The sequence below is a fragment of the Dermacentor variabilis genome, chromosome 1, assembly GCF_050947875.1.
Source record: "Dermacentor variabilis isolate Ectoservices chromosome 1, ASM5094787v1, whole genome shotgun sequence".
Classification (NCBI taxonomy): Eukaryota; Metazoa; Arthropoda; class Arachnida; order Ixodida; family Ixodidae; genus Dermacentor; species Dermacentor variabilis.
Window position 1 is genome coordinate 198,314,258 of NC_134568.1, and position 139,343 is coordinate 198,453,600.

General features: G+C 46.6%; 1 protein-coding gene across 4 annotated transcripts; it reads right to left on the reverse strand.

Annotated features, from left to right (window-relative positions):
* Positions 1-33,628: 33,628 nt before the first annotated feature.
* Positions 33,629-101,332, reverse strand: LOC142590604 ((Lyso)-N-acylphosphatidylethanolamine lipase-like). 4 transcript variants are annotated; one of them, XM_075702919.1, is made up of 7 exons: positions 101,141-101,332; positions 63,706-63,857; positions 61,995-62,288; positions 60,992-61,261; positions 47,478-47,592; positions 36,199-36,385; positions 33,629-35,551 (listed from the first exon to the last, which is right to left on the reverse strand). In XM_075702919.1, exons 1-7 carry the CDS (start codon positions 101,158-101,160, stop codon positions 35,438-35,440), a joined length of 1,152 nt encoding a protein of 383 aa, XP_075559034.1. In that variant the 5' UTR covers positions 101,161-101,332; the 3' UTR covers positions 33,629-35,437. The 4 variants fall into 4 exon arrangements, with proteins under 4 accessions (XP_075559034.1, XP_075559061.1, XP_075559052.1 ...); XM_075702946.1 differs by lacking the exon at positions 101,141-101,332 and adding an exon at positions 81,511-81,590; XM_075702937.1 differs by lacking the exon at positions 101,141-101,332 and adding an exon at positions 64,012-64,347.
* Between the last annotated feature and the right edge of the window lie 38,011 nt (positions 101,333-139,343).

Sequence of the window (139,343 nt, forward strand, 5' to 3'; positions counted from 1 at the left end):
GTGGAAACGGCTTAAACGAACTCCAAGCAATGCTGAGCTTCGCGCTAGCTACAGAATGACAAGGATTAAAGTCGTCGCCCTTATACGATGCGCAAAACGACGCTTCTTTCAACGTCAGTTTAAATTATCTGTTCGAAACCCGGCGAAGACGTCGTCACTGATAAACCACCTACGCGGTAAAGACACTACCAATTCAAAGCTAGCCGACGCTTTCCCATGTGACCTTGCACAGACACATGGGAAAGACTTCTAAAGCATTCGATACTGTGAACCACGAACTCCTGCTTGAAAAACTATACCTGCTCGGTTTCAGGGGCCATTTTACTAGTTCCTAAAAAAACTATTTGTCCGGCCGCTCGCAGGTGATATCGTTAGACAACGAGTTATTCGTCAATAACAAGCTACCTTTGAAAGCTGGAGTGCCTCAGGACTCTATTTTGTCTCCTCTTCTTTTTAACATCTTTATAAATGATTTTTCTTCAGCTGTATCGAAGTGTATGATATTTCAGTATGCAGATGACACTGTCCTTTTCACTAAACATATCTGTTACTCAAAAGCAGTTGCGTTACTTCAAGAGAGCGTGTACGATGCAGTGACCTGGTTTGCTAACAATTGTTTGTCAATAAACAAAGAAAAACAAAAATGTTATGTTTTAGAAATCCATTTAAAACAACGGTTACAAATGTACCCTTGTTTCTGCACTGTCGTACTTGCCAATCGTGTCAGTGTGCCCCTGCAGAATATGTAAACTCCATTAAATACCTTGGTGTTTTCTTTGACAGTGACCTCTCATGGAATGATCACATGACATATCTTTGCGGCAGGCTCAGAAGTGCTTCCTCGCTGCTTTTGAACATTAAATCCATTGCTCCGATGCATGTAAAAATCTCTATCATGCGCGCCTTAGCATACAGTGTGTTACGTTATGGCATTACATTGTTCGAGTTTTGCTCATCTCGATGGCTCTGTCGAATTGACAGAATTCTAAAAAATATGTTAAAGTCCATTGCTTACAACTCTTCCTTGGCCGACAATGTGAACTTGTTTATACATCTAGGTCTTCCGTCATTTAAAACTTTGTTCCCTCAAACGGTTGTGGTAAGACATTTTTGGAACCCTGATTTCAAACAGGAATATATTGCTCCCCGTGCACTGCGGAAAACATTGCGTTTTATGGTACCGCACTGCAACACAAGATTTGGTAAAGCTAGTAGGTATGCTTATGTCCCAAGAATATTCAATGACCTACCTGGTCATATATTTACTGCAACTTCGAAACGAAACTTGAATAAAATGTTGAAGGCACTGTAAGATATGTGTAATACTACATGTTCTCTTTTCTTGTTTCTTGTATTTCTTTTGTCACTGATTTCAGCTGAGTTTCTGTTTCATTTTTGTGTGATAAACTACACGAGCGTCTCATTTCTGTACATGTTGCCATTTTGACTTTGTTTGCCGACATGCCGGGCCAAGTCACGCAAGCCACTTCCTTGGCTTTGACGGGCCTGCCTTCTGATGTACGATTATTGTAAAATGACCACAATAATAATAATAATTATTATTATTATTGTAATGAAGAAAGGCAGAAATGACATCCCGATCATCATCAAGAGCGGAGGGCACGAGATCGGCGCTCGAACGCCACCATCTGGCTCTCCCGACCTTACTGTTCTGAGCTACCGCCTGTTTGTTGGACTCGTCCAATAAACCTCTTTACATTGTTATTATTATTATTATTATTATTATTATTATTATTATTATTATTATTATTATTATTATTATTATTATTATTATTATTATTATTATTATTATTATTATTATTATTATTATTGAGCTTTCTTATTTCGTCAATATTGTTTCGCTGAGTAAGGTCTTGAGGCTAATTATCTTGCTACACACTTTGATACAAACTTACACTTTTCTGCTTGCTAGTGGGGGCGAGGACTTACGGAGTCGCCATCTGTCGAAGGCGCTGCCCTTGCGTAGTATGAGGGATAACACAGCGCGCTCCTCATAGGTTTGGCTTACGGCGCTCAATAAGAACACCACGCGGCAGCCCTCCTGGACATTTCTGTAGATACTCCCGAAACGAAGGAAATTTTTTACTCTCAAAATAATAATCTTGGGCAAACTGAAAGTACATGATCGTTTACAGACGCTATCTCTTTACCGAATACGTACAGTGAACGCCACTGCGTGCGGTCGCCGCGATGGAGTCTCCCGAACCGGCTTCTTGCGTGAAAGGTACGCAAACGCTGAGAGCATACTATGTGAAATATGTTCTTATAGTGGGCTGTCTGTATTACCAAATGGAGCATAACAGAATGAAGCCTCAATGCAGCGATCGCACGGGTTTGCAGAGACCGACTGCGCGTCTGAACGCATGTCCGCGCGCAATGTGTCGCTTTCGCTGCAAGCGCGTTTTAGCACCGTGCCGTGAGATTTAGGCCGCAGAATATGAGCATTTGACAGTACACAAGCAACCATTGTTGCGTGGACGCTTTCAGAGCTGTTCGAAAATAATTTCGTTATATAGACTGACGCCTACGACGGCTGTTATATGCCGTCGCGACGATTCAATCTTTTTTCTTTTCTAAATTCTTGAACGTTTCAACATTATTTGCGTCGCACTCGATGTTTATCGGTCTTCTCAGCGGTTCGATATCCCACTGCTTCTGTTTCGTAATCCAGGGGCGCTATAATGTAAAACTATTCCAAACCTTTCTATTCCGATTCTGCAATCAGCCCTCCCTGATTGGTCAAAAACTTTTTTGGACCAGCCCCATTTCACCTATCTGTCACGCGACGTCACGAAAACCGCGATAGCTCCCCATCTGATATGACGTGTACACACTGATTATGCATGATTTGACCGAGCAAAAGAAAAATAGTTATTTCTTATTCGACGCCTTTTCGCCATTAGCCCTCGGCTATTGGTAAAAAGTTTTCGGGCTGCACCCACTTCACCTGCCTGTCATGCGACGTCACAAAACCGCAAAAACTCACCGCATCAAAGTGACGTGTTGAAGATTCACTAATATGCCGAACAAAGCTAAATTTTCTTCTGAATAGCCGCAGTCTGCCCCGTTCCGAAAGGAATAAAAGATGGATGCCGCCGATCGCTCAGACACTGGCGACTCGCACCTGCAGGAGATCATGGGTTTATTTGCATATAATAAAACCTTCTGCGTGGCCATGTAACGTTTTCGGGCACTTTCGGCACGTTTGCGACCTCATTCTGCCAACTCTTCTTAGCTGAGGATCCGTTCCAGCGTCATTTTTAAGCTTCCGTTGCATGACCCCGCGATTTTCGACCAGCTATCGCAAGCTAAGCAAGGGAAAGCTCACCAATCGCAGACGCCGGTACCACCCTCTTCATCCGGTTATCGATATTCAGTGCAGTGGCTCGGCCCCATCGAATCCCCCTCTACTTGAACATGCTCCTCGCCTCTTGTCAGCCAATTAGATAATACAAACCGCTCAGTCTAGGCAATGTTATTCGTTTTTCAAGCATACAAAAGTGAACTCCTATGGAAGAGGAGAGCGTTTGATTGGACTGTTCAGACAACCCTGCGGGTGCACCCGGCCGACGCTGGCGTCGGTGGTTACGCAGATCTGACGTCAGGAAATTGGAATAAAAACATATTCGAATAGTCTGACGTTATAGGGCCCCAGTACATTAATTAATAACACAAACATGACCATATGCCATGCCTTTTCACAATGTGCTTCTTACCGCTCTCTTTCCATACCAGTGCACTTGCCAGTATCGAGCTTCGACAAATTCATAGACCAAACGGTCATGACATTAGCCGGGCAGCGGGCGCAATCGAGCGTCTCAGTGCGTGTTTTCTGCTATTCACCGAACATCCCAGTCCACACGCCGTAGCAGAAATCTTCCTCGCTTCTGTGCTTGCTGCATACCCGAGTTGTAGCCGATGGCTGTTTGCCGGTTCTAAGTTTCGCGAGCCAAGCTTCACGCAGCTTCTTGTCCTGCGGCTACGAGTGAATAAAGCTGACACCGGGCTCCGTTGCGTACATCCGGCACTGCGGCACCGAGCAGCAGCCTATACCATGCTGCGCGCCTACAAAGGCAGTCACTACAGACACCCAAGGCGGGAAAGCCTCACCACTTAATCAGAACCGCAGCGCAGGTGGGACTTTAAACTTTCGTTTTCAGCTCCCTTCGGCGCTGGCGAAGCTGCCGACGCGGCCGCTGTGTCCACTTGTTCCCTCATGCCATGTCACGCCGACGGTGGCGCCAGTTTTTCCACTGGTGGAGCTCGTCCCCAATACACATTGCAAGGCGGGATCTAGAATCTCTCGGTTCTTTATGCAGACAATCAATAGAATTTTCCCGCACCTTTCCTCGATTTGTACACAACAATCTCTCTTCAACTTGAATGTGCGTCGTAAGTCTGTAATCGCCTCTAAATCCAACAGTGCGACAAGAGGGTGCGGTACAGTCCCTGCCGTACTGATGCAGCAACACAGGCTGCTCGAACACTGTGGCTGTGCGAACTTCCTCTTGTCGGCACCTGCCGCTTGCGCAAACTTAGCTGAGCCCATACCGGCGGAATGGCCTCGGTTCGACTGTGCACGAGGATTCCTGTCGGCGGCCGGAAACGCCAACGGAGTGTGGCGAAGTTCTTGTCACTAACTGCATGTTAGTATACATCAATTCTCACTGCGGTTGATTCAACTCGGCGAGCCTGTGAGCCCTGCATCAGCGAGGTCGACTGTTTTGCGCGGTGGTTAGAGCGGTCGACAAGGTCGCAGTCAATGGAAAAGGCGAGCGCGCTGTGTTCAATGGAGGCTGGGCGAAACGCGGCGCTGTCCTCCGCGGCAGCGTGGCAAGGAGCAGCGTGCCGCCGTTAAGAAAACCGTTCTCGCGACGCGATTACGACGCGGCGCGTCTTGTAGCAGGAGCGATCCGTGAACGAGAGCTGCAGGTTTGTGGCAGTGAGATAACCCGACACTCGTTTCGCTTCAGATCGTGCACTGCGCTTCATTTTCACGAGCATTTTAGCGAGTTTTGCCCGCCATCAGTTCGTGATGAAGCTGGCTGAGGAGATCACGAAACGATGGCGGACGCGTGACAACTTTATGTTGTGCAGCGAGTCGCTGATTACTTTCTGAATGCGGCTGGAGGCTGTCTAACGTACAGGCTGCGTGCTACAAATTAACTATATCGACGGCCACCCAGCCGTCATACTGCAATAAAAAATGGAGAAAACCGAAAGTAACTGCAACAGTTTGGCCCCTCGACAGACGGTTAGTCGACAGAGGAACTGACTGCGAGGAAACTTTTTGTGGGAAAATTCCTTGGCGCGCGCGCACGCACAAAAGCGACATCCAAAACACCAGCTGTTAGCATTAGCTACCATGGGCACTTGTACTATAAAAAAAATTCACCAACGATTACGATATTCCCTAACACGAATTCTGAGCGCATTTCTTAAGGCGTTTTGAATTCACGATATATTGTGGCAAAGAATTTGATTCTGCTCGACAGGGCCATCTCGGTGGCGGCGCTGATGCTCTGCGAGGGCAGCTCGTTTAGCAGCAATGGCAGGCGAAGCATTCCACCGGTTGTGTCGCTCATTGTTCAGAAAGAAAACGTAAATATGGCTAGGCGTAGTTGGCGCGGAAGGTATTCTTTAGCGGTGGCGGCGTAGGCGAAGTAGTGCATTCGCAGTGGGTCCGAAGTCCACGCCAGCGCTTTGTTTCAATATATGGTATCGGTGCACGCGCTCGCCGCATGCCAAGCCTCCGCCGTTGAGCACGTCTCGTGCGGCACTCCGCTTTCCTCCTCACCCTTTCACCATACTCCTCCTCCGCTTTCCTCCTCGCATTGATTGCGTAAAAGCATGACGTCACGGCTGCCTCCTGTGGTGAGTTACACGCGTGAACTCGGTTAGGTGCAGCCGCAGCATTTGCGGGTGTCCTCGGACGCGTCATTTGCCATCGATTTATTTATTTATATATTTATTTATTTATTTATTTATTTATTTATCTGGATGTTGATTAAGACCATGATGATGCTGAACTTATTTGGGTTGCAAATTGTACGGCGCGAAAAATTAATGCTACCGACCTTTTCTTCTGTGAACGTTAACCCCTAAATATATTAGACGCTCCTAGGAACGCTAATCATAGCGTCTAACACTGGTGGTCAATATCATATATCTCGGTAGAAGGCGCAGCTAGTACCGCCTGCTACACTCTCGCACTGTCAACAGAACGAAGGTCTGACTAACGCACAGTAACTCCTCTCCCTTTTCCATGCCTCGTGTAGACGACACCATCAACTATATAGGCAAGATTGTGCACAAGTTTCGTGCGACTTGATTCATGCAACGGCCATTAGCAAGTGTCTCTCACAGAATAAACAAAGTCATTTTTCTCGATTCTTTGTATTTGATTTGATCCGTCAATTTCACCAGTCACTATTCGGTTGTGTGATCTTACCCTGCAATTTCGTACAACAGTTAATCAATGTACGCCACTGGTTCTCGCTGGAACCCCGACGTTGCAGCATTCAAATGAGGCAATAAATAAAGAATTGATTGGTTCGAGTGCTATGCTTATCTTGTGTAACGAGTTACAGCTCTCAAGCCAAACAGAGGTAAGAAGGGATTTTTTCATTCTCTTTGTGCGTGTGTACGTGTGTGTGTGTGTGTGTGTGTGTGTGTGTGTGTGTGTGTGTGTGTGTGTGTGTGTGTGTGTGTGTGTGTGTGTGTGTGTGTGTGTGTGTGTGTGTGTGTGTGTGTGTGTGTGTGTGTGTGTGTGTGCGTGTGTGTGTTCGTCCCCTAAAAGAGGAGGTAAGGGTAAGGAAATAATTCTGGGGGTAGCATGTCAGGCTTATGGTTTGGCTGAGATGTCCAATTCTTATTAAAATATTTTCTCTCTCGCTTTCTATCGAGATGGTGGTAAGTAACTACATGCGGGGGAGGGATATTTGTAAGGATCAACAGTGAACCTCACGGCTTCAACGGATAGTTCCCCCGTATTCCCAAAAGATCCTTGATTTGGAGTTCTTCCTTCACTTCACAGTCGTGGACACAGCGCCGCCTCTCTATCGATGAAGACCCTACACTTCTCAATATTTGCCGTCGATGATCATGAAGAGCAGTGACCACTTCTGTCGAGAGGTAGCGCTCAGTCAAGGTGGAATGTTGAGTGGAGGAACGTTCTAGAATACGGGGGATATGGGGAGCTCGGGTGTAGAAAAATACGTCCCCGGAAAACATGCCCCCGGAAGATACGTCCCCGGAATATACGTCCTCTTAGGAATCACTCTCTGAAAAAAGGTCCCCAAGTGAAAAATTAACCACAGAACGAATTCTGTGCGAACTCGCTTAACAAAGAACTGCACTCTTTATTCGACACTTGGCTTAAGCTAATGGGGGTTTGACGTCCCAAAGAGACTCAGGCTATGAGGGGCGCCGTAGTGGAGGGCTCCGGATAATTTTCGGTCACCTTCGGTTCTTTAACATGCACCGGACATCGCACAGTACAGGGGCCTATCAGTGGACACTTTCATGGCTTCGAGAATAAATGTAAGCATGAAATATTTTGCAGTGCCACGGGACACCACAGTCATGTAGTGCAGGTCATGCCAAGAAGAAGCACACCATAAAGCATTCCTATCGGCGACTTGGCTGAAGGGCCGGAATCGCTGTACGTACAATGTCGCAGCTTGCCGCGGGGGAAACGCAGTCTAACCGGGGATAGCGCAGTGACGAACCAGCGTAGAGCTACAGCACGTGGAAAGAAAAACAAGCAGTGGAAAACAAAAACAACATAAGATTAAAGCTAAAACCACAAAAAAAAGATAGAAACAAAAACCAGAAGTTGACAATGGTAAAAGGAAATGAAATTCTGGGTGAAATGAGGCAGAATAATGCAGTGAAAGTAAGAATAAACGAAAGGAATGACAAAGCAAGCCAATAAAAGCACGGCCAAAGGATGGAGCGCACAGAGCTGAGGATCGAGAGCACGGTGAACATAACAACTCAAAAAAGAACGAAGTTAAAACCGAATCGTATGTCCGATAGCCCTCAGGAAATCTTCAATTTTCGTTATCCCTGCAGTGTAGTCTTCACATGCGTTGTGAACGCGCTGCTGCATGGCCATGATCGCTGACTTGTTCCTCTTCTGTGGGGTGCACCGACTCGACACTAGGCCATCTTCATTGTCACGGTGGCTTCTTCCGAGCGCAAGGCGTCAATGGCCCTTCCACACTGTTGGGTGGCTGTGGCCCACCATGCTTCCCGGCCTTCTGTTCCAGACCTCCGCATGATTGTTCGTCCTGTATCCTATATCAAGAGTGGCCGATTAGACGTTCCACATCGCAGGGGGACAAGTGGGAGGTTTTCGCCGCAGACTAACCATGTTGTCAGCCCTGTTTACCCGCCTACAGGTGTCTGAAACATATATATGTTGCGTCAAAATATTCTGATGTTTCTCGGCCAGCTTCTGGCATTAAACCTTTAAATGCGGTCATCCCATCCTGTATGTCGCCAAGCGGCAGGAAAGCGAGGGTGTCTAGCGTTCCCGCGAAAGTTCGAAACTCCTGATCTTGCAACAATAGCTTGGTTTGGGCGAGTTGGTTCATCTTGACAGTTTTCATAAAAACGCGCTTAAGATGAAGACGAAAGGAACACATACACAGTGCCAGTCCTGTCGTATGGGTTCCTTTGGTCTTCGTCTTTAGCGTGTTTTTAAGAAAACTAGTCCTGAGCTTGCCTGTATAGGTTGGTCAACCCGAGCTTTTGAATTTTTCGCCAAGTGCTTTGGCACAGATGGAAGAAACAAGCCTTTATCGTAACGTCTTCTCCAAAGACTGCCTTCACAGCATTCATGGTCGCCCTTTCAAAGTCGCACATAACGACATCCGGATACAAAGCCAGTCCAAGGAGTTCACACCGGTCACGTAGTCACCTGAGCAGATCTTCGTAGCCTGCTTCGTAGCAGGCATAAGCAACGGATACAACGCCCTCGTCTAGCGGTACAAGAAATTCAATCATGGGGTTTTACGTGCAAAACCACTTTCTGATTATGAGGCACGCCGTAGTGGAGGACTCCGGAAATTTCGACCACCTGGGGTTCTTTAACGTGCACCTAAATCTAAGTGCACGGTTGTTTTCGCATTTCGCCCCCATCGAAATGCGGCCGCCGTGGCCGGGATTGAATCGCCTGACTTCGTGCTCAGCAGCCCACCACCATAGCCACTGAGCAACCACGGCGGGTAGCGGTACAAGAATGAAGTATAGCTGCAACAATCTCTGGCGAGCGAGATCGAAGTTTCCGTCCATAAACCAAGTGCTGCTCTCGGCTAGTAGCTTGAAGCGTGTTGTGCTGGTGAATACAAGTAGTCAGGTTCGTCTCTGGCCATTATTGTAGCGCAGGAGGCGCTCTGGATGGTTGCCCTCAGTCATAGCCCAAAGTGCCGGAATAACAAGTTACCTGAGGCTGACAGTACTCGGTGCGTAGATTTTGCTCCGCTGTTGGTGAATGCAGCATTTCAGGCTCTGCTCGCTGCTCATGCGGAGTTTTTCTTCGTCACTAAGGTTTCTGACGGCATCTGCGACAATGGCGGCAGGCTTTTCCTCGAGTCAAGTGCAGTCTCTTTCATTTTCTGCTTTGATTTTGCAATATTAATCACATCATTATCTACAAAGTGGTTGTGGGGAACATTTAGGCGGTAGTCTCTTGAGGATTTGTCCACAATTAAAGCACCTTTGCATCCATTACGTTTAGCACAACGCCAGCGGTTACCAGAGGCAGTATCTTTTTGTCTTGTGTACATATAACCGCCAAGGCACAGCTTTGTGCCTCCTTTGTTCGACTTGAATGTCTCCATTCTGCAAATAAGTAGCGTATCGTTTAAGTCAACACCAGGACAAGTATCCAATTTGGAGCGCTCTGTGTACTGTTACTGCACGTCTGGTAATCCGTACACTTACCTTGCGAGCGCTGGTGCGATCGACCACCAAATTGCTGCCTCCAGATGCAATGCATAGGCGCTGAACTGCCACCCGCCGTATGTTTCTGGCTTGTGTGATAGCTAGCTGACATTGTATCTGGCAAAGGCATTGTGTCTGACATTGTATCTGACATTAAATATATACAGATATGGTCGAAGGTTGGGCGAGTTGGTTTGTCATTATTGCGCCACGTTTGTGTTCTCGTCTTGTCCTCGCAACTTGCTCCGTGGAAATATTGTATAGATATATTCTTTTGCGCGTTTTCTTTCTTCACTGCAAACTACAACCTTTGCGGGGATTTCTTATTTATTTATTTATTTATTTATTGCATTGAGAAATAAAGAAGGAGGGTTGAAGGCGGTATGTTACAGCAACATAAGGGACATATTTTCCGGGGACATTATTTCCGGAGACCTTTTTTTCCGGGGACGTTTTTTCCGGAACCTGGGGAGCTCATAGCGAAAAAAAAACTGTTTGAGATCATTTGAAAGGATAAACATTTAGCCCTGTCCAATAAATATTTAGCCCTGTCCAATAAATATTTAGCCCTGTCGGATAAATGGTTATATGTATACTACATGTGTAGGCCTTTTCTGGCGATATACATCAGCTGTGCACTATGGTAGGGACCATGAATCCAGCAAGTTTAACCTGGTTACCTGGTAGGATAAAGGCCCGGAGCTTTCAAGTGGCGCGCACAGCACGTCTAAGGCTAATCGCGCAGCCACCATCGATGTTCAGTGGCGTCTGCTCACGTAAACTTAGACGTGTCCAGGGTCGCAGGCACTTACCGGGACAATCAGTATGGACAAGTTTTTTTTTTCGAATTGCCCATGAAGATGTTGTTTTCAAACGCACGTGGGCGCAGGGCTCAAGACTAACGCAAGGTGGAACACCACCTCCTCCTGGAGGGTTAGGCCGCCTCAAAATTTTGAACCAGTGCTCGCTGGAATAATATCTCGTGTGACACTGCAGAGAGTTTCTTTGTGAAAGAGAAACAGTTGGCATGAAACTCACTTGGAAATGGGGCAGGCGGAGTAAAAGTCCAGTGGGCGCTACAAGGTCAGCCTTAACAGTGGCTTGCTTTTTTTTTAGAATAAGATTAATAGATGATTTCTCACTCATCGCTTCTTCCATTTTCACTCAAGTTTCTCAACAAGGTTTCTTCCTTCTTTTTGGTCCACGTAGTTCAATGGAGCACTCGGCATCTTTGCTTACCTACTGTGCAACGGAAAATAAAATAAGCCACCTCACTATGCAATCTTGCCATCCGATGCCGCCAAGGCATTGACTGGTTTTGCTACGTGTCAGCAACCGAAAGTGCGGACGCATAAATTGCAGATCACTCAACATTCGCAGGCTTGGTGTCGCGTATTGTACAAACCAATCATTGTCATAAGAGCTGGTTGGAAGTCTTAAAATCATTAAGCGAATTTTGCCCACCGAAGAGTCAGCGAACAAAAGTGACGACTGGTGTCATTTTCTTAAGAACAGAGGTGAAGTATGTTGGAATTATCACAGCGGTTGACGGCGATGTGAAGGCGAACATTGATAAAGTGAGGGGGGAGTGTCGAAACGCTTAAGAAGCCGGAGTGAACAGATGGTAGGCTGCGTCAACGGTTGGGTAGTCTACCCTTTTAATCTTCACCGCAAGTGGACTGGATGCGAAAACGATGAGGCTAAGTAAGGAACTTGGACCAAATACCAAGCACGAATTGTTAAAATTACTAGTCATGACCACAAAATTTCAGAAAGTTGGCGGCACAGTAGAATGAATAAGGTGATAGAAATAGAGCCATTATTTAAATGTAATGACTGATAACGATTAACATCATCGGCAGTATACAGGATAACAATGCAAGCCATAAGGTGAAGTTTCAAACTTGGAAAGAGTTGAACGAGATATTTGGAGAACTGCAAAACGGCTTTAGAATCACCAGAATCATAAATGATGACCTGTTTGTAATCACACAGTGTATATACGTATAAAGTTTCTTTGTCGATGCGATTGTTGTAAAAATGGGCTCTACCACAGCTCTGAAGGAGCGGCGAAAACCTTTACAGGACGTGCTTCGTAACGGCTGCCTAGGTCAAGGTTTTCGATCGTCAGTCATGTTGGCAACATCAGAGTTTCAAACCTAAAGTAACCTTGAGCTCTGCGCCCGCCGCCTATGTCTTCGGTTCTTTTAAATGCTGCACATGCTGAAAAACAAATGCATAGGTTACACTTTGTGTACAGGTGGCGCCATCTACAGGGCATCACCAAAGGCGTATCCGTCACCCAAGGCGCGAAATATAAATAATTGTTTCTCTCACCACGATTACTTGCATTTCTAGGTACTTTTAGAGCGCCAACGCGCAAAAACAGCGTGTGCGTTATTATACTTTCTTTTCTCTTCTTTCTTTTTTTTTTATGGAAAGCGCTTGATACTAGAAAAACTTTGTTTTCGGAACCTAAGCTTTTGATGCTAGGGTCAACGCAACGTTGATACTTTACACCTTAACATTGATGTTCCTGCCTGTGTTATATACATAAAAGGAGTGTGGAATAGCATAATAAGCTTAGCGGCTTGGTGTTTATTATATCTTAGCTGAATCGTCTAGATGCTGCCGACTGCAGTATGCTAAACGAGTATTCGCTTTCTTGCATAACAATAAATACACGAAATTCATGGTCATTGCCAGATAGACAGTAGATCGAAATAGCTAGCATAAGAAACTTGAAACTAAAAAACAGGGAAGCAATTCCGCTGTCTGCGATTATCAACGGCCTTATAAGCAGGGACGAGGGAAATCCCGCGGTGGAGCTTTGTATATTACCGAATCATCGGCGCAGATGTCACCGATGCACGAATAACGTCAGTACCCGTATGAAGGGTAGGCGCCATGCTCAACGTATTGCGACTACCTTCTGCAAGATGACGCTGTTTGCGACTGTGCTTTCCACGTTGCCACTGCGAGATGCAGCATAAAGTTCTGCTGGCGAGAAGTGAGGTGAATTTTGCACGAAGCAATCAAACATCGCTATGGGACCGATTTGCATTTTGCTGCCTCCTCCAGACACCAGCGGTGTGACTGGAAAGTTTTGCCATTTTCTTACGTCACCTTAAATGTAGGTTTTGTTAATTTTCGAAATTCCATATTAAGCTACCCACGCAGTGCAGATTATAAATGAATGAGCCAGTGTTGCAAATATGTCTACTTTTTTTCATAGTAGCCTGAAAAGGCGATAGTGCACGGTGACCAGAACGTGTAAGCCCACAGCCTCATGTTACACATGTATAGTATGCCGCTCCTGCAAGGCTATGTCGCTGCACCACCACCAACGACAACACCAGTAATACTAATAAGAACAATAATTAATTAATTAATATGTTTATTACAGTGATATGCAAGTTACTGATGTAGATTACGAATAAAAGGGGCGATACGTCGGCACCTTGAGGTACACCTGAAGTTACGCTGGTGAGAGAAGGATGCTAATTATTTGCCGCGGTAAACTGCTTTCGTCCTTTGAGAAAATGCTCAAGCTACCGCGTCAAGGCAGCAGGAAATCCAAGTGACGATAATTTTAGAAGCAGGTGGTTATGTGCTACACGGTCATATGCCTTCGAGAAATCTAGAAAAATAGCGTGAATCAGAAGGTTTGCATCCATGTAAACTAATAAATTGTGGGTGAATTCTGCAAGCTCTGTCTCGCGTGAAAGGTGTTAGCAAAATACGCGTTAATGAGCGTAAAAAAAGTTTATTAATTTGAGGTAGGTCATCAGTTTGATTGATACGATGTGTTCTAAACGTTTCGAAGGGATACTTGTTAGTTATATATGACGAGAGTTAGCTGCGATGGTCCTGTTGCCGTCTTTGAATATAGGAGTACTTCGGGCCTTTTTTATTACTTGAGGTTGAAGCGTCTTTTACACTAAATACAGAAAAGAACAGAAATCTTCTTCAAAGGCGCCAGCAGTCTTCGAGACAACATCACCATTTTCATCAACAAGATATGCATCTCCGGCGCTCTTGTTAGAAAAGTGAGAGCACACGTATAGCTCCTGAAATATCTTGAATTACGTGTCATGTTAGCTTCAAACACGTTCAATATGGTCGTAGTGATCATTGTTGTAATAAAATGTGCAAAGACAACGACAGCGCCCAAATTCAAGATTCCACTTTTCGAGGCGTGTTTGTCCCGCTTTTCTACATGTGCGCACGATCTTTCAGATTTATTGCTGTTTTTAGCTCTTTAGAAAACCAATGAGGAAACCTTTTGAGCCTTTGTATAGGTATGAATATGCGCAGTGCATCTTCAATGACTTTAGTAAAACAAATTAACCTGTTCATGAACATCAGCTGCCCCATCTACGAATGACCAGTCGGCGTTTTCAAGATAACGGATACAAGCTGACGTATACTCCCCAAGGGAGAAGTTGAAGCTGCGCTTCGTGTTGTCATCGGAATTTACCCTGCGTTTCTGTGCTGCCAGAGTTAAAGAAAAATTAAAAGGAGGGTGGAACTTGTCTGGTGCAACCAGATGAACGTTGCTCCTCATGACGGAAACAGTATCAAGATTCGCAATACAAAGTCTAGAACGCTGACGCAGTAGTTCTCAGTGAAATTTAGCAGCTGCATGGAATGGCATTTCTGAGTAATCTAAAGAGGAATTTTGCCAGACAGTATTATTAATTCATGAAATGGTGGTTACATTAGGGTATCCATAAATTAACATTTTGTGGTTATTATGCGAAATTATATTTCATTTGATTTCAATCCGCATTTTGCGACGCTGAACTGCGCACGCGCAGCGCCCCAGCGGCTGATGACCGAAGCAATTTGGCAGGCGCATGGCCAGACTCGGCTCTCTCCTGCGAGTGAGTGGAGTGCGGCCGTGGCAGGCACTGCAATTGTCACTGGAATAGGGCGCACATATCCGTGTCTTGCCGTTCTACACGGCTTACCCCGACGTATATCGCGACGACGCCTGCCCTTTCAGCGGGCAGACCTCCACTCAAGCACACGTGCTCCTGGAGTGCGTGTCGAGATACCCGAAGTTCAGCAAAGAGGAGTGGGACTCGCGTCTGCGTGGCCCCGCTCTAGACAAGCAAATTCTGGCTGTCCGGCGTGCCCGTGACCGGGCCGGTGGGCTAGACCTGCCAGACCCGACGCGGGACTTGCCGGGTACGCCCCCCCCCCCCCCTTCACCGGACCACCAACAAAGTTCTTTCACTCACTTGTTAGCCTTGCCATTCTCGCTGCCGCGCGCACGGAACGCCTTTGGAACATTATTGCCAACGAAATTTGGCGCGATGCCAATGTCGTGCTGCACCTCCCATGACCCTCCCAGCAGGGCAATGCGGATTTTCCGATTTCCGTTGGTAAAACACGATCGACAGCGCCGTGAAGCCTAGATTAGGGCTGCGCTTTGTGACAGGTATGTATTGACACATGCAATTTACCTCTGTTTTGTAATTACTGACTCACACGAATAATCACGACGAAAACGCAAATGTATGTTTGAGCCAACGATACAAATTTCGATCTCTGAGCTCGCGCGACCTGGTTGAGTGAAGCGTCAAGCGTTATTTTTTTTTCGTCTCTGTGCGTCCGTCGCTAGAACGCCGTCATTTCGCAACTACGCACCGTGCCCACTTGCAGCTTTATAAACGCTCAGCGAATGCGCGTGATGTCTGCGTTATCTGTCGGAGCCAAGCTCATCCGCACTGCCAGGCTGACGTGTGAAACAGCGTGCACTGTGGAAGTAGCTGATGCTGCTAGTTAGAATCGTTGCTAGTTGCCGTTTCGTCATTTTTGTCGGCACCAAGTAAAGTAATATTTACTTACAGAAACCTTTTATGTTCGTTTAGCGACCCGGGACGTACTACGGTATGTAGCAAGGCTCATTTTCCTGTGCGGTATTTCTGGAGTCGTGTGGCGCGTCTTATTGCGTAACTGACACATTTCAGGGGCGTCTTCGCTGTCGCCCAGACATCTGGACTTCATACTGACACGTGTACTTGTTTATCTTTTTCGGGTGACCGCTTTTCACCGTCAAACAAATGTTATCGCACAGCGTGGGACGCGCCCGCATGTATCGGAAGTTTTTCGAATGTTATCGATCGTTCTATCCGCTGTCTGTTGTAGCCGAACCTTGTGTAATCTGATTACTCTCGAACGTTCGATGGTTCATGCATAAAAGCTGACGCGCTTGACCCGCTGATCCGAGTTTGACGATCGCCGACTGTGCTCGCCGCTATTGTCGTGCTTTAGGTGTAGCCTGTTTTTGTGGGCACAGGTTCGGCCAATGAAAGTTAGTTTCGTCATTCGCAGTATTGCTACCGTGTTTTTTGCCGTCACTACTACGTGAAAATGCCGACGCTGTGTACACGCACCAGTTCAAGAAAAAAAAAAAAGGACGCGGTCGACCGTTATGTTCGCACCGCGGCGTATTATAAGACAGGCGCCCCACAAACAGGGGGTATCACCGATATTGGTCATTCTGACCATTTTTTGGCATTTTAGTATATGTACACAAACTTTATGTGGGTAAATAACGTATGCAACTCGGCATTCTGTCGGCCTCCCCACTGCCTGTGTATGTATGTACGCCTAGCACATGGCACACCATAAAGCAAGACATGCAGTGGCGAAACGTAATATTCGCCTTAAGAACTACACCTCATGCCCTATTAGAGTCACGCGTTTTTTGTGCGTACTAATACTGTTTTATTACTTATTCACCTTACGCCACAGGTTCAGCGGTTTCAGGTCAAGGAGGAGCTTTTAAAGCGTTGCCGAAGCTCTTCTTCCTGCCGTTCGTCATGCTGAAGAAACCTCCGGGTACAAAGCATTCACCAGCGGGCTCGATGGCTAGCTGACGATGACAAAATATGACGGCGCGTACACCTTGTTTCGGTCTTGTCTCACACGCTGCTTGTTTGGTCGAGAGTCTCGCGTGGGGCGGCGCCTGCCAAATTGTTTCTCGTGGCCACCGCACGATGGCGCCACAATGCATCGCAGAAGGCGGATTGATGCCAGGATAAAACCAATGCAGCAGGAGTTACGTCAGGTGCTACATATTGTTACGTGTAGAAAGATACAGACGGAAGAGGCTATTTACAAGCTATTTACACTGGACTGGAGCCAGAGCGCCAGGCCGACATTTTCTCGCGCCAAGGGCACAGACCCACTTCGTCGTCGTTCTCGTGGCGGCTCGTCTCTCGGGTATCTACCGATAATATCGTAATATTACCCCCCGGCGGCAAAAGCGCCGTCACGGTGCTTTTAAATATCCAAGGCACGTGGAGAGTTGTAGGGCTTGAGTCGGATGACGTGGACAATGTCACTGGTTGTCACACCGGAGGACGTAGTGGACGTGGCTAGAGCAATTTCATAGGTGACATCGGTCACTTGGCGGAGCACGCGATATGGGCCGGTATAAAGCAGTTTCTCACAAAGGCCAACTTTACGCGATGGGGACCAAAGCAACACGAGGGTGCCGGGCGCAAAATGGACATCACGGTGACGGAGGTCGTAGCGTCGCTTCTGTTTGTCTTGAGAGACTTGTAGACTAACGCGCGCAACTTGACGAGCATGGTCAGCACGGGCGATTGCATCACGAGCATAAGCGCTAGTTGAAGCTGTGGTGGACGGAAGCACGGTGTCTAGTAGTAGCGTCGGTTCGCGGCCATACAAGATGTAAAACGGGGAAAAGCCGGCAGTTTCGAGACGGGAAGAGTTGTATGCAAAGGTAATGTAGGGTAGAGCCAGGTCCCAGTCACGGTGGTCGTCTGAAACGTATTTGGATAGCATGTCTGTAAGGGTGCGGTTCAAACGCTCAGTGAGGCCGTTCGTTTGAGGGTGGTAGGAGGTAGTAAATTTATGCTGAATGGAGCAGGCCCGCATGATGTCGTCAATGACTTTCGCCAAAAACGTACGGCCACGGTCTGTTAGCAATGGACGCGGAGCACCATGCATCAAAATGATATCATGTAGAAGGAAGTCCGCAACGTCAGTTGCGCAACTGGTCGGAAGAGCGCGGGTTACGGCGTAGCGGGTCGCGTAGTCAGCCGCGACTGCAACCCACTTGTTTCCTGATGTAGATTCCGAAAATGGGCCGAGAAGGTTTAAGCCAACACGATTGAAGGGCTCGGCAGGGATGTCGAGCGGCTGCAGGTAACCAGCGGGGGGCTGGGAAGGCTTCTTGCGTCGTTGGCGAATTTCACAAGCGGCGACGTAACGTCGTACGGAACGGGCAAGGCCCGGCCAGAAAAAACGGCGACGTTCATAGGTTCGAGATACGCCGAGGTGTCCTGCCGTTGGTGCGTCGTGGAGCTCTTCTAGAACGGTTGAGCGGAGGTGTTTAGGTATGACAAGTAGGAACTCAGAGCCGTCCGGATGAAGGTTACGACGGTACAGAGTACCGTCGCGGAGGACGAAGAGGCGTAGAGTGGCGTGGGCCGGAGAGTGTTCAAAACGGTCGATGAGTCCTCTGATGTTGGCGTCACGACGTTGCTCGTCGGCGAAATGAAGCAGCTGCGACACAGAGAATACACAAGCAGCACTGGTAATATTGGAGGAGTCAGGGTCGTCAACAGGGTAACGCGACAGGCTGTCAGCGTCTTGGTGCAGGCAGCCAGACTTGTAGACCACAGAATACGTAAATTCTTGTAGTCTCAAAGCCCATCGACCAAGCCGGCCTGTAGGATCTTTTAGGGATGAGAGCCAGCAGAGAGCATGATGGCCAGTGACTACGGAAAAAGGGCGACCGTAGAGGTAAGGACGGAACTTCGCAACCGCCCAGACTACAGCAAGGCATTCTTGTTCCGTAATGGAATAGTTGCGCTCCGATGGTGCGAGGAGGCGGCTTGCATAAGCAATAACGCGATCCTGGCCACGCTGACGCTGCGCTAAGACGGCACCTACGCCATGACCGCTGGCATCTGTACGCAATTCTGTAGGGGCATCAGGGTCGAAGTGGGCGAGAATGGGTGGTGAGGAGAGAAGAGTGATGAGACGAGAGAAGGCGGCGGCTCTTGCAGTACCCCACGAGAATTGTACGCCTTTCTTCAAAAGATTAGTGAAGGGTCTAGCAATTGCCGCAAAATCCTGAACAAAACGGCGAAAGTACGAGCATAGCCCGACAAAACTTCGAACATCTGCGGCTGTCTTCGGAACCGGAAAGTCTAGGACAGCGCGAGTTTTGTCGGGATCAGGCTGTACTCCGGAAGCATCAACGAGGTGGCCCAGAACAGTAATTTGGCGGTGGCCGAAACGACATTTGGACGAGTTAAGTTGCAGCTTCGCCTTTCGAAATACATCAAGTATAGCTGTTAGACGCTCAAGGTGAGTATCGAACGTGAGCGAGAAGACGATGACGTCGTCGAGGTAGCAGAGACATGTGGACCATTTGAAACCACGGAGCAAGGAGTCCATCATACGCTCAAAGGTGGCAGGGGCGTTGCATAATCCAAACGGCATTACTTTAAATTGGTATAGGCCATCAGGTGTGATGAACGCGGTTTTTTCTGTCCATATCGTCAACAGCAATCTGCCAGTATTCAGAACGAAGATCGATAGAAGAGAAATAGCTGGAACCGTGGAGGCAGTCAAGGGCGTCGTCTATACGTGGGAGCGGGTAGATGTCCTTCTTAGTAATGTTGTTCAGATGGCGGTAGTCTACACAGAAGCACCACGTGCCATCCTTCTTCTTAACCAACACTACAGGGGACGCCCAGGGACTCGAAGAAGGCTCAATGATGTTTTTGTCTAGCATTTTGTTGACTTCGCTTTGAATTACTCGGCGTTCCGACGCAGAAACTCGATACGGTCGTCGGTGAATAGGAGTAGCATCGCCAGTAAGAATCCGATGCTTGACCGCGAGCGTCTGGCCTAAATGGCGATCGTCGAAGTCAAAAAATATCTCTGTAGGACGATAATACTTGGTAAAGGTCTTCAGCCTGCGCAGAAGACAGGTCCGTCGCAACCATTTTCTGTATCTTGGCGTCGGTGGCCGAGGCTGACACGATGGGCCTGCTAAGCTCGCAAGAAGCATCGGTTGATAACGCTGCCACGTGATGGTCGCCGAGACAATCAACGTTGGCAAGGCAAATACCTTGCGGCAGAATTTGCTTTGGCAATCCAAAGTTAAAGATAGGTATGCGAGTGCGGTTCGCAGTAATAGTAAGTATACTGTGAGGCACGGTAACGTCATACTGTAGTGGAATGTCGGGCAGAGGAATGACGAGGTACTCGCCATCCGGGACTGGTGGGGAAGACAAGAGTTCAATATAGGCTATTGATTTTGGCGGCAGGCGAATAAAGCCGGTGGGGCGTAGGCGGCACTGGGGTGCGTCAGAAGGTCTGCGAGAATCGGCAACTCAAGGCGAAGGGTACTGGCAGAGCAGTCAATAAGGGCAGAATGCGCGGAGAGAAAGTCGAGGCCGAGAATTAGGTCGTGGGGGCAATGAGCAATCACGGTGAAGAGGACAGGGGTGTGGCGGCCGGCAATGCTGACTCGTGCCGTACACATACCGATAATAGGCACAGTACCGCCATCCGCAACGCGGACGACGCGTGCCGAGGCTGGGGTGAGGAGCTTTTTGAGTCGTCGTCGGAATGCAGCACTCATAATAGAAAGATGTGCGCCTGTATCGATGAGTGCAGTGACAGGATAGCCGTCAACGTCAAGAAGGTTTTGGTTCGTTGGTAACGTGAGCAGAGGATTTGAGGGCAGGGTCGACAACGCAGCTTCACCTCCAGAAGCTGCAGTGCCTAGTTTTCCGGCTGGGTCCGGGAGGCGATAGGCGGCGAAGAGAAGCGGCGGGGTTGGGGCGAACGAGACTGACGGCGTCGAGGTGAGGGCGAGCGGCTGTAGCGCAGGTTCGGAGCAGGGGCATCAGCAACAGTGGGTTCATGGCGGGTGGCATAGGGAACAGAAGGTCCAAAAGTGCGGGAATAAGTGGCGGCGTATGTCCGAGGAGGTGGTGGCCATCGGTTGCGGCAGTGACGAGCGACGCGGCCGATGCGACAGCAGTGGAAGCAGATCGGCCTGTCATCAGGGGTACGCCATTCGGACGGGTTGCGGCGAGATATGGCAGAAAAGGACTGTCGGGGACGAGGAGAGCCGGTAGAGAACTGGGGAACGTTGGGTTGAGACGTTGTACACATGGAGTTCAGACCCATGTTCTCAAATTTCTGTCTGACTACGGCCTGAATTATCGCAATCGTGGTTGCTGGCGGATCGGGAGGCGTCGCGGCGAAAGCTGGCGGACAGGCGGCCTCGAGCTCGCGGCGAACAATACGGGTGACGTCGTCACAGATGGTAGCCTGACGTGGTCGACCCTCACATGTCGACGTAGCAGCAGTGTTGGGTAGCCGCGTGATGTGGTGTGTGATACGGCGGCTCTTAGCCTGTTCAAGGCGACGGCATTCTTTAATGATGGCGTCGATTGTCGAGACGTTGCCGAAAACAAGCTAATTGAAAGCGTCGTCGGCGATGCCTTTTAGGACATGTGACACTTTATCAGCTTCAGACATAGCGTCGTCAGCTTTTCGGCATAGAGCCAAGATGTCGAGGATGTATGAAACGTACGGCTCTGTAGATGTCTGAACACGAGACGCAAGAGCCTTTCTCGCGGCCACCTTGCGGCCAATGGGGTCGCCGAACAATTCTCTGAGCTTTTCTTTGAAATTATCCCAACTGGTTATCTCGTCGTCATGCGTATGGTGCCACACGCGTTTGGTGCCGCCGAGATAAAAGATGACATTGGCGAGCATGATCGTTGGGTCCCACCTGTTATTAGCGCTGGCATGTTCATATAGCTTGATCCATTCGTCAAGGTCCCGTCCCTCCAGGCCAGAGAACACAGCAGGGTTGCGATGTTGGGCAACCGTGACGACGGGAGCAGTCGGACAAGCCGAAGCCGTTGCAGAGGTGGTCTCGTCACCGGGAGGCATGCTGACAAGCTCGATGTACCGACCACTCCGGAGTTCCGTGGCGAGGACGGGGATCACTCACCTCCACCAGAATGTTACGTGTAGAAAGATACAGACGGAAGAGGCTATTTACAAGCTATTTACACTGGACCAGGCCGACATTTTCTCGCGCCAAGGGCACAGACCCACTTCGTCGTCGTTCTCGCGGCGGCTCGTCTCTCGGGTGTCTACCGATAATATCGTAATAATATAATGCACCAAGCAACAGCGTTCACCACTGAACAGTGCATGTCTGTACAAACAGCTTCATGATCGCACTCTAAATCCAAGCGACGGACGCATCCTACACTCTAAAAACAGTTTGCACGCTTCGGGGTGTATATTTGTCCCACAACGATAATCGTCATCTGCCTTGCTTGCGTTTCCTCTCTTGAAAACTGGGCGCCGGCTACTTTCCTGTCGAGAGTGCTGCGTCACACTGGTAACGCGCATGCCGTTCGTGACTGGGAAGTACTGGGTACTGGGCTTAAAGAAAGGAAACGCGGGCAAGACAGATGACGATTATCGTTGTGGGACAAATATACACCCCAAAGGGTGCAACTGTTTTTAGAGTGTATCGCGCTGTGAACAGCGCATGCAGGAAGCAAACTGAGGAGAGGCCCTACCCCCTCCGCGCGCTAGGAGAAAAGTGTGGAGGAAATGACGTAGCAGGTTGTCCTTTGTTTTGCTGTTTTTTTTATTTCTTTGCTGCAGTGGCCCGCCTTTCGGGCCACAATGGCGGCTTTGTTATTGTTCTGTGCGCTCACACGTGTTGCTCCGTAGGTTTCGTACCGTGGCAAAAGCGCTGTGCGGGCAGGTTTGCGTTGGTCTCCGTGTTTTGTTGCGCTGCGTTATCTGTGCCGTGCTCTCCCGGATGTTGCTGTGGCCAGGTGGGACAGGAGGAACTGAAGTTCGTGAAATGAACGCGCATGTGACGCTGTACGCAATGTATCGCGCCACAGGAATGGCAACGGACTAAGGAATATCCGCGGGAAATTTTGCTCTGGCGGAATCATGCTAACGTGCCATCGCAGGCCGAAACCGATGCGCTTCAGAATCTGTACAATGAACGCCTTGCAGGTCAGTGATTCCTGCATTTGACAGCTCATATTGTGCATTTGCGGCACGTATAACTAATAATAATAATAATAATAATAATAATTGGGGTTTTACGTGCCAAAACCACTTTCTGATTATGAGGCACGCCGTAGTGGAGGACTCCGGAAATTTTGACCACCTGGGGTTCTTTAACGTGCACCCAAATCTAAGCACACGGGTGTTTTCGCATTTCGCCCCCATCGAAATGCGGCCGCCGTGGCCGGGATTCGATCCCGCGACCGCATGTATAACGTACGTCATAAATGCATAGTTCGTGTTCAGTAACAACTTGCTTTTGTGCATATTAAAACACATGTTGCTTAACTGTTGCTTCTTCCTCGCAGTACTCGCGACAGCGCGAAATCTTTTAAGCAGAGCGCGTTCGAGGTTCATGCACACCTGCACAGGTGCACTTCAATACACGTGCTGATAGAGCGTTACGCGGAATATGTACATTTTGCTTCCCTCTGCACCGTGCGCCTGCCAGCCGACGCGTCATCCTGGAAGATGGGAAAGAAGCGGCTGCTTTGACTTAGGGAACGAATCCTCCCTACCGCAGGCGTATCCTATCTGTGCGCGCGAAAAGCGCAGGGAAGTGAAGGTTAGCGGATGCGCTGCAAGAGTCGGCAAGGCTCCATAGAACGTACGCCTGCGAACACATCAAACAGCTGTTCCATGGTCGCACGTAGGCCGGTTCTACGCGCGTACTGTTCTGCACCGTGCGCCGCCTATCGCAAAACTTTGGTTCCGTGATGCTTCACTTACCGTGGTAAGATTAAGGCACCTCAGGCCGCAGTCAATGAATCTAAACGCGGAGTCATAAATGACATTCTGCCTCCTCGCCGGCGCGCTGTCGCAGTAATGCGCGGCCACTCGAAGTTTGTTCAATAAAGTACGGCGATTCCTCAAGCGAGAATGTGTTTGTGCTCATAAACTCCAAATGGATCGCAAATGGGTCGGTGTGTCGTACGTGTCTCCAGTGCGTTCTTGCCGTGCAGTGAAAATGCGTAGTAAATTTTTTTTTGTGTCGCAAGTCCGTCTGAGAGCCCCAGGAAGCCCAAGCAGATAAAGGCAAGTAGAAGGCAGCGATAAAGGTGACCTTTTTTTAAAACCACGCAAGAACTGGGCAGTGGCCGGTACCTGCGGTTGATGAGAACAGTTCAGTTAGCAGGCCTTATAAGGCATGTTTATTTTCATAAAAGCCGGTAAAAGCAGGCGATTCGAACTCACAACCCAATTCGGGAAGTTCATTATGAACTTCTTTTGACATTACTTCGGCAATGGTAATGCAATGAGACATCGCGATTGTTTAGTATTGCTGCGGAGCACGCGCGTCCGAGCAGCCCAGTGACACGCAGCGCGGCGTGGTTCCGCGAGAAAGGTAAACAAAAGAGGAGAGCTGGCCCGAGAGGCGGAGCAATGCCATGAGCAACGCCAACTTCCGGCTTCACTTTAGCTTCACAAAGAGTGACGTCAGGGCCTCTCCTGAGTTTCCTTCCTGCATGGAACAGCGATAAGGACGCCACCACCTTGCTGCTTCCAGGAGAAATAATGTCGATCCTTACGAAAGACGTTATAATACGGAGTAAACTACAAAGTAGATGCTTTTTGCGGTAAAAGTCAGGTTTCAATAAGAGCTATTAGAGAATGAGCAGAAGAAACAATGCTTTGAAAAAAACTCATTCACTTTTGTGCGTAAGCCTCGAACATTTTGGATACGTCTGCTGCGTCACTAACACGTCCCACTCCTTTTGTCCCGTGTTTCGCTTCCTCCCACTCTTGCTGCTCCTCACACAAGATCATGCTGTCGGGGAGTCAACTACGAAACGGCTTGAACAAGCAAGACTTTGCGATAGAGAAAAATCACTGAGATGATTGAAAGTGCCATCGGACACCTGGACGTGGAATGACGCATACGTATCGTGTTTCGTCTTTAGTCGCTTAACGGACGATGGCGTCGAGTAACAGCAGATAGATGGGCAGCGATTTGCGAACTTGCGCCTGGCGAGAGCTTCGATACGAAAAGCGTTTTCGGTCTCGCGGGGTGTTTAGCGTCAACAAAAGACGTGGTTTCAGGTGAACCGATACTCATCGTCTGCAACGGCTTATTTGACGCTTCGTTGTATCCAGGTACACCAGCAGTCAGCGCCTTAAAGGAGGCTGGCTGACTATGAGCAAAGTATTGAGCAAAGAATGTATAGTATGAGCAAAGCAAAGTAGCAAAGACTCAGGCTTCGACGTACTCGCTGCTCCCAGCGCGCACATAGCATTTAAAGCTGAATAATAATAATAATAATAATAATAATAATAATAATAATAATAATAATAATAATAATAATAATAATAATAATAATAATAATAATAATAATAATAATAATAATAATATCTTTATTGCCATAACACATATACAGCATTATAATCAGGCCTGTCTAAGCCTACAAGGGCTTGTGGGACATGGCCCTGCAGAATTGGCAAGGCAATACATTGAGATAGGAAAACAATCACATATCAAAGAAAATAATGACGCTGTTACATAAAGCGCGCGACATTACATTTGGCTGCGCAAATTTATTGCAGCAGTACCTACAGTTCAAGCTTACATAAAACGAACAAAACATACCACAAAATGCAAGAATTCGAATCTTTGAAACAATGTCGTCATAAATGTTACCTGAGATGAGAAGGCAAAGCAATGTGAATATGTAACATGTTTAGCCTACAGAGCACGTATAATCTTTTTCAGTGATATTTTCGAAGTTGCTGTGAAAATGCCCTCTGGCAGGTTGTTAAACAGATTAGGAACGTACACACATCGCCGGGCCTCACCGTATCTCGTTGCGGAACGAGGCACAGTGAAACGCAAGCCCGAACGGAGCATGCGCACAGGTTTATGCTCAACTTTGAAATCTGAGTTCCAAAAAATATTAATAAGATTATTATTATTATTATTATTATTATTATTATTATTATTATTATTATTATTATTATCAAACACATGTTTAATATAGTGCCCAGGAACAGCTACGGAGTCTTTGTACTGGCGCACTTAGACTAATAGGCAAGAGAAAATGTACAGAGAAGGCAAATGTGGTAGACAAGCAAATCAGGAAAAAAACGAACAGGCGAACGCGAAAAAGAATTAATCACACAACATGATTATCTACATATGTGCAGAACATTGGGAATTAACTTTCAGATATTTCAATACAGGCAGAATACTTATCAGAAATGTTTTGAAGTCGAGTCATCCGACAGCAACTACTTCAACGATGCTACGCAGGAAACGCTGAATGCTGCCTGGTATACTTCTGGGGCAATAATAATAATAATAATAATAATAATAATAATAATAATAATAATAATAATAATAATAATAATAATAATAATAATAATAATAATAATAATAATAATACTGAATCACTAAATCAACAATATTTATTCAACGTCCGCAGGGACAACCCTGAGGTCCGAGTCCTGGCGCAGGGTAAAAAAAATTACAAATACAAACTCAGGCGGAAAAAAACACGAGATTTAAAACGACATTTATGGAAAGGAACAGTTTACAATCAACGAAAGCCACAGTGAATTCACAGCAGAACACAGCACAACACGAACAATGCATGAGAGCCCATAAAAATAACTTAATCAGTCCAGCCTTTAGATTATATATGTGCCCAGGAAAAAAAATGAGAGTATAATACTGGCGCACAGGTAATCTAACAAAAATATAATGTACAGCTTTTAACGAAAGAATACAAAGGCAAAAGAAAAATATGCATGCACAGAAAAGCCAAATTAGGCATAATACTGGCGCACAACAAAGGACGTGGAAAGTTGCAAAAACAAGCTCTTGTTGATCAACAAAGGTAAGGCAAACCGAAAATGAACTGAAGATTAGTGAACAAGTACAATGAAAAAAAAAAGCGGTAGAGCTATCTAATGGCACAAACGTAAGGGAAAGTGAATAAAGAAAGGGGAAACGATTCATGTAAAATACGTGTAAAGTCAACGCACCAAGAACATTAAACGTACGAGAGAAAAAGAAGCCGCTGAAACATTAGACATATCGCCAGGCGAGCTGAAGATGCACTAAATCACACACGAAAGAGACGTATACAAAAAAAAAAATCTAACACACGACAATACGAAGCTGTGAACGGAACGATGAAAGTGACTGATGAAAAATCTGAATCAGGGATATAGGTATTATACAGATTTTGACTGCTATACACAGACGAATGTTTGCTGTGACCAGCAGGAACAAAGAATGGTCGGTGCTCCCTTGTGACTTTCTGCGGAATCCGAAGCGCGACATAAGTAGCTCAGCGCAGTTCAGGTTTCCGTGTATACGTACAAAAACAGAAAATCTGCACGAATACGTCGGCAGGTGAGGGATGGTATAGTGAGGGTAAAGTGCAAGCGTTGCAAGACTAATGAATGCCAACGCAAACGACGATGGCGGTAACTTGCTACGAATTTTTTCTGTGCTCTTTCAAAAGTCTATGATTGAGGCATTTAGAAGTTCCATTCCGCACCACCGACGCGTATTCGAGTTTGGGAAGGCATGTCGCCTGATATATCAGAAAAAAAGTGAGAGATTTGAATTCGTGCGAGAGGCGACAAACAGAGCTTACAGAGAGCGGAGACCACACATAGCAATGTGCTCAGTATGAGATGAAAAGATTAAGCAGGCATTAAAGCGTACACCGAGGTCATTGACCTCAGCAACTCTCACTACTAAGCGGAAAAGAGTCCACAGAATAAGAAAACGGAGTATACTTTCGGTTTTACGAGCAAAGGTAATAATTTTGGTCTTAGGGCCAAACAATGAAATCTTCCTTACCTCAGTAAGGAAGCCTTCATAGCGGTGAGGCCACCCTGAAAGGTTCCTTACTGAGGGGCCCTCGGTGAAGGCTTCCTTGGTGCTTCCTCAGCGTAAGGTAGCTCCGAAGCTACCTTCATGCGTCATTACGCCGCTCCTGGCCCTGAACGAGCGCTTCAACTCGCTAGGACCAGATAATATACCAAACGCGTTTTTAAAGCGTTATGCGAAATGGTGTGCTAAGAACCTGTATGTCGTATTCACCAGATCTTTACGCGATGGTTCCCTACCGGATGACTGGCCGGACGACGGCCGAAATCAAACCTTTACATAAATCCGGGAATAAAAGCACACATAGAGAATTACCGACCAGTATCTCTTACATCTACATAATGCGAAATTTTAGAGCATATTATTCATAAACATATATTAGGTTTCTTAGAAGAGCACAAGGTACTTACAGATGTCCAACATGGTTTCAGACATAGGTTTTCTACAAGTACTCAATTAGTTGAAGCTGTTCACGATCTCGCACAGGCGATTAATGAAGGGAAGCAAACAGATATTGTGTTCATGGATTTTCGTAAAGCATTTCACAAGGTGCCACATAACAAATTAATCCATAATTTACGGTATTATATAAAATTGAACAGACACTTACTTGCATCAGAGCCTATCTTACTAACAGACACCAATTCGTCCCCCCCCGCCTTAAACAATACTTCTTCTAACAATGCAGAGGTTGCGTCTGGAGTCCCCCAGGGATCCGTTTTGGAACCACTTTTATTTCTATTATTTACAAATGGCATAGTCGCAGAACTTTCAGTTTCCGTGAAACTTTACGCAGATGACTGTATATTGCATGAAAAGATATCTTCCGTTGATGATGATGATCATCATCATCATAAGCCTGGTTACGCCCACTGCAGGGCAAAGGCCTCTCCCATACTTCTCCAACTACACCGGTCATGTACTAATTGTGGCCATGTCGTCCCTGCAAACTTCTTAATCTCATCCGCCCACCTAACTTTCTGCCGCCCCCTGCTACGCTTCCCTTCTCTTGGAATCCAGTTCGTAACCCTTAATGACCATCGGTGATCTTCCCTCCTCATTACATGTCTAAGACTTCATTACAACTAAGATTTCATTAACTCGCGTTTCTTCCCTCACCCAATCTGCTCTTTTCTTATCCCTTATGGTTACACCCATCATTCTTCTTTCCATAGCTCGTTGCGTCGTCCTCAATTTAAGTAGAACCCTTTTCGTAAGCCTGCAGGTCTCTGCCCCGTACGTGAGTACTCGTAAGACACAGCTGGTTATATACTTCTCTCTTGAGGGATAATGGCAACCTGCTGTCCATGATCTGAGAATACCTGCCAAACGCACCCCAGCCCATTCTTCTGATTATTTCAGTCTCATGATCCGGATCCACGGTCACTATCTGTCCTAAGTAGTTATATTCCCTTACCGCTTCCAGTGCCTCGCTACCTATCGTAAGCTGCTGTTCTCTTCCGAGACTGTTAAACATTACTTTAGTTTTCTGCAGATTAATTTTTAGACCCATCCTTCAGATTTGCCTCTCCAGGTCAGTGAGCATGCATTGCAATTGGTCCCCTGAGTTACTAAGCAAAGTAATATCGCCAGCGAATCGCAAGTTACTAAGGTGTTCTCCATTAACTCTTATCCCCAATTCTTCCCAATCCAGGTCTTTGAATACCTCCTGTAAACACGCTGTGAATAGCATTGGAGAGATTGTATCTCCCTGCCTGACGCCTTCCTTTATTGGGATTTTGTTGCTTTCTTTATGGAGGACTACGGTGCACCGTAGTCCTCCATATCTATATCTAGTCCTCCATATCTATAGCGGCTCCACAGCCATGGCTGTGGAGCCGCTATAGATATGTTTGAGTATTTTTACGTACGGCTTGTCTACACCCTGATTCCGTAATGCCTCCATGACTGCTGAGGTTTCGACTGAATCAAACGCTTTCTCGTAATCAATGAAAGCTATATATAAGAGTTGGTTATATTCCGTTGATGATCAGGTACGTCTAAATAATTACCTGGCAAAGGTCACTGCTTGGTGCGAACAATGGCAAATGTCTATTAACTTTGAAAAAAAAAGAAACAGTTTTTATGAGAATCACACACAAGAAAAAACCTCTTCAATTTACACATCATGTTGACAACGTATCTCTATCAGAGGTAAGAGGGTACACATGTTTGGGCCTATGGATAACCAATGAGCTTTCCTGGACGAAGCACATAGATACTGTTGTTGCAAATTCTTTGCGTAAACTGTTTTTCTTGAGGCGCTCACTGAAATCATCTACGTCTAGTGTTCGTTTACTGGCGTACAATTCCTACATTCGTCCGTTGTTGGAATATGCCGTAATTATTTGGTACCCATTCGCTTTAACCAATATTAAAAAACTGGAACGTGTACAGCATAAGGTAGTTAGGTTTGTTTTCAATTCATACGGCCGTGCGTCTGTTGGTGAGCTCATAAGACGCAGTGGATTACCCCCGGTGGCTGTGCGCAACCGTATCTAGCTGTCGATTAAAGTTCCTCTTTCAACTTGTAAACGGCCATTATAAGGTTAACTCTTCCAGGTTCTTTACTTACACATCAGGTTATAACACGACACGAAGGCATGCTTTATCAACAACCCCCATGAACGCACGGAACAACTGTTTCAAACATCATTTTTTTTTCCTAGGACAATAACAAACTGGAATAATCTTAATTCTGATATTGTTACCAAGAATTCCTGATCAATGTTTGAAAAATGCTTGCAAATGTTATGAATTTGTATTCCTTATTTGCTTGTATGTTAGTATTCTTCACCAATGTTCGAAAATGCCTGCATATCTGATGAATTTTGTATGTATTTACACGCTTACATATTTCTATGTATACCCACCCTGCTATGATCTGATTTCAGATTGCAATATCTATAAACAAATAAATAAATATGTAGCCACGTGACGTTTGCTTGCGCATGCGCGCTGTCGCCCGCCTGCGGAGAAGCGCGAGCACGGTGCGTCTTGTCCAGGCATGTTGGTTTCAGTCACACGTGCGGCATGAAAGCGTTGCTAGGCGTTGCACGATGCCGGCGTGCCAGCGTTGCTGGAGCACATCAAGTTTTGCACTGTAACGCGGTACTTTTTTTACGTTTAGTAAACAAAACTCCGTAACTTAACTCCACGTAACCGTAACTTTTAGTCCTAGTTGCTTAACATTTTTTGCTTTTCTTATTTTTGACTTTCAGTGCACTAGCGCCCAGACCCCAGTGCTGTTCCTGGGCACATTATGTAAATTATTGATTGATTGATTGATTGATTATTGTTATTCTAGCTACACTCTTCACCTGTGTTCTCACACTTTTTTTGTATACTTTGTCTCTTCATTGTGTGTTACTGTTATATTGTTTCTCATTACGTAGCTGTATATCCATTTTTTTCTCGTTTATTACTCTAATTGTTTTATCACATAGCTTTTAGCTGCAGTCGTTTCACATTTCTACTTTTTGTTTGCTTGTCTTTATATTTTCTATGCACAAGCACGCAAACCTCAGCGTCATTCCTGGCCACGCAACATAACGATTGATTGATTGATCTTGTCTTGTTTCCTGCACCCTAAAAGGAAAATACAAGACGTTGCAACGGTGGTGAACAGAATAGATAGCCTCGCAGTCATCATCTTTGTGTCCGGGACTACAAGTTTAACCGCATACAACAACAATAATAATAATAATAATAATAATAATAATAATAATAATAATAATAATAATAATAATAATAATAATAATAATAATAATAATAATAATAATAATACGTTTAGACACTCATGCAAGCGATATGTAAACGAAATGCAACAATATACTCTGTATACTAATTACAGCACAACGTAAAGCACTAACTTGACCGAGGAAGTGCGCGTGCGATAAACAATATACAGGGTGTCGCAGCTAACCTTAGCCAGAGTTTAAAAATATGCGAATGCCACGTAGTTGGACAGAACCAAGGTAATGTTGTTCACCGTCGCTTGGAGATACTCAAATCACTTTTTGCATTCCGCTTAATTAGATAACTAATCTCATAATTAATCAATTTCTGAAATAATATAATTAAATGAAAAGTGTCAATGAGAAAATTGTCGAGCGACATGAAAAACTCCCGATACAGCTTTCTGTTTCTCAATACGTGCCACATAAAAGTGTTTTTCCGAGCGTGAAAGAAGTCCGCAGATGCATGCAAAGTGCCTCGAGCGGCCAGTCACGCGGCAATACATTCGCGGGCTCCTTTCACGCTTGAAAAAACACTTTTATGTGGCACGTATTGAGCAATAGAAAGCTGTATCGGGAGTTTTTCATTTGCTCTACAATTTCCTCATTTACACTTTTCATCTAATTCTAATATTTGAGAAGTTCATTAATTAATCAAGACATATTACCTGATTAGGCGGAATGAAAAAAAAATAATCTGAATATCTCCAAGCGGCGGCAAACAACATTACTTTGGTTCTGTCCAGCTACGTGGCATTCGCATGTTTTTTAAATTCTGGCTAAACATAGCTGGGACACCCAGTGTAGGGAGAACAATATCCAAAGCGAAAAAAGCAGAGCTATTACAGGCACATTATTGTTCCAGGTAAAAAAAGGAGACGTAATGAATTCATCACTCTTTATTATGCAGGTGATCATTATCGGGCACTGGCTGTGCACTTAAGTTAAAGTGACGAGCTGAGCACATTGTAGATGATTCGACAATACAACTTCAGTCACGGACACCACACAGCATTGGGGACACGTTAACGATTCCCTGGCGGCCCCAATTGATCCAGAGTCCCCCACTACGACATGCTTCATAATCAAATAGTGGTTTTGGCATGCAAAACTCCAGATGGAAGACTCATCCCATCCCACTATGTGCTGGCTGTCAGATTCCACAAGGCGCGCATGGCGCGGAAAGCCAGCATGGCTAAAGCAACTGTTGGCACAAGCGGGGCGTCCGAAGAACGGTTTCTCGAAAAGCGCCAGTCGTCGAATGGCCAGTTTCCGACGGCAAAGCTCACTTCGGTTTCACCGTGCAGAAAACGAGAACACTCGGGACATATCGGACAATAGCATGCGGGTGCGTTCGTACAACGTCTAGGCGTTTCGTGATGGCTTATCTGCTCATCGCCATGAATTGCAGTCAAGTGAAAGGTAAAAATTTAGGCCAATCAACATCATTCCCTGCGCACTCTATCCACAAATAAAAAATCGGTTTCATACCACTTGAAAACACATGCACTAACAAGCATAAAATAGGGAAGGACAAGCAGAAAGTGCAGGCACAAATGCACACTGAATGTTTTGAGTTTATCATTAATTTATGTGAGACTGTTGTTTGTACTGCGATGTCCTAAAGGGACACTAAATTAGAATATTGGTTGGGGAATTGATTGGTAAATGACAAATTTCGAATATCCAGAAGCTCAGGCTTACCATGACCAGAAGCTTTGCAAATAAAAAAAGACGCAAAATGCGAAAGACGCGCGGCGACGCCACGCTCAAGTTCCCGCACCAACTACCACTGACGTCATTTGACAGCGTCTGCTCGAGTCTAGTTAATTGTTCACTGTTTCTAGGCTTCATGTGAGAGGATCTGGGCGCTTACGGTTGTGCCGGCAAAATACGACTCCAAAAGGCGTCCAGTAGTTGTAGAAAAACAGAGGCGGTGCTAATTAAAGACCACGCCGGATCACATCAGCAATGCTTTATTGTCGCAGATCCACGATGTAGAAACGTCGAATCACAGCGTCAAGTGTCAGAATTCAAAGTATTTACATTTGTACACAAACAATGAAAAAATTTATAAATACTTGAGTTCGTTCTGCCACACAATTAACAAAAATGCGAGAACAGTGACACGCGACGCGCAGACAGCTGGAACACACAATACTCAAGCACAGATAGTTCGCTGAAAGAAAATAAACCATTACAAAGAAACACATGCTAGAGTTAAAAGAAAGGGCGCGTATGCGCTGGGCAAGAAAAGGCTAACACTGAGGTCCACAAATCGAGTATTTATTCGCTAAAATTGCAATAATTAAACGCCATGGACCTTTGTTTGCTTTTCTGCATGATCACGGGCGATTTTACATTTCATCCGACATTTTTAAGACCTCGCCGAGGTGCCTCAATACCTCATGAAAGGCAAGGTCCTTTAACACATACAAAGCACACAGTGCTTCAAGACGGCGTACAAACAGTGAACAAGTGCACGCACTGAAACAGGGGACAGATTGAAACAGAGGACACACGGAGACAAGGGTCACACCGAGACAGGGTACACACGGAGACAGGACACACACGCAGCAGAGACAGGGGACACACAGAGAACGCAGGCTACGAGAAATTTTCATCCTTTCGTCTGCGAAAACATGATGCACACAAAAAGCAGTCACGATTGTTACGGGGCCCTCGAACAACCACTGAATTTTCAGCAGCTATCTTCACAGCGACAAATAGCAAACTATGAACAAGCATTGGAACCACAATGACAATAAATATGTACATGATCATGAGCAGGGCCGGCTTCCGCCGACACTGCAGCATGCGTGAATGATCCTTGTGAAAATGATCAAGCAATATTTCGCAAAAAAAAATGCAAGACAACGTTGCACACCCAAACGGAAGCATCAACGCAGCAAAATTAAACCAGTGCGAAAAATAAATTGGTCTCAGTCAACGTACATTTACAATGCAAATGAACGTGCTACGTCTAAATGAAAAAAAAGAAAACATTGTGCTAAAACGTCTGAACTACAGTTAATGTTACAAGATCAACAAATGCAACACAAAGAAGGCTTCTTCGCGTACTCCAGCTATGAACCTATAGAACATAAACCAGGTTCTAGGCATGTCGAAAAAGGCTCAGTTCATTAAGTTAGGCAGTTATTTAAAAAATAAAGCAAACAAAGCTAGTTAATATATACAATGTGAGAACTTTTAGTGAAGTATAACTGCCTGTTTTGCATTGTTTAAACAGACACTAGGGTGTTTAAGAAATAGGAACCCAGCGTTAGAAATCGCTATCACCCACATGTACAAAAAAACGCGAAAGGCATACGAAGCAGCTCGGATTTCGCGCTACGCAAAGCCCTTTGGGGACCATATTTCTAAAGCTTTCCTACTTTTTCGTTTCCTTTTTTTCCATTGAACAAAGCAATTTACAAGCAGAACGCTTGTACCACGTACTCTGCATGTGTGACAGTAATACGGTGGGCGCTTTGAGCGTTTCGAAGCCCCGCACACGGTCAAAGGAATTCTGCAAGTAAGAGGGAGAAACAATTTCGCGCTACAATACGTCATGAGAAGCTGCGGGAAAAACAATTTACGCAGCACTTTGCTTCTCCTCCACACTAGTGTGATACCTTTTAACAACAAGCAGAAACAAATACGCTGCAGGTGACCGGCACATTAGCATGTTTTGTAGATGCACTGTACAAATTTTCTCTCTCAGCGTCTACGTGTACGACAGGGAAGAGTTCTTAGTCGGTGGTTTCATTTAGTCTATCTTCTGATGTAGCCTCTCGTCGACAAGTTCACACGCCTTGTTGACCACGTCGCAAAACTCTTCTGGCTTCTCGTAGTGCAGGTTGTGTCCACAATCTTCAAGCACCTATTTGAGAAGGCACAGAAAAGTAATACATATTTAGAAGATCAAGTCAGCAGAAATTTTAAAAAATATATTATGCAAAGATGTACAATTTGCATAAAGCTTTCTAATCAAGAGCCACTTACTGTGCTAGATTTGATATGTAACCCATCAAGGAGTACACTCACGAATGCCTCCAGGTCTCTTAGCTTACTCGCTATCTACTTCAAGCATGACTGCAGCCTTTGCATTCTGAAATGCTAATGCAACAGAAAGCTGCAGAACCACCACTCGATTGATTGAGCATAAAAGAAAGACCTCTTTTAGCTTGTCTTTTTAAAAGTATAAACTGTCAACGGAGAGAGCAATCCTTTTAGGTAGCATGTCAAATCATAGTATGCTTGGTCTCTTTTCTTTCCTTTTTTTCTTGAATATACCTTGAATATGTACAACGATTAACACTTCGTGATATAATATTGATAGCTTTATCAAGGCGACGTCATTTCTATAGCAGAGCCCTCCCATAGACCCGTTTCTGCAAGTGTGACCACGTGAACCGAAGATCTACTTCTCAATGACAGTGAAGGCGCCTAGCAAAAGCACGGTGAATTTTCATGCGGGATATGACAGCAAGCACATTACAGGAAAATCGTTCAAGCATGATCACTCACGTGAACTTGGACGAAGGACTGTGTTCTGGCATCGCGGATGGCGAATGCAGGCTTTCGACCCATGAAGCTGTGCGCGCCATAGATGAAGGTGAGCCCTACTTCGGGTGGGAGTGCCACGAGCCTGGTGACCATCGGGTGCTTCACCCACGGAAACCTGTGCATCAACGCCTTCACAGAAGCCTCGCCGCTGTGAAAAGAAGCCGATAAACGCAGCGTTAGAGCGTGATCCCGCACGAAATGTTGTACGAAGGGCATGGAAACAATTTAATACATACTGAAACAGAAATCAGTAGAATAAAGTACATCATGCACTCAGACTAATCACATGCGTCATTAACAAACATTGCAGATTTGAAACCCGCCAAGATTACCGAAACAGCAGTGCTAAAGTTTTCGGTGTCTCAATTTCGAGACAATACACACTGGAAGCATCTAGAGCAATAATCGGATAAATACAAAGTTCATATTTAAAAGCCGGTTTCTGTCATGTGTATTAAACCGCGAGAGCGCAATTATATCTTGACAACAGCCACGCGTAAATGTAATTAATAAAAACAGGTAAGAAGTGGGAGCTAATATAGAGCTCCGCCATTTCCAAAGGGTTTTAGCGTGGCCCGCTGCACTTCAATTTCTTGCGCCAGCTCCAGACACACCAGCTTTAAATTTTCTCCATAAATAATACCAATGTCCTGCCTTACTGACAGAGTTACATTATGATCTGGCAATCGTTTCAAACGACCCGGTGGATGGAAGCGTACCTCGTTATTGCCATTATGAGTGATGAGGTGACACTTTATCAGGGACACATTTTCCCTATAACCGCGAACAACCGTGGATGGTTCACATAACAGCAATTGTCATTAATACTGTGAAACCACGATATGATTGCGAGGCACGCTGAGGGAGTGGGGTGGGAGGGGGGGGAACTACGGATTATTTGTGACCACTGGTGGTTCTTTAACGTGCCCCCAATGCACGGGACACGGGCATTTTGCATTTCGCCCCCATGGAAGTGTGACCGCCGCGGCCAGGATTTGATCCCGTGACCTCGTGTTTAGCAGCGCAGCACCATAGCGGCTAAGCCACCGCGGCGGGTGTTCGACACCACCTAAATACACAGAGCCATCACCCGTGACCCCAGGCCATTCTAGCGAGATGACGTATGTGGTAAACAGCGTTCTTTAATTGGACAGAAGGCCCAAAATAAAGAAAGCTGTGTAAGGTTGCAAACTGCAGTGCAAAATTCCGCAAATTTCAACATTGCGCAAAGCAAGTGCTGCGTAAGTCTTTTTCATTTCGACACAAGTACGACGCTTCCCGCTACTCAACGAAGCAGTGCCAATATAGCAATCTCAGCCACCCTCCCAGAAGGTGTTTTTTGACTTCCAAAAACGAATAGTTAGGGACTCAGATTGATACCAAGCAGGGTTTGCGACCTTGGAATGAATGATCAATTTGACATTCCTTGCGGCTGCTTCCACTCCCCCGCACGCATGCACACATAAACACAAACACACACACAAAAACGCACAGGCATGCGCGTGGTCATGATAGACAGCGTAGTGGAAGGTTACGTGCACCTAAATCACGATGCACTCTGGCGCTTATGCATTGGACCTCCTAAATGCAGACTAGTCCAGGCCTGTGAATGAACTCGCGACCTGCTGCCCAGCAACACGTCATGTCCCGCCACACGAATCAAAGAGAGATAATGATCTTAAAAACCGCCGTCTTCATTTCCGAAGACGTATAGGCTGTTTGAATCGCCACATTATTTACAAGACACATCACTTTCTCTTTTTCCGGACACTTTCACAGGAAGCTTCTCACCGCAGTGTCCCTAGCCAAGGGAACAGCAAGAGGTGCGCATCGTCGTAAAAAGGACGCCGGCGCACAGGCCTTGGGTCAGCGAAAGCGCCTTTCGAGTCACCTTGCACGCTGTTTCTCGAACGCGTACGAGCACCACAAATACCTGCACGCGAGTCCGGTTTAGTTGCCACAGCGGCCACGAGATTTCCCGGCCTTGCTCGATGAGAAATGACCCGCGGCCAATAGGAAGGACCCGCGTCCACGCGGCGATGCTAACTGTTCGCTACCCGGTGGAGCCGGGGCCGCCGCTTTATGACTCACTCGTTCTTGAGCCGGTTCGCAAGGCTTTCTGCTTCAGCCGCCGCGCTCCTCAACGTCCACCACGATTTGTGTATATCTTAGAACGCTTCGTACATATATAGCGCTGTCAGCATTAATTTGCGAGAGAAGCTCACGGTTATTGCTGGTTCAATGTTATACCGCGAACTTGCTGAAGAAACATACCTTTGGAGTTTCTTATATCAAACAAGGGTTTGGGATTCGGCAGTACGAACAAGCAACAATATAACGTTAACAAACTATTTCACTTAGATGCGGATCGATTGTAGGCCTTTTTTTATTTTATTGCAAGTGAAATCACACGGGAAGACGTGTTTTCAAAAGCACTCTTTCGAAAACCACACAGTCCGCGCTACATATTTATACAGCTTACATTTATAGCAATATAACCACATATTTAATACGCACTTTATCACCGACCCGCCGTGGTTGCTCAGCGGCTATGGTGTTAGGCTGCTGAGCATGAGGTCGCGGGATCGAATCCCGGCCATGGCGGCCGCATTTCGATGGGGGCGAAAACACCCGTGTACTTAGATTTAGGTGCACGTTAAAGAACCCCAGGTGGTCGAAATTTCCGGAGTCCTCCACTACGGCGTGCCTCATAATCAGAAAGTGGTTTTGGCACGTAAAAACCCATAATTTTTTTTATCACAACAGAGTGTGAATGCAATGCAACAGAGGAAATTAAAAAAAAATCCGGCGTAGGAAAGTATACAGCGGAATGAAAATTACACGCTCTCAAAGCAAACGGCCCATGCCGCGCCCTTGTGGCAACATTGGCGCGTATTTCTAAACCGCTACGGAAACTCTATAGACAGCACCTCACTGTAGCCCACCCCTCACTCTTTCCTCCACATATGGTATGTAGCAATACGTAATAATGCGGGAGTTCTTGCTCTACGAAGCAACACTTACGATCTATTAAGTGACGCCAATTCGGTAGCAAGATTAATTTATATTACCGTGGAAACTACGATGGAGGACGATATTTATTGGCATCCACTTTTAAAACGGGGCGGGAAACAAATCGTCACCTGGCCTGCTTGAGTTACTCAGGTATGCTATCAATGCTTTTCCTTCTAGCATTGTAACCTATTTTATTCTTCGCTACCTACCTTGCACCGCTGCCTATGCTTGTAATGGATCGGGTCATATCAGTCCCCTCCCTACTTTTTACAACGAAGCTGTCTACGGCTAGGATGCTGGGATTTCTTCGTGGTGTAACATCGACAGAAAGTTATCATTATCTATAGCTTACACCCCAAATGCAATAGCTCATACCCCCGTAAGGCAGAGGCTACAAGCAGTCAGCAAAGTGAAGCCAACCGTGCATACATTCTCTGGAATCACGTATACATCATACACATCAGTATGCGTTTCAATAAAGAACAAGCTCAAAATAAGCATTCGAAGAAAATAATTGATGCCAAGGCGCACCTAAATGCAATGCGAAGCACGTAGCGCTCCCCGCAAACGTTTCCCAGTAAATATTACTGTTGTGCAACTGCCGCGGTGACAGCAGCTTGACTGTAGCATACGAAGTACGGAGGGAGAAAATTTTGGCAGGTCAAAAACGAACCGACGGCTTCGTTTGAGGTGAACAAAACAACTAAACTTTATTGCAATAGCGATGCCCGTTGCCGAGCAAGTTCGGAGGAGCACAAGGTTGCCCGTTGAGGAGAATAATGAGTCTAAAGGTGGCAGTTTCTTGATACTCCCCCAGGAATGAGCTTCATATCATTCCTCCATGTATTCCATGGGGTACAACAGTTGAATCGGTCTTCTCAATGTGGTTCCATTAGGCATGCGCACCATGTCAGCTCTGATTCTTCCATCTTGTCCGAGAACATCTGCCACTTGTCCAGTTTTCCAGAGTTGCCTCGGCAGATAGCGTTCATGGACTAAAACGAGAGTTCCTTTCTTCAGTGCGCTTGACGAACTTGGCACAACGAAATGTGCTGATCGGAGACTCATCAGCTACTACTTTTGCCAGCGACGCCAAAATTGGTTGACCAGGGGGCTGAGCCACCTCTGTAGCGGAACCACTGTCAGGAAGAGTGATCAGTCGCTTTCCCACTGGATAGTGCGATCGTGCTAGAGGTTCGGGTTCGCTCGCCTTCGTGTAGACATAGGTCAAGGGTCTAGGGTTGATGACACCTTCGATTTCAATTAGGATTGTCGTGAGCTCGAAGTTGCAGTAGCTGTGTCCCAAGACCTTCTTCAATGATGTTCTCACGCACCGAAACATTCTTTCCCAGGATCCTCCCCACCAAGCAGCTTTCTCAGTTGTAAATTTCAAGCCGATCTGGTGGTTTGTGAAGAAGTTGTGGATTTCTTCTCCTCTTATTGTTGTCCATAGTCGCCTTAGATCCTTAGAAACACGCTGGAATGTCCTGGCGTTGTCAGAAAAGATGGCTCAACAAACTCCTCTTCTCGAGATAAAGCTTCGAAACGTCATCAGGAAGGTTGAGGTGGACATATCGGTCACCAATTCAAGGTGTATTGCGCGATTCACTGCACACGTAAAAATAACGATGTAAGTCTTCCGGTTATTTCCTTGATCCTTTGTGTTCAGTGTTCCAACAAAGTCCCCACCCGTAACGTCAAAGGGTGGAGCTTGTGTCACCCTCTCATAAGGCAGAGGAACGACGGGCTCAGTAGCAGCTCAGCTGTTAAAACGGTTACAAGTCACACTTTTCTTAAGCACCTTTTTCACCATTTGCCTTCCCCGCACGATCCAGTACAGTTCCCTCAGTTCGTTAAGTGTCTCTAGTGCGCTGGCATGTAGGAGACGGCGGTGGGTTGCGCTGATCGTTAGCTCTGTGAAGGGATGTCTCGACGGTAGGATAACAGGATGCCTGACGTTGTAGGACAACTCGGCTGCATTGAGCCTTCCTCCCACTCTCAGCACTCCATCCTCGTCGTAGATAACGCTGAGATCACGTATCGGGGAATCGCTTAGCATGCGTGTCGAGTGGCGAAGACACTGGAGTTCCTCTTGGAAGGTCTCGAATTGTGCTTGAAGAATCAAACAAGTATGCGCCTTTTGAACTTCCTCTGTCGTAATAGGTCCCTCGTATTTCTGGCTGGGGTGCCTGGCGTTGTCGAAAAATCGTAAAACACAGGCTGTCACTCGAACCAGTCTAGAGAGGGAGCTATATTTTTGCAGAGGCAAGACACATTCCTTTACAATCTCGTTGTGAATACGAAGTGTTCTTTCTTCCTCTGCGATGGTCATATCAGCGATGCCTACATGCCTTGGTCAGTAAGTAGACGGCTGCGAAAGCGAAGCAGGTCCATTCCACCAAAGTGAACTCGAGTTGAGTGCTTGAGGTGTGACTCCCCTTGTCAAATGGTCGGCGAGATTTTCGATCGCAGAGCAGTTATTCCAGATGTCTGGATCCGTTCGCTGCAGAATTTCCAACACTGTGCTGGCGACAAGGGGTTTCCATTGCTGTGCCGGACCTCGCACCCAATACAGCGCAATAGATGATTCTGTCCACTGATACCACTTCGCTATTGGAAGGCTCCGTGACTACTCCAGATATTCCCTCAGTCAAGCACATATCACCAGGCCCATCAATTCCAGTCTTGGAAGAGAAATTATCTTAATTGGTGCTAATCCGGACATTGAGAGGACCAGAGTAACCTTTGCTTCTTTGACCCCTGAGATGCGCAAATATACAACTGCGCCGTAAGCTTTGGGGCTGACATCTGTGAAGATGTCTACTTCCGTTCAGATATCGTTGGGTAAGCTACCATATCGTCTTGCCACTGTTACGTCCATTAAATGGTGCAGCTGAGTGTGCCACTGGGTCCAAGCTGCTATGACTTCTTCAAGCAGAGGGGCGTCCACTCAATACGCAATTCCCACAGTGTTTAGAACATGAACTTGGTTGTCACTGTGACCGGAGAAATGAGGCCAAGTGTATCATATATACGAGCCGATGCCTGAAGGATGAATCGTTTTGTATTACTGTTTCGGTCTGGGAAATCTAAGATGACCTCCATGGAAAATGCCAGATAATCTCTGTCCTTATCCCATACAAGTCCGAGGACCCATAAAAAACTTGTTGGACATTCCCCGTAGCCAAGGGCGTATCCGGTTCCTTCGTCATTGAACAGCTATTGTAGCTTCTTGGAATTTGAGTTCCACTTACGCAGTGTCATGCTTGCTCGGTTCATGACATCTAGTGCCCCTCGGTAAAAATCTGTAGCCTCCTCCACTGTGTTCGCTCCTGTTATGAGGTCGTCCACGTAAAGGCTCTCGCTGATGGTTTTTCTTATTTCTGGATAATCTCCTGTTGTGGACAGATGGTGGTGCACGGTGGCTGCGAGGCGGAATGGACTACTTGTCAGGCCAAAAGGGACATGTGTCATTCTCCAGACCTGAATAGGAGGCTCTGGGTCTTCATTCGTTACAACATGTCCATACCAGAGAAATCGGAAGGCATCGCGATCCGCCAGTTGCACCGAAATTTGCAGAAATGCATATTCAATGTCTGCACGTAATCCAATACGATGAATTCTGAAGTTCAGCAACACCTTAAGCAAATCTGGATTCAAGTTCGGTCCTGGTTCTAGGGCTTCGTTAAGAGATATACAACCTGCATCGTGAGCGGATGCGTCAAATACGACTCTAATCTTGGTCGAAAGGCTGTCAGGCCTAAAAACTGCACGATGAGGCATGCAATATAATCTGCTTACATCGTTGTTGGTTTCTTGCGATGAAAGTCGTTCTGCGAATCCTTCTTCCAGGTACTGACGGATAGCCTCGTCATACTTGATCAGTATCGTCTCATCTTTCATTTACTTCTTCGTGAGGTTAGTCAAGCGCTTCTTTGCAACAGCTTTGTTGTCGGCGAGTTGCTTGTTCAGGGGTTTCCAGGGCAGTGCTACCTCATAGCACGTGTCCATTTTCTCTACCGATGCCGAAAATGTGCTCATGACTTTGTTTTCTTTGTTCGTTTGGGACTAAGAGTCGATAATTCCAATGCTCTCAAGTTCCGAAACGATTTAAGCTCCTTGGACAAGCTGCTTGTGTCGCCGAACACTGCGGCACGAAGCACTGCCACGGTTGAGCAGCAGGTACCTGAGCTACTGCTGGGAATCGCTCCTTGCATAAACCAGTCAAATTCGGTCTTTACCACAACTAGTGCGCCTTGCAGCTTCTTGACTTCACCACACACCTCAGCAACATGAAGCCGATCAGAGCAGATCTCCGGTATTTCCAGACCTTCGATAGTGTGCTCTAAACTGTCGTATTGACTTCTTAGCCGAATTCTCACTCTTCTGCGCTTCTCCTTGATAATGTTTCCTGCTCCTCCGAATGGGCAGATTGTGATGTCCTCTTCACCTGCGATCTCTAGTTGCAGTTCACGTGAAAGGTTTTTAGTGACAAAGCTTTGTTGGCTACCTCCGTCAAAGATGTTACGAATGAGCGCTCTTCTTCGTCCCTCTGCCCATACTTGAGCGGTTTGGAGCAGCACAGTTGTTTAGTCCCTTTTTTTAACGTTTAGCCACAGTTTAGTCACTTGAGTCCTCAGTTCACTTTTCAGTTTGAGCAGTTCCATCGTGGCATCAATGTTTACAGTTCGCTTACCGCGATGACGCTTGAATCGTGGTGTCGGTTTCGGTTGGGTTTGGCGTCCCCAGGCCCTGATGTTGAAGGGGCGCCTTGTCGACCGTTTTCTGCCCGAGGAACGTTGCTGGTTTTTTCCGAGCTCGTTCTGCTGTCGATGTTTGTTGACCTTGTTGCCTCAATGGTAAGTTCGATCGTTTCTCCCGGGTTTCAGCACCAAATAATGGAATGAGGAAATAATGGCCGGTCAAAAAAGAACCGACTGCTTCGCTTGAGGTGAACAAAACAACAACATTATTTCGATAGTGGTGCCCGTTGCCGAGCCAGTTCGGAGGAGCACAGGGTTGCCCGTTGACGAAAAGAATAAGGCTAAAGTTTGCAATTTATTCAGGGAGTGACATACCTACACTTTCGTAGGTAAAAAAAGAACCCACCTAGCAATTGATTTGTGTTGTGAGAGTCCAATGGAAAGGCCACGTATCGTGAGAACTCCTGAAGAGCAGCGTGCATATAGGAGGCGTGGCGAATTGCTCTTCTCTCTGGTCCACCCTTCTTAGGTGCACGAAGTAGCGGCGCAAGCGAAGTCTCATGCCATCGAAACGTCTTAGGCTAATAATTAGGTAGAATTCATGTGAAAATCGCCACGCGAATAACTTCAGCCTACGCCGCAATGGGTGCTTGTTCTGTTTGTCGTTTGCAGCTTCGCTGCCCAACTACTTTCCCAGCGTGGATTGGAGACTATTTTTTCCACCAATACTCTAAACGTCTCTTGCTAATCTCTACGGCTGACCGTTTGATACTTCCATCGATTTTAAATCCAAGCACTTCTGCAAGTTGTACGTTACGCACTTGATCGAGTGGATGAATTCTTTCGCATTTCATTAGAATGTGCCGACTGGTGTCCGGAGTTTTGCTGCAGCAAACACATGCCTCATTTAATTGCGAATATTTGCTTCGTTTGCTTGAGGCGAAGATATCGGTGAATCAGGTGGCCTCTCCACTCGTAGACAATTCGCTGTCTGTCATTCCAGCCGATAAAGAAGGTGGTTTTGCTGTGTTACCTGCTGAGGACTTTAACGCCAAGGCTCTAGAAGCCATCAGTGTCACGTTTAAGTGTCATAGGTAGGTGTCGCTGGCTAAGCTGAAGGCAGTGCCAAAGCGCTTGTGCAACAGACCTAATCTACAAATATTAACCGAGGCCTTTGAAAGCAGCAAGCGAAATCATCTACAAGTTTGCTTCAGTGCCAAAACGCATAAACCCGGTCTCCCGTTACGGGTGATTGTGTCAGAAATCGATACTTGGCATAAGCCGCTGGGGATGTTCTTACAAGATAAGTTGGGCCTTCTGCCTGTCAGCGACCCTTTCCTTACAAAGAGCTCAGACACTGGGACTGATTTTTTGAAATTACATTCTGACCGTGGCCTTCAGGCGTTTGCTGTCGATGTTAAGGACCTCTATTATTATTTGCCGCATAGAAGCGTATACTGTCCTGTGTTGAGCAATGTATTGAGTATGGTGTCGTTTCCTTCCAGAACGAGGCCGGCATTTCTTGCAGTCAGTTTTTAGAACATTTACAGCTTTATCTTAATTCCACTTTCATTACTTGGGATAACCTATCTTTTTTTGCAGAAAAGAGGAGTTTAGTATTGGCTCCTGCATTGCTCCCATACTTAGTTACTTGTTTTTATCCTGTTTAGACCGTGACATTTCGCTACAAGTGCAAGGCACTGCAGTGTTAAGGTATTTAGATACGTTGATGACTTTCTAATTTTCATTGACTGTTCTTATGATGCATTCATTCTTGAAACGAAGAAAGTGTTAGAAACGATTCAGAAGTGCTTAGTTCCCCTTCAAGCTACTCATGAGTTACCGGTAGAGAGTTCTATTCGCTTTCTTGATCTTCGCCTGAGCTTTCAGGACAGCCACACGTGTTGGTCGTATGACCCACGCGCCAACAAGCCACTTCTGCCATATACATCCGCACATTCTAAGCTTGTCAAGCGGGCCATTATCAGTTTGTGTTTCAAGAATGCTCTTAGCAAGTCTTGCTGCCATGTAGCGGACGTAAGTTTTGAAAATCAAACTCGACGTTTGTCCTTGGCTGGATATCCTAAGGTGTTGCAAGTGTCTGTCGCGGAAAGCATTTTAAGAGAAGCGCGATCCAGCACGCAGAAGTCAGTTGCTGATGCCCCTCCCGGCAAACGCCCTAAAGTAAATGTTGTACTCTACATGCACGAGATATCCCATAACTTGAAAAAGATGGCCCAAAGGGCAAATGTAATAGTTTTTTCTGCTCCCAACAAGCTCGGCAAGTTTGCCAAGTTGACGGATCCAAATGACGTCCAGTCCGATAAGTGCACTAAGCATCACCGTAAAAAGTTCGTCGAGTGTGTTCACCATGCGGTTTACAACCTCCCGCTTTCATGTGGGAAGCAATATATCGGGCAAACTGGGCGTTGCCTCAATGATCGGCTCCGCGAACACCGCGATAACGTAAAAAATGCACCGGTGGGTTCTTGGCGATTCATTGTCGTGATCATGGCTGCAAACCTATCGAGGACGATTGCACGATTGTGTTCCGTGGCAGGAAGCAGCTCACCCGTGAAATAACTGAAGCGCAGATGATTGCAAAATTGGATGATAAGTGTGTTAGTTTCCCTTCCCTGGCTCTCACAAAAAAAGAACTAAGTTTCTTGGAGGCGGCATCACATGGCTCATAAACATGTTACATGAATCCGCAATTCGTTTTCTTCATGTAAGCGCATGCGCAGTCTATACTGCTTCACACATATAAACAGATTCAGTGGCACAATAAATTTTGTTGAAGTTCGCGCTTGGTGTCTGTTGTTCTTGTCTTATGGCCGTGTCTCTTTTTTTTCGCAATAATACTTGAGTCAAACTCTTGTGCGCAGACAGAGCACGTAACAGTGTCGAACGTAGTTATCATGCAAGCACAAACATGCAGGTTGCACCAACATGGAAAGTAATTACACAGTTCAAAGTCGTCAAGGGTCCTTGCTTTTCCGCTGAAATTTGAGAAGAGCCTCAGTGCACTCCCTTCAAGAGGATAACGCCTCAGCGGAACACCCGCTCCTGAGGTTATTGGTTTCTTCAATGCCGATTAGGTGTTCTCGACATATAGAACCAGCGCGTACAAAACACAGTCGATACGAAGCCTAACAATGCTCCGTGAGGCACTAGGTGCAGCAAAAGTGCCATATTGACAATTACCTATAGCCTCTGCCACGCCATTCCACATACCAATGGTAGCCCCGATAATACAAGGTCGTCAGTTGGCGAGCTTTCATTACTACTTTCAGCAAATTGGCGGTCTTGTGCAGTCATCCCACCAAGCTGCCATAGAAGTGAACAAGAGAGGACATTACCAAGGCCGGGCAGCGAGATGGGGCTGACACACTCATTAGCCTACCATATGCCGCTCCGCCTCACGTAGGAGCAAAGTGGACATTTGTGACGAACTGTGCACGCGTGCGGCGTAACCGGCCTAGTTCCAAGCAGTATACAAAGGAAACCGCAGAGTAGACTCACGTGGGTCTTCGCACGTTGCAGTGGTAGAAATAGCTGACAACGGCAGTCTCGTCCTGCACAATTTTGCGGAACATGTTGGTTTCGTGCGCCAGCACGACCCCGAGAAAGAGAGGCCCTGCGAAAACAAAGCGATAAACAGCAGTTGTAATGAGACGTCCTTACGCAGCTAATACTATGCCTTACGCATGCATTTCAGGAGAACGCGAAGCCCTGAATGTAACAAGCACTTGTGAGAAACGCAAAAGTCACGCGCACGAGTGCATATCTAATAAATAACTCTTAGTGGAGTAGTTAATTGAGGATGAGCTGACGGGAAAGCGCCACTTGGATCATTTGCCTGCGCTATATGCGTGTAATTTTGTTGTCGTGAGGACAGTGTACGTACGTGATAGTAAGAAGCAGAAATAACTATCGCCATGAAAAGGCCATCAGAAATGAAACAGTCAGGATTGCTGCGACGCTGGTGCTGCGCAGTCCTTTGCGCATCACGCGCAATTGTTCAGAATAAAATCAATCAAGGTAATAGAAGTGAGCACATTACCTAAAGACCAAGGTAAATTTCATGGCCTACGTGAACCGGCATGAATGAAATTCGGTCGCTTTATGGAATGAGAGACGTAGAAAGCCGCAATGATGCGGAGGCAAAGCAATCCACGTTGTTTTTCAAGTTTTCAAGCTTTCATTCAAAGAAGTATAAAACGTACACAAAATGCATTGGTCCCCTTTCGTTTCTTCGCTCATCGAGCCAGTAACTTCTGCTCACGGGAATAATCAAATTATCCATATCAAACAAGTTTGAAGGTTCCACTTCGACAACGTTTTGAAGTTAACCGTCTAATAGAGGGCTTCTTGTTTGTTTAATATGGGGGTAAACGCCCTGATGGGCATAAAGAAATGCCTTCCTAGTTCCTCAGAAGGTGATGGAAATGGTTGAAAGCCTAGAAACAGTTTTCACGCCTAACAACACACGGCAACTAACTTGAGCGAAGAAGTTTACGCAGGAATTGAAAGGCATTTAAAAATAACACACTTTTCTATCACTCATCAATGTTCAAATTTATACAGGTAATTTAACTGAAAAATTAATTCAGCCATCTCAGCGATATATTTATGTTTATTAGTTTAGCACTGGGCTGTTATGATTTCATTTTATAAGCATTTTATCAGCAATTTATTTTATAAGCGAGTGGAAGCACTAAGTGACGAGTGCCTGTCCGCGTCTACTACTGGTATGGGTGAGATTTCAGTAGGGAGAACTGCACAGCGAACGTGTGGCAAGGCCTGAGAGGGCCAACAGCAGCAGCCGTGCACGAAAGATTTCGCCATGTTTATGTAGCACGAAAGCCATCAAAAAAGACACAGCCACAAGAACGAGAAGGCAGCATGGTGACCGTTGTACAAGCAGTTAATATTTATTATTTACCCGGGGTCGCAGCTTCAACACGAAGAGCATGCATAGCGCGTTGACAGGAAGACAGCTACCACAGTCAAGTGGTTGTCCCTTCTTTTGTATCGTTGTTCTTGTTTGTGAACATTTTATTTTGGCCCTTAGGCTGCAATAACAAGATAGAATAGTCCCAGCTATTAGCATTACTGCAGGTCACATTTGAGCCGTGACATCAGCAGTCCAACAAACCTCAGTGAAATATTTGCTCAGTCACAAAGCATTTTCGTAAAATGTTTTCTATTAGAAAGTTTCTGAGCCGTTTGCAATAGAGAAAGGGGGACAGAAATGTTTGAACTTCGGCGAAGTGTTACGCGTAGTGGGCGTATAAAATTTCGCTTTCGGAAATGTTTGACAGCTGGGTCACAACAAATCACAGCGGTTGATCACTGTCAGTAGAACGTAATTACCTCACTGTGACTATAAAATAAAAGAAAGTATCACTGGTACGGCTGCTGTGTGTTTCTTGACAACCAATAGTCATGTTTCTATGGCCAGCCAAGAAGAGAGAGCGTAAACTTTATTTTCAAATCAATAAGATTTGAGTCCGGCATATTTTAGTGGGTCTGGGCACCCGTCGCGGACGCGGTTCCGAGACCTTGTCTCGAAGCAGCTTCCTCGGCTCGGTGGACGGCCCAGAGTTGTGCTGTCAGGTTCGAGCTGAGCAGTGCAGTCTTCCAGCGCGAGCGGAGGCTGGCGGTGGAAGAGACGGAGGGGTGGGCACTGCCCGACTTGTTTGTTAAAGGGAAGTTGAAGAGTTTTCCACAAAAAAATTTGTGAAGAGCTGCAAGTAAGGGTTTTCAAGCCTCCGAATCCGAATATCGCATCAAATTGTGCGAAAGAAAGCGCAAACAGATTTTATTTCGACGAAAGTGCAGCAGCAGACTCGGGCAGCGCGCCTCGTTTCCGCCTGTGATTGGTCGGACGCCTCGTGACGTCAACATTGGTGTTCGTCCGGACCGGCCGCTGCCGATGTGCATCTGTTTGTAGTGTACATGTCTGGATATATTGCGTGCATGAGTCTGGGGTTTCCCTAAGAATCTGTGTGTAATTGTCTGAAGTGTACTGCTTGCATGCTGTCTAACCTAGAGTGAGAGAATGGGTATACGCGTCTTTGTAACTGGTTGTGTGTCGTGATGTCATGGAACTTGGTCATATGATCCTCCCACGCCCAGGCGTTTGCAGTACCCCGCCGGTGCTCTTCCTCCGATGATGCTCGGTGAGTGAGGCCGTTTCGCCCGAAAGGCGAAGCATCGATTACGATAGCAAATTAGCAGACAGCCATACGAAGTAAGGAGAGTACTTTTATCGGCCGTATCAACTTGTAAACATTCGCTTGCTAACTAAAATGCTAAGCATGGCGTGAGCGCCCACAGCAAACATGAACACATCACACTCGATGACTGCGGACACTCGCTACCGAAACGTTAGCGTGAGGAAACGGGGCAACAGCAGTGAGCGAAGTGACATTATAGTTCTGTCTATCGCTCCAACGCAAAGCGAGCGCCGAGGATACACAACACGCACAAAGCTAAGAACCCCGACGTACAATCGCGATCAAAAATTCGCGACCCACGGCTCCTGGCGCATGCAGGAGCGGCTATGGGGCCACGCTGGGGCGTTGCTATCTCCGTCGGGCGCCTGCTTTGAGGGAGCACCGAGTGACGCCAATCTTCGCCCTCACTCTCTTGTAGTCAAGTGACGCGCTTGATAAATTTCAAGTGCGGCGTTCGGCTGTTTCGCAGCTGACGGTCAGTTGGAAAGAGGGTTCGTCAGTGCGGCGCTTGCCTTCCACCCCGCGCCAGCTCGCACCTCTCGCATATATTCTAAGTTTACACCCTTTGAGGAGGAGGAGGAGGAGGAGGAAAAAAACTTTATTTTGCAAAGGAATTGGGACCTCCCAGGCCCCCTGGGTCCCCGCACGACCCCACTGCACTCAAATGTTCATGTTTAACATGTCCATGACGCTGGCAGCCCGGCTGGCGGCGATCTTCTGCCTTGCCGGGTCCGTGGAGCGTAGTGAGATCTCCCAGTCCTCGCAGGTTTGGAGTGGTACCGGCCCGCCGGGGGGAGGAAAAATCGTGCAGGCCAAGAGTATATGGGTGAGGTTTGCTTTTGGCGCATTGCACAGAGGGCAAGAAGTGCGATGGGTCGGTAGTGGGATAGGTGGGATGGAGTAGGTAGCGTGCGCGTTTGCAGGCGGCGCCATAAGTGTTGCTCCCTGGTAGTGAGGGAACAGTGGGGGAATGGGTATGCTCGCGCCTTTCGGCACGAGCATTCGCGATGAGGTCAGCGAAGGTACACGCACGCTCCCTCGAGAAACCCCCCATGAGGTCCGCCTGTGCTCGGTTTCTCGACCCTCGGGCTAAAGAATCGGCGGCCTCATTGCCAGGGTTTCCCGATCGCGCGGGCACCCAGATGAGCTCAGCGTTGCGGGAGAAGGGAGGGTTCTCGGTCAGTATATGTGGAAGGTGGCATGGTGAACTCTGCCCCTAGCATAATTTAGCAGCGCAGTTTTAGAATCACTCAGGATGTAGGTAGTACTGGAGCTGCCGAGCGCTAGCGCTATGCGATCTCTTCTGCTCCCTTTGGGTCTGTTCCCGGGGGTATAGTTCCTGTATTAAGGGAGGGGTATTCGGTGAGTAGGCAACCTCTGTGGCTCCATACTGATCACATGCAGCACCTACCCATATTGCATTCTGTTCATCGTCGTACCGTTTATGAAGGGCTGCTGCTCTGGCTTTTCGTCGCTGGTTGTTTTGGTAGGGGCTCATGTTACGGGGGAGCGGCCGAATGCGTAACGAATTGCAGCGTTTGACGAATTGCCATGGGAAGGGCTTTTAGGGAGTTATGATTAGCAGGAATGTTAATTTGAAGTTTGGAAAGTTTATGTCTTCCGGTAAGGGTGCTGGCTAATCGGAGATATTGTGCCTGTAGGTGTGCTTCGGTTAGTTATTGTATGGTGTTATGCACACCTAACTCCGCCAGGCGTTCGTTGCTGGTGTTCTTGGGCAGACGGAGCGCTGCCTTGGTAGCTTGCCTGATTATAGAATTTATTGTTTGGGTTTCGGTTGCATTGAGATTCAGATAGGGGGTAGAATATCATACTCTACTCACGGGAAAAAAAAAGCTCGTACCACTTGCAGTGTATCTGATTCATGCAGGCCATGAGTTTTATTTGTTACACTGCGTATTAGCTGCGTGGTGGCTACTAGTGTGCCCTTTAAGCGTTTGATTGTTTCAGTATTTCTGCCATCTTGTTGCAGGTAGAGGCGCAGAATTCGAATGGTGTGGACCTGTGGGACCTCTCTATTGTGCACGTAAATTCTGATAGGAGAATGATACGTTTTACCCTTTGGCGGGGTCAAGGAAAGTTCAGATTTTTCCGATGAGCAGGTGAGGCCTACCTTGGTGACTTCGTCCTGTATTAGCATTGCGGCTGTTTGCAGTGTTTCTTTGATTTGGGCGTCTGATCCATATGTAGTCCACAGGGTGATATCCGCGTACAGAGTATGGTCAAGATGAGGAATTTGCTGCAGCTTCCGTGCGAGCAGAATAAGTACTGCAAGGAAAGGGGACAGCACGGAGCCTTGCGGTGTGCCTACGCACATGCTGGCCGTTCGGTTCTGCAGGAAAGCCGTTATGCATTTGTATGCCCGTTGGCCAACGACTAGGCATAACAGCTTTTAGGATGGCCTCGTGGGTGACATTAAGGCCTTCTTGAGGTCAATCGCCAGTACCGCTTTGGCGTGCGTAGATATGAGGCGCTCGTGAGTTGAAGTATGGTATCTTGTGTGGATAGGCCAGATTGGAATCCAATCATTGAGTGTGGGTATTGACCGGTGTCTTCCATGTGGCCGTGCAGTCTAGCTAGGATGACTCGCTCTAAGAGTTTACCTAAGCTAGAGGTAAGGGAGATGGGGCGCATATTTTCTGGTGTATCTTGCCACACAACAATAAAGGTAATCTATCTTGTCCGCATTTCCTTTCTTTAACGCTACGAGCCCGGTACTTCCCAGTAACGAACGGCATGCGCGTTATCAGCATGACATAGCATTCCCGACAGGAAAGTAGCGGGCGCGGCGTTTTCAAGAAAGGAAACGCAAGCAAGGCAGATGACCATTATCGTTGTGTGGCAGATATACACTCCAAAGGGTGTAAATTTTTTTAAAAGTTTAAGCGCACGGGACGTATGCCTCGCAGTGCCCAATTTGGTTTGACGTTTCATATTTACGTGCGCCTCGCGCCCGTGTGTGCCGCGCTTCCGTGTCTGGCGTTTGAACGGACGGCGCACGTGCAAGCAGGGTCTCAACGAAAGACGCCATGGCAAGGCATTGGTGCATAGGAGAAGCAAGCAAAGAGCCACCACTTTGTTGGTGTCAACGCCCGTCCTGACTAATGTTCCATTCTCCTGTAAGGCGAAAGCGTTACTAGACTCGCATTGCAGAAACCATCCGAACCTGCAAGTCGTGCCAAGAACTACGGCAGCACGGCAAACGAAGCAAAATGGAAGCGCCCTGCTGTGCACTGACCCTCAGCAGCTGAGCGCCGCGGCTGCACGAGAGTGAAGGCGAAGTGTGTCGTCACTCGGTGCACGCTCAAAGCAGGCGCCCGATAGAAATAGCAGCGCCGCGATGTCGCCCGCTGCCGCTCCTGCGCCCGGAGCCGTGGGCCACGTATTTTTGATCGCGATTGTACCTATACACTTTGCCTCCAACACAGATCACTCTGAAGGTGGGAGTTTTGCGCTGGAGTTTGAGTTATAGTAGCGGCGCCTGGTGGCGGCACGCGAAACGTTATCTGGGTAGTACCGGCTTGGGTAGTATTCAGCCCTGGCTGTGGCGAAGCACGTTTCTAGCACGAGTTTTGCGTCGATTCGCACTTTTTTCTGCCCTGGTGCGAGTGCAAAAAAGCTCGTCACTTCTCACAGACCACGCCGACCACGCTGCGAGCTAGCCGCAGCGTATAGTTTAACGAAAACGGACTCTGCGTGAGACGTAATGCTGGAAGCAGAAGGAATCGGCGACGCCGATCCGGAGAGACCTAGCTCGAGCCTCGAAAAAGCGTCACCTACGTTACTTCTGCGTCGTGAGCTGCCATGAACAAGGCCTGAATCCCAACGTCAGATTCTACCGTTTTCCTTCAAGGCCTCGCAAAGCGGAAGCGTCGGGCGCGCTGGATAGCTGCAGTTCGTCGCGCTGGGTATAGCAAAACTTCGCGCCATGCTGACTGCTTCGCCTATCTTGAAGCTTGCTTAATTATCTGTGTTATAAAATTCGGTCTTTCGTACCTACATTCCCCATGGCAGACCGACATAGCAGCAGCCATGGCTGGTGATTCATGATTCAAGACCCGGCCACAGCGACAATTACCAAGTCGACTGGTGCGAAGTGGTGAAGTGTGCAAATGACCCAAAATGGTCGGGCTGATTCGGTGACACTTCACTACCCCACTACGAGCAGCACAGATTAGAGAGTTAAATGTGCGCATCCTTGACCTCAAGCCAGCACGTTGAGGCAGCGCAGCAAGGTAGTATTGATTGCAGCACATCGATGTTCGAGCGCTGTCATTAAAAGCAACATCAAGCGAGCAGCGCACGAGCTCGATCGCGCTGCAGCACGGTTCGCACGTACGTTACTGCGAGCTCATATGCATTGCATCAGTTATTTATGAGTTGCTAAACGGACAGATGGCCGCTACTACAGTGCAGGCGTAACTACTTGTCTAGCGGCATGCAGTCAACAAAGACTGCAGGAGGCCCGCCGTTTCGCGGCATGTCGAAAGACTGCTGCCGCGGCGGCGCGTACGATCGTGCGCTCGAGCAGTGCCGTACACATGTCTGCTTACCGCTGCTGTGAATTCATTTACAGCAAGCATTTCCTCGCGTTTGTGCGCCTGAGCCTAGCAGCGCGCAAACCTTACCTGAAGTTCAACTTCGTACGCGACTCGCTTAACTTGCGATTGACCCCGCGCTAAAACTTCGCCGCTTATTTCTTGAACGGCGTACACGTATTCGGCGTTGCATAATTTATTGCCTTTACGCAGCGTGCCACCTTTGAAAAAAATCTTCGGCGCCCTATATTCGCTGCAAGCCGTGGTACAACAAAACCGAAAGTGGCGGGTCCATATTGTAAACGTGCTTACCGAAGCAGACGACCGAGCTTGGTACTACCCAGTTCAGGACAGAGGGCGCTTTTTAGCACCATTTTCGCAGCGCCCCCTGGGCAATGCAAGAGCCCCATACGGCTGCGCGACCGCGCGCAGCCGCCACATCCGCAGTTGCAGCCGTAAAAAACGCCGCCTCCCCTCCCCCCGCCCCCGCCGCTTTGCAACGTTGGGTGCCTCGCGCGAGAGAGAATACGGCGCGCTTCCTTTTCGCATTGTCCTTGTCAGGCAGGCGAGATTGACCAGCCCATCATCGGCCCCCCTCGCACGCTTTCAATCGCACATACAGCGTAGGCCGCGCGGCGATGGAGTTATTGCGTCTGGACGTAATACGGAACCTCACGGCGATGCCGACGCCCACGCCGACGGCAAAAATGCTTTTGGAGTGTCCATGTAATTGCTATCGCAATAAAAGTACTCTAATGTATATCAACAATCTCCATTAATATATCGTGAACATGGATCATTTTGGCACCTTGCTGCGAGCTAAACGCAATACTAAAGGGAGAAACCATCGAAGCTGCAAAGTTGTTTTTCCTTAAAGGGACACTAAGGGTTATCAGAAAGTCAAGTTAAAGTGATAAAGCAATGCTCTAGAACGTCTAAGGCGTCAATATAATCGCGAACAGAGCTTTAGTAACCGAGAAATTGAGGTAAATGCACGACACGATTTGAGACCCCCCAGCGACATTCCGGTGCTAGCCCGATGACGAAAGCACTCTTCATCATAATTTATGTCACTAGTACTCAACTACTCGTATTACAAAGATCATTTCATTAGATTATAAGACGGAAGAAAATGCTACTTGTCTACTTCTGTTGGATTCTAAGAAAAAAAATAACATTTTGACGTTACCCTTGAGTAGTACGGGTGATCGAAAGGTTTCGTTTTCGCTCGAGTCTGCGCGCTCGACTTTGCGCCGCGCGCGCTTTGGAGTTTCAGTTGTTTCTTTATCCCGTCGTGCTGCGGTGGTCCTGCTGGCTCGCGAAACTTGCGTTTGGAACAAGCAGCGAGAATTCCACGTCCATGTGATGTCGTGGGATGCACGAATGGTCCGCGGAACTTGGCCAAGGGCAGTTGCAGCGGCGAATCCAACGTTACTTATCACTGTGTGCCAACGAGTGAACCTCTCCGTTCGAAGTGGTTAAGTGCCGTACCTCTGTCACAGTGCGCTGGCAAAGAGCCGAAAAATCACGTAGTGTGCTCGCTGCACTTTCGTCCAGAGGATTACGAGTTCAACGCCGACTTACTGAAGTCGCGTGAAGTGCCTTTCAAAGCAGGCCGTCGTCGTAGTAGTACGCAACGACGCCGGCAGCGCGAGCCCTCAACAGCAGGTCACGTTCATCAGTGCTTAAATCGCTGAACTCGAGCCCAGCATCGCGAGCTAATGTGTCGTTGTCAGGGTCATCTATTGCAACGAGCGTCGAAGTTGGCGTCATAAAATAAAGAACCAGCTTATCGTCGTGCGCTTTCCCTTCCGCTAGCCACCATAGTTCCGCTTTCGCGCTGCTGTCGGCTCTGTCTCTGGCCGCGCGTTTGCGTTTTGTGCAGAAAAGCCGTAGCGCTGTCTGCGGGCTCACCGTTTTACTCACCGACGGCGCAACGTCACTATGAGACCATGACGTCAATACTGCTTGATCGGAGGGCGGGTGATTTGAACTGCGCTAGAGGTACGCGGACGCTTCAGAACGCATTTTCTCTTAAAATAAGTCGCTTCTTCGCACGAAATAAGCGTTTCGAGGTTTCTGGGATGGTATTTCAACAGTCCACGTTGACTTAATATTAAGCTTAAGTGTCCCTTTGGATGACAATGCGCCTGCGTACGAGGCACTCAAGGCAATGAATGCCTTGAAGCCTATGCCGTAAAATTATGAACGTGAAGATTCAATCTGCCCACTCTGACTTCATATGGCGTACCATCGACTTCACTATTGCACTATAAGAAAATTTTGCATGCTGTAGGGCTTACCTTGTCCTTCAACAATAATCGTCGTCTCTTTTGCGCGCTTTCTCTAACGCTACGTGTCTGGTACTTTCAGGTCACGAACAGCGCACACGTATCAGGGTAACAGCGTTCTTGACAGGAAAGTAGCGAGCGCGCAGTGTTAAAGAAAGAAAAAAATACACGCAAGATAGATGGCTATTATTGTTTGGGCCCAAGATAAGCCCCAAAAAGTGAAACAAAACAATTTTTGTATACTGTTCCTCTGCAGTCTTCCATATATACTGCGACACTATTCACTACTTCCGCGAAGTACCTGAATTCGAAAATCCTGTCATAACGGAAGCAGGGACAGATGGTTGTGTCTGAAGAAACTGGGAATCCCAAATACAGCCCAAAAAGAACGAACTTATGCCGGAATCAAACCACCCAACTTATATTCATGTCAGCGCGAAAATACGTTTGTCAGCGCAAAACTAACTCGGCCAGCACGCTCGATGGCATTTCTCCTTCTGAGGCACGCTGTTTGAATGAGATTAAAACCGAATTCACAAAATATGTATAGCAACTTCTTAATTTGACTTCACGCACCGGCCTTAGTGAGATTAGAGCTGGTGAGGCTTATACATTGCTGAATAACGAACATGTCCTCTGCTATAGAGGTCTCCTAGATAAAAAGCACCACGGGGTAGGATTCCTAGTCCATAAGGACATAGCGGGCAACATTGACGAATCTTAGAGCATTAATGAGAGGATAGCTGTAGTCGTAATCAAACTTAATAAGAGGTATATATTAAATGTAGTACAAGCCCACGCTCTAACATCCAGCCACAATGATGAGGAAGTAGATCAGTTTTATGAAGATGTTGAATTGGCGATGAGAAACGTGCACACTCAGTATACTGTAGTAATGGGCGACTTAAATGCAAAAGTGGGGGGAAAGCAGGCTGGTGAACAAGCAATTGGCAACTACGGCGTCGATTTTAGGAACACTAGAGGAGAGATGCTGGTAGAATTCACCGAAAGGAATAAGCTTCGAATGATGAACACCTTTTTCAGGAAGCGTAGCAACAGAAAGTGGACCTGGAAAGGCCCTAATGATGAAACAAGAAATTAAATTGACTTCATACTTTCTGCTGATCCCAGCATAGTACACGATGTAGAAGTTATAGGTAGGGTAAAGTGTAGTGATCGTAGGTCAATTAGGGCTAGGATTCACCTAGTTTGAAGAGAGAAAGAGTAAGATCGGTCAAGTAGAAACAGGTCAACCTAGAGCCAGTAAAGGTAAAAGCACACAAATACAGGCTAGTAGTTGCAAACAAATATGCAGCCTTAGAACAGAGAGATGATGATGACATAGAGGTAATGAATGGAACCGTAACTAGGCAGGCTTCAGAAGCAGAAATTGAAGTGGGAAGCAAGCAAACCAGTCGGCAAGCTCTCCCATGTAACAAGGACCAAATAAAGAAACGACAAATAATGATAGTGTCTAACTCAAGAGATAATATAGAATTCGCGGAACTGTCAAAACTGATAAACAAGGCGAAAATAAATTATATTCTAAACTGTAACGTGAGAATGACTGAAGAAGCCGTAAAAGATGGACGCAGCCCGAAATCAGTGAGAAAGAAACTCGGCACAGGACAAACCAAGATGTATACATTGACATATATGTTTACATACAGATATGTATACATACAAGATGTATACATATCATCAACAATCTCAAAGATATAGTAAAAGAAGCGGAAGAATTCTATACTAACCTGTAAAATACCCAGAGGAGTCAGGATACCTTCATTAGAAACAGTAATGAACAGGATACAGAAACTCCTCATATAACTAGCGATGAGGTCAGAAGGGCCTTCCAAGGCATGGAACGATGAAGAGCGGCAGGAGAAGATGGAATAACAACCGATTTAATTAAGATGGACGAAGCATAATGCTTGGAAAACTGGCGGCTCTTTGTACGAAGTGCCATCGACTGCAAGGGTCCCAGAAAACTGGAAGAATGCAAAGGATATACTAATTCACAAAAAGGCACATGTTAAAGAATTGAAAAATTATAGGCCCATTAGCTTACTCCCAGTATTATATAAAATATTTACCAAAATAACCACCAAAAGAATATGGGCAACACTGGACTTCAGTCAACCAAGGAAACAGGCTGGCTTCAGGAAGAGATACTCTACAATGGATCACATCCATGTCGTAAATCCAATTATCCAGAAATCCGCAGAGTGCAATAAGCCTCTCTATGTGGCTTTCATAGATTACGAAAAGGCATTTGATTCAGTAGGGATACCAACAGTCATAGAGGCATTACGTAATCAAGGAGTGCAGAACGCTTACATAAATACCTTGGAAAATATCTGCAGAGGTTCTACAGCTACCTTAATTCTACACAAGAAAAGCAGGAAGATACCTATAAATAAAGGGGTCAGACAGGGAGACACAATCGCTCCAATGCTATTCACTGCGTGCTTCGAAGAAGAATTCAAGCAATTAAACTGGGAAGGCTTAGGAGTAAGGATCGACGGCGAATATCTCAGCAACCTTCGGTTTGCCGATGACATTGTTCTATTCAGCAACAATACAGGCGAGTCACAACAAATGATTGATGACCTTAACAGAGGAGTGTAAGAGCGGGGTTGAAGATTAATATGCAAAAGACAAAGATAATGATGAACAGATTGGAAAGGAAACAAGAGTTCAGGATTGGCAGTCAGTCTCTAGAATCTGTGAAGGAGTGTGTTTATCTAGGTCAAGTAATCACGGGGAACCCTGGTTATGAGAAGGAAATTCATAGAAGAATAAAATTGGGTTGTATCGCATAGGGCAGACATCAGCTCCTCACTGGAACCTTACCATTATCATTGAAAATGAAAATATAAAATCAGTGCATTTTACTGGTGCTGACATATGGGGCAGAGACTTGGAGACTGACAAAGAAGCTTGAGAACAAGTTAAGGACCGCGCAAAGAGCGATGGAACGAATATTGCTAGGCATAACTTTAAGAGACAGAAAGAGGGCGGTTTGGATCAGAGAGCAAACGGGTATAGACGATATTCTAATTGACATCAAGAGAAAAAAATGGAGCTGGGCAGGTCAGGTAATGCACCGGTTAGATAACCATTGGACTATTAGGGTTACAGAAGGGGTACAAAGAGAAAGGAAACGCAGTCGAGGACGGCAGACGACTAGGTGGAGCGATGAAATTAGGAAATTCGCTGGCGTTAGTTGAAACCGGTTGGCGCAGGATAGGGGTAATTGGAGATTGGTGGGAGAGGATTCGTCCTGCAGTGGACATAAAACAGGCTGATGATGATGATGATGAATTTCCTGTGTTTGTTTTAGCAAAGTGTTCTTCGCAAAAGTTTGGCGACTTCTGTAGGCTTCTACTGTTCCCACATAGAGAGTGTATGAACAAAAATTTGGAAGCGAAAACATGTACTGCTGCATGCAGTATGCCTCAGTGGTCGACACGCCTGTAACACTCAAATCGCACTTTGCCGACTACGTGATGAGTCATCCGCGAGAAACGACATTTCGACGTGCCTGTTTCGCGTCCGCCGCCCGTGTACACCGATTCTATACCGGTTTATAGAGGCACCGATTTATTATGAAAAAGAATTTCTGCCCATGCACATACTGGATCAATAATCAGCCTCAGCAACGTTCGATCAATCAGACTGTTCTAGGGTTTCCACAGTGGCAAAACGATAGAAAGAATCAATTTTTAAAAAGTATCAGGGGATTCTCACAGTAGTACAGTATGACAGAGACCTGCCTACAAGATTCACTTCAGGCTTTTTCAAACGATGTACTGAGCGCATTGAGCTTTCTTATGGCTATGTCCAATAGACTACAAGGTTCGTGGATATGTAATTTCTTTCTTAGTCAGTCCATGAGCTATTACTCATGTGTACACGGCGAACACGCGGAGTGGTCACGTACTCACCGAGCATGCCTCCAGCGCGCAACAACGTGCAAATGTCGGCGCGGCTGAAGAACTTGAGACCACGTGTGAAGGCGGCGACGAGCCAGGGCAGCAGCTGAAAAGCATTGTCGGGCACGCGGCTCTCGGAGAATCCCCACGGGTCCTCGAGGATCAGGTGAGCCACGTGTTCGGGCCACCGTAGCGTGTAGGCGGATGCCACGAAGGCGCCGAAGCTGTGACCAAGCAGCACGAACCGCTCCAGACCCATCTGGCACCGCCACCCCTCCAGAGCTGCGCACCGTGTAAGTGGGCGTACCATTAATGAACCAACTGTTCCGAAATTACGGCAGGCAGCCCTGTCAAAATATTCGTTGACGACTTCTGCACAATGGCTAGTTGCGCGTGCGACTAGCTCTAAACGCGAAAGAAATGGCGGGTGACCCATTTTATTTCATCAGATTCTTCTTGACACCTTCACACGAAAGAAGTTATGCGATGGCAATTCATTAAATGACTCGCATGTAAACAATTTGCTGTACCGTAAGGATCTCGCGCACTAGCGGTGGGGAGTTAGCGGCTGGGGATAATTAATGCGCCACCAAAGCATCACGTCAGCAAATGCGCCTGGTTGTCACTTGTCGTTGGTTCGAACTGCATGCGACCAGCATTTCTAAGACAGCCGGCACGTGACTTGTATCCCTTTCTCTTCATACATATGATAAACTAAATGCCGTAACAAGGTTTACTGCTGAACTAGTTGGCGCTGACCTCTTGGATATACCATAGAGCATAGAGCAAAAGCAAGACAAATGCAAAAAAGTGAGACCCACGGGAATGGCGCGTGGCATACCAGAGTGGTCGGCTCTGATTTGCCAGTGTTAATACCCATGTGCTTGTGCCGTACGTCTCCTTCTTTTTGTGCCCTGATCTTACTTTCCCAACACTATGTACAAGAACAGAAAGCCAAGACGACTGCTTCGGCTGGTCCAACAGCGACCAAGCCAGGCAGATTATCGGCGCGCACCTTGGGCGAGTTGGGCCTCCGCCGTCCCCGCATCGCTGGACAGCGCGGGCCTCGAGCTTTTGCCGAACCCGAGAAGGTCGATGGCGTAGACGCGCCGGCGACGGGACAACGCCTCCAAATTGAGCACCCAGAGCGCCGCGCCGCACAGGTAGCCGTGCACGAGCACTAGCGGAAGCGCCCCGTCGGCTTCCTCGTCCGGCTCCAGCTGGATCGTCCACACGCGGCTGCTACGCGGCGGGCTGTCGCTGATGCGCCCCACGTCCACGTAGTATCCGCTGTATTCTTTCCCCATCGCTGCGAGAGAAGCGTCACGTGTGAGCCCGACGCAGCCAGCTCAAGCGGTTAAGGGACTCTTACTGAAGATGATGAGGTCATACGCCTAGATTGGTATTTCTCGAACAGCAAGTGCCCCCGCGTTCTCCAAGAGCGCAGTTTTGGCATAAAACTCAAAAGTGAAAGACCGGCGCTGATGCCCCGTCTAGTTTCTTAAACACCACTATGAGTTCACAGTTCGGAACTGACTGGTCAGTGATAATTAATCATTATTGAACAAGTTAGCCTGCGACAAAATAACGGAAAATTCAATATGACAACTCTGAAAAGTTAATCAGTAAAACGAAGGAGCGAAATAAGAAAAATACTGCGTCGCCTATCATCTCAAACGGTGACGTCATGGGTGCCTAGATATTCAGACGAGGAAGCTCAGTCATCACTTGAGTTTTTTCGACGACAAGAGTAATCTTTTCTAGCGACACTCATAAAAATATAAAAACTTAATCTAGCAGGCTAGCATGTATAAAAAGTGTATTTTCAGCACTGATTCGCGACGGCAAAGCTTGTTTATTCAAGCATCTTTTTTTTCTGCTTTTAACAAAGGAGCAACGCCTAAAATATATAGAACGTTATCAGGTGAGTCGGTGCTGACTCAGTTGTGCACGACATAATTTTTTTTCAGTTTGAGGCACTTGGTTTCCTAATGCACAAGTTCTTGGGAACAACAAAACAGCGGTAGACAATAAGTGCAACGCAACACAATGTATACCCACGCCATGTTCAATGAATGACCAGAGCGTGACATATCATCGGGTTAAAATGCGCAACACAGCACACATCAGGCATGTCGCGTTCATTAAATGAATGGAGCATGACATCGCAACAAGGCAACAAAATAGAACGGAGAGCAGAATGGGATGGGAAAAAAAACTAGCACCAACCAGAAGATAATTTATTGCCAGATCCAATGACAATCAAAATGGTGATGCTGCGACTGCCGGCGACTAATCTGCCGGTGACAGCTTGCCGGCTACTGACACGTTTGAACTTCACCGTGTACATAAAGAGTCAGGCTAAATAGCGTACTGTTCATCCCGCCTAAGCAGCATGTACGTACATCAGTCGAGCCACATTCTGCATAACCAGGCCTCCTAAACAACGCCAAATAATCACGTTTAAGCGATAATTGTGCACTTTGTCAATTACTCATTCCAACAACACACATTGCAACACGCGAAGGCCGCATGACGCAAGCAGCCTGCGCGCTGTCCCCGTGCGCGCCTTCCACGTGTTGAAGTGGGCGCACGAGCACTGCTCAAAAACACACTGCTCATTCATTGCTGCGCAAGATGGGCTGTGCATTTGAGACATCCTAATAATTACCTAATCATTATAAAACGCATTCTCGAAGTGATCTACCGTGGAAGCGAATACTCACAGCCAAGGACTCGCCGTTCGGCATCGTCCAGACTCTGCCTCGACGACGGGCACCAGCAAAAGAAGGAGCGCAGGCGCAGCGTGAGCACAGTGAGGAAATAACTGAGGATGCGCCGCACCATATCTAGCAGGGTCTTCTTGTAGTAGCGCAACCTGCAACAACAACAACAACAAAAATGGGGGGGGGGGGGCGGACTCAATTCCCTGAACGAGCAGGCCGACCAACCGGTCGACCTTGACAAACCGGGTTCTGGGAAGATAAAGCGGAGTTCCCCATTTGCTGAAGAAAGAAGGGGAGCTCCCCTACCGCGGAAATCCCCCATGGTTTTCACTTCCCTTTCCACGTCGAGGAACGCGGTGCAGGAGAAAAGCCTTGTCCGCGCTTCCTCATACAACGCATTGCAGAAAGATATGCCTTCCTTCTGTACTTGCTACCGCAGCCGACGTTGGTCTTCGGGCGGACTTAGCCTTCACAGAACTGACGGGGCTAAGTACGGCTCCGCGTTTCCCGGCTCATTCCGAGGCATGTAAAAAAGAGCACAAAGCGAACAGCAGAATAGTAACCCCCTTTGCGATCGCAGAACGAGTCACACAACGCTGACGTGTCGCCAATAGCTGTTCGACTGGCTCAGCCGAAGTGTACAACGCCAAGGGGGTTTTATGTTTTTGCTTTCTTTCGTTGGTTGCCTTGTGCGGAAGCAGTCCCCACTTTCGTTCTCATTTAGACAAGGCTCATTGTAAGTACTGCACCTGCACTGAAGCGATGTCCGGAAACAATAGCGTGCCGCCATATGAGTGAGTCATACCCCAGAGTGAAAAAGCTTCACGTGGCTTATGAGAAGAGGCTTGCTTAGAAGCCGTTCATTTACCAGTAAGATGAGCACGTAGGCTACCACCTCTATCGCAACATAAAATATATACATATATATATATATATATATATATATATATATATATATATATATATATATATATATATATATATATATATATATATATATAGTTTGAGTAAAGCGAATCAGTGAAATATAGTAGTGAGGTTGCTCGCTATATATACACGCCCATCCAGCCAGCCCCGGGCGCGCACATTGTTCTCCATGTGGCTCCGACGCCGCTGCTGGCGTTGTTTTTGGGTACAAAGCCCAATACTCTCCAACAGTACTGCACATGTGTTTCCGTTTGCTGATCTGTCACTAAACAACCACTATCTAATAACTAACAATGGAGCAAAACACAGCTTTCATCAACAGTTGCACCACGAAGCGCAACCACCTGGTTGAGTCAGTCGCAAAGACAGGAAACTACAAAGCTTCGTTACTCGATATATTTTTGAACCATACGTCACATTTTAGTAAGTACAGCTCATATTCACAAAATTGATCTTACGTAAGAACGTTTCTTAATTGACCACTGTTCAGGCGCCCAACATTCGTGATAGCGAAGGGTGTCGTAGCGAGACGATCGCCATGGCGATGACTTACTGCGCACGACACTTCCGAAATATAGACTTCGTAAAATTCACGCTAGCAACAAATTAGCCCGCCCTGGGGCTTCTTATGAACTAAGTCCTTGCAATAATAGGATAATAGGCAACGGTAATAGGTTTTAGTGGAATTTTTCTCGCATCTCCCAGAATGACGCGGTCGAGGTGCTGTCAACCATTTGGCTGAAACCGCTGCAGGCGCTTTTCACCTCGTTAATTTGGAGGTGAAAGCTCTACTTCAGACAGTAGTGCACACATCTCGATGGGAGGTGAATGCAAAAACGCTAGTGTACCGAGGTTTCGGTACGTGGCAGAGAACCACAGGTGGCTAATATTAATCTGAAACCTTCCACAACGGTATCTCTCATGACCCTTAGGTGGCTTTGGGACCTTTAGCCCCCGAATCAAATCCAAAAGCGCTCAAAATGTAAGACGCGGCTACGGTCGTGAATCATGCGCATAAAATTGTTTTTGTTAATGCTTAATTAAACCATCTCTGACGTTCACATGCCCGCGTGGTGCACGCAAACTTGCATAGCTGTATCACTGCTGCTAGGCAAATTAGTGAACAACATGAGCTAAGCACCTGTAGCTTGGCGTTGCCATGTTGTTCATTCGGGCGCAGTATCTACAGAAGCAAGTATTAGCAGCTGCCTTTTCACCGTACTCTCCTTCTCTTCTTGATAAGCAGTGGGAACCAGCCTGTGCTGGTCCCAGTCCTATGAACCGTCAGTCTGATTATAAAACCTAAAACGCGTGCTGTCGTTTTGTTGTTTTTTTCTCCTTATATTCCTTCGTAAAGAACGCCCGAAAACACTCTCAGTCTCGGACCTCTCTCTCCCTCGCTCCCCCTCGAAAAAAGAAGCAGGAAATGTTCAGTCAGCGTTGTCTGCAGTTTTCTTTGGAGCTGGTTTTGCGCAAAACAAATGTTCTCCGCGGCCTCCACAAGAGCCGGAACACATTTTTACGGTGGACACTTTTACGGAGGAGGAAATGAAGGCGTTCTGACAAGCTGCGCAAAACAAATGTTCTCCGGGCCTAGCGCGTATCTCCTCTACTGAAAGATGTCCCTCACTACGCCTCCATTGTCAACAGCTCCTTTCTCCAAGCCTACAATGCCCAAATCGAGGATCCAGCTTGTCAGAACGCCTTCATTTCCTCCTCTAAGTGTCCACCGTAAAAATGTGTTCCGGCTCTTGTGGAGGCCGCACAGATAAATATGGGTGAAGTGAATGGAGGGTTAAAGGGCTTCTCACCAGGTCTGCCCCCCCCCCCCCCATTTCGAGCATACATTTCGCGATAAAGATCATGTCTGCAAAGTATTACATCGCTACGCGCCGCGGAAAGATCTGCAAATTCAAATTGAATGCCGTTTACCTTCTCGCGGCCGCCGCGCTCTAAGCCGGCGGATGACGTACACGAGCTAGTGCGCCTACGTACACGTGTTCGCACTGTGACGTGGCTCGTGGTGACACGTGACTTCGAGAATTATTCAAGGCAACATCTGTTATTTGTGTAATATGTTGCTTGAACAGACGAATTAAAGCTTAGAGAAATAATAAAACACACAAATCGAATGTCTGCATGTTTTTTTGTTTTGCTTCGCACCGCAGCAAGAGAGATGTACTTCCGTTTCGTCTGCTTGTTGCCACGTCGTGCAGTCCCGCGCGCATACACCGAAACTATGTCATGTTCGACTGTGTTCCAGCTCGGGATCATGCTCTGTGATCCGCCTGTGTTTGCCTCAGTATTCGTGAAGCACTGACTTATACCGCTAGTCAGGTTTCCTGACAAGTGGCTTAATTGCGGTAATAGCGGTAAATTGTGCGTTGCGCGACACGAGACAATCAACACAGCTAGCGCGCGACGCCGTCAGCTGAAGTAAAATATGGTCCCTAGAATGTAGCAAAAAAGCGAAGAGATAAAAAGAAATGAAGGCGGGGCCTGTCACGTATGCGTCACTCAATCCTCGAAGTCCGGTATGGGAGAACGCAGGGAAGGAATTTCTCTTGCGGAAGCTAGAAGGGACAAGCGGAGAGAGTGTCTCACTTGGCAGTGGAGCTTGCCTGCTGAAATCTCGGGTTCGCGGCACCGAAATATTTCTATCTCGGCTATTAATGAGCCGATTTGAAAAGTTTTTGTGGTGGAACGCTCCTTAGCGGACACGAAACAATTACCAGCGTATAACCAAAATTTGCTATGGAGGACGGGAAAGACGTTTGTTCAGGCGACTAGTCAGGAAATGGCCACTAGTAGGGACGAATCAGCTACAACAGTGGTTTCTACATGTTAGTTGAAGAAATGAATGACGAAACTTTTCTGCGAAGGTATCCACAAGATGCAGCGACCTTTGAGAAGGCTGACGAAGACTACTTAGAGCGATTATATGAGTCATTCCACGGCAACTGTTCCAACCGTGGCGCTTGAGAAAAATCATTTCTTTCAAATAATTACGAAAAAAAATTACAGGTATATAAGCATTACTTGAACACTATTTCCCCAAAATATCTTGAACGTAAAAAAAAATTTTTCTCCACGTGAGCGCCATGTGAATTTCACACAATTATGGAAAACCAGGTGCAAAAAAGAAATTCGCAAAACATCGACCGTGTTGCGCATTATTTCAAAATTTGGGGTTTTGCGTTGACTGAACAATGTTCTGTCATTATGAAGCAGTTTCACAAAATAACTTCGTGTTTTTTATTCCTTAGCACTGAGGTGAAAATGCGCAAATTCTGGAGTTCTTGCGAAATTTTTCACGAAAAAACGTCAGGGGAGGAAACCTGGAATTACTTTTATAGAACTGTCACTAAAGCTTACTATCTTCTAAAATTTTATTTTTGCCGATGTGATTCTCACGGGCTCCAAAATAAAAGCCCGAATTTGACAAAAACACTATTTTGGCCTATGCTTAGACGTTAGTAACACACTAAGGTGATCCATAATAAAATAAGCAGAAAAAGGCATTTCATTAAGAAGAATAACACCTTTCACCACAGAAATATTAATCAAAATAATTTACGTTTTCATTGAGAAAAAAATTTGAATTTGAGTCCCACCATTGCATTACTTTGGCTCGTGCTTCCACTTCACCTGACAGCATGTTGGCGGGAAATACAAACCAGGGTGGTGCACATGGTGGTCTGTGTGGTTAGGAATTAAATCATATATCACCAGGAGTTCATAAGAATCTGAATCTTGAAGCTACGCTTACTTAAGGCAGATCGACCTCGCGCGCTTCCTTGCTACTGGAAGTATAGACCCTTTCACTGTTTACAAACATAGGCCCTGTACGGCTTGCGTGTTTTGATCATTGACGTAGCCCGCTAAATTTAGCGAGTAAAAAAGGCACTGGCTGCGATATCGAGTAGAAGGAGTGCGTTAATATATAAGCCCGCAGATTTTCAACACTTTTCCTCTATACATGACAATTCTACAAGTGAATGTTGCCGTATACGTTATACGAATTTCTTTGTATTAGTTTTGAGGCACCGGTAATGCGCATCTTTTTTATATAAAAGCTGAACTATAGGCTTTCAGCAGAGTAAAACAACTTAAAAGCGCACTTCTGGCGCAGCAGGCTGATAAGGGCCGTGACCGGAAGTTTCTTTGGGCCGCATTCTCGCTGCTGTTATCGCGCGATTGAAACCGCCTATACATATGCGGCCGCCCACGCGTGAAGTGTTTAGAGAGGACCACAAATCATGAGCGTGAACTGGAAGCACCACTTGAACGAAACACGTTCAGTAACCCTGAAAGCAGTGAACACAGACCGATTATTTGGTGAATGTTTTTGATACGGAGCTTTCTTGAGCGTATTTCACTAGTTCTGTGATGTCTATACTATTTTTCCTGCTACTTCGGGCCAGATATAGACAGTAGCCGGCAAGGTTTTTATTGGAACACGAACCACGGGGCCTTTGTGATGTCACGCCTCAGGAAACCACTTTCTCAGACTACGTTTATAAATGTAGTCTGAGAAAATTAAAGCGATTTGTGGCCCGCTCTAACACTTAACGAGCAGGCGCCCGCATATGTGTACTTCCAATAGCATGGAAGTACGCAACGTCGATCTACCTTAAGTAAGCATACCTTCAAGATTCAAATTTTTACGAACTTCTGGTGATAGCGGCTTTTATTCCTCACCACACAGACCACCATGTGCACCACCCTGCTTTGCATTTCCCGCCAACATGTTATCAGGTGAAGTGGAAGCATGAACCAAAGTAATGCAATGGTGGGACTCAAATTCAAACATGTTTTTCTCAATGAAAACGCAAATTACATTTAATAAAATTTGCGTGGTGAAATGTGTTATTCCTCTCAATAATATCCGATCTCCTGCTTATTTTTTTATGGACCAGCTTAGTGTGTTACTAAAGTCTGAACATAGGCCAAAATAACGTTTTTGCCAAATTAAGGCTTTTATTTTGGAGCCTGTGAGCATCACATAGGCGAAAATAAAATTTTAAAAGATAGAAGACCGGCGGCAGCAGCATACGTATCAAGTGGTTCCCGGCGCACGCCGGCGAGTGTGCGTCCTCACCGAACCACAACGAGACGGCCCATTCGGCGGCGCGAGTTCTTATCTTTCCGCGCGCCCGAGAGTGACCGTTCCGTGTAGGGGTTCGAAACGAAGGACCGAGGGACCAGTTATGGCGAAGTACCAAGTGTTACCACTTAGCTCGATGAACAATGCCGCCTCCCCCCCCCCCACCCCGCCGGCACTTAGTCGGGAGGAAGCCGTCGTCGTAAGGCAGATACAGACCGGGTCACTCCTCGCCCCGGCAGGGCTACGCGTGCTTCACCCAGGACTCTAACCGAGTAGTGTGTGAGGTGTTTGTGCAGTGGGCCCGGCGGACCAATGGCACATCATGTGGGACTGTGCCAGGTTCCAGACCGAAGCTACCTCCAGGACATACCCGCCCGAACTTCAAAGTGCAGTGAAGTCTACAGACAAGGATACTCAACTATGGACCGTCCAGTATAGGCCCGGGGTGCGCTCGAATAGCACAAGCCTCACGACCCACCACAAACGGGTCGAACTGGGGTAGTGCAGAGTAAGGCATAACCCCGGGTCGACGCTTGACCAATGTCCCGACATGTTAAACCGTTGGTTGCTGGCATTTTAATAAAGTTATTCCTATCCTATCCTAGAAGACAGTAAGCTTTAGTGACAGTTCTATAAAAGTAATACCAGGTTTCCTCCCCTGACCTTTTCTCGTGAAAAATTCGGCAAGAACGCTAGAATTTGCTCATTTTCACCTCGGTGCTAAGGAGCGAAAACCATGAAGTTATTCTGTGAAACTGTTTTATAATGAAACATCAATGTTCAGACAATGTAAAACCCCAAATTTTGAAACAATGCGCAAAACGGTCGATCTTTGGGAATTTCTTTCTTGCCCCTGGTTTTCCATCATTTCATTAAATTCAAATGGCGCTCACGTGGCCAAAGTTTTTTTCCGTTCAAGATATTTTGCGGAAAGACTGTTCAAGTCACGCTTATATACGTATAATTTTCTCGTAATTATTTGAGAGAAATGATTTTTTCTCGAGCGCCGCGTGGAAGGACCCACGTCTGAGTATGAACGAAAAGTTGACCGTCACTTTAGCATACGCTAAAGAGGATGAAAGTAAATTCAGCCTGCCCGGTCACGAGATATTCATGCATTACTGGACACTTTCATTCTAATGCGTAGTAACTTCCTATCCACCAAAGGTCGTGGGCCTTAACTCTAGCTCAATTACATTTACCTTAATTAACTTCGCCCTAATTGACATCAAAGGTCGTGAGTTCCAGCGTATTAATTAACGCTATGTTAAATAGTCATGCATTAATTAACTTCGCCTTAATTAACACCAAAGGTCCTGTGTTCGACTTTCCACCTTGACGATGGCAATCGGAATCCAACTTGGAGATATCGCCGGTTCACCCATATCTCCAAAGGTGTTCGACTCCCACCAAAGGTCGAGGGTACGAGCGCGTTAATTAACGTCATCTTAATTATCAGTGCCTTAATTAACTATACCTTTATTGACTGTCCCTTAAAGGGACACTAAAGGCAAATACTAAGTCGACGTGCACTGTTTAAATACCATTCCAAAAACTTCGCAATGCTTGTTTCGTACCACGACTTAGTTTACGAGAAAATTGCATCTGAAGGGTCCGGATACCCTTTCCTAAATTAAAATCTCCCGCCACCGAACCGGGGCAGTGGTGACGTTGCATACGCCATCCCCACACTCTGCTGCCGTCGGTGAGTAAAACGGCGCCCGACAGACGGCGGTACCGAGCCAAGACAGATAAAGAGAGAGCGGTGGATTCGCCACTGAGCTGCTTTTTGGCAAAGTGGCATAGACCGTTCGGGCATCCCGCAACATCACGCGGAAGTTGAATTGTCTACTATTTGCAGTTTGTGCTAGTTTCGCGAACCAGCAAAACTAGCGCAGCACTATGCGATAATGAAACTACTGAAACGCGAAAGCATTGGCGGCGCAGAGTCGAGATAAACGAAACCTTTCGACCACCCGCGTCGTTGTCAAGGGTAATTCAATGAGTTATTTTTTCTAAATATGAAATAGAACGGGACAAGTAGCATTTTATTTCGTCTGATTATACAACGTAATGATGATTTCTTGCAAAGAATGGTTGAGTACAAGTGACAGAATTTAACTGAGGTGTGCTTTCGTCATCGGAAAAGTACTTAAATGTGCCATGGGAGTCTGTTATCATGTCCTGCATTCACCTCAATTTCTCAATTATTAAGGCTCTCTTGGCGATAATATTGACGCCTTAGAGATTCTCGAGCACTAATCTATCGCTTTAGTATGACCTAATATTTGCCTTTAGTGTCCCTTCAATTAACATCGCCTTAATTAAAACCCAAGGTCGTGGGTTAGACTCCCACCAAAGCCCGTGGAGTCGAGTGCCTTAATTAAGACTATCTTAATTAGCCACGCCTTAATTACCTTCGCTTTAATTAACACCAAAGGTAGCGGGTTCGACTCACGTCCTTCACGATGTCAAAAGGAATCCAATTAGAGATATCGCCAGTTCGCCCATACCTCCAAGTGGGTTCGACTCCCAGCAAAGGTCGAGGGTACGAGTGCCTTAAATAATGCTACCTTAATTACCTGCGATTTAATGAGCGATGTCTTAATTAGCTGTATCTTAATTCACTTTGCCGTAATTAACACCACAGGCTGAGGGTTCTACCTCCAATTTTGTTGCCATTGAATTTCGGTGCCACAACGCCCGACGACGTAACTCCGGACGGTCCAATTTTCGTCCCGAGCGCCGTCTAAAGCTTTCGCCTTCATAATTGATTCGCCGCAAGACAATGAGAACTTCAATTTCTCAACAATACCATAAATGCTGCAGTCGCCTAAACACTTTCAATGAGAGAGAGGTAATTGATTACTCGGATACAATGAAGCTCTCGTGGCAGGTTCGCCTTCCTCTGAGGCTCATGCACGCATGGAGTAAGGAAAAAGACTAGGAGGAGGCATCACGTGACAATTTTAAAGCCCGGTATATATATATATAATGGAGATGCTCACATAAAGTAGCCTCTCTCCTCATCACATAATAAGCAAGCGTAAGTTCCTAGCCACCAAGCGCGCAGAGAATCATGGGGAAAGTAACGCGCAGTGCGGACACGGTGAAAACGATGATGACCAGGGCGTTAGCAAAAGCTACCACGAAACCAACAATGCCTTGTGAGGACCGGCAATTATGGCGGGTATATTTAGTAAGAGTCATCACGTAGGTGGTCCCCAAAGGAGGGGTGACGTCAGAGGAAGTTGGCTTGCCGAGGCTAGCAGCCTGACCGTCATTCTCTCTCCGAGTCTTTTTTCGCTTCCTTAATACATGCAAGCCCACCGCATCTACTCACTTCACTCGTAAGCATTTTGTACACCTATGGATGCTGATGATGAGTTCAACAAGTTATTAGTGTGATTTTAGTATAAATATTAGGGGGCAAGGGTTAACTAATGGTTTGTGGAAGTGAAAGTTTGTAGGGGTTATATTTTCCTCCAATATGTCATGGGATCATCACGTTAATTACGTCTCAAACAAAATAGCTCAAATCACTGGCGCTATAGGTCGTTTAAAAAACATTCTACCTACACAAACTAAAATGCTGGTTTACAACTCAATCTTCAACTCGCATTTGAATTATTGCCAACTAGTTTGGGGTACCACAACCTTCACTAACCTTGAACGCATTCACCTAATCCAAAAAAGGTATCTCCAGCATGTGTATAATACGTCATACCGACATCCAAGTGCAGCTTTATTTAGTCATTCTAGAGTAATTAAAGTACATAATCTCTATAAATATCGTCTCAGTGTCGTCTTTAAATCGGAAATTAGGAATAATATAACAAATCTCAAGAAATTAGCAGAACTAAAGAGAAAAACGTTAAGCTATCCAACAAGACATGGCGAGGAATGGATAGTACCGACACCTCGACTTAAACTTGGACAAGAACGCCTTCACTATATTCTTCCATCTCTTCTTAATGGTTATAGTCTCATTAATTTTAATTTGTTTTCTTGTTCGCGCGAGGAGCTTCGTACTATGTGTTTAAATAACATGGCTTGAGTTTACTTGTGTTCACGTATTGCTGTTTCGTGTATCCTTCAGTGATTACTTGATATACTTATCTGTTTGTTTTTGTACAAGTTCCAGTACTGCCTCCCTGCTGAATTTTAGGTTTGTAGACTTGTCAAGCTACCCTGGTGTAGCTTTTTTTCTGCAACCCCTCCATCTGTACTGTAAGATGGGAAAATAAATTGAAATTGAAATAAAAACATACATGGTTTCACGGAAAGTTCTTGTACACAGTAGTATTGTCAGACGGAGAAGTTTATGGTGCTGCAGCCAGTACTTCAGCAAGCGCAGTTGATGGCACTGCAGCCAGAAGTGTACTTCTAACGTGGCGGCAGTACCATTACCGCTTGACTAATACGGCCATTGCAATACACCCGCGTCAATTCGAATCTGGTTAGTGTTCATTCATTTTTTTTTCGCTTTATCTAATTCATTCCGAATACTTCAACCGACGTTCCTGTATTTATATGTATGGCTTGCGGCAGTTGCGGTCACTGCATACGAGAGGTATTGGCAGTGACATACAAGGGAGAAGAATAGGCGCAACACACACGCGCGCGCATCATTAGACAGTTGGGCGTCCGCAGCAGCTCTGCGTACGCAGTAAAGCCGCGGAGGTGACCGCGCGCATGCGCAGCACGCAGGAGCATGCACAGTCTCTTGCGTGCGCAGCGTTTCAAAAGCTGCGTAGCGTTAGCTGCAGGCTTTGCGGGACGTCCTCGGGTGTTCTCGCGTGTCCACGAGAGCGCATTTTTCGATATCGCTCTTGCCGCAGATATGACTCCGGCTTGTGGTTTGACTTCGTGGCAGCTGACATTGGCTACACAGTTGCAGGAGGTGGCATATGGCGGCGCTGAGTAGCGCACTACCGGTTCCTACGCGTGCAAGTCAGCAATCCCCTTCTTTTGCGGCCGGCCAACTATTGCCGCATCGTGCGAGCGCGCTTCGTGACGTGCGCACAACCTCGCGTGCTGCGTGTACGTGGCTGGTTGCGGACGCCCAACTAAAGCCGCCTATTTTTGCTTGCCGCTATGCAGCATCGATTGTCCGTTGGCACCATGTTTGGCAGCACTAATCTCGCTGGGTGCGAGAGATCAGTCGCGCGGTTATTTTTTAAATCTCTAGAACTTCCTTCGCATCCCAAAAAAGAAATTAAAACCGTAACACCTAACATGCCAGAAATAAATTATTTTGATATTTTCAATACGCTCTAAAGCTTCTCTATTGAAGATTTTGCGTTTAAAGTGCTATACTTTAAAAGTTTATAAATTTATTATTGTTCACTAATTAGCTAAGCTCAAAGTAATATATGCTCTGATTTTCTCAGAAGGATGCGAAGTCGGTCCCATTCTCGTTACGCGCACGTGGGTTTTTTAAAGCTGCTTTAAAACAACGATAACCTTTCCAAGCACGTTATAACGTTTTAGCCGTAAACAAACGCTAAGAGTTTTCACATAAGAGCAATATGGCATGAGGCAAGCGTATTTAAGCATAGCATGCAGTGCAACTGAATGCAAGAAACTTTTGGTCGGATGTTCTCAGCCCACAGTGGACATGGCTGCATTGTGAACCACAAGCCAGTATGGGATCCAAACGTCAAATAATAATTTTTGCAGCGAAGCTGTTAGCCCCTCTTTGATCAGCATTTTTAGTGTCGTCGTCCGTGGGGGGAAATCTGAGCTAATCCCGGAAGTAGTGCAATACCGGGCCGACCCGCGACGGAGGTGAAGCAGGCTTCAAGCACTCAGCAAAGTGAAGCGAAAAGCGCATAGATTCTTTGGAATTGTGCATACTACATTCGTTTCTATAAACAAGCACAATACAAGCATCCGTACCACATAATTTATGATATGGTACTCCTGATAACAACGCGAAGCTAGTAGCGCTCCCCGCATACGTTTTCTGGTAAATATTACTGTTGCGCAAGCTGCCGTGGCGACGGCAGCGTGCGAAGTGAGGAGTGACGTCACTAGTCTTTTTTATATCAAAGAACCAACCTAGCAACTGGCTTCATTGCTGTTGCAGCACCGCTACGGTTAGGCAACGCATAGTTAGGACTCCCGAAGAGCAGTGTGAATATGAGGAGCGGCAAAGGGACAAAGAAACGGCAATACGACCAGCGGCGACTTGCTGCCAAAATTACCATTACTATAAAGCAACAAAGCATTGCATACCCCCTCAGCAGTTCTAGTGGTGGTTTTCAACATCTTCGCTGGATATCCACTTTCTCCAGGCCGGCTTGGCGAGTCATTGTTTTTCTTGGTTGGAGTCCTTAATTTTTCACTTTTTTTCGTTTCACATGAAACTCCCCGAGTGGTCTAAAGAAGGCTCCGAAGAGCTCCACTCGATCAGAATATGAGCAAACGAGGAAAATTTGGTAGATTACACAATTTCTGCTTGAATACTTTACGTGTAGTGACGCATTTACAAACTAATTTCATCTCTGAATACATACTTCCGAACACTTCACTTTGACCAGTTCCCTCTTAGGATGTTCAGCTGAATCTTAAGGTTGTTTGAGCTGCTGTCGGCAGTCACGATTCCTGTAGCTCAACTTCATTCAGTGTAAAAGTTAATTATTGCCAAGGTGAGCTCGTGGCCGTCGCTTGAGGCGAAATCTGGGATGGAACCGTTCAATCTCAGAAGTTCTGCTCAACCCACAGGGCACGTCGAAATTAAATGTCACGACCTGTTGACCATCGGAATCTTGCTTGAGGCAATGCCAGACGCCGTTTCGCAAGGCGGACCCCGAAGAGAATGAATGAAAACTTGGTGGAACATTCATTGAACGCTTAACAGCTCTCTCCTTGCCTCAAGCGAATATCGCTTGCACCACCCACTGAAAGCAAACTTCAGTGGCGGATTCTTGCGACGAATAAAGGAATTTGGAGAATTGTGCGTGCGTGTCTCCGACAGCAGTACAGAATTTATATATTTATTTATTTATTCATTCAGTTTACCCTACAGGCTCGGAGGAGCACAAAGAAATGACAAATACTTAAAGCAGAAGAGGGAACTACATAGTAAGAGAAACAAATAAGTTTGTACACTGGAAAAAAAGGAACACTGGTAAACATTGGAAAAAATGCATACAAAGGAATGCAATAGAAAACAATGTCGAAAAACCGTACAAAAGCGAATACAATACAAATACAGCATAGTCAAGCGAACATGTGAAGTTCCAAATGTTCACGAAATTTGACAGGATCTTTTATTGAGACAATATTATTTGTAAGGCTATTCCATAGTGCGATGGCGCGCGGCAATGCAGAGTTATTGAATGAGTGTGTGCGGCCAAAAATGCGCCTGACACTGAGATGATTATGAAGTCGAGAAGATGTGCGAGAAGGAATTTCAAGCGACAAACGGATGGACCATGAGTAATAGTAGTATTTATGAAAGAGGCATAGAAGAGCAACAGAGCGGCGGGAATCCAAGTCCGGCAGGGGAGCATCGCGTTTAATTTGGGTAATGCTAGATTGACGACTGTAGTTAGAAGTTATAAAGCGGGCAGCACGATTTTGGATGGATTCCAATTTATCTATTAGGTATTGTTGATGAGGAGACCAGATCGATGAAGCATATTAAAATTGAGGGCGTACAAAAGTTTCGTAGGCCTGTTGACGGATCGTAGATAACGAAAGGTGCAGATGACGATGTAAAGACCCTAAAGTTCTGTTAGCTTTAGCGCATATCTTCTCGATGTGAAAGCTCCAGGCAAGTTTAGTACAAAAATAAATGCCAAGATATTTGTAAGTAGAATCACGAGGAACTTCCGACGAGCAGATTTTGTAAGGAAACTTAGGATATGATTTCATACGAGTGAAGGAAAGAACGCAGCACTTAGATGTGTTAAGTGTCATTTGCCAACGGTCGCACCACTGATTAACTAGGTGAAGGTCATTTTGCAAAGTTAGATGATGATCATGACAGTTAATCGTTCTGTAAATTACGCAATAATCCGCGAAAAGTCGTATGCAGGAGGAAATGTTGCTCGGCAAATCATTGATAAAATTTAGGAAAAGAAGAGGGCCTAACACACTACCCTGGGGTACACCAGACGTTACAACAGATGTGGAGGGGCTGAAGTTATTCACAGATACGAACTATTGCCGATTAGATAAGAAATTGCGAAGCCAAGACAATGTTAATGAGTCAATCCTAAGAGCAGTTAATTTAGCTATTATACGACAGTGAGCAACTCTGTAAAAGGCTTTTGCATAGTCGAGAAAGACGCAATCAATAATTTTGCTATTATTGCCATATTGCATATATGCCATAATGTAAATCTGACGTAAATTTCAGCATTTGGGTGCCACAAGACAACGCTTTACGGAAACCATGTTGATTTTGAAAGAAAAAAGTTATTAGATTCAAGATGGTTGCACAAATGGGAGGTAATGATGTGCTTGAGAAGCTTGAAGCAAATACATGTTAGTGAAATGGGGCGGTAGTTACCAGGTGAGTGTCTGTCTCCATCTTTGAATATAGAATAACTTCTTCCAGTCAGCAGGAAGAAGGCCTTTTGATAAAGACTGCTGAAAAATGTAGTACAAAATCTGAGTGGATATAGCTGACGTGTTCTTTAGAATTTTAGAATTAATATTGTCAATGCCGCATGATGTAGACACCTTTCGATCGCGTATTTTGAAATTCCTTCAACACTAATATTTATAAGGGACATGAAGCGTTAATGAAGGTCGTAGACACAGGGAACGGAGGAGCAGTCTTCATTGGTGAACACAGCTAGAGCTAAAAAACGAATTGAAAGTTGAAGCACACTCAGATGCCGAGACAGAAACATTGTTAGCGTTATGTAATGTCACGATCAGGAGATAGCTTGCCAAACTTTCTAGGGTTAGTTTGTAGAAGTGAGGACAGATCTGTGGAAAAATACTTCTTTTTCGCTTCATATATTGCTAGACAGTAAGATTTTAAACATCCTTATATTTAGACCATGACGAGGGACATGATAGCCATTTAGCAGAAGCATATAACCTTTTCTTTTTATTTCTGAGTGATCTAAGTGATTTATTAAACCATGGGTTACGTTTGTCATTAGATATAGTGACTAGGGGCACATATTTGTCTACTAGAAGTGACATAATATTTCTAAATGAATTCCAATTCGCTTCAACAGAATTATTTGTGAATGATGGAAGAAACGTTTTCTGAAAGAAAAACTAAAGTTCATTGTTCAGTCGTTCGTAATTTGCTTTGCTCTAATCCCTGATAACCTTACGTTCAGCACCAGCAAATTTCAGTGCAATATAAGTTCAGAGCTGCAGTAGGTTATGGTTACTAAAGCCATCAAGCTGCATGACAGGGCTTAAGCTATGTGGCTCTGTTGCGAGAATAAGGTCTAATATATTAGTACCGCGAGTAGGCTCAGAAACAATCCGCGTAAGACTGAACTCTAAACACAGCTCAATATAATCACTTGAATCAATGCTCGTAAGAAAACATAGAGGAGCAGATTATTGAGCATTAAGGAGATGCAGCAAGCGTATGTGGTTTTTTTTTACCTAGCCTTGAAACAGTTACCGAATGATGGCCAGGGTTGTGGCGGCGAATGTAGGATGTACACTTAAGCACAGGCGATACCTAGTAAGTGTCGCCAATGATAATTAAAATATTTGCGAGATCTCGGGGCGAAATGTAGCACAAGAGAAGACACACACACACACACACACAAATGTAAAGTATAAGATATATAAACCAAATTTTCGTGCAATACTGCGCTTTGAAGTCATCATCAGCCTGTTGTATGTCCACTGCAGAACGAAGGCCTCTCCCTGCGATCTCCAATTGCTCCTGTCCCGCGCCAACCGATTCCAACTAGCACCTGCGAATTTCCAAATTTCATCGCCCCACCTAGTCTTCTGCCGTCCTAGACTGCGTTTCCCTTCTCTTGGTACCCATTCTGTAACCCTAATGGTCCAACGGTTATCTAACCGACGCATTACATGACCTGCCCAGCTCCATCTTTTTCTCTTGATGTCAATTAGTATATCGTCTATACCCGTTTGCAGTCTGATCCACACCGGTCTCTTTCTGTCTCTTAACGTTACGCCAAGCATTCTTCGTTCCATCGCTCTTTGCGCGGTCCTTAACTTGTTCTCAAGCTTCTTTGTCAATCTCTGCCCCATATGCCAGCACTGGTAAAATGCACTGATTGTACACCTTCCTTTTGAATAATAAAGGTAAGCTTCCAATCAGGAGCTGACAATGTCTGCCATATGCGATCCAACCCATTTTTATTCTTCTATGAATTTCCCTCTCATGATCAGGGTTCACAGACTAGAGGCTGACTGGCGATCCTGAACTCTTGTTTTGCCCGGCTATTCATCAATATCTTTTTCTTCTGCATATTAATCTTCAACCCCGCTCTTACACTCTCTGTTAAGGTCCTCAACAATTTGTCGTAACTCGTCGGCATTGTTGCTGAATAGAACAATGTCATCGGCAAACCGAAGGTTGCTGAGATATTCGCCATCGATCCCTACTCCTAAGCCTTCCCCGTTTAATAGCTTGGATACTTTTTCCAAGCACGCAGTTAAGAGCATTGGAGAGAATGTGTCTCCCTGTCTGACTCCTTTCTTTATAGGTATCTTCCTGCTTCTCTTTTGTAGAATTAAGGTAGCTGTAGAACCTCTGTAGATATTTTCCAAGGTATTTACGTAAGCATTCTCTACTCCTTGATTACGTAATGCATCTATGACTGCTGGTATCTCTACTGAATCAAATGCCTTTTCATAATCTATAAAAGCCATATAGAGAGGCTTATTGTACTCTGAGGATTTCTCGATAACCTGATTAATGACATGGATGTGATCCATTTTAGAGTAGCCCTTCCTGAAGCCAGCCTGTTCCCTTGGTTGACCGAAGTCCAGTGTTGCCCTTGTTCTATTGGAGATCATTTTGGTAAATATTTTATATAATACTGGGAGTAAGCTAATGTGCCTATATTTTTTTCAATTCTTTAACGTCTCCCTTTTTGTCTCCCGTTTTGAAGTAAAGCACCATTTCTCTCTCTCTCTCTCTATTATTTTTTATGTAATCGGACTGCCACGAGAGAGAGGTAGGAGCTAATGTAAGCTGCCCAGTGCTTCTCGTGATATAAGTCCTGGTAGAAGTTAAGGAGACGCTTTTTTTTCTCCTAAGATGGATTCCAGGTAAACTGGTTTATGAATGGCCTAGCAACTACGGCAATCTTTTTTTTTTTACAAAGCTGAACTTACTATGGGGGTTCTAGAGAACGCTACAGAGGAAGGCTCTATAATATAGTTTTGACCGCTCGTCGTTCACCATATTTGCACACCAAAACACACCAAACTCTCCACACGGGAGCTTCTTTCAAACTGCGGCTGCCATAACCAGGAGTCGAAGTTGCCACGTACATAGTATTCGCCACGCCGAACGCCATAGCGAGCTCGTAGACAATTCAAGACATGTTCCTAATACTACTCAATAACAAGGTCAAACTGATGAGAAATTCTATCGAGATAATGAATCCTCCCGTCTTCAAAGTCTGAAAGAGCGCATGGTATACACCCGATACACCGAAATGACAATAGATAGTTACGGTTACACAGCATCTTCACGCGTTTGATCATTGCACATTGCATTTCAATATTTTTGGCTGAAGGACAAAGAGAAAATTATGCTAACGCAAAAACACTTAACAGGCGACGAAGCGGCTCACCTGTTTCTAGCGTTCTTACGGGCTGACGTTTTTCTACCCGTTGGCCGAGCAGCAGCAGTGATACCATAGCTTTCGCATATTTTCTCATTCGCACTGCGACGGTCAGCAGTGAGGGACTGGGCTTTTACAGCCCATATAAAACTTGAAGTAGTTTATCTCCCCCCGGTGAGTCACATCGCCGGCGGTGAGCAGGTCGTGTCGTACGATGAATGCCACTGAAGGAAAGGGGAAGAGTAACGCCCCTTAGGGCAACCACCTTCAACGTAGTACGTGACAATAAGCGGGCGAGAAGGAACCGAATCCGGTGGGATTAAAAGAAGCCCGCGATGTGCCGAAACGCTACCAGAAACTTTCTCTGAGTCGTCTTTTCTAATAAACTTTGAGCTCAGCGTTTGTCCTCTTTTTATCCTTGGGTTGTCATTTTCCTTTCTATAATTCATTCTTTTAAGCAACTTTTTTACCTATACCATGGAGATCTCAGATTAAGAATGCTGCTCAAAGGGAAATTTTCTAGCGATCCTCAAATACACGTGTTATGGAGATATAGGGCTATGAAACTTTTTCTCACAAAAAAAAACTTAAGCTTAAGGAAATGGTAGGATTATGTTTTCTCTCATCTAACCGACCACCTGCTTTTTATGTGACTTTAATAAAAATTGTCTTGTGCTGCGTATCATGACACGGTACCACAGACATCATTTCTTTTCTTAGCACATCTATTCAAATTTTTTTTTTCGACAGTTGCAAAATCTTATTTCGTTTATAAACTGCTGTAGTTGACAATAAAGCGTTATAATCTGCCTCTAGACTTTGACAGTAGAGAATGCTTCCATTCTAGCTACTGCTATGAAAAGTTGATTTCATTTCTATTTATTTATGCAGACCTTTGGATTCAGAGTAGAAAATTTCAAAATAGAAAAGAAAAACACATAAAATAAGCGAGAAGGATGAACGCCACTAACATTGAATAATTTAGAAATTTCGTGAAAAGCTGGGGGAACTGTGCATAATGCCATTTTGGTAAGACACTGTACGAACACCAAATACTTTTGTCTGCCAGTTCGTGCATATTAAGGGAATAGACGGCCAGGCTGACGACATCTTGCGTGCCCTGTCAGTGTACAATGCATCATGATAAGGAAACGGTTCGATTGCAACTCACGAAGAGATCGACATAAGAGAGTCGTGTAAGCTTGCTATGGAGGGTGAGCACGAATTTAATGTTCTTCATTATTCATGAGAGAGTCGGATGTTGAAAATACGGATGCCCGCACCTTTTAACGGAAGCAGGCACAAACATAAACATGCACAACACACGCACACAATGCGACTACAGTTGTCTGGGCGTTTCAAATATCCATCTGAGCCGTGAACTCCTATATGCGGGTCTATTTCTGTTTCCATATCATTTATGAGAATTAGCTAAGCGAATTTGAGATTAGCAGAGCCCTTCAAAAGGTATATGCCTTGGAAAACCGAGTTTGCCACGAAAAAGATGGTACTAGCGTGTCTTACATAGCTAGCACTGATGTTATCATGGCCGCCATCTTGCGGTACTAACAAGATAGTGGGCAGGTACATAATCGCTTTGCTGCAAAACACGTTCTGGAAAAGGAACAGTCTTATAGCATTTAATTAATCACTTGACACAGATTCCACCTCACCCCACTCGACTTTTTTTTAAAAGTCATTTTACCCCCCGTGAAGACGAGAAGATTCAGCGGATACCTGATTTTGAGGTGGGCCGCCCCTTTTTTTGGACGTTATTGGAACTTTTGTGCCCACGCCACGCTGGCCGAGCGCTAGCGTCTGGTAGACCTAGCGCGGCATGGCACCAATGCACGTTGAAGGGGAAGTGCTCCTGGCGGAGGACTTTACTGAAGACCTGGGATGGCGGGCAGTGTCCAGCCGAAAATCTAGAGCTACGACGAGGCCTGGATTGGGTGATGGCGGTTCGCCAAGCGAGATGCCTGAACGACGGGGCGCAGGTGAACGGCGCGGTAGCTCGGCAATCAAGAATCGCATTGTGAAGGCGCCGCGCATGTTACCGATGCCACAAGAACACATCAAAATAGTCATTCGCCCACGCGGTGGACTGAATTTGGAGAAAGTTAGCTCTACAGCGGTGGGCAAGGTAATCGTAGAGGCAGCAGGCCTCAGTATTGAGCAGATTATGAAAGATGTTATTTGCCCTAACTTTATGCAAAATATCTTGGTGGCTAGTACGCCAGAAAGGAGCAACGCTGGACGATATGTGAGACTCAGGTCCATCAGAGCGGCAGACAAGCATTTTGAAGTCAGTGCGAACGAGACGGCTCCACACACAACGTGTAAGGGGGTCATTCGCTATGCAGATATTGTGGATGGCCCAGCGACACTTGAGCGGAACATCGGTAACGATCGCAATCCGCTGGCTATGGCGGTCAAACGAATCAAGAACACAGGATCAGTTATCATTGTCTTCCATGGGTTAAAAGTGCCCAATTTCGTCAGATATGGGCCAACTCTGGTCCGGTGCTTCCTGTATCGAAAGCAGTTGGATCTATGTTATATGTGTGGCAAGCTTGGACATCGAGCGGATGCCTGTCCAGCGCCCGATTCTTTTGAATGCCAAGGATGCGGGGCTCGCAACCCTGAAGAGGATCACAACTGTGTGCTTTGTTGCAAGCTTTTTGGCGGACGACACCTGACCGCGGATAAACAATGCAGACAACGATACCAGCTTCCCTACATCGTGCGTGTTCCACAACAGGAGAGAACCAGGGCGGAGCTAACGGCGGAACAGGAGGCAGCCGAGATGGTGCAGCTGGTGAGCGCCCGCCTACGCTCTAAGGGATGCTCGCGCTCTAGGAGCCGCTCCATGTCGAGGCAGCGGCCATCGTCTGGGACTCCAACGACCAGGAGCCGCTCCGTTTCGAGGGAGGCGCGGGTGCGGTTTCCTGCAGCTGGTGGAGGCGGCAGCGCAGCTGGAAGCCAGACCACCTGGGCTGACAAGGTCAAGGGCGGCATCAGCGCTGGCCGAGCGCGCGAGCAGCGCCAGGAGCATGTGGATGGTAATAGGGATAGGATTGCGCAATTGGAGAGAGAGAATCACAGCTTAAAAGCAGCCATTGACGGGCTTATCAAAGAGATAGCTGAACTTAGGAACGGCTTACCTTCCAGTAACAGCGATAGCTTAGGACATGCTAGGAAACATGATGACTCGGTTGAGGTACCAAGGTCTGTGGAGGTCGCAGAAGAGAACATGGCGGACGAGGAGACGCCTGCTCCGAAAAAGAGGGCCCTATCCTCCACGGTGCGGATTCAGGGCAAAGTCGGTTCCGAGCTTAAAGCAATGATGGCGACATTGCAAGAAAGTGTAAATCAGATCACTAGTAGACTGAAGCGGATAGAAGAACGGGAAAATATCAAGGATCAGAGATTAGGCAAAATTGAAATATATCTAAACGAGACGGTGGTCCCTGTTATGCAGCGGTAGTGCACTCGGCCGCTAGCCCAGCAGGGTAAGTCGCTGAGTGGACTTTAGCTCAAACCTAGTTCACCAAATTTCCGTGGTCCAAGATGGATCTATTAAATAGTTCATTTAGTATTTGGCAGTGAAATTGTAGGGGGTTCAATAATAAGAAGGCGTCTCTGCAGAAGTTTGTTAGAACGCATGGTGTGAAACCTCAAGTTATCATGTTACAGGAAACACTGACGTATGGTGGAGGTAATTTTAGGTCGGCAAAGGTCATGTCAGAGGAGCGTTTACCTGCTTAACCTGTACAGTAGCCCCCGGGACACGTAGCAGAGTTTCAAATCTCTCTTGACCAAGGCAACCAATCTGGCTAAGGATTCACCGTTGCTTATTGGAGGGGACTTCAATGCACCATATCATGTGTGTAAGTATGTTTATAACACTATTAAGGGGGAGAGACCATGGCAGCAGACACTAGACTTGAATTTAACTCTGATTACAGACCCTTCATATCCCACCAGATGTGGCACGTCGACATGTAGAGATTCGACACCTGATCTCACTTTTGTTCGGGGGGTGGTGGATTCGTCCTGGTCCAATTCTAATATAGATTTTGGTAGCGATCATTACAAACTTATGATTACTTTGGGAGTGGCTAATAAAAAGGAGCGCACATTGGTTGACTGGGATGCATTTAGGAAACGAAGAGCACAGAGAATCGAAGATGAGGAAAACGAGTTGACCTTGAAACAGTGGACTAGTCAGCTTAAATGTGGCGTTGAGGCGTCCACTAAAGAGGTTCAGACCGATATTGACACGGAACACGGGGATAGTCGCCTGTCGCATTTGTTGGAAGCGAAGCAGTCGATGTTAGCAAGATGGAAGGGTCAGAGATTGAATAGAAGGCTTAGACAACGTATAGCAGTGGTTAATCAGGAAATTGAAGACCATTGTCGGGTACTGTGCAAGCAGTAATGGGATGAAGTATGCAATTCTGTTGATGGCCGCATTAAGAGGGGAGGCGCCTGGAGTTTGCTCAGACATTTACGAGATTAGACAAACACTAAATCTAATCAGAGGACTGTGATAGGTAAGCTGGTCCATCAGGCGTGTCGGGACCCCACGGAGCAGGAGTTGCTGAAGGATTTGGCTGAAAGATCCCTTCCGTTGGAGACCTGGCACGATACACCTGACGTGATTTTGGAATATAGTTGGGACGAAAATGCAGCTATTGATGAGGAATTTACTGAAAGTGATATAAGGTTGGCGCTGCAGAATCTTAATGGTCGATCGGCATCAGGGCAGGATGGCATTACGAATAAAATGTTACGGAATTTAGACGACGGGTCAATTGAGTTCCTTACGTGGGAGATCAATTGCCGATGGAAGGAAGGATCTTTCCCGGAAGAGTGGAAACTTGCAACTACTGTTCTGATACCCATACCGGGGAAGGCCATAGGGCTTGAAAATCTCAGACCCATTTCCCTGACATCGTGCTTGGGGAAAGTCGCTGAGCATGTCATTTTAAATAGGCTAACGCGTTATGTTGAGGGCAATGGAGACTTTCCGCAATTGATGATAGGATTTCGGCCCGGCCTCTCGACTCAGGATACTATGATCAGGATTATGCATCAGCTCCTTGACCGGCGGACAAGGGATACTAAGGCACTAATTCGACTTGATGTGGAAAAAGCTTTCGATAAAATCCGACATTCTTTCATTCTACCGGTGCTATCGGACTTTAATATGGGGCAGCGGCTTTTCCATTTTGTAAAGGTTTTCCTTACGGATAGAAGGACATGTCTCAGGTTTGGGGAGATAAAGTCGGAAGTCTTTAACTTGGGTTGCTGTGGTACTCCGCAGCGATCCGTACTCTCGCCTATGTCATTCAATCTGGCGATGTCGCAGTTGGCTAATACACTGGGCACTGTCCAGGATATTGGCTATTCTATCTACGCAGATGAGATTACTATGTGGAGTGTCAGTGGTAGTGATGGAGAACTTGAGGCTAGGCTGCAGAACGTGGTAACGCTTACGGAGGAGTATCTGGGTCTCATGGGGCTGAAGTGCTCCACTAAAAAGTCGGAGTTGTTGATCTTCAAATCTAAGAAGCTGGGTCGTAGGCCGAAGGGTTGGGTACCGGAAGTTGAGCCTTGCATTAGAATTCATACTAGGGAAGGGTCGGTGATATCCAAAGTTGAAGCAATCGGGGTCTTGGGTTTTTTACTTGAAGCGAATGGATCGAACATTAGCACCATTCAGCGTATTACCAAGAAGACGGAGGAGGCCATAAGACTTATAGAAGGATCTCTATAGGCATAGCGGTTTAGGAGAAGAAGGTGCGATGCGCTTAGTTCACGCATTTATTATGTGTCATTTCTCGCATGTGGCAGCTATGGTAAATTGGAATAGGGGGGAGAAAAATAAATTTGAAGCATTAATCAGAAAAGCCGTCAAGGCTGCGCTTGGTCTGCCTATGACGACGTCAAACGATATGTTGTTACGACTGGGTTTGCATAATACTTTAGATGAAATTGCCGAGGCTCAGCGTACTGCACAGAGGGAGCGGTTGCTAGGTACACCAGCGGGTAGGTATATTTTAGAGTCAATTGAAGAATCGGTGGCGGTGTCGCATGATAGGGCGCCCCTACAAGAGTTGAATGTGAACGTTAGGGCAAATATCATGGTTCGTCCGTTTCCGCGGAATGTGCACCCCGTGTACAATGTAGGGAGGCGGGTCGCGAGAGCTAGGGTTTTGTTGCGAGAGGCAAAGGATCAGGAGGAGGAGGAGTCTGCGTTTGTTGACGCCGCATTGATTAATGGTAAAAATTCTTATTCGGTGGTGGTGGTAGATGGCAAAGGGAGCGTTAGAAATGCCGCTTCCATTTATACCAAAGATCATGGGGTCGCCGAACAGGTGGCTATTGCTCAAGCACTAATTGATTCAAGAAGAGTTTTGGTGTTTAGTGACTCGCGATCTGCGATTAAAGCCTTCTCGAGAGGACCTGTTGCGGAACCGGCTAACAGACTGCTGCAGGGTAGAGATATCACTTGGCATACAGTTACTTGGTTCCCGGCGCACATGGCGACAGTGGAGGGAGCCCCGCGTAACCTCAACGAGGTGGCGCACAGGAAGCCACGAGGATTAGTGTGCCGTGTACTCCCTGAAGGGGCTGGATCTCCCGCTCCTGAGTACAGGGACCAACTGTTAACCTACAACGAAATCACCAAGCACTATTACTTAGGGCGCAGGGCATTCCCCCTGCCACATTCTAAATTAAATAGGCCACAGGCGACTACATTAAGGCTTCTGCAGAAACGAACGTACCCTAATCTGGTCATCATTAATAAAATTAATCCGGACTGCGGGGTTTCAGTCTATTGTAGTAAGTGTGGGGGTTTGCTTGATTTAGAACACACGCTTTGGCGCTGCTTGGCGTTGGCCGGTGATGGTTCTCGAGGTGAATAGTGGTGGCAACGGATGCTGCACAGTGAAGTGCTGGCGGACCAACTCAGGTCTGTCCAGAGGGCCCGTGTGAAGGCATAGGGGCTCGGCCTCTCTGTACCGACGTGGGAGCGGCTCGCATCAGTCCCAGACTGATCCCTCAGGACCTAAATAAAGTTATTCATACCATACCATAAATTCGAAGATGTGCGGTGTATCTGCACATTGATTTAATCATTCATTTACTTATTCATTCATTTATTTACTTATTCGTTCATTCATTTATTACAGAGTCCCGCATGGAATAAATGATGTTTTCTTAGTTAACCTCGAAGCGGTACTTCTGTTCCGAGATGCTGAAAAAGAGAACACAAAATCTAATTCTTTGCATTATTGGGGTGTGTATAGATCTCAACAACGATAGTTTTAAACCCACAAAAGACTGTGCACAAGACTTCAAAGCTAGCCGGCCTTGCGGGCGAGCGTATTGCACTTAAATGGTACGCAGTGTTGCATACACTACATGTAAATACATGTATTGATTGATTGATTGATTGATTGATTGATTGATTGATTGATTGATTGATTCATTCATTCATTCATTGATCTTAATTTACGAAAGCAACACCTGGTCAGGTATATATATATATATATATATATCTAAAGGAGTAAAAAAAGCGGGACAGGAAAGTTTTGCGTCAGTACTCCATTAAAATGCGCACAAAGCCTAGGACACGAGCATTATTTTCGCATTCCACACCCATCGAATGCGGCTACCGCCGTCGGCAATTCAACCGGCGGCTTCGTGCTCAGCATGCAGACCACCATAGCCACTCAGTCACTGCGGAGATTAACCGACTATAAAAAAGCGCTGTTTTTCAAGAACAGTCTGTTGTTGTAAAAGCCTTCAACTTAGAGCCAGGCGGGAGACATATACTCACAATGTTACTTGCACCTTCGGTGTCCTATACGATGGAGGGGCCCTCAATAAGTCCGAGTGCAAAGTTTCCCCGGAAAGAAAGTTCTGCTAACCGCTGTTGAAGACTATACCTACCTTGAATAACCTGCATAAGCCGTCGTTGAACGTATCATGCACTGTTCGACAAATGCCAAAGTGCGTGTTCAAAACGTTCAGGGCACGTTCATGGGGAGTTTCCTCAAGAAAGCGTGCCTGTGTTGGGCCCGCTTGGCAGAAAATCGCCATATAACGATAAAGGGGCAGCGAAGCGCACAAGGTTATTGAATGGTCATGCTAAGTTTAACATTAAAATTATATTGTGGGGTTTTACGTGCCAAAACCACTTTCTGATTATGAGGCACGCCGTAGTGGGGGACTCCGGAAATTTCGACCACCTGGGGTTCTTTAACGCGCACCTAAATCTAAGTACACGGGTGTTTCCGCATTTCGCCCCCATCGAAATGCGACCGCCGTGGCCGGGATTCAATCCCGCGACCTCGTCCTTAGCAGCAAAACACCATAGCCACTGAGCAACCACGGCGGGTAAGTTTGACATCACGCGCACGGAAGCATAAGTCAGTCACTGGAGTGCGTTGCATCAAAGTAGGGCATCCTGAAGAGCAGAATGCGCAGCGCAAGCAATCGAGCGGTTTTTATATTGTAGATAACTGGGAAGGCCGAAAGCATTAACAAAAAAATAAAAGTGCGGTGCGCAACACACTACTCAGCAGTATCGCATTTGATAGCCTTCATTGAAACCATTTGGAAGCAGGCCAATCTAAGTGACTTGGTCCAAACGCAAACCCTAGAACTTCGTTCTAAATTACAGGGTTTAACCTCTCACAGTAACACGTGGGATATCAGAGATCGCGTAGGGAGGGGGGACTGCGCATCAATTTCGACTATTTGTGATTCTTTAACGTGCAACCCATGGCATGGCCCACATGAGCAACTTTATTTTTTTTTCTATTCCGCCCTTCATTGAAATGCTTCCGGGAGTCTAACCCGCGGCCTCGAGGCTCAACAGCAAAACGCTGTACCGTGGCGGGAAGGACCGCGTTCAGTTTTTTGCACGCGTTATGTGTATAATCCTCACTCCCCGGATATACACCTATATGCTATGTTAGACGGCGCAGTGGGAGAGCCGGGATTACTTTGTTCGTCACCGTTTACCAAAATCTCATAATCTTTGTTCGTGTATTACTCTGAAATAAATATATTTTCTTTTATCATACGGACATGTATCATAGGTAGGTGTGCGGCGTCAGGCCGACTTCGAATCCATGTGAACGCGGTCATCAAAAGGTGTGCACCAAATACACCTACTCATTCCCGCAACTGCCACTGAGAGAGCTGATATATTGGGGAAAACGCAGATAATTATCACAAAGCTGACCTTCGTTTAAGCGATGCCAATAGAAAGCACTGGGTATAGTGCGCCAAAGACAGAAGTCGACCGGACTCGTTCGTGTGTCTCTGAGTGCTGCATCGACAGTCTCTGCTCTATAGAGACTCTGTTTACCGACGCTGCTTTCTGCGACACATTTCCCTGGTGCCCGCCGTACGCTATCGCTTTGCGCGGGTTGCAAGGCTCCCGCGACAACAGGCGTGATAAGACTGGACAGCGCATGGGCAATGCACGCGAGCTTGTAGACTCTCGATGTGGAAGGGCACGCCTACGCACTCCCGATACCTCGGCCACCCTGGGGAGATTGCAGCCTCGACGCCGCGCATTGACAGGGCTTTCGCTTGCCAAACACTACGCGTTGTCAGTGCACCCGGACCTATTGCCCCCGGACCGGTGACGTTGCTTCTGTGGCGTGACCACCTGATAGCAGTCGGGTCGACGGTCGTTCTGTGTTTCTGTGTTGACAGGCTTTGTCTCCATCTGCGTGCTCAGCGTATTCCTGCCCTCTCTGGTCAAGTGACAAAGTCGATGTGCTTGACGTGGCAGGCGTCAAGCGAAGAACGCAAAATGAGTCAGAGAAATGACGCCCACGAACCGAAAAGAGTGCCTTGTACAAATTGGAACAGCTCCGAAAGTGCCGTCACGAAGGCTCCCATCAGCCTCGGTGGTGCCAGCAAGCCTGGCACGAGCACTGTCCAGGACATTTTTCGATGCAGTTCAAAGTGCTCGTTTTTCAGGCATTGGAAGATGCGATTGGCTCCGGTTCAGCAAATTACACGCACTCTCTAATGATAGGTGCAGAAACAAAAGAAAAAGAAAGTTGCAGTTTTGCCCAAGCTGCGAAGCTCTGAGCAGCGATAGCGCATTTTACGCGCTGTACGACCTCGTGTTTTGCCGCAGTGTCAGTTGCCGAAAAACATTCGCAGTATATCATGCGACCATCCCGTTCAGAGAAATCAAGACTTCAGCTTATTCCTCCTTCCTACCCCGCGTTGCACTTCTCCTTCACCGAATCCTGTACTTGGCGTTGTGAGTCATTCGTTCTTTACGCTAGCATTTTGCCACTGTTGTGGGGTGGCGCCGTGTGCTGAATGTCGGTTTCGAGAACGGAGAGTCTGAGATTAGAAACTGGCTGAGATGTCTTCTTTAAGGGTTTATATCTGATACTATCGATAGCCGTGACGACAGGGTGGTCATTAGAATAGGGAAAATCTGGAAAGGGACATCACAAGAAACCCCGTGTCTCACCATGATCTCCCCAAATGGCTGGAATGTCCATGCATTTCTGAGACGTTATCGATACGTCTTCCCTAGATATAAACAAAAAAGAAAAGAAACTAAATAAGAAGGAAAAAGAGCTCCAGAATGCCGTTGCGGAACTAAATGTTTTCATTAAAACGCAGCCAAAATAAAACGACCTTCTCTAGTCCCCAGAAGCCCCTGTGGGAAGGATCTTTCCATTAAAATACTATCAAAAGTAGAAAAGCCCTTTTAGTCCCAAAATGGTACCAAATAGGAGTAACAAATCTGAGGAGCGAATATTACCTTCGCGTATTATTTCATTGTTGCCAGCGTCACAGGCCAGCGCGTTGAACGCTGGCATATGACGCTGAAGCTGTTGCAGAACTGTCAATACTTAAGTCGAAAAAGCGCTCATGTTGAAGTAATGGTAAGCAGACGTGCGCCCGTTGCTTCGCGAGTGAAACTGGTGAGCTGCAATCGCGTGGGTGCAGATGTTACGCGTTCGTTATTAGTGCGCATGGAGGAAGAAAAAAACTAAGGAGAAGCCCTGACGTGACTCTTTGTGAAGCTCAGTGACGCCGGAAATGTGTCGTTACTGTGCCATCTTGTCGGAGCAGATTCTCCTTCCTTTACATTTCTTGCCGGTGGCACTGAATGACGTCGGTCTGCGCAAAGGTGCGTGCACCACCATAATCCGACCTACGGATCCAATCACTGGGTATACCATTGCCCAATACGGTTGCCTAAGTCAATTTCGAACGAGCATTGGGCTGCATAGCGTTGAAAGGAGTTCATAATGAATTCAGCAAGTTAGATTGTGAGATAAAATTCGCATAAGTGTAAAAACTGATCAACAAGAAAAAAAAATAAGGGATATCAGAAATTATAACGTGAGAAAGACCGAGGAAGCCGTAAGAAATGGACGCAGCATGAAATCAGTGAGGAGGAAACTTGGCATAGGACAAAACAAGATGTATGCACTTAAAGATAAGCAGGGTAATATCATCAGAAATCTCGAAGGTATAGTAAAAGCAGCGGAAGAATTCTATACTGACCTGTACAGTACCCAGAGGAGCCACGATACCTCCATTCGAAGCAGTAGTAATCAACAGGTTGCAGATACTCCATCTATAACTAGCGATGAGGTCAGAAGGGCCTTGCAAGGCATGAAACGAGTAAGAGCGGCAGGAGAAGATGGAATAACACTTGATTTAATCAAAGATGGAGGAGACATAATGCTTGGAAAACTGGCGGCTCTTTATACGAAGTGTCTATCGACTACAAGGGTCCCAGAAAACTGGAAGAATGCCAATATTATCAAGGTTGAGGACTGGGCGTGTTGGTATAACATATTAGAGGCTCAATTGCACAACATTTGGATGACACACACAGAAGAGAAACACACACCAGAGCGTTACTTGCAACTATCGTTTTATTCCCTTGTCAATGGAATAAATACTGGAAGATACTCTGGGGGGGGGGGGGTCTGGAGGAGGGTAACAACAAAAACAAAAAGATTTTTACAAACATGGCCATCCACCAATGCCAAGCCAGCTTTGTCATGTGATCAAACATGGCCATCCACCAATGCCAAGCCAGCTTTGTCATATGGTCACATGACAATGCTGGCTTGGTATTGGTGGATGGACATGTTTGTAAAAATCTTTTTGTTTTTGTTGTTACCCTCCTCCAGCCCCCCCCCCCCACCCCCCAAGTATCTTCCAGTATTTATTCCATTGACAAGGGAATAAAATGATAGTTGCAAGTAGCGCTATGTCGTGTGTGTTTCTCTTCTGTGTGTGTCGTCCAAATGTTGCGCAATCGAACCTCAAATATGCCAATATTATAAAATCCACAAAAAAAGGAGACGTTAAAGAATTGAAAAATTATAGGCCGCAGAGTACCGCAGACTACAATCAGCCTCTCTATACGGCTTTCATAGATTACGAAAAGGCATTTGATTCAGTAGACATACCAGCAGTCATAAACCCATTACGTAATCAAGGAGTACAGGCCGCTTACATAAATATATTGGAAAATATCTGCAGAGATTCCACAGCTATCTTAGTTCTACACAAGAAAAGTAGGAAGCTGCCTATAAAGAAAGGAGTCAGACAAGGAGACACATTCTCTCCAATGCTGCGGGCTTGGAAGAAGTATTCAAGCTATTAAACTGGGAAGGCTTAGGAGTAAGGATCAACGGCGAATATCTCACCAACCTTCGGTTTGCAGATGATATTGTCCTGTTCAGCTACACTGGAGACGAGTTACAACGAATGATTGAGGACTTTAACAGAGGAGTGTAAGAGTGGGGTTGAATATTAATATGCAGAAGACAAAGATTATGATGAACAGCCGCGCAAGGGAACAAGAGTTCAGGATCGCCACTCAGCCTCTAGAGTCTGTGAAGGAGTACATTTACCTAGGTCAATTACTCACAGGGAACCCTGATCGTGAGAAGGAAATTCACAGAATAATAAAAATTGATTGGAGCGCATACGGCAGACATTGTCAGCTCCTGACTGGAAGCTTACCATTATCATTGAAAATGAAGGTGTACAATCAGTGCATTTTACCAGTGTTGACATATGGGGCAGAAACTTGGAGACTGACAAAGCTTGAGAACAAGTTAAGGACCGCGCAAAGAGCGATGGAACGAAGAATGCTAGGCATAACGTTAAGAGACAGAAAGAGAGCGATTTGGATCAGAGAGCAAACGGGTATAGCCGATATTCTAATTGACATTAAGAGAAAAAAATGGAGCTGGGCAGGTCATGTAATGCGTAGTTTGGATAACCGGTGGACCATTAGGGTTACAGAATGGGTGCGAAGAGGAGGGAAGCGCAGTCGAGGACGGCAGAATACTAGGTGGGGCGCTAGTTGGAATCGGTTGGCGCTGGGCAGGGGTAATCGGAGATCTGAGGCCTTTGTCCTGCAGTGGACATAATATAAGCTGCTGCTGCTGCTGATGATGATGATTATGACGACGACGACGACGACGACGACGACGACGACGACGATGATGATGATGATGATGATGATGATGATGATGATGATGATGAGGCCGGTCCCCCGCTACCTTTAACCGGCTTTTCTGAAAATAAATATGTTTATTCTCACTGCCCTGCAAGAATGCACAGGCGATGACTGGTAGCGCACTTTATGCACAGCACGACCTATGTGTGGCTAGGCCATCTGTAGTTTATGAGAACAACCACGTACGCTGGTCGTGGTTTTGTAGGAATCGATGTTTTTTTTTTTTTGCTTTATTGAACAAGTTTCGGGCTGCCGCACACCACGGAGATGTGACGAGCCGCAGCGCGCCGTCGAAGAGGCCAGCAGAGGAGAACGTCGTTACCCGTTTAAAGAGCCCAACTGCAGCCTAAGGCATATTGTTATCATGGTAAGTGAAGCTTCACGGAAACACAGTTCAGCGGTGCCGAACAGTAGGCGCGTACGCGCGCGGTTACCATCAGCCGTTTGATGTGCGCGTAGGCGTACGTTTTTCTGTCCAGCCTGAGTGGTCTTCAAAGTATTTGTGTATGTCGTTCACTCAGTCCCTTGATCAAGGTGCGTTATGCGATGACTGAAGGACTGGCAGTGTCACGCCTTTGCTTAAGACATTCGACAAAACGTTCATTCAAAATTATCGGCCGATCTAATTAACGTCTACGCCCTGCAAAATTCTAGATAGTTCGGCAGCATGTTACACTCATGTAACACGTGAAGGCAAAAGCCTGCTGCTCACTTGGTAATGCCTTAAAGTTATACGATCCGAGGGGTCAGACTTCTTGCAAGACATAACGAGCCGCAGTGTGATGTAAACGTGTGGCAAACCGTTGTCTGCGAACTTCGGCCTCTTACGTCGCCGTCTTACATCGTGGTGCTGCTGCTTTCGCACTTGGGCTTCTTCGCCTCGTTTTCGACGCTTAGCAGCGGCATCGCGCGCTGCGGGGTCAGACTCGCGCCAACGACGTTTCTCTTCGACTTTACGTTGCATCCTCTCAGCAGGGCAAAGCAGCGCTTGCGGTCGAACGCCTTGCTCCCGCCGCTTCACACGTCGCACCTCGTTTCTTGCTTGACAAGCATCCTCGGCCGTAGTGTACTTCCTAGGGGGCTATGCAATGCTTTATTGATGGTTAGGATGCTTGTTTTATGCTTGTTCTTTATTGAAACGTATGCTGTTATGTTTGTTGTATGGGTGATTTCAATGAATAGAATGTACACACTGTTCGCTTCACTTTGCTGAACGCTTGCAGCCTCTGCCCTAAGGGAGTATGAGCCATTGCATATTTACTTACTTGCTTACGGAGATGCAAGCCATTGCTGATGATGATATATTTTATACCACTCGACTAGACGCCGCGTTCTTTAGGTATGAGTCACTGCAACGAGCTACTGAAGGGTTTCGCCTTAACAGAGTGGGCACAGCGGACATCGCTTAGGCATGTTGCCTTACGCATCGTTCTTCTACTTTGTACAGGTTTTTCTACTACTCGGTCCGTCCAAACTCACCCTTCAGCAGGATGCCGCTACAGTCGACACATGCCTTCACGGCTATGTGATGCCAAATGTGGAGGATATCTTTTCCTGGCGGGATGATTACCTTCTTCAAGCAACGCGCCCCTCGTGTAATGTGAGCTCCCCGGACCCACGTTTAAAATAGCGACAGCCAGACTTCAACTTCAGCGGGCACAGCGGACCGCGCTTAAGCATGTTGCCTTAGGCATCGTTCTTCTACTTTGTACAGGTTGGTGGTTATTCCACTACAATTAGAAGTGACTGCCGCGGTCTTTTGGTCCTGCCGTGCCCACAGCACTGTGCTAACATTGCTAAAGACGTTTTTTGTGTGTGCACACTGCTTTTATACGGTGACTTTGAAACGAACCACGGGCCTGATAAATCAAATGAGGACACTTGAGACCTATTAAAAGAGTTGCTTACAGCACATTCCAAGTTAACAGCCGAGATTGTAGCTCTTAGAAGACATCAGAGAAATTTAGAGAAAACTATATCTGACTTATAGTGCACGTTCTACGGATTTAGAAAAACAAACAGAACGCATTGACAATTTAGAGAACGTAATTAACACATTGCAGTCAAAACTGGTCTATATGGAAGATTACAGTAAACGTTCCAACTTGATCGTTTTTGGTGTACGTGAGGAGCAAGACGAGACAGAATGTGACCTAAAACAGAAGGTACTAACTGAAATCTTCTCCAAAACACTTGATGGCCATTGCACTTGTGTCGGTAGAAGTCATCGTTTAGGAAACAACAGTAACAACAGACCTGTGATAACGTTTTTCCAAGATTACAATGAAAAACGAAATGTCCTTAAAACGCACACAAGCTGAAAGGAAAAGATATATGATTCAACACGACTATACTCGGAAGAAACCCTTAGGAAACGAAAACTTTTATGGGACAGTGCTAAAGCGGGAAGAGGCAGCAAAATAAAGGTGAAGTTAGTGAATCATAAGTTGCTCATTGCTGGCCAAATGTTTTCATGGGATGATACCTCTTGCACAACGGTGAAACTGCAATCGCAGCGAACACGAAAGGATGACTGACGTAATGAGTTACGAAGGAATTCAGACTAATAAACGTAAATGCGAGGAGCATAATCAATAAAAGCGAGCAGCTTGAGGATAATCTTGTTGGTTACAATCCACATGTCGTCCTAACCGAGACATGGTTTCCCGATGAAATAGATAATAAAGATGTCTTTCCTCAGTATTATCAAGTCTATCGGCGGGACAGATTATCAAGAGGTGGTGGAGTGGCGGTTCTGGTTAAAAACAATATCCAAGCTACTTTAATTCCTCAGATCGATAACCATGAAAGCATCTCTCTTAAGCTAATTTTAGGGGCCGTTCCATCCTCTTATTCGCAGTTTGTCGAGCTCCAGATTCACCTCCCAGTATTTACGTGATTTGTCTGAAGACATGTCATCATTCAAACACGATAACATATTTCTTGTCGGCGATTTTAACTTACCCGGCTCTAATTGGGATTTGGCTTCATCTAACTCGTGACATTGCGCTAATACTGAACATTTATTTGATATTATGCTCTGTCACAATTTGAAACAGGTAGTAGGAAAAGCTACGCGTATTCATGGTTTATCTAACTCCGTTCTTGACCTGCTTTTTGTGAGCCGCTCTCTGGAAACATTTTCTGTTTCGATCCATAAAGGACTGTCTGATCATGAGTTGGTGTACTTCACTTGTGAATTCGTCGCTGATAAACGTGCCGCACCGGCCAAAACCGTGCTTGTGAAAGATTTCTCGAATGCCAGGGATGAGAGTGTATTATATTACTTGGATATGCGCCTCAGCAGTTTCGACGAAAGTGACACGTCCGCTCTTTGGTCTAAATTTAAAAACATGTGCGAATATTGTATGAATCATTTTATTCCTACATGACCCAAAAGAACTGGCAAACCTAATCTCTGGATTACGCGAGAAATCTCGAACCCCAAAAGAAAACTTAAACGCTTAAGAGGAGCACGTGTCCCTCGCACCATCATTCAAATGAAGCAGGTTTCCATGAACAAAGCAGTTCCGTCTGCTAAGCGACATTACTTTCAAGATGTTTTGCCGAGCTTCATTCGAAACGCCCCTCAGACATTTTGGAATTTATAAATTAGGTTACATAATAAGGAACGATCAGTTATTAGGTTGGATGAGAGGTTATTTTTGGAAACGGTACCGATCTGTTACATTGAAAAACGTACTCCACGCGCTATGCAACTCGGCTACGTCATTCCTTCACCATTAAGTCATTATCTACTCGAGTCAACTAGAACCATAACAAAATGGCACAACCTCAGTAACATAGGACTAAGTGTCATCGTTTGAAAAGTGCCTGACTTGAAATTATGACCTGCATTGCACTTATTTTGAGCCTGGCTGTTTGTTTTGTGTGACAAAATGTTCGTCCACCCTGATACGATCTTGACAAAAGGTCCCAGTATTCATAAGTAAATAAAGATTAATAACAAAATTAAGTTGCTGAAAACCACGCTCAAGCCATTTGGTAGATGCATGTACGTAGCTCTAGCTAACAATGGCACAATTCCGAAACCTGGAAATATCCAGGTCGGCATTTTCTGTAATGTTCCTGTAATCGCTATCGCTGTATGGAAAGAGAGAATAAATGTGGGCGACTGGCCCAAAATTGTGTGCGTGCGTGCGTGCGTGCGCGCGTGCGTGCGTGCGTGCGTGCGTGCGTGTGTGTGTGTGTGTGTGTGTGTGTGTGTGTGTGTGTGTGTGTGTGTGTGTGTGTGTGTGTGTGTGTGTGTGAGAGAGAGAGAGATTTGCATTCGGGGATTGGTGCCTTGGTTAGTGATGATAATGCCGCACTTTCTTTTCTTTCTAGCGCGCGAAGAATGTCACAACTGTTTCGTCCTGGCCAGTCACATGAGTTTCTGGGTGTGATCCCCGATGGGAACAGCTGATTATCCACTGGGCGAACAAACTAACGAGACACTCAGTATTAGCCCCCTAAAAAATCAGACGCATAAGGTATATCTGTTAAATTAAGTGTGCTTGTTTCACAGTAAAAGCAAAGTCATACGACAACGCCGGCCCGTTATATCGATTCAAAACAATACGATTCAAGACCCGCATTGAAGCCGTCTTTATAATTGCTCATATGAGGCTGACCAGAGGCGCTTGCAAATAATAAAAATTGGAACCGGAACCATCTAAGGTAATTGCCAAAGTCAGCGATAGCTTTCTTGTTTAACCTGCTACATATCCTCATGCCATATCCGTGAATCACGAAACCTTACGGGCACATCAGCAGAGAAGCGAAGTGGCATTCTCGCAACCAAACACAGTGCCTAATGATACCACGACACAGTATGCGCGTCTTGTTGGAATCGCAGCATCCCAGTGGAAACTCCGCCGAAACACCCATCATCTCCAGAATCCTGGCTGCAAGTTCTTTGCAATGTCGATCCATCAAGCGGCGGCACTAGACGCGGAAGCGTCTGTTATGGATGGGGTATCGCTTTAATATGTTTTAAGCATATGAACCCACTTGTGTCACCTTGGCACACACATTCTGAGACATTGTATAAGAATGGCCGCATGCTAAACACCAAGCACGCAGTGGCGAAGTTGTCAGTTCGGGCACATACCCAATGGCACAAGTTGCCTACTAGGCCAGACAGCAGCCGGCACATATACCTAGTGGTCCAAGCTAGTATACAACGTTTTGTCTACTAGCTTGGACCACTAGTAGACCACTGCTTATATTGCGAGGTCGTCCAACCACTCGAAGTGACCGAAGAGGCTAAAGAAATCTATCGCTTTAAAACACGGTGAGTGTAGTTATTATGAGTCCACAAGCCAGTACCGCAAGAGTATCCGTCGATGGTCCTGGTCGCAGTAAGCGTCATTAAATAGACATCGCACGTTCTGCAGTTAAATACAAAGTACAATATAAGTACAAACCACAATGAGTAAGATGAAAAAAGATGTGAAACAGCGTCTGTCGGCGTCTCTTCACAAAATTATTGACAGCAAGGAACGCGAAACATGCAGCTTTCACAAAACTGTGTGCTTGTGTATACTGCTTGTTGGCTTGTTATGGCCACGAAATGCATTTAACGCGACAATTGAATGCGAAGCAACGTATTGTTATTCTCAACGAAAGTAGGCAATCAGAATTCAAACCTCAAAAAAGAAGACACCAATGACTCGTGCTAACACCACCACATACACAGCGATAAAAAAAACCAGCCACATGTAAATCAAAATCGGTAAAGATTTCCCGTTATACTGAGGGAGCGGTACTCTTTCGTTAACGCGACAGATAGGCTAAAGAAAGACAGAAAAGTTATAGTTAAAAATAAGACTAACTTTCTACACGCATAGCCATCGACAACACGACGTGCCTTGCGAGTCACTGGTCGCTTCGTGGCAGTACGGTGAATTGGAACCCAGCCAACAGCCCCTGCGTTAGTGCATATCGGCGGGCCATTCATTTGCGATGCTGAATGCGACAAGATCGCGCCTCAAGATTGGGGCTTCGTTCAAGGGTATCATGCTCAAATAGCTGGTGCGTCGTAAAATCCAGACGGGCAGAAGAAAACGATCACAGGTATACCTGATCATGCTCGTCAGCATTGTGAAGAAAAGCGGTGACCCAACGCGAAAGTGACTGCTTGTCCCGAGGTCTGCCAGTCCGTCCCTGTGATACGGCGCTCGAGCCTCTGAGGAGGGACGCCGGAGGAGGCCTACGCTCGTGTTTGCTCTTTGCGTTCTCTCAGACGGTGGCAAAAGTTACGCAGCTGTCCTAGCGAGAACGCTCGCGCAGGCGCCAACACGCGTCGTCACGCGAACGATAAATGCGGCGGAACACTTTTGTGCGATAAGCGAAGCAAACCCCATCTGTGGCGTCCCTCGAGATTGCAGCATGATTGCAGCCTAAACCCTTGGCTATCTGAAACCACTCGAGCGCGGAATGATGCGTCGTATGTCAGCGACGCGGCCGATCTGGCATGTTTTGGCACGTGCCCATCGTCGTTGGAGCAAAGAAACCTGTGCGTCGCCGCCGCCTGTCCGGCTGGTGGCCACAGACCGCGGGTCTTTCGCCTTGGCGCCTGATGGGGAACTCGGGCAACGCACGCGGTGGCATGCAAACCTTCTCGCTCTCGTACAGCTTTTCTTTTATTGCGAGAGCATTACTTGGCTCATTCTGCGACCCCACCGTCATCAGAAAGCCTTGTCAGAAAAACGGCATACCAGTTACGTCATATAATTTTCAAAAAATCGTAGTTTCGACCGAAAGGTGAAGCATCGATTGCGATAGCAAATTAGTCGACAGCTATATACCAGGAAAGGATAGTAGTTCTACCGGACGTATGAACTTAGAAACATTCGCTTACTAACTGAATTAACAAGCGGGGTGTCAGCGCGCACAACCCGCCGTGCAACGTACGCACTTGTTGGCGGAGCCGAGGTCGCCCCCACTCCCTCCCGCACTGCCTCCCCGCTTTCCTCCACATGCGCCGCGCGAGATTGAGCCGCGATCGTCAGTTGCCCTTGCGCCGGGTCGCGAAGCAATCTGTTGTGTACAGTGGGTGCATAGCGTGTAGTACATCATTCAATAAAGTGAGGACTGCTTGATCTTAAAAAGCGGTTCTTTGCCAAGGAACATAGCCGGATGAAGAGGGACACAATAGCGGTACGCAAGAGGAAAATGTTGCTTCCTCTCATTCGGCATCCCCACTCCAGGAAGACGTGAAGCCTGTCACCACATCTACCACAGGTTGGAGGCTCGTTGCCAGTCAACAGATAGTTATGAGTGCCAAATGTGTATCCTATTCTGAGTCGAGTGAAGAGGACATCTGTTCATGTTTTCGTAGTTGGGGGCCAGAAACCTAACTTCGGCTTAATCACGTGAAGCTTATTGTTCGTTTCAGTATTTTGCAAGCGTTGCTAGTGCCTTCGCAGTTTGTTTCATAGGAAAGGCTTTGTCTGTGGCAAGGGCAGCAGCAGAACGAATACCTTGCGATGCTATTGACGTGGCGATTTTGTCGGCAAGCACATTACTCTCGATTCCTCTGTGGTCAGGAACCCAGGATATTAATACATGTCTAAGTGTTGCACAAGAGTGAGTAAAGTTCAATAAAAACAGGAGTTGTATGCTTTCGTAAAGACATTAACGCTTTTACAAGACTTATCGAGTCTATCAATATTACTGCTCTCTCAAGTTTTAATTTCTTTATATGTTTCACCGCAGACAGTACTGCATAGGCCTCTAAAGTGAAGATACTTGTTAGGGGGTTCAACACATCAGATTTAGAAAAAGAGGGAAAAACGGCAGTGTAAGATAGGCTAGCATGTGACTTTGACGCGTCTGTGTAGAATTCGGAGCAAGAGTACTTCCATTGAAGTTCACGCAAATGCATTGCGATTTCGAGCTCAGGAGCTTCCTTTGTGACCTCTACAAAGGATACATCTCATTCTATCATCTGCCACTCCCAGGGCGTTAATAGCTTAGCTGGAGGCATTAGGCGATATTCAAAAATTGGGACATCCATTTCCTCGCTAAGTTCCCTCACACGCAGTGAGACAGGTAGTCTACTACGAGGGTCTGTTATTAAGAGGGTCCATTACAAAAAAGTGTTGCACGCGCCAAGTCGTTAAAGGTTGTGGAACACGGATGTTCCTGATTAGAGTGCACTTTGAGAAAGTAGGTGAAGCTGATGTACGTTCTCTGAAAATGGAGTGACCATTCGTATATGACCATACCATATGTACCATGACCATACGTATAGACTTTCGACAGACCTTGTTTTAAATGCCCCAGTGGCCAGGCGGATACCCAGATGGTGGACGGGATCTAGCATATTTAGCGCGCTCGGGACGGCACAGTGATATACCATGGCACCATAGACCAATCCTGATCGAATAGCCCCCTGTAAAGATTCAATTAACACTTCGTGTCGCTACCCCATGTTGGGTGGGATAAGATTTTCAGTAAGTTCATTGTTTTTAGACATTTTGCTTTATAATATTTTATGTGTGGAATGAAAGTAAGCCTGGAGTCAAGTATAACACCGAGAAATGTGTGCTCTTTGTTGACAGCTATTTGTTGTCCACACAGTTCTACAAAAGGATCTGGAACCAGGCCTCTCCTTCTTGTAAAGAGAACACAAGACCTTTTGTGGGGATTTATTTTAAATCCATTTTCGTCTGCCCACTTGGACACCTTGTTCAAGCCCTGCTGTACCTGTCTCTCACACACTCTAAGGTTGCAAGATTTGAAACCTATTTGTATGTCGTCTACGTAGACGGAATAAAAAATAGCTGGTGCTAATGATGTACGAAGCGTATTCATCTTAACGACTCAGAGTACGCCTCCCTGGGGTATCCGAGTTTCCTGTATGAATGTACACGGCAGTGCGTTACCTATTTTCAACCGGAATGTACGGTTGTGTAGGTAGCTTTCTATAATGTTTAACATATTGCCTCGGATGCCCAGCGCCGACAGGTCCCGCAGGATTCCGTAACGCCAAGTTGTATCGTACGCCTTTTCCATATCGAGAAACACGGTTAAGAATGATTGTTTATGTACGAAGGCATCGCGAATATTTGATTCGATACGCACGAGATGGTCGGTTGTAGATCCTCCTTCTCTAAAACCGCACTGATATGAATCAAGAACTTTGTTTGACTCAAGGAAGTGTAAAAGGCGACGGGTTTTTATTTTTTCAAAAAGTTTGCAAATGAAACTTGTGAGGGCGATTGGGCGGTACCTTGTTGCTACTGTGGGGTCTTCACCTTTTTCAGAATCGGGACGACAAGGGCTTCTTTCTATGCAGTAGGAAGGTACCCGGCAACCCATATAGCGTTGAAAAGTACGAGTAGCGTTATTTGAGTATCACTGGGGAGGTATTTATTCATGTCGCTCATGATTCTGTCAGGCCCAGGTGCAGAACTCTGACATGCAGTCAGGGAGGCTCTCAACTCGGCAATGTTAAAAGACAGGTTATAGGATTAGTTCTGTCGGTATTTGCGTTCGATGGCCTTGCATTCTGCTATTTGTTTGTGCTTTAAGAATGCCTCGGAGTAATGATTAGAACTTAAACGCGCCCAAAGTGTTCGCCAAGAGCGTCTGCTTGGCCTTCCAAGCTGTTCACTTCGTCGTTCACTAAAAGTAACGGGTGAATTTCTTGTCCCTTTAGCATTCTTAGCCCGTCCCATACATTAGCCTCTTGAGTATTGTTACGTTTCGCCTACGACGCGCGGTTTAGCCGGCGCGACTGCAACAAAGCGGCAGACATTTTGGCCCGTTCGGCGTCGCCGCTACGCTCCCCGCCAAGCGCGTCCAGGCATGTTCCGATGCCACGTGTCTTCATGTGCGTGTGTGAGTGTATGTGCCATTGTGCCCGACCGGCGGCGATACGACAGTAGAAGTCACCTTCTCCTCCCAGCCATTGTGCCCGACCGGAGGCGATACGACAGTAGAAGTCACCTTCTCCTCCCAGCCATTGTGCCCGACCGGAGGCGCTACGACAGTAGGAGTCACCTTCTCCTCCCAGCCATTGTGCCCGACCGGCGGCGATACGACAGTAGGAGTTACCTTCTCCTCTTTGTGCCCGACCGGCGGCGCCACGACAGTATGCGTCACCTTATCTCATTGTACAATCACGTGCTCGTCTATTGAGGGGTTCCTTCTTGCCCTCAACTGCGAGAGTATAAAAACAGCTGCCCCCGGACGCCAAAAAGAGGGGCTCCGATTTCTTCTGTTGAGTAAAGTGCACTCCCGTCTCTCTACTTCGGTCAACCTGACCGCCAACTCTTTGCGATGTTAAAATAAACAAGTTGTTTTGTTGTTACCAGTCGACTCATGCTTTGCCGGGACCTTCGGATGCTTCCAGTTGTACCCCAGGCCGCCAGGCCAACGCTACCCTTGGGGCTTGCGACCCAGGTACAACCACGGGCGTCAGCGCCGAGTTCACAACCGTTGCCATCGGTGGGATTCAAACAACTGTCTGCCAGCGGTGAGATCGCGACAACGGAGGCCAGCAGCGAAGAGATGCAGTTGACTGTATGCTGAGCAGCTCAACGACGATCCGGGAGCAGTGCAACGAGCCCTGTGTGATGACTGGTTGCCTGCAGCGGAACGACTGCGCTGAACTCTTGGCTGCGAGGTTTGGTGAGTGCGGGACTTTCTTCTTCTGAGCTTTGCCAGGCTTTTGTTAGTGTCAGAAACGGAGCTGGTAATTGTGGTTGTCGTTGCTGCCGGGTTAGTTGCGGCAAGACAATAGTAAGCAGTAGAGAAAGCAGCATTCAGAGCAGCCATGGATTTGAAGTCGTTGCGCAAACCGAAATTGCTGGAGCTTGCAAGAGAGTTGGGTCTGGATGTCTCAGACAAACTCAGAAAACCTGAACTGCTAAGGGCTATTCTTGAGTTAGAAGCTGAGGATGACGAGCTGTCGGAATGCCTTGAGACCATTGAGGAGAGGGAGACTGCAAAAAGACAGGAGCGCGAACTTAAAGAGCAAAAAGAGAAACAGGAGCGCGAACTTAAAGAGCAAAAAGAAAAAGATGAGCGTGAACGTAAAGAACAGAAAGAGCGAGAGCAACAAGAGCGCGACCGTCAACACGCTTTGGAAATGAAGCGTCTCGAGATAGAGATCGAACGCGCTCGTAATGGAAGTCAGGCAGACGGTGCAGGAGAACGCGTATTGTTCAAAATGACTGACCTGATGCGGCCGTTTAAGCTTGGAGAGGACATTGGTTTGTTCCGGGTTAACTTTGAGCGAACGTGCGAGAAGCAGGGGTTCTCTCGGGAAACGTGGCCACAGCGCTTGCTCACTTTGTTACCCGGCGAGGCGGCCGACGTAGTCGCTCGCTTGGATAGAGAGGAGGCAGAGGATTTCGACAAAGTGAAATCGAGTCTGCTAAAAAAGTACAGGCTGTCAGCAGAGGCTTTCCGTCGGAAGTTTCGGGAAAATGAGAAAAGCAGAAGTGAGTCATACACAGAGTTTGCGTACAAGCTTATGTCAAACATGCAGGAGTGGCTCAAAGAAGAGAAAGCGTTCGGTGACCACGATAAAGTTCTGCAGTGTTTTGGGCTGGAACAGTTTTATAGTCGGTTACCTGAGAACGTGCGGTACTGGGTCTTGGATAGGCCAGACGTTTGTACGGTGGCTAAAGCCGCTGAGCTAGCCGAGGAGTTTGTGACGCGTCGGGCTCGCGGAGCTAAGGACGGTCAAAAGGGTGAATTTGGCTCGAAGTTTGAGAGGCCGAAGTTCACACCCATGAGAGCAAAGGGGAACACGCGTAGTGAGGATGCGAGTGAAAGCAGTCCGACCAAACGTAAAGAGACGGCGGCAGCCGAAGCCGAACGCAGAAAGCGGTTCGAGATGAGGCAAGCGCGCGTGTGTTATACGTGCCAGAAGCCGGGTCACTTTTCGGCGCAGTGTCCGGAAACAACACCAAAAGTTGTGTTTTTTTCATTATGCAGCACTGACGAGAACATGAAGCTTCTCGAGCCTTACATGCGAGACCTCCTCGTGAACGGGAAAGAGTGCCGTGTGCTTCGCGATTCCGCAGCTACAATGGATGTAGTTCACCCCTCTTACGTAGAACCCCGTATGTTCACGGGCGAGTGCGCATGGATCAAGCAAGCCGTGGAAGCTCATAGCGTGTGTCTGCCGGTAGCAAAGGTGCTTATCGAAGGACCTTTCGGAGCGCTTGAGACGGAGGCCGCAGTGTCATCTATGCTGCCCCCCCAGTACCCGTACCTATTTTCGAACAGGTCCGATCACCTCCTGCGCGAGAAGGGGCTTTTGTTTGGTGAGGCTAGCGTTCAGGCCTTAACCAGATCGAAGGTTCGGGAGCTCGCTGCAAAGGCGGTAGTTGCGGGGCCGACGTTATCAAACAATGAAAAAGGGTCAGAGGCGCAGCAAGCCGATATTCAGAGCACGCCCGAACTGAATAAAATTGAGTCTGTAACGTTAAAGGCACCAGATACTGGAGAGGAAATGCCCGATAAGGGAAAATTAGAAGAGCTATCTGCAGATTTGCTCATCGCGCCTACGTCAGACGGACTTGATAGGTTGCTAAAAGTCAGCCGGTCGGCTTTGATAGCCGAGCAAAAGAAGGATGGCAGCCTAGAAAACGTACGCTGCAATGTCAAGGAAGGTATCGCCAGGAAAAATGCGCGTTTTGTGGAAAGAGGTGGAGTCCTGTACCGGAAGTATCTAGACCGCAGAGGAGTGGAGTTCGATCAGCTGATCGTTCCTCAATGCTATCGTCAGGATCTGTTGCGCTTGTCGCATGGGGGTTCGTGGTCCGGACACCTTGGAGTTAAGAAAACTAAGGACCGTCTCTTGCAAGAGTACTATTGGCCAGGGTGTTTTCGGGACGCAGACCATTTCGTGAGGACATGTGACACCTGTCAGCGGGTGGGCAAACCAGGGGACAAATCAAGGGCGCCGTTGAAATTGGTACCTATCATTACGGAGCCTTTTAGACGGCTCGCTATTGATACTGTGGGACCTCTGCCGGTAACAGCCACGGGGTACAGACACATTTGACTGTGATCTGCCCAGCGACAAAGTTCCCTGAAGCAGTGCCGCTTAAAGAACTCAGCTCAGTTGAGATAGTCAATGCACTACTGTCCATATTTGCGCGAGTTGGTTTTCCTGCGGAAATCCAATCAGATCAGGGCACAGTGTTTACTAGCGCTTTGACGACAACTTTTCTCGAAAGGTGTGGGGTAAATCTGTTACACAGCTCAGTGTACCACCCACAGTCGAATTCCGTTGAGAAGCTCCACTCCGTCATGAAGCGCGTGTTGAGAGCATTATGTTTTGAACATCGAACTGACTGGGAGCTGTGTCTGCCTGGGGTGATGTTTGCATTAAGGACCGCGCCGCATGCAGCTAGGGGTTTTCGCCAGCTGAGCTGGTGTACGGTCGCTCGCTTCGGACTCCGCTTCGCATGCTTCGTGAATCGTGGGAAGGCAGGAACGACGACCCAGTCGTGGTGGAGTACGTGCTTAAGCTCCTCGAACGCTTAAGGCGCCAATACACTTCGACGTGACCCGGCGCGCGCGCGCGCGGTGGTTGCGCTACGTCACGGCAGGTCGGCTACGCCGCGTCAGGCGTAAATCCGTCCCCCTACAGTACAACGCCGCGCCCCTGCTGCAGCTGTAGTAGCGCATGCGCAGTACACCGCGCCGCTCCGTGGCGCCTGTCGTGGAACATCGAAACAAATCTTTCGCGCGCTTCTCAGTCGGTAGCGACCGCGGGCCGGACTGTTGCTCGGCGTTGGCACGGATGCAGACACATTCCGCAAGACGAAATTAAGCAGGAGACACACGCTACGATTCGGCGTCCGATCCGACGTGCGGCATACTACGATTCGGGGCACACGGTGCGTGCATCCGAAAGATTGAGCGACGCGTAAGCTCCGCCCAGATACAGCCCCCCAGCTTCACTTCATATCCACACCGAAAAACACAATACAAACAACTCTGCACAACACTGCTTTGCTTTACGCGAATACTGTCAATAAAATTATGCCCCTGCGAGTGACGGAACACTTCACGACGGCGCGTTGTCTACTGACGGCTCCGCCAACAACCAGTGATAGGGCCGGTAGGCCTAGCTAGGCGGACGCTGCGGCCGACGGCGCTGGCGATCCAACGCGAGCTCGTCAAAGAGCGCTTATTTTTGCCAAAACCATTAACACTTTACATTTAGGTCGCCCGTAATTAAATACAATGGTTTACTAGGCGCAGTCGTTGCGAAGGGCAAACGTGCAAGCGAAGCGAGCAGCCTCGCTCAGACGGTAGGTGTGTGCTGTCTGCCCGTGAAATGCCCACACGTCGCGGCTCCCGATCTCGCCAGTAGCTTGGTGCTAGTGTATTAGGCGCTGCTTTGCATAACAGGCACACGTTCGAGATAATTTTACTGAAGTGGTAACTATTTCGTGTCGGAAACAAACTGCAGCAGGCAAGGAAAAAAAAAAGACTGCGAGAAACCGGCCAGCCAGTGCCGCCTCCGTGGAGGGAACGTGAGAGAACGTCACATGCCAGCCACACTGTCATTGGCTGCGGCCGAGTAGTGAGTCTCTACCTCGACGAGAGAGGGCGCTAGGCGCTAACTTGCTCGGCGTGGTCGGCGCGAAATGCAGTCGGTTGCATTCGGCGCCGGACGACGTCCGAGCGCGCCGAATGCCGCCGGTCGCGTCGGCGCCAGATGCCGCCGGACTGTAGGGGGTCGTGTTTTCGCCAACGTAACGTCGCCATGACGAGCGCGCGCGCGCGCGCGCGTTACGTCGGAGTGTATTGGCGCCTTTAAGAAGGGCACAGGAGTTGTCAGGTGAAGCAATGGCAAAGGCCCAGCAGAGGGCCAAGGTTTATTATGATCGGACCGCCAGGGCCCGTCGTTTTGAGGTGGGCGATGAGGTCATGATATTGCGCACATCGCTAAACAACAAACTAGACGTGCAGTGGGAGGGCCCAGCACGAATTGTTCAGAAACTGTCGGACGTTAACTACGTGGTAAGTCTGCCAGGAAAGCGGAAAGCACAGCAAGTTTACCACTGTAATCTGCTCAAACCTTATAGACAAAGCGAAGCAGTGGTGTGCATGATGGTAAACGTTCCTGAAGAGCTTCCGGTCGAGCTTCCGGGACTAGGCTCAGTGACGAACAGGGAAGACACCGGTCAAGTCATTAGTGACTTAGTCAGTGGAGCATCGCTGTCACGTGAGCAGAAAACCGAACTACACCAGCTATTACAAGAGTTTCAAGGTCTGTTCTCTGAGAGGCCTGGTAGGACTTCTGTACTTACTCATGATATAGAACTTACCTCCCCAGAGCCAGTACGATCCAAGGCGTATCGGGTGTCACCCCGCCAGAGCGATATTATGGAGGCTGAGGTAAAGAAAATGCTACAGCTCGGTGTTATTGAGGCAGGTGAGAGTGATTATACCTCCCCTTTGATTTTAGTTGAGGTACCGGGCAAGGAACCTCGTCCTTGCGTCGACTACCGCAGGCTTAATTCCATCACTAAGGATCAAATTTATCCGATCCCTAACATCGAGGAGCGCCTTGAGAAAGTTAGTAGCGCTCAGTTTATTTCCACCCTAGATCTTGTCAGGGGTTATTGGCAGGTTCCACGTACAGAAGAGGCTAGTAGGTATGCGGCGTTCATTTCACCAATGGGAACATTCCGTCCTAAAGTGTTGAGTTTTGGTTTGAAGAACGCGCCATACTGTTTTTCAAGCCTCATGGATAAAGTGTTGCGGGGACAGCAAGAATTCGCTTTACCGTATCTAGACGACGTAGCGATATTCTCCGCATCCTGGTCTGAGCATATGGCACACTTGCGGGCAGTGCTAGCCCGCCTGCGCGAAGCGGGCTTGAGAGTCAAGGCTCCTAAGTGCCAGTTAGCACAGGCCGAGGTTGTCTACCTCGGTCACGTGATTGGTCAGGGTCGTCGCCGCCCCTCTGAAATAAAAGTGGCCGCTGTGCGAGACTTCCCGCAACCGCGCACGAAGACCGATATTCGGTCGTTCTTAGGTGTCGCCGGCTACTATCAGAGGTACATCCCCAGGTACTCTGATATCGCGGCTCCCCTGACGGATGCTCTAAGAAAGACAGAGCCTCAAACAGTCGTCTGGGACGAGACAAAGGAAAGAGCTTTTAGCGCCCTAAAGAGTGCCCTAACAAGCCAGCCTGTGCTACGATCGCCAGACTATACAAAAGGGTTCGTTGTTCAGTGCGATGCTAGTGAGCGAGGCATGGGCGTTGTACTGTGCCAACGGGAAAATGGAGAGGTAGAACACCCCGTCCTGTATGCTAGTCGTAAGCTGACCAGTCGTGAGCAGGCGTATAGCGCCACCGAGAAAGAGTGTGCATGTCTCGTGTGGGCCGTTCAGAAATTGTCATGCTATCTAGCCGGCTCGAGGTTTATCATTGAGACGGATCACTGCCCTCTCCAATGGCTGCAGACCATCTCTCCCAAAAATGGCCGCCTCCTGCGCTGGAGCCTCGCTTTGCAACAATATTCCTTTGAGGTGCGTTACAAAAAGGGGAGTCTCAACGGTAACGCCGATGGCTTAAGTCGAAGCCCCTAACGTAGGAATCAGCCTCAAAATTGTTTGTTACTGATGTTTTTCTTCCTGAGGCAGGATTTTTTAACATATTGCTTTTGTTTAGTGTTTCAAAGTGATGATATGCTTTCTAGTGCAATTTTCCAATTTGTGGACGCGTTCTGAGTGATGCTAGACTACTGTAAGGAACTAGGCAGTGGTATAAAAGGGGAAAGAGCCTGGCAGGGCTTAGTGAGGGTTGTGCCGTGCTTGCTGACTGAGCGGTTGAGTTTCAGCGTAGTTCTAACGCTTGCCGGGAACGAGAACAAGAATGTGAACTCTCCCGAAGTCACTTTGCAGTGTCCTGTGCGAACCTGAACGAGAGAACGAGGCCTTCTCTGTGCGCTGCGCTCAAGAAACGTCGAGGGACGCCCGACTTCGGTTATGAGCATCATCGAGCGACATCCCTCCTGACAGCGGATGCAGTCCCCTGTCCATCGGGATCTCCTTCCCCCGGCGGGGCGGTCTGTTACGTTTCGCCTACGACGTGCGGTTTAGCCGGCGCGACTGCAACAAAGCGGCAGACATTTTGGCCCGTTCGGCGTCGCCGCTACGCTCCCCGCCAAGCGCGTCCAGGCATGTTCCGATGCCACGTGTCTTCATGTGCGTGTGTGAGTGTATGTGCCATTGTGCCCGACCGGCGGCGATACGACAGTAGAAGTCACCTTCTCCTCCCAGCCATTGTGCCCGACCGGAGGCGATACGACAGTAGAAGTCACCTTCTCCTCCCAGCCATTGTGCCCGACCGGAGGCGCTACGACAGTAGGAGTCACCTTCTCCTCCCAGCCATTGTGCCCGACCGGCGGCGATACGACAGTAGGAGTTACCTTCTCCTCTTTGTGCCCGACCGGCGGCGTCACGACAGTATGCGTCACCTTATCTCATTGTACAAGCACGTGCTCGTCTATTGAGGGGTTCCTTCTTGCCCTCAACTGCGAGAGTATAAAAACAGCTGCCCCCGGACGCCAAAAAGAGGGGCTCCGATTTCTTCTGTTGAGTAAAGTGCACTCCCGTCTCTCTACTTCGGTCAACCTGACCGCCAACTCTTTGCGATGTTAAAATAAACAAGTTGTTTTGTTGTTACCAGTCGACTCATGCTTTGCCGGGACCTTCGGATGCTTCCAGTTGTACCCCAGGCCGCCAGGCCAACGCTACCCTTGGGGCTTGCGACCCAGGTACAACCACGGGCGTCAGCGCCGAGTTCACAACCGTTGCCATCGGTGGGATTCAAACAGTATACAAATCTATAGCTTAGAGAAACCTCTGCCAGCTTGCCCTCTTTGCCTGCCGTCGCGTCCTTCTTCCCTCGGATTTAACATGTTTAAATTCTATTCGATTTTCTGCCTTAGGACATTCACGTAGCTTGCACCAAGCTTTGTCTCTTTCGTGGCCCCTTGCAATCGTCATTCCACGAGGGGACCCGTCTTTTGAATGAAGTGTCACTTGTTTGAGGAATGAACTTTTCAGCGGCGTCAATGATGAAAACGGTAAAGAATGATACAGCATGAGCTATAGTAAAATTATTTATAACATCTCGTGATAAGTATGTGGATTCCTTAGAAGCTTCCCAGTCAGCTGAGGCCAGTTTCCAGCGAGGGACATACGGAGGGGAGCCATGTTGGGTTGCTAAGTTCGGCGTTACTGGGAAGCGATCACTTCCGAATGAATTTTTGATTACAAGCCATTCTAAATCAGGGAAGATAGAAGGGGAGCCGATCGACAGGTTTATTGACGAGTATGAATTATGGTGAGGATTATAATACGTTGGTTCCTTCTTATTGAGGAGACACGCACCGGAGTTTAAAAGAAAGTTTTCAATGAGTCGCCCTCTCGCGTTGCATCGTGAGTCTCCCCACACCGTGTTGTGAGCGTTAAGATCTCCCACGAGTATGTAAGGTTCGGGAAGCTGATCAATTAGGTTATAAAAGTCTGCTTCTTCGAGATGATGTTTCGGGGGTATATAAATGGAACATACAGGGACCAATTTATTAAAAAGAATCGCCCGAACTGACACTGCCTCAAGGGGCGTCTGACGGGCGACGTGTCGGAAAGCTACAAACTTGTCGGCTACTATTACTACACTACCGGAGGCGTTAGCCTCGTCGCGATTTTTTCAGAAGATCGTGTAATTACGAAGAGAGTTAGTGCTCGTATGTTTCAGATGTGTCTCTTGAACACACAGCAACTTTGGATTATGTTTGTGTAGGAGTTTTCTAATATCATCGAGGTTATGAATGAGTCCTCTAACATTCCATTGTAGTATTTGTGTCTCCATAATGAAGAAAGTGTTTGTGCTGTGAGCATAAGAGACGAAGATTAGCCACAGGGCCCTTCCCAGGTGCCGTGACGCGAGGTTTGTCTTTCTTGGAGCGATCGCGAGAATCTCGCCGCTCTTTAGGCGCTGGTGGCGCCGTCTGGCTGGTTGTTGTGTCCATCGCCTCTTGTTAGGCGCTGGACACGCGCTCTTGCGAGCGCTACGCTTGACGTGACGGCCTCAACACGTCGGAAGAGGCCTTTGAGGCCACGAGTCCTGAGGTCGATGGTCCCTTTTGTTGGGGTGGCGGAGCAGGGCTAGTTGCAGCCGCCAAGGGAGCAGAAGGCCTCACCGCCGGCTCACTGCGTGTGGGCCAGACAGCCGCTGGGCGCCGTTGTGGCACCGCCCCTGACGCACCACTTCAGCAAAGCGGTTCGCTGGCAGGTGTGACACCCGCCCGCAAGCCCCCTTAAACGTTATATTTTCCTTTACTTTGATTGCAAGGATTTCTTTTTCTTTCTTTCAAGATGGGCAGGATCGCGATTATGCGTCATGCTCGCCATCACAGTTGACAGTGTCGAGTGTCCTGGTAGGTTTCAGAGGAATGGTCATTGTCTCTACACTTAGCACAGGTCAGCCGGCCTCGACAATTCTGTACACTGTGGCCGAACCTTTGACACTTGAAGCATCTGAGGGGATTTGGTACATATGGCCTAACGCGAATTTTGAAGTACACGGCGTCGATGGTCTCGGTCAAAACACTTGAACCGTAAGTATTAGGTGCTTGGTCTGGACTTAGTTTCCATCCCGCCTCATCTTAATTCGTTTGACACTGATACCGTGCTGATCACTCCAGCCCTCCAGGAGTTCAGCTTCAGATAGCTCCAATAAATCAGCATCGGACATGACACCGTGGGTGATATTCATGGTACGGTGCGGGGTAATTACCACTGGAACATCCCCAAAGGACACTAGGTTGGGTAGTTTTTCATGCTGTTTCTGATCGCGGAGCTCCAGTAGCCGATCACCGTTTGCCACTTTCGATGCTTTGTAACCTGGTCCAAAGACATCAGTCAGAGATTTCGAGACGAGAAAGGGTGAGATCATCCTCACCATTTTTCAGCTTGATCAGACTGGATGACGTGGTGGTGATGATGATAATGATTTATTGGCATCCCCTTTGAAACGGGGCGGTGACAAATAGTCACCTAGCCTGCTTGAGTTAATAGGGTATGCTATACATGCTTTTCATTCTAGAATGTTTCTATACATCTTCTTAATCTTTTTTCTCATCCTCAGGAGATCTCTATCTATGAGTGCCCCTTTAGTTTCAGATTATATTGGTTGGTGCCTGAGTAAATATTTCCTTCGTTTATGTATACGCCCAGGTATTTATATTGCTTGACTATGGGTATGGCATAAAAAAGTCACAGTTTCGCCGCGAGGGCGGAGCAATGAATGCGATAGCAACACATTGTAATGCTATACGAAGTAAGGCTAGCAGCTTTAGGCGCAATATGAATTATAGTAAACATGAGCTTGCTAAGTAAGCAGGTGTGCCCCGGCGTAGCCAGACCGATATGAAGAGAGAGACTGGATGACTATGACAAGGCGCGTGTGAAACGGTGGAGTCAAGAAGCGGCTCCCGTGGGCAGGGCGTGCAGGTGCGAAGGGCTACATACGTTCCGTATTGCCGATCCGGGCGGCAGATTAGCTAACCTTGACCATACAGCGCGAGGGAAGATAGCGCACATTAAGGTAAAGCTGCAGCAGAGGTCTCGGCTCGTTGTCGCCCTGATGTGGCCGCCATCGCACGCTCAGCAGATCACACTGGGCGCGCGGGGCACATATGCCATGGGGCGCTCGCTCGAATGTGCTTGGACATGTAGTAATGCAATAATCACATCACCAGAAATAAGCGGGGTAATTAATGAGGGGTAGAAACGAATTGCACTAAATATAGTATTATGATGTAAACACATGTGAATATAAGTGGAATACAGTTCGCTCGACGACCGCGACAACAGCCTTGTGGCCGCTGAAGTAGGTTGGCAATGGCAGACAGTGCACTCGGGATGCGACACCCTTTCCGAACACAAGATGCAAACAGGTGTTGTGGCGTGTAGTAGGCAGTCTGACGTTCTACAGGAGGTGAAGTCCAAATTCGGCATCAACGAACACGACAATACACTCGATGGTTTTCACGTCGAAGCACACTGACGTTAAAACCTCCAGTAATGATCACCGGCGCATCCTCGAGGCAAACCGCGCGGAAGTTATGGAGCAAGAAGTTAGTGACGTCGGTCCGCGAAGTTCTTGGTGAGAGGTGTAATGCTGCGACAATGAAGTCCTGTGATGTTTTAACAGTACACGTATCGTCAAAACTCATCTGAGGCAACGAGTTGAGTTGGAGGGAACGCTTCGCAGTAAAAGCGTGGTTCCGTCGAAGTGCTCATAAACGGCGACTCCAGCAGTTCGGCAATCGTGTGGTTTTGCGAGGCCAAGGCACTTGCAACCTAGCAAGTCGACGGCAGTGTCTGTCCACGTTTCCGATAAGCATAGTAGTGGTACCTCGCAGACAACGTGGTCGTGCGAAACACTGAAGGCGTGCGCAGGCTACGAGCGCACGTTGATTTTGCATAGTGCTGGGGTGTGTGAATTACTTGGCGGTGATCGTATTGAGTAGATGGTTTCGTAATCTATTAAATTTGTCCAGGCACGATCGGGGTTTTCTCTTCCGTGGTAGAAGAGGAAGTGTTCTTCAGTGTTCGTTAAGAATAGTCCGTCCAGAGTGGTGGCTTGGCCTAAAGCTACATAAAGGAGGTTCTGCGAATGGCGCTTTTCATCATCGTAGACCCCCTGGCTGTATGTTCCACCCTGGGATTTATGTACAGTAACAGCACTCGCTTGCATTACGGGGAACTGCTTGCGATGGCAGGACACACCCGTTTTTCTGTCCAAAGTTACAGTGGCAGTGCGCAGTTCGGTGGGAACGGAATCGACAGGAACGACAGGACCAGCAACTTCACGAATAGACTTGGACTTGAGGCGAGCAATGTTGCCACTTGTTTGACAGCGAAAGTAGAGCCAAAGACGTTTGGGGAGTCCCATTTCGTCGAGCTGCATGTCCTTGAGATGACCCACCTCTCCATTAACTAAGTCGTCAGACACGTCAATTTTGAGGGTAAGCATGTACGGCTTTCCTAAGCATAGTACGACTTTTCGCGGCAGGTTACCGACCTCAGCAGTGGTAAGCCAGTGTTGGCGACGTTTTGCCCTCTCACAGTTAGCATCGCTGCGGTAGCCGATGATGGCGTCGTCTCCGTAGCCTCGTGTATCGTCTCCACGTCTTGGACGGCGTCTGCGTGTTTTACGCCTCGGCATCCTTGTTAAAGTAGAATAGTCTGACCGGCTGAGCACAGCGGCATTTTGAGCAGTGTTTGGAAACTAAGCGAACGTGAAGCATGTCGACTTCTTCCTTTTCGAGCGCACGACCATCGCCGATCATTGACAGTATAGTGGAGAATATGGCGTCGCTCTGGCGGACGACCGTTGCACAAGCGGGAAGTAGGAGAGGTGATGCCGAGTAACTTGGGTGTTGAATACGTTGTTGCGCGTTTTACTGCGTCTGCACAGCTCGCTGGCGCGGAGGGCAGCTGGCGCAAATCACCGCACATGATGAAGTCCAAGCCGCTGAAAGGGTCGTTGTAATTGCCAGTGATCTGTCGTAGGTGGACGTCGACAGGTGTGAGGGTGACGCTGCTCATCATGCTGCATTCGTCCACAATGACGCACTTGACGTTGGTGAACGCGGTACGGAAGGAGTTGAGGTCTCCATCGCGCAAGCCCCAGTCTGCACGCATAGTGAGCTTGAAGGCAGCGCGCTCGGCGAGTCCATCGATCGCAACCGCTGCCTTGCCTGGTGTGGCGCACGCGACGTCCGCGCTATGCGTGCAGGCGGAGGCGGTGTTTGTGTAGCGGTTGCAGGCGTCTATAAAATGTCGCTGTTCCACCCGAAAGGCGAAGCATCAATTGCGATAGCAAATTAGCGGAGACCTACCTGTACGATAGTAGTTTTATTGGCCATATAAATTTGTAAACATAGGCATACTAACTAAATTAACAAGCATGGTGTCACGCACGCGCAAGCAAATATGAACACATCTCTCAATGATCGCGGAAACTCGCTGTCAAACGCTAGAGTGAGGAAGCATGACCTTCGTGCTGCGTCTCGCATCAACGCGAACTAAATCGCGAAAACACAGCGCGCGGTGGTCTCTGTCCCCATTGCAGATGGCTTTAAGATACGATGGCCCTGGCTGGCGCGCGCGTCCGCCAGGGCCGCCCGTAGTAGAACGCACCCCCCTTCCTACCCCCCCCCCACTATCCTTGTGCGCGACGAAAGATGGTGCACTTCCTCTCCCCCCTCCCGCTTTCCTCATTTGCCTGCGCGAAATGGAGCCGCGATCGCCGGCTCGCCCTCGCACGCTTTCACTCGCACATACAGCACACGGTGCTCATCGACGATCTTGTCGCCCTTAGGCTGTATACCGAACTTCACGGCGACGCCGACGGTGACGGCAGAAATACGCCTGGAGTGTCCATATAATTGCTATCACAATAAAATTATAGGGTTTCCCGTGCCAAAACCACGATATCAATATAAGGCACACCATATAGTGGGGGACTCCAGATTAATTTTGAACATCTGCGGTTCTTTAACATGCATTTAAATGTAAGTACTGTTAAGAACGGCCCGCTGAGGTGCAAGTTTTGCCAGCCAGGTGCGACAGCGGCGTCGACTTTTCCTGGAAAGCCAAACGGCGTTACTAAGTCTACTGTGTACCAAGGAAAATACGTCGCGTCCGCCACTCTGCGTCGCGGGATTGCCGAAATGAGTTCGACGAACCAGGCTTTGTGACGGAACACGCCACCGCCGACCCGGTCTGCTGTGAGCAAGGGAGTCCCCCAGGGAACGTAGTTCGAGGCCCCTTCCCACGCACCGTTCCTGACGTCAGCCCCGAGCTCTGCGAAGACCGTCTGACCTCGGTCGAGGACCGTGAACCTGTGTGGAAGTGTGTGTGTATAAGCCCTCGCGCAAAGAGGCGGCTCGTCAACGGTGCCTGGTCGAACGTTTCCCTCACCTTGGGATCGAGGGAGGACCCAGTGTTTATAAACCGCTCTTGTGCGGCTGCTCAGTGTACTTTCTCTCGCAGTCATGCTAGACTGATGAACTGCAACGTCCTTATGTAGATACTGTAAATAAACCCATATTCCTCGTTCTCGATGAGAAGCAGTCCTTCCCTTCAACAACGTCCTCAGCGTGGATAAGTCGGACGACGGCATGGGCCAGCTACCATGTAATGCATGCCTAACTCCAATCTTGACAACTGGTTACGAGCGGTGGGATTGACCTCCCAATCCTTACAGTACTCGGGTGTTTCTGCATTTAGCCCCCATCGAAATGCGGCCGCCTTGGCCGGTATTTGTTCCCGCGACCTCGTGTTTAGCAGCGCAACACCAAAGCCACTAAGCAACCACGACGGGTTATGGGTTTAAATTGCTGTTGAATTGATGACACCTAATTACTCGTCTCTTAATTAAAGTTCATAATTACCGATTTCTGTGTGGTACACTTAAAGCCTAGCTTTGTCGTTGCGTTGCCCCACAAATTCGCAAGTCCCTGTAAATGTCTTGCTTTGTCCGTTAGTAGCACTATGTCGCCCGCATACATCAGTCCAGGGACTTTCTCTTGCGCCCTTTGCCTGTTTTTGCGCGCTTTTGCAACGAAGCGTTACGGCCGCTAAAACTACAGTGATCAACTAAATGGGTGCCGGATGAGTTGGAGCGCGGGCCAACTCATGCTCCATAGGTCTGATGTTAATACACCGACCGCTTTGGCCGATGTATGACTTGCCGCAACGAACAACGAACATGCGCATCCTTTCGACTGCCAAACAAAAAATTAACAGGGAAATCATCGAGGCTTTTCATATCAGAAACATGGATGGCGCATGTGTCAGTCAGCCCTCCATCACACTGTCAGAAAAAGAATTTGCCTTCTTGCGCAGCACGTGTCGCGACGCCCATTAACGTTCATCAATAAATTTGTAACTTCAGCCTCTTCAAGGGTTGATAGCGTTTCTTTTCCGTTTAGATCTTTTTTTTCTTGTGATTTTCAGTTCCACCACCAGGGTGGTCATGTAACGACGAAGTACTTACGTGTCCGCTTTTTGCCTGAGATAAACTATAGTTGAGAGTGGCGCTTGTGTCGTCTGTTCCTTCTTTGTGCCCGTTTTGTTGCCCAGTTAATATCTGTCCCTAAAGGTCTATTCTGAGCTATTGAAATCTCTATGCAACGAGTTAGTACAAACATATCCTCTGAGCGTCTGCCGGGTCTGAACCCATTATGTAGTTCACTCATCATCATCATCATCATCATCATCAGCATCATCATCAGCCTTATTGCGCCCACTGCAGGGCAAAGACCTCTCCCATACTTCTCCAACTACCCCGGTCATGTAATAATTGTGGCCATGTTGTCCCTGCAAAACTTCTTAATCTCATCCGCCCACCTAACTTTCTGCCGCCCTCTGCTAGGTTTCCCTTCCCTTGGAATCCATTCCGTAACTCTTAATGACCATCGGTTATCTTCCCTCCTCATTACGTATCCTGCCCATGCCCATTTCTTGTTCTTGATTTCAACCAAAATATCATTAACTCACGTTTGTTCCCTCACCCAATCAGCTCTTTCCTTATCCCTTAACGTTACACCTATCATGCTTCTTTCCATAGCTCGTTGCGTCGTCCTCAATTTATGTGGAACCCTTTTCGTAAGCCTCCAGGTTTCTGCCCCGTACGTGAGTACTGGTAAGACACAGCTGTTATGAACTTTTCTCTTGAGGGGATAATGGCAACCTGCTTTTGATGGTCTGAGAATGCCTGCCAAACGCACCCCAGCCCAATTTTATTCTTCTGATTATTTCAGTCTCATGATCCGGATCCGCAGTCAATACCTGTAAGTAGATGTATTCCCTTACCACTTCCAGTGCCTCACTATACCTATCATAAACTGCTGTTCTCTTCCGAGACTGTTAAACATTAATTTAGTTTTGTGCAGATAAATTTTTAGACCCACCCTTCTGCTTTGATTCTCCAGGTCAGTGAGCATGCATTGCAATTGGTCCCCTGAGTTACTAAGCAAGGCAATATCATCAGCGAATCGCAAGTTACTAAGGTATTCTCCATTAACTCTTATCCCCAATTCTTCCCAATCCAGGTATCTGAATACCTCCTGCAAACACGCTGTGAATAGCATTGGAGAGATCGTATCTCCCTGCCTGACTCCTTTCTTTATTGGGATTTTGTTGCTGTCTTTATGGAGGACTACGGTGGCTGTGGAGCCGCTATAGATATCTTGCAGTATTTTTACATACGGCTCTTCTACACCCTGATTCCGCAATGCCTCCATGACTCCTGAGCTTTTGACTGAATCAAACGCTTTCTCGTAATCAATGAAAGCTATATATAAAGGTTGGTTATATTCCGCACATTTTTCTATCACCTGATTGATAGTGTGAATACCGTCTATTGTTCAGTAGCCTTTACGGAATCCTGCCTGGTCCTTTGGTTGACGGAAGTCTAAGGTGTTCCTGATTCTATTTGCAATTGCCTTAGTAAACACTTTGTAGGCAACGCACAGTAAGCTGATCGGTCTATAATTTTCCAAGTCTTTGGCGTCCCCTTTCTTATGGATTAGGATTATGTTAGCGTTTTTACAAGATTCCGGTACGCTCGAAGTCACGAGGCATTGCGTATACAGGGTGGCCAGTTTTTCTAGAACAATCTGCCTACCATCCTTCAACAAATCTGCTGTTACCTGATCCTCCCCAGCTGCCTTCCCCCTTTTCATAGCTCCCAAGGTGTTCTTTACTTCTTCCGGCGTTACTTTTGGGATTTCAAGTTCCTCTAGACTATTCTCTCTCACATTATCGTCGTGGGTGTTACTGCTACTATATAAATCTCTATAGAACTCCTCAGCCAATTCAACTATCTCATCCATATTAGTAATGATATTGCCGGCTTTGTCTCTTAACGCATACATCTGATTCTTGCCAATTCCTAGTTCCTTCTTCACTACTTTTAGGCTTCCTCCGTTCCCGAGAGCATGTTCAATTCTATCCATATTATACTTCCTTATGTCAGTTGTCTTACGCTTGTTGATTACCTTCGAAAGTTCTGCAGTTCTATTCTAGCTGTAGGGTTAGAGGCTTTCATACATTGGCGTTTCTTGATCAGATCTTTCGTCTCCTGCGATAGCTTACTGGTATCCTGTCTAACGGAGTTACCACCGACTTCTCTTGCGCACTCCTTAATGATGCCCACAAGATTGTCGTTCATTGCTTCAACACTAAGGTCCTCTTCCTGAGTTAAAGCTGAATACCTGTTCTGTAGCTTGATCTGGAATTCCTCTATTTTCCGTCTTACCGCTAACTCATTGATCGGCTTCTTATGCACCAGTTTCTTCCATTCCCTCCTCAAGGTCCTACCATCCTATGGTCACTGCAGCGCACTTTGCTGAGCATGTCGACATCTTGTATGATGCCAGGGTTAGCGCAAAGTATGAAGTCTATTTCATTTCTAGTCTCGCCGTTCGGGCTCCTCCACGTCCACTTTCGGCTATCCCGTTTGCGGAAGAAGGTATTCATTATCCGCATATTATTCTGTTCCGCAAACTCGACTAATAACTCTGCCTGCTATTCCTAGTGCCTATGCCATATTCCCCCACTGCCTTGTCTCCAGCCTGCTTCCTGCCTACCTTGGCATTGAAGTCGCCCATCAGTATAGTGTATTTTGTTTTGACTTTACCCATCGCCTATTCCACGTCTTCATAGAAGCTTTCGACTTCATGGTCATCACGACTGGATGTACGGGAGTAGACCTGTACAACGTCCATTTTGTACCTCTTATTAAGTTTCACAACAAGACCTGCCACCCTCTGGTTAATGCTATAGAATTCCTGTATGTTACCAGCTATATTCTTAATTAACAGGAATCAGACTCCTAGTTCTCGTCTCTCCGCTAAGCCCCGGTAGCACAGGACGTGCCCGCTTTTTAGCACTGTATATGCTTCTTTTGGCCTCCTAACTTCACTGAGCCATGTTATATCCCATTTACTGCCCCTTAATTCCTCCAATAGCACTGCTAGACTCGCCTCACTAGACAGCGTTCTAGCGTTAAACGTTGCCAGGTTCATGTTCCAATGGCAGCCTGTCCGGTGCCAGTGATTCTAAGCACCCTCTGCTGTGTCGCAGGTCTGACCGCCGCCGTGGTCAGTTGCTTCGCAGCTGCTGGGGACTGAGGGCCGGGGTTGGATTGTTGTGTTCATTTAGGAGGTTGTGACCAAGTACTGCACCAGGGTGGCCAATCCTGGTCTGGTGAGGGAGTGCGTTACCGGTTGTGGTCACCGGGATCAGGCCACACTCCAGGCCTGTTTATGCAATTTTATCAAGACGCGGATTTTTCTTTTTTTCTTAATCCGGTGGAAAATTGCGCGGCACCGCGATTCGAACCACGGACCTCTTGCACGCGAGGCGGGTGTTCTACCTCTACGCCACTGCTGCACCTGCTCACCAACTGTACGCGACCCCTGCTCACCCACTGTATCATTTTTTTTACCCACTTCGACATTTCTAATTTGATTGCTTGCATTTTCTTTCTGTATATCACCGACGTTAATGTAACTGGCCTGTACGAGCTCGTCTTATCCTTATCACCTTTGCCTTTGTAAATGAGATCCATCTTGTTTTTACGCAAGATGAACCTCCACGTCAGCAGTACCTGGAGCACCATCTGGTGATAATAATTTGCGCTATGGTTGATAATAATTTGCTCGATGTTGTACGGATTCGCTGTGAGAGTTGGGCAATGGTGATGCAACGTACGAGTGCTATCTCACCGAGAACAAGTCGTGCCAACTGGAGTTAGCTGTTTCATCGTAGAATAGCTGCGCCACGTCAGTAACTCAAGGCGACGATACCCTCAAGGCTTCGACTACCGCGCCCACCGTCGTCCTGCCGGGCGCAACCGCAGGTCCCTATCGTCGACAACAGGCTATTTTATATCGACTGTCTGACAAAGGTCTCTGGAAGCGATCTCCTATTACCGGTGTCTTGCTTCCGCCGACTTAATCCTATGTCTGCAAAATTCCTAGCCTCGTCACACCCCGTGCGCATAATAATAGACGTTCGGCTGTGTTTCTATTCCCTTGGTACATATTGTGTACTTTAATATACCACCTGTTATCTGCGTTTTGGACCGCACGGCCTGCCCAACTCTTTTTTCTTTTACTCTCAAAGTTTAGATTAAGGGATATAATATTTGGGCAAATAATAGCGATATTTCCGTTCTAACATATTGTCAACGCCCGCTTTCTCCCTAATCCATAACGCTGTCTTCGTGTTTCTTGAATGTTCCGGCTTTCGTATTCCGATTTATCACTTTGTCAGTGCTGGTCTAACAAATGCATTGATCAGATACTTTTCACTAATATCAGTAAGCTACCACACATGACTTTTGAGTGTCGGCCATGCTTCCCTGGATGTGCCTGCAGTAATACCACAATATATCTATACACATCTTCTCCTGGACCGTGTATGTCGATATCGAGAACCGTTTTCAGATGCACAAAAGAGCGAGTTCGCTTATAATAGGCATAGGACCCAACTCACATGCTGGCCAACGTAATAGTCCGTCTGAGTGAAATGGCGCGGGTCTGATTCGAGATCCATGGGGCAGAACTCACCAGTTGAACCGTGCATACGGAGGAGCTTCGGGATCTCTTCGGCAAGCTCGTTCACCGCCAGCGCGCCGCCTGGTGCTGCACGTCTTCCTTGTCCCCGCAACGATATCCCGCTGAGACGCCAATAGATTCTTGCTTTTGACATATTTATTTTGTTGCCATTATCATTAAAAGCAGAGAACAGCGAAACAGATTTTTCTTTTTTCTGAAGCAATAGTTCTGCGGAAACCCGCACTGTGGAGAGAAGTAATTAATTAAGGGAAAATTGTAGCAACTGCTACCCAATCGTAGCAATTGCTACAGAGGAAACCCATACGGGTGCCTCGAAAGAAAAGCCTCGCAGTTGAAGAAAAATACGTCCTGGTCCGGGACGAATTCTTTTTTATTTAGATTTATTTCTTTTCCTTTTCTAGATTTATTTCTGCTTTTTTTTTGTAAGGTTTATTGCGCCCAGAAATAAAGAGTATGCGATCCAAAGTAAAAAAGTTTAAGGCTTGAAAACAAAGTTTACTATTTAATACGTAGTGTGCTTGGAGAATACCGAAACATTTGGTAAACTGGCCCGTTATAAATAATTACGGTGAAAAACAACCAAAGAGTAGAACCCACTACATAACAACATATTGGTTGTAACGACGAGTCCATCAGGAATTGGTGGTTTCTGGCACTCATTAAACTAAAACATGTAGCTTTCTCTTCGCTAGAAATAGCAAAGCCCAGAAACGTGATTTGTATTGAAGTTTAGCAGCGTTCAACAAGCAATGTTAGGCAAGCAAGCAGACACATATAGTACACACATCGCGGTTCAAGAAAGTAGGCGAAACGAGTGCTTGTGTTTGCCACTACCTTACCTTGCGTATCGCGATGTTAGAAGCCGTGTCAGTATGTGCGATACCCGAATTGAATAAGACGTAGAAGGCCTTCTTGTTGGGCTAGTTGGTTTCGATGTTGAGACGGGGTTTTTAGCGCCACAAATGAAAGAAAAAGAGAGAAGAGACGACAGATCAAACGCTTGATCTGTCGTCTCTTCTCTCTGTTCTCTCTTTTCCTTTTGCTTGTGGCGCCGAAGGCCACCTTCCAACTTGAGTTCACGTTTTACAGCGAAGCTGTATATGGCTAGGTTCTGAAAATTTTTGCCTCCGTCTATCGAGTCACATCGACAGGGAAAATAAAACGTCATCATCTGCCCACCAATCGTTGCGCCCCGTTTTTTTCTGACGTAGTCATCACCCTAGCGACGTTATCAGCAGATGCACTGTGGACATGCCACGGGCAGAAACCTCTATGGAACCTATAGCCCATGTGAACACTTTTGACACGCTCAGGCCCTCCGCGTGCGTGCGCGAGCTTACCGCGGCTTTCCTCCCCCTCCCCTTCCTCTTTCTATCCTATCTTTTTATTCCCTCTTTCCCGTCCCCCAAGGTAGGGTAGCCAACCAGACGCATTTCTAGTTTACGTCCCTGCCTTCTCTCTCTATTTCCTCCTCCTACTACTACTACTATGGGCAGGATGCGCGTAGTTCGCTCTGAAGGAGAACGTGCCCTCAAAGAGCGCCGACGTGAACAACAGCGCGAATGGGCGATAAAGCGACGGGAAGCCGCTGCCACCGAACGCGCAGCGGCCGACGGGTCAGGACCATCGAGTACCATGCCCTCTTACCGACGGAGTATATTGCAGAGGGCCCGTTTGGAGCGTCGGCGGCAGCAGCAGCGAGAATATGTGCGGCGACGGCGGGCGAATACTACCGACGAGGAGCGGGCCGCGGATGCCAAGCGCAAGCGTTATACCCGTCAGGACCCCGAGTACCGCGAGTTGGAAAACGCAAGGCGTCGACGTGACCACAATCCATCCGAAAGTTTCCCCAGGGCGACGCCGAGGTTCGAGCGGAAGTTTGTGGACAACCCGTTTAGCACCACGTGTGTGGTGTTGATCGACTGTGGTTTGCCGGGGACTTGCCCACCATCGGCAGCGGGCGTGGACAACCTCAGCGTGAACGTGCGGTGGTGGCGTGCGGCAGTGTGTGCAGTCGGGGTGACGGGCACAACGCTCACGCTTGGCATCCGTGGCCCGCTCCTCGTCGGTCGTATTCGCCCGCCGTCGACACACATATTCTCGCTGCTGCCGCCGCCTATGGGCCCTCTGTATTTCTTCGTCGGTGTACCACAGGGACACATAGCTATGGTTACTTTGGCAACCCTTCTTCGACTTGCTCCTTGCCCGCATGTGCGGGGCCACCCTGCGACAGCGCTGTACAGCCCTGTGCTTCAACGGGTACGCCGGTATCGCCTGCTGCTCATGCTTCAACTTGGCCAACAACGATGCCCGTATTCAAGCTGCCGCCCCGTGGCAATGACGGGTGGACTTTCCGTGCATCAGTCTTACCATTTTCTAGTGCTTGGGAGTGGAAAACAATACCACTATCTGAGCCTGTGGTCCTCATTTCATCGTGGCAGAAACAATCGACAGCGACACTCCTGGGAACGCCGGCTTTAAAACTGCCTCACCTTTCTACATCCCTCTGTGTACTTGGTGGCTGTGCTGCTAAACAGACGTCAAACCAGCTTCCTCCCGTTATGCAGGTTAGTCCATCAAACAGCCTATTTGCTAAAAAATCTAATAATTACTTTCTGGTCCAGCTGCCAAGCCCGCAGTGTTTACTAATTACTATTGGTGATTGCATATCGGTTGTACGCTCTCTTTTGCTGCTCGCTGGAGATATCGAGACAAATCCTGGTCCTGACACGGCTGCCATTCTTGCAGAATTAAAGAAGCTGTCTGCAGGACAGTTTAAATTGCTGGCCGATGTCCAAGAGTTAAAAACACAATTGAAAGAAACAACCAACGCCCTTTCGTACCTGAGTAAGAGACTGGCCACTGTGGAAACCAGCTGTCAGCATATAGACCCCATGCAGTGCGTACAAACCGACACCGTTCAAACGGTTCATCGGATCATCGGATCAAACGGATCATCCGCCACTGCTCCGAGTACCTAAACTTAAGTGTAAAACCTGATGAAATCGAGCCTGCGCATCGCCTTGAACATGAAATTCCCGGCCGAAACCATCCCATCATCATTAAATTTTGTAATTTTAAAACAAAAGACGCAATTTTGGCAAACGGCCGAAAGTTGAAGGCTACAGCATTCAGCATTGGCGAAGATTTTTCCAAACAAACTCTAACCGCGTGCAAGCACCTTATCACATATGCGAAAAGCAAAGCCGTACCTTTTTCACTTCGGTATAAAACCTTGCATATCGGACCCAAGCGATTCTTTTTTGACAAATCGTCCCGACAAGTCAAGGAACTATAGCTACCACGCAACAACCGACAGACAGTTGAACGTTCTACACCTATTCCTGAAGCGCCCTTTTCTTTATCAGTCATTTTCTCTAACATACGCAGTTTTCTTCCTAAACGTAATATCATATCAAACCTTCTGTCATCATCAGAAAGTAATCTTCTCGTACTCACCGAAACGTGGCTTTTCGATGACGTTTCTGACGCAGAAATGCTCGCCGACTTTCCTAATTTTGCTGTGTTCCGCAAAGATAGGCAGGGGTCTAGAGGGGGAGGTGTTCTTATCGCTGTGAATAAGCAGCTATCTACTTCGTGATTGACGTAACATCTGAACTAGAAATAATATGGCTAAAATCCAATGTTAATCCAGAGCTGCTACTTCTCGGTGTATGTTATCGCCCCCCTAACAGTCCTGTTGATTTTCCTCTCAAACTTCACAATATCTTAGACCACTTAGCGAAAAAGTATTCGAATGCATGTATCTTGCTCTTCGGAGATTTCAACTATCCAAACATTGACTGGTCTTCTGCGCAACTACGTTCAAACCAAGCAGCAGATGCTAAGGGCTTTCTTGACGTTTGCCTTAACTTTAACTTAACGCAATTAGTAACTAAACCAACACGCGTAGCCCAGGCTACTGAGAACATTTTAGATCTTCACTAACCACTCATCCAGAAAGTATGTCAACCGTTGACTACCTCCGCAAAATTAGTGATCATAAAGTAATCCATGCCACCTTCACCTTTATTCCCAGCTTACGCCGTTCTTACAAACAGGTCATCCGCCTATATGACAAAGGCAACTCCGCTGCAATAAATCAAGAACTACACGACGTTTATGAAAATTTCGAATCACGTTTTCATTTGCGCTCTGTGGAAAACAACTAATCTCTCTTTTAGAATAAGCTTAACGCCCTAGCAGAGAAGTACATTCCAACTATAACCGTTCGCGCTAACCGACTTCAGCCATGGTTTAACAAAACACTTAAAAATATCTAGAACAAAAAGAAACGTCTTTTTTGATCCGCAAGAATGAAATTAAGCCCCGGCGCCTGGGAAAGATACTACGAGTCTGAGCGTGTCTACTCGGACGCTATCCGCAGACATAAACACTCGTTTTATCATAACGACCTTCACCGCATGATAACTGATAAACTGAAAAAATTTTGGCACATCAATAATCCCGACACAACCCGTACTATCAGTATCCCAAATGAAATGGGTGATCCTTTATGAGACGCTGACTGCGCTAACATTTTTAACACATTTTCTTCAGTTTTCACCATGGAAACGGATACGCCCATTCAAATCATTTCTGCTCCTATCATGTCAAATGCCTGCCATCATTTTTTATGAAACGGTATCTCCAGCATAATATAAAACCTCAAGATGTCATCGTCTGCTGGCCCTCACAAGATTACTTCAAAACTCCTAAAAAACACTAAAATCATTTTTGCTTCTTTTTTAATCACGCTGTTTTCACAACCATTAACCACACGTAACCTACCGATCGAATGGAAAGTGGCAAGGTCGTTCCGGTCTACACATCAGGTAATAGAAACTCGTCACTAAACTACCACCCGACTTCCATAACAAGCGTCCCTTTCAAAATCATGGAACATGTCATTTTCTCACAATTAACAGACTTTCTCGGTTCAAACGATTTTTTTTTCATTGATCGCATCATGGTTTCCGCAAGGGATTTTCTTTTGAAACCCAGTTGACCATCATTCTTCATGATCTGCATTCAAACCTCGATACTAATACACAGACTTACGAAATTTTCTTCTATTTTGGAAAAGCCTTTGACAAAATAGCTCATCAACGCCTGCTTCTAAAACTTTGACAGTTGACTATTCACCCTAATGTTCTAAAATGGATACAATGATTTCTTACGAATCGTTCACAGTTTCTGCAAATCAATAATAGTGCTTCTAACCCGCTTCTTGTAACATCAGGCGTTCCGCAGGGCTCTGCGCCAGGACCCCTCCTGTTCTTAATATATATTAATGATCTACCACTTAATGTCTCTAGTCACATCCGCGTATTTGCTGACGATTGTGGTGTCTAACGCACCATAACTAACATCAGTGACCAACTATTACTTCAGAACGACCTAAACAATATTCAAAATTGGTGTGATGACTGGCTAATGCTACTGAGTCCTTCTATATGCAAAGCAATGTGAGTAACAAGCCGTCGAAATCCTCTCGTATTCTCTTATGTAATAGAAAACAAGCCTATTGGACCAGTTAAATCTTTCCACTACTTGAGCATCACTATTTCTCATGACCTTGACTGGTTCACATGAAGAACGTTATAACATCTGCTAACAAAAAGCTTGGCTTTGTTCAACGCCACTAAAAGCTCCTCCCCACGTAAAACTACTAGCATACAAATCATTCATCAGACCTAAACTTGAATACGCTTCTGCTATCTGGTGCCCGCATGAAATTTACATTATTAACGCCCTTATTAAAGCCGTACAGAATCGCGCTGCTAGGTTAAGTCACTGAGCATATTCTTACGACATCAGCGCATCATCCTTAAAAGCAGACTCGAGCTTACCAACTCTTTCATTTCGCCGTCGCATCGCCAGCTTATCATTATCTCACAAGCTTTTTTACAGTCCGCTCACCGTGGCACCATATTCACCGCCGGCACGAACATCACGTCGTACCGGTCATTCATTAAGCATCGCTCGCCCCAAAAGGCGCACTGTCACTTTTTTCGTCCTCGTTTTTCCCTCGTGTAGTTGTAGGCTCGAAAGCCCTTCCTTACGACATCGCTGCCATCACCAGTTCATCTGCATTCACGGAAGAAGTACCATCGATTCTCTCACCTTAACTAATATTGTTTTAACTATTGTTGTAATCCCACCCCTTATGTAATACCCCGTGTGGGGTCGTTAAGGAAATAAAGAAAGCAAGAATGAGAGAAAATAATAGACAATAACAACCACGAAGTTACGTGTGTCTTTATTCGATAATATAGCAATAATTATATAAATTAATAGTTATCACAATAGTCATTCCAATACAGCTGCGCTGGTTATCCTTCTTCACGCAATGGTAAGGCACTAAGTTTTTTACTATTTATTTATTTATCTTCATTTATTTATTTATTATTTTATTTTATTTTTACACGTATTCCGTTTTAATATACTTTACCCAATGTGAAATCGCTGTGTTTAATGTCTCAACGCACTTGAATCTCTATCAAACACAAGCGTGTGTTGTATACAAATGTGTGAAAAGTGCAGTGTGTCGGTTTATGTAACCACTCTTATGTTTTTGTTACTGTAACCCCTTCCTCTTTTTTTCTACATTCATTATATACTTGTATTAATTGCATATTTGCCTATTTGTAGCACCTTCATATTTTTATTGACTTTTTGTATTGCTCTACCGCTATGCTCTCGGCGGAGAGCAGCAGTATCGAAAATAAATAAATACAGGCAGGCGGTCAAACAAATGAAGGTTTTCATTACATTATAGAAATTCCCATAGCTTTTAAGAAGCTTTAATTCTGTCCGGACGCGGACAAGGTTCGCTGCCTGCAAGCAATTCAATTTAACGAATCCCTGTTGTCGTTGTCGGTGTTCTCGTTGCTGTTGTTGTTGTGGTCTTTGTTGTTGTTTTCGTTGCTGCTGCTGCTGTTGTTGTGGTACATGTCGTCGTTGTTGCGGTTGTTGCTGCTGCTGTAGTTGTTGTGGTGGTCGTTGTTGTTGTCCAGAGGCATTTATCACCTCGTTTTCTCCCTTACAAAATACATGTTTCAGTTGCAACCTCACCCTCTTCATCGCTTAAGTCTTGACTTCTCAAAATATTTCCCCAACTGAGAGCGTAGTGCTTATACTGAATGTTTGCTAACAGTTCCACAACATTAACTCTTGTAAAGCTGTGACTTATTCGACGTGCGGTAACTTAGAGATAATGCGATATGCCATGGACTCGGTACATCAGGACGAGCTTTCGGTGTTGGCATAGGCGGATGCTTGGAGGCGTTTGTTTCAATCAGCTTCACCGGGCTTACTGTTTTTGCAGTACGAAGCCAACCTAGCTTGGATGATCTGATCTGACCTTTTTGGTTAGTCCGTTTGCATGCCGGTGGTAGGTCATGCCAAGTGGTGCTCAACTCCTGCCGCACAGAGGTAGTTCCGAAGTTCACAGCTTTAGAAAGTGGTCGTCCTATCATAGATCAGCTTCCTTGGTACACCGCGCCTCCATTAGAATCGGTGCTGCAGGAAACTGATAACGAAGTTGGTGGTGAGAAAAAGGATGGCAGCGACCGGCCTGTACGAATTTCGACAAGTATTCATTATGCAAAAAGGAGGCGTGCACGCAGGACACAAGAGTAAAGAAGTGGACAACACGAACGCCGACTATCAACTGAACGGAGCACTGAGGCGAAAAAAGAAAGAAGACGCAAAACTCATCTGCGCAAGCTTTTGTATAATGAATCCTTACCAACTAGCTCAGCTTTCTGTCATTCTAAGTTTCGACAAGTAGTAGACGGAAACTAGGATGTATCGGCTGTCACCTGCTGTAGTAGGGAGTGAGCCAATGTGGTCGATATTGGCGCATTTTACGTTACGTACCGAAATGTGCGTCGCCAAAAAAAAAATCTGCCTGCTTGTCTCTTCTTATATGTGGTATATTCGTCTGCGATATGCGATGTTCGCAGTTGTTAATAGCGAGCTAAGCAGACAAGCAGATTTTACTGAGAACGAGCGAATTTACCTTCGCGTCAAGTCGTGCTGCTGCGCAATGCGTTACGAAGGTGCTTACGTCGGCACTTAGCGAGCCACGGGCTGCAGTTTTCCCGCAAAGTTTTGTTCGCCCAGTTAAACACAAGTTCTTCTAACGCAGGAAATGCTCATAGACCGCTGACCAGAGGCTTGTAACTTTTGGAAGCTAGTGTTCTTGTAATAGGCATTCTGCAGGGCGAGTAAAACATGGAGCAAATAACAGGTTGAACGAACTAATCCGTCAGTGCCTTATTTACACGTGAATAAGAAATTCATGGATCAGGATAATTTAGCTGTAAGAAACTGATCAGTATCTTCAGACTGCAGCTGTTCTGGAAGCAGCATTACGAAACTTATTGCTTCAATATAGTAGCAATTAAAATAAGAATTTGGATTGTAAAACTTTTTGTACCATATGTGTAGCATAAATTGCACAACAAAATATAATAAGTGTTGACGTTTATGAATTCAAAACAGTGTTTTGAAGAAACAGTGCTGGAAACAGTGCTGAAATTTGTTCCAGCAATTGCGTTGTGTGTAAGCATATAACTTATTACCTCTGCAGTGGAGAATATGCAGGCTGCGCTGTAGGCACGACCATCACTTCGGCGCGAGACTCGAGCTCGTTCTGCTGGACTGTTAATACAGAACTCCTTGCGATCTCTTGGACAAGCTTTACTAAATCCCCTTTTACTTGATGGCTTGCCGGACAACCTCTAAAACTGGAATTCCGAAGCTGGACGTTGCCCACTGCTGCTACTATGCCTGACGAAACCATCCAGGAAGGTGTACCACAGTCACCAGCGGTCATCGTTTCTGGTGTGTTGCGCCAGCGCGTTCCTCCAATCTTAGGCGACACTGATGATGGTTTCGTGGAGGATTAGTTGTCATCGCACGAATAGGTGAGCCAACACGACAAGTGGGATGACGCCACCAAGTTGCACAACGTGTTGTTTTACTTAACCGGCATCGTGACCTCAGGTTCCGAAACCACGAACACGATTTCATCACATGAAGTGCATGCAAGAGAACTTTTCCAGAAGTGTTCGGGCGCCCCGCTATGTGCAAGCTTCGCAATGAACAACGCTTACGTGGGAGCGCGCAAGATCACGGTGAAACTTTCACAAGTTGCGTCGATCTCATCGACCTGTCTAAGCGTGTGGATCCGTCAATGGCAGAACAGGACAGGATAAAACACATTATGAAAGGTATTGACGAGGATGCCTTTCAACCTTTGTTAGCGAAGGTTCAGCGTACCGTTGCTGAAGTTAATTTGTGCTAAAGTTTTGACTAGCTACGCAAGCAACGCACCTTAGCTCAACGCCGAACACTAACGGACGATTCGCTAGCAGCACTGGTTAATGGCGACAACCAGACAACTTTGCTAGCGCATATTAAAGAATTTATGCGCGATGAGTTCGCACGACAGCTGTTCTCAGACTACGGAGAAGCCTTCCCACTATTTGGCTCCAGCGATCCGACGGATGATTCAAGAGCAATTAAGTGAGCGAAGCTCTTCCATTTCCGTGTCAGCCGGCTCTCGTCAGCCGGCTTTCGGTGCACAGCATCAGATTGTAAATCCTTGGAGGACATGTAAACCCCAGGACATGTAGCGCGCTTCTGCCTCCCGCGCTTCCCGGCCTTCATGGATACGGGAAAGACCCTAGATACGGCTTCCGACCATTTCGTATGCCACAACAGCCGCAAGAGCCGCCACCGGAGGTATACGCTGATAGATGGCATATGCCAGCTCCGGATTCACAACCCTTCGCTAGTCGTCACTCGCCTTCCCTTCATCGCCGCTCACTCTCACTCAAGCGTCGTGGGCCCAGTGCCAGTACTACTGAGGTGGAAAACTGATTTGCGCAGCTCCTGAGGCACGAACTGCGCCGTCGTCGGAACATCAAACTCCTCGCTTTTCCCCCGCTAACGCTTTTGAAGTGCAGTTGATGGCATCAAATCTCTTGCGCTCGTCGATATATAGGTGCTGCTGTGTCTGTGATTAGTGAAAAGCTTTGTCACTCATTACAGAAAGTGACCATAACACCTTCGGTACTATCGCTTAGAACAGCCAGTGCACAACAAGTTCAGCCTGTCACTATGTACACTGCCAGGGTGCGGATTCGAGATATTTTGTATTCGATTGATTTCTTTGTGCTAAATGGTTGCTCCCACGATGTGATTCTCGGCTGGGATTTTCTGTCGCGCCATCATGCCGTCATTGACTGTGCACGTGCTGAGGTTCAGTTCTCCATTCTGTGCTATTTGCCATCTCACGACTTTCAAGTTCATGATGTTAGCAGGATCTGCATAGCTTCAGATACTGACCTTCCTCCTCACAGTGATGTATTTGTCCCTCTTTCATGCGCATCGCTTGCCGACGCGACGGTCGTCACCAGCTTATATCGTTGCCTTTTTTCCAGACCACAGTTTCTGCAAGGACGACTCCCTCACCCCCGAGAGAGAGAGAGAGAACCCTTTAATGAACGGCAGAGATTTTATTCGGCATATGTATGTGAAATGTGCTGTCTTCAGCCTTTCAAAGGGTCTCGCTTACTGATAATTTGTTTGCATTAGCAACCACACATAACTATTGCCACAAACGAAGTCCTTCCCAGGTAGCACAAAAGAGATACGTAACGTTTTCGTAGCGTTTATCCAAGACGATAAAAATGGGTTAAAGAAGACACGAATGAGAGAACTTCGGCGGGAAAACGTCGGATATCTCTGCTAAGGTCCGGCTTAATTACTTTCTTGAGACGATCTAGAACAGGTCTGCAAGACGTATTCGAAAAGCTGGTCTAGAAATAGGATTGGGAAAGACACAAGTAATCCTTTTGCCAAAACTATTCGTAACCAATTTCTAAACGTTTTTAGGACGTTATCAAAAAGCTGGTCTAGAAGCGGTCTTGAAAGGTTTACGATCATCTGAAGCTAATTTTCGCGGGTGACGGGCGCGATCAGACATCGTTGTTCAAAACACGCGTTTAGTTTCGCCTCACGCGACTGGCCTATGCCGCGCAGACGTCGTCAGCCGCACCCGTTGGCACGGCCTAAGCCAATCGCGTGAGGTGAAACTGATCGGGCGTTTCGAACAACGATCTCCAATCGCGCCCCAGATGAGTAGAAGCGTCGGTGTTGACTGTAAGAACCATGGCGCAGTGCCAAGCACTGTTCCCCGCATAGCCGGCGCATCGTCTACCAAGTCGCACGAAAATGAGCCTGTTAGGAATAATAAATCCTTAATACCGCCTTTAGTAAGCTACGATGCTTACAACCACAATGGGAACGACCTCCTGCAAAGAACAAATGGCCACGTCTTGGCAGGTGGCCAGACCAAGCCCTTCATGCCAAGAGTGCATGAAATGAGAACATTGTGACAAAGCAAGAACACTTTATTAAAATGTAATGCTTATGCAAGGTTCGAACAAACTGTGTGAGAAATGCAAATAGAAATAAAAGTACATCAACAATGACAAAAGTCGCAGAAAGGATTCGTAATGAACTCGAAAGTGAACATTCACTAGCACATAAACAAAATTCCAAGTACACATACAAAAATGAACAGAAAAACCTGGAGTGTACTAAAGTGTCTAATTTATCATAGTAAAGTGCGCGTGCTATTAGATGGACTAGAGTTACGCAGAAGTGACATCGGAGCGAATGGAAGAAGTAGACTGAAAAATGCAAGAGTATGAATTGGATGGTAACTGCCTCCAAGCAATGTTACCAGTCATCTAGAAGCTTGAAAAGAGCACAAAAAGAAATACCACCGCATACCATCATAAAACAATCCTGTGACAGAAATAAAAAAAATGGGAACAATGCAAAATTGGAAATATTGCCTTTAGGATATATCAAAGAAGGTAATGGCGAGAAAAATAACCATACAACAAAAAAGCAATAAAGTGAAATTAGTACAGAATACTTAAACGGGGGATTTCAGTGTAACAAGTGAACACTACTGTAGTACAGCGAACGATGAGACAGTAATGCTGCATCTTGCCACTCCAGAACGTGAGAAATGAATATGCAAGCCTCATATTAGAAACTTATATAAACATGGAAATAAATGGAATGCACTGGAAGCTGCATTTGTGTAACAAAGGAAGCAATGGTCATAATAAATAGTAAGTGTTTTATCTAAAAAGCCCTTTACAAGAGGCAAAGTTGTACCTCTCTGGCAAAAATAAAGTTGCAACGAATAATTTGCAAACCAGCAAATACATTAATTAGCACACTGACATGTCACACTTTGCGCACATCTCCAGTCTCCTAAAGTAAAAAAAAGCACTCTGAATGAGAAAAACGTTTAACACATGTAGCCCAGAGCAAATTCTTTGCCAGTTCACTCACACTTTCACATCCAAAAACATTTGCCACAAAGTCCAGGCACAGTTCCACTGATGTTTACCAATTCACCCCCACTTTCACGTCCAAAAATATTTGGCACACAGTCCAGGCAGAGTTTCATAGATAAACAGCTTGAGAGCACCCTACTGATTATTGTGCAGTCCCGCTGCTGGAAATAGAACTGCCGCACATGCTGGTAGTGGTTTCAATCAAATCAAATCAAATCAAATCAAATCAAATCAAGTTTATTCATTACACACAAAGAAACGGTTACATTTTCGTTTTACAGACGAGGGTCCCAAAGTCGAAGACTGTAACCGGGACCCTCGGTGGGTAATTATAAGAAAAAAAATTACATAGGTGGCAGGACAGAAATAAAATTTATAGAATGTACACTTACAGAAACGAAGAGCTCTAGTGCAACAACAGAAAAGTGAATATGATTACAATGTACAGTACTACTAACAAAAAATAAAAATAATATCGGCGTACAACACAACCTGTAAATTATGTAAAGAAGGACAGAACGAAATAGAGAAAAATATGATCGGCAGGCCGAGATGAACATGAAGTAAAAATATAAGTGGGCTAGAAATATACATATACAAAATTTCAACAGACACAAAGAACATGAGAATACATAAAAAGAAGCAATATGAACAAAACGACTAAAGGCAAAAGCAAGCATGTGAACAGCAAAACATAAGAGAAATAGTGACAATAAAGAAAACATTTGGAACCAATATTGCGTCACTGCGTCAAAAGAAACTCTTTAAGGGATTTTTTGAAGGCATAGAATGATGTGAGTGATTTTATGTTTGATGGTAAGTGATTCCATAAAGATATGCCAGCGAAAGATGATGTTAGTTTACCATAGTTGGTACGGACACGAGGCAGTAAAAAATTTCTGTTAAAGGCAAACCTAGTTCTATTGTAGTTATGTAAATCATTTAGGTTAACGAATTCGTAAAGCAACTGGTTGTTAAGTAACTTGAAAAATAAGATTGTTAAATTATATTGAAACAAGTTCACGGTCGTTAAAATGAGGTTTTGACGGAGCAAAATGGATGCATTTGACTGACGAGGACTGCTAGTAATGATACGAATGGCTTGATTTTGTAAATGCTGAACTGATGACAGGTGGCAATTGTACGTATTGCCCCAGGCAGCGATTCCATAGTTAATATGACTATGGATAAAAGCAAAGTAAAGTGATAAAAGAGCCTTGCGAGAAAAGAAGGCGCGTGCTTTTATTAGAGCGCGAATGCCAAATGCCGTTTTTTTCTTAATATTGTTAACGTGGGAGTCAAATTTGAGGTTAGCGTCCAGGAGAACACCGAGGAATAGAACCAAGTCACCGGGTGGAATTTGATGAGCACCAAGTGTTAACGCTAGTGGAGTAGTTAGGACCCTGTGACCACTATTGAATATAATATATTTAGTTTTCTCTGGATTAATAATGAGGTAATTACTGAGACACCATTCTATAACGTCAGTTAGTGCAGCATTTAACTTTGATGTTAATGAGATTAACGATGTGTCTGATAATGATAAGGTGGTGTCATCGGCGTATAAAACGCAGTGAGATGAATGTAAAAGGTCGGGTAAGTCATTAATGTAAATAATAAATAGTAATGGACCGAGAATGGACCCCTGGGGTACACCTAAGTTAATTATTTTAGTTTGAGAAAGGGCACCCGCTACAGAAACCACGTACTGCCTATCCAACAAATAGTTTTTTAATAGAGTTAAAGCGGGACCAGTAATACCGTATGCTTCAAGTTTAGTGAACAAAATGCTGTGGTTAATCGTGTCAAAAGCTTTGGTGAAATCCAAAAAGACAGAGCCAACGAATTTACCACAATCTATAGATTTCTTAATAAAATCGGTTAAAGAGAGCAATGCTAAGCAAGTAGAACTACCGGAACGGAATCCGAACTGACAGGGATTAATTATACTAAATTTTTCAAGGTAGTTATTTAAACGTTTAACTAATAAATGTTCAATAATCTTACTTAAAGACGAAAGAATAGATATTGGTCTGTAGTTAGAAATTAGGTCTTTGGTACCCTTCTTAAATACGGGAATAAGCTTAGCCTTCTTTAGACATAGGGGAAAAGTGCCGGATTCGAAAATGCGATTAGTTATGATACATATTGGTTCAGAAATAATATTAGCAACTAACTTTAAATGGTGTGCGCAAATGTTATCTAAACCTGGACTTGTGTTTTTAA

What these genes read in the sequence shown, in the direction of transcription:
- LOC142590604 (XM_075702919.1), bottom strand. Translation starts at nt 101,160, where the DNA reads ATGCTGACGAGCATGATCAG. An exon ending in TGCAACGTGCGAAGACCCAC is followed by an intron (nt 36,386 to 47,477) that starts GTGAGTCTACTC and finishes TTCTTTTCACAG; the next exon opens with CGGCGAGGCTTCTGTGAAGG. An exon ending in AGTCCTTCGTCCAAGTTCAC is followed by an intron (nt 35,552 to 36,198) that starts GTGAGTGATCAT and finishes CTTCTCAAATAG; the next exon opens with GTGCTTGAAGATTGTGGACA.